General features: G+C 45.5%; 1 protein-coding gene across 3 annotated transcripts; it reads right to left on the bottom strand.

The window, feature by feature from the left end:
* Window positions 1-15,974: 15,974 nt before the first annotated feature.
* On the bottom strand, window positions 15,975-107,065 carry LOC139583731 (neuropilin-1a). 3 transcript variants are annotated; one of them, XM_071415133.1, is made up of 19 exons: window positions 106,401-107,065; window positions 104,719-105,160; window positions 102,881-103,055; window positions 79,665-79,846; window positions 69,869-70,096; window positions 63,909-64,064; window positions 61,041-61,207; window positions 46,496-46,651; window positions 44,172-44,316; window positions 31,411-31,586; window positions 30,971-31,126; window positions 29,409-29,553; window positions 24,617-24,727; window positions 23,230-23,277; window positions 21,651-21,794; window positions 21,102-21,379; window positions 19,864-19,960; window positions 19,515-19,568; window positions 15,975-19,226 (listed from the first exon to the last, which is right to left on the bottom strand). In XM_071415133.1, the coding sequence occupies exons 2-19, from the start codon at window positions 104,783-104,785 to the stop codon at window positions 18,925-18,927; spliced, it is 2,787 nt and encodes a 928-aa protein (XP_071271234.1). In that variant the 5' UTR covers window positions 104,786-105,160; window positions 106,401-107,065; the 3' UTR covers window positions 15,975-18,924. The 3 variants fall into 3 exon arrangements, with proteins under 3 accessions (XP_071271234.1, XP_071271236.1, XP_071271235.1); XM_071415135.1 differs by having other exon boundaries at window positions 24,638-24,727; window positions 106,401-107,064; XM_071415134.1 differs by lacking the exon at window positions 106,401-107,065 and having other exon boundaries at window positions 104,719-105,728.
* Window positions 107,066-134,617: the final 27,552 nt, after the last annotated feature.

Genomic DNA, 134,617 nt, shown 5'->3' with positions numbered 1-134,617 from the left:
TGGCTGGGCTCCCTGCCTGTGCCATTAAACCCCTACAACTCATCCAGAACGCCGCAGCCCGTCTGGTGTTCAACTTTCCCAAGTTCTCTCACGTCACCCCGCTCCTCCGCTCTCTCCACTGGCTTCCAGTTGAAGCTCGCATCCGCTACAAGACCATGGTGCTTGCCTACGGAGCTGTGAGGGGAACGGCACCCCCGTACCTTCAGGCTCTGATCAGGCCCTACACCCAAACAAGGGCACTGCGTTCATCCACCTCTGGCCTGCTCGCCTCCCTACCTCTGAGGAAGTACAGTTCCCGCTCAGCCCAGTCAAAACTGTTCGCTGCTCTGGCACCCCAATGGTGGAACAAACTCCCTCACGACGCCAGGTCAGCGGAGTCAATCACCACCTTCCGGAGACACCTGAAACCCCACCTCTTTAAGGAATACCTAGGATAGGATAAAGTAATCCTTCTAACCCCCCCCCCCCTTAAAAGAGTTAGATGCACTATTGTAAAGTGGTTGTTCCACTGGATATCATAAGGTGAATGCACCAATTTGTAAGTCGCTCTGGATAAGAGCGTCTGCTAAATGACTTAAATGTAATGATGTAAATGAAGTGGATAGGACACGCAAAAGGTATACGAGTAATTCCACAGTAAAAAAAAAATAAATTCTAGAAGATTTTTTTTTTTTGAGTTTTAAATTTCTTATATCTCTCAGATATAGGACAGACACTTCAAAACATACTTACTTTTGATTTAATTTTAGACTATCTGTTTTTCCATGCATACATCTGTTATTCAATGCGTTTCTATTGGCTAATATCAGTAAGGCCAAATTCAATGTTTCATCAAATAGTTTTTTTATATATTTTTTTTTTATACCTACAGGGGTCCAAAATCAAATAGCTAAATGATCCTTGATATGACCATCTTAAAACAATTCCATATGTTAGCTTAGTAGAAACCCAGCCTCGGGCCCTTAGCCTCTAGGTGGATACAGTACGCATTTCTCTAGTAAAAAGACAGTTGCTGCTGACAACTGCCATTTTCGTCACTAACTGTAAGTTGCTCTAGATAAGAGCGTCTGTTAAATAACTAAAATGTAAAATGTAAATATACATGAGCTACATATAGTCCTAATAAGACAGAAAGACACTTTCTCCAGTAAGACAGTTTCAGCCACTTGTGAATTGAAGGAAAGTTGACGGGTGCACAGTGCACTGTTGGGATGCTTTGAATATTTGGATGAACGTGCAAAGGTAACCTACTTTTTGAAGGGATTTGTTTGATAGTCAGATGAAAACATCCTGACTGGTTGTGTTCATGACACATTAATAAAAGGTAGTTCAATTTTACATGTCTTCACTATAAAACCCATCTATTTTTTTGTGGCACCCGTAGGAGGGGTGGGGTGGGGGGGCTTCAGACTGGCCTCCGCCCGGAGCCTCAAAATCACATAGTCCGCCCCTGCAAACAACCAAAACATTAGTCCTGGAAGCTTGACTTTTCCTGTTTAATCCCTGGGGTCTATTTCCAGAGGAACGTTGTTATTCGTTATTCAGGGTCATTTCAGTTTCTTCATCACTGCCATGTTGTATGTCCCTGGCTCTCTCATGCAGCTACTCTACAGTACACTTTGTCCACACCCAATTCTAGATGTTGACCTATCCTTCCTGGCTCTTGAATAACTATGATAATAATGAATAACTGTGGAAATGTTCTACTGTACAGCCTTTTAGACACATTAGACAATCATTTATGCAACTCTTTATGAAACTTTATTCAACTACAAGGGGATGGGATTTTATTGTGTATGTTTTGTAATCATGTGTTGGTCATCAGATTTCCTTTCATCAAGAATGTTATTGTTATGCTGATGAATGAGGACCCAAAAGCGACGTAATAGTAACAGAGTCTTTATTCCAGTATCAAACAAACAATGATTCTCCTGGATATATCAAAGGTAAATCCAAAACAGGAAACTGAAATCCTCTCGTCAGTAGAGAGGAACGACAGGAGACGCGACCACAGACTGCAGGTCGCTTCAGGAAGGCACAGGCCGTAGCTGACATAGACACCTGCTCACACGCAGCATCTGAAGAAGGCAAAAACACGACAGGGCGGAACAAGGACACAGGAACAGCAAACATCAAACAAGAATCCGACCAGGACAGAAGCGGAAAACAGAGGGAGAAATAGGGACTCTAATCAGAGGGCAAAATAGAGGACAGGTGTGAAAGAGTAAATGAGGTCGTTAGGAGAATGAGAAACAGCTGGGAGCAGGAACGGAACGATAGAGAGAGAGAGCGGGAGAGGGAGAGAGGGAGGAGGAGAGAGAGAGAGAGAAAGAGGGAAATAACCTAATAAGACCAGCAGAGGGAAGCACAGGGACAAGACATGAAGATCAAAGACAAAACATGACAGTACCCCCCCACTCACCGAGTGCCTCCTGGCGCACTCGAGGAGGAACCCTGGCGGCAACGAAGGAAATCATCAATCAACGAACGGTCCAGCACGTCCCGAGATGGAACCCAACTCCTCTCCTCAGGACCGTAACCCTCCCAATCCACTAAGTACTGGTGACCACGTCCCCGAGAACGCATGTCCATGATCTTCCGTACCTTGTAAATAGGAGCGCCCTCGACAAGGACGGGGGGGGGGGGGAGGGAAGACGAACGGGGGCGCGAAGAAAAGGCTTGACACAAGAGACATGGAAGACAGGGTGGACGCGACGAAGATGTCGCGGAAGAAGCAGTCGCACAGCGACAGGATTGACGACCTGAGAGACACGGAACGGACCAATGAACCGCGGAGTCAACTTGCGAGAAGCTGTCGTAAGGGGAAGGTTACGAGTGGAAAGCCACACTTTCTGACCGCGACAATACCTAGGACTCCTAATCCTACGTTTATTGGCGGCTCTCACAGTCTGCGCCCTGTAACGGCAAAGTGCAGACCTGACCCTCCTCCAGGTGCGCTCACAACGTTGGACAAAAGCCTGAGCGGAGGGAACGCTGGACTCGGCGAGCTGGGACGAGAACAGAGGAGGCTGGTACCCAAGACTACTCTGAAACGGAGATAGCCCGGTAGCAGACGAAGGAAGCGAGTTGTGAGCGTACTCAGCCCAGGGGAGCTGTTCTGCCCAAGACGCAGGGTTTCGAAACGAAAGGCTGCGTAATATGCGACCAATCGACTGATTGGCCCTTTCTGCTTGACCGTTAGACTGGGGATGAAACCCGGAAGAGAGACTGACGGAAGCACCAATCAAACGACAGAACTCCCTCCAAAACTGTGACGTGAATTGCGGACCTCTGTCTGAAACGGCGTCTAACGGGAGGCCATGAATTCTGAACACATTCTCAATGATGATTTGTGCCGTCTCCTTAGCGGAAGGAAGCTTAGCGAGGGGAATGAAATGTGCCGCCTTAGAGAACCTATCGATAACCGTAAGAATCACAGTCTTCCCCGCAGACGAAGGCAGACCGGTAATAAAGTCTAAGGCGATGTGAGACCATGGTCGAGAAGGAATGGGAAGCGGTCTGAGACGACCGGCAGGAGGAGAGTTACCTGACTTAGTCTGCGCGCAGTCCGAACAAGCAGCCACGAAACGGCGCGTGTCCCGCTCCTGAGTAGGCCACCAAAACCGCTGGCGAATAGAAGCAAGCGTACCCCGAACGCCGGGATGGCCAGCTAACTTGGCAGAGTGAGCCCACTGAAGAACAGCCAGACGAGTAGAGACAGGAACGAACAGAAGGTTACTAGGACAAGCGCGCGGCGACGCAGTGTGAGTGAGTGCTTGCTTTACCTGTCTCTCAATTCCCCAGACAGTCAACCCGACAACACGCCCTTCAGGGAGAATCCCCTCGGGGTCGGTAGAAGCCACAGAAGAACTAAAGAGACGGGATAAGGCATCAGGCTTGGTGTTCTTATTTCCCGGACGATAGGAAATCACGAACTCGAAACGAGCGAAAAACAACGCCCAACGAGCTTGACGTGCATTAAGTCGTTTGGCAGAACGGATGTACTCAAGGTTCTTATGGTCAGTCCAAACGACAAAAGGAACGGTCGCCCCCTCCAACCACTGTCGCCATTCGCCTATGGCTAAGCGGATGGCGAGCAGTTCGCGGTTACCCACATCATAGTTGCGTTCCGATGGCGACAGGCGATGAGAAAAGTAAGCGCAAGGATGGACCTTATCGTCAGACTGGAAGCGCTGAGACAGAATGGCTCCCACGCCCACCTCTGAAGCGTCAACCTCGACAATGAATTGTTTAGTGACGTCAGGAGTAACAAGGATAGGGGCGGATGTAAAACGCTTCTTGAGGAGATCAAAAGCTCCCTGGGCGGAACCGGACCACTTAAAGCAAGTCTTGACAGAAGTCAGAGCTGTGAGAGGGGCAGCCACTTGACCGAAATTACGAATGAAACACCGATAGAAATTAGCGAAACCGAGAAAGCGCTGCAACTCGACACGTGACTTAGGAACGGGCCAATCGCTGACAGCCTGGACCTTAGCGGGATCCATCTGAATGCCTTCAGCGGAAATAACAGAACCGAGAAATGTGACAGAGGAGACATGAAAGGCGCACTTCTCAGCCTTCACGTAGAGACAATTCTCTAAAAGGCGCTGGAGTACACGTCGAACGTGCTGAACATGAATCTCGAGTGACGGTGAAAAAATCAGGATATCGTCAAGGTAAACGAAAACAAAAATGTTCAGCATGTCTCTCAGTACATCATTAACTAATGCCTGAAAGACAGCTGGAGCATTAGCGAGACCGAACGGCAGAACCCGGTATTCAAAATGCCCTAACGGAGTGTTAAACGCCGTTTTCCACTCGTCCCCCTCTCTGATGCGTACGAGATGGTAAGCGTTACGAAGGTCCAACTTAGTAAAGAACCTGGCTCCCTGCAAAATCTCGAAGGCTGACGACATAAGGGGAAGCGGATAACGATTCTTAACCGTTATGTCATTCAGCCCTCGATAATCCACGCAGGGGCGCAGAGTACCGTCCTTCTTCTTAACAAAGAAAAATCCCGCTCCGGCGGGAGAGGAAGAAGGCACCACGGTACCGGCGTCGAGAGAAACAGACAGATAATCCTCGAGAGCCTTACGTTCGGGAGCCGACAGAGAGTATAGTCTACCCCGAGGGGGAGTGGTCCCCGGAAGGAGATCAATACAACAATCATACGACCGGTGAGGAGGAAGGGAGCTGGCTCTGGACCGACTGAAGACCGTGCGCAGATCATGATATTCCTCCGGCACTCCTGTCAAATCACCAGGTTCCTCCTGAGTAGAGGGGACAGAAGACACAGGAGGGATAGCAGACATTAAACACTTCACATGACAAGAAACGTTCCAGGATAGGATAGAATTACTAGACCAATTAATAGAAGGATTATGACATACTAGCCAGGGATGACCCAAAACAACAGGTGTAAAAGGTGAACGAAAAATCAAAAAGGAAATGGTCTCACTGTGGTTACCAGATACTGTGAGGGTTAAAGGTAGTGTCTCACATCTGATACTGGGGAGAAGACTACCATCTAAGGCGAACATGGGCGTGGGCTTCCCTAACTGTCTGAGAGGAATGTCATGTTTCCGAGCCCATGCTTCGTCCATAAAACAACCCTCAGCCCCAGAGTCTATCAAGGCACTGCAGGAAGCAGCCGAACCGGTCCAGCGTAGATGGACCGACAAGGTAGTACAGGATCTTGATGGAGAGACCTGAGTAGTAGCGCTCACCAGTAGCCCTCCGCTTACTGATGAGCTCTGGCTTTTACTGGACATGACATGACAAAATGTCCAGCAGAACCGCAATAGAGGCAAAGGCGGTTGGTGATTCTCCGTTCCCTCTCCTTAGTCGAGATGCGAATACCTCCCAGCTGCATGGGCTCAGTCTCTGAGCCGGTGGGAGGAGATGGTTGAGATGCGGAGAGGGGAAACACCGTTAACGCGAGCTCTCTTCCACGAGCTCGGTGACGAAGATCTACCCGTCGTTCTATGCGGATGGCGAGTGCAATCAAAGAGTCCACGCTGGAAGGAACCTCCCGGGAGAGAATCTCATCCTTAACCTCAGCGTGAAGTCCCTCCAGAAAACGAGCGAGCAACGCCGGCTCGTTCCAGTCACTGGAGGCAGCAAGAGTGCGAAACTCTATAGAGTAATCCGTTATGGATCGATCACCTTGACATAGGGAAGCCAGGGCCCTGGAAGCCTCCTTCCCAAAAACTGAACGATCAAAAACCCGTATCATCTCCTCTTTAAAGTTCTGATAATCGTTAGAACACTCAGCCCTTGCCTCCCAGATAGCTGTGCCCCACTCCCGAGCCCGACCAGTAAGGAGTGATATGACGTAAGCGATCCGAGCTCTCTCTCTTGAGTACGTGTTGGGCTGGAGAGAGAACACAATATCACACTGGGTGAGAAAGGAGCGACACTCAGTGGGCTGCCCAGAGTAACATGGTGGGTTATTAACCCTAGGTTCCGGAGACTCGGAAGACCAGGAAGTAGCTGGTGGCACGAGATGAAGACTCTGAAACTGTCCAGAGAGATCGGAGACCCTGGCCGCTCAGGTCTCAACGGCATGACGAGCAGCAAACAATTCCTGCTCGTGTCTGCCGAGCATTGCTCCCTGGAACTCGACGGCAGTGTTGAGAGAATCCATAGTCGCTGGGTCCATCTTGGTCGGATTCTTCTGTTATGCTGATGAATGAGGACCCAAAAGCGACGTAATAGTAACAGAGTCTTTATTCCAGTATCAAACAAACAATGATTCTCCTGGATATATCAAAGGTAAATCCAAAACAGGAAACTGAAATCCTCTCGTCAGTAGAGAGGAACGACAGGAGACGCGACCACAGACTGCAGGTCGCTTCAGGAAGGCACAGGCCGTAGCTGACATAGACACCTGCTCACACGCAGCATCTGAAGAAGGCAAAAACACGACAGGGCGGAACAAGGACACAGGAACAGCAAACATCAAACAAGAATCCGACCAGGACAGAAGCGGAAAACAGAGGGAGAAATAGGGACTCTAATCAGAGGGCAAAATAGGGGACAGGTGTGAAAGAGTAAATGAGGTCGTTAGGAGAATGAGAAACAGCTGGGAGCAGGAACGGAACGATAGAGAGAGAGAGCGGGAGAGGGAGAGAGGGAGGAGGAGAGAGAGAGAGAGAAAGAGGGAAATAACCTAATAAGACCAGCAGAGGGAAGCACAGGGACAAGACATGAAGATCAAAGACAAAACATGACAGTTATTAGGTGCTGATTGTATATATCTCTCTAAACAATAGGCCTTATGGAACTATCTTCCAAACAAAATAGAGAATAAATAGATAGAAAGGCCAGGGATTGAGCTGGGAAACAGTCTATGCCTGAAGCTATATGGTATGCAGACATGAAGATTCTGGCTCGCATTTCCTTCTTATAGTTTGAGTCTTATCTATATCCCCTTTTATCATATCTAATTTATCACCAGTGCAAATCCACACCTACAGTATATGCACAGATTATTATGAGCTGCAATTCAGCATTGTGTAATAGTGAATGAGTCAAAGGCAAAAATGTAATGATATAGTTGTTTAACATTTTCCCTCTAAGCTTACATGTTTCTACTCCCTTGAGTCTCCTTGTGGCCCTTTCAGTCATTGCACAGGGGAACAGCAACATATGCCAAGTTATTGTTGCTTTTTGAAAAGCCTGATTTAGTTGGTCTATTCTTTAATCCTACTTTTTGCATTGTAAAAACACAAATGAATACCTGCCATCTTGTCTGGATTTTGAAGCCAAACTACTACAGAGGCAATTGTCGATGACCCAGGTCACAATCACATGGAAATCATGAGAAACATATACAGAAAGACATTCAGTAGACTCAAGCCCCCACAGTGACGTACGTGTTGCTTTTGGCAGTGTGGATCAGTCTTAAGGGTCTATCAGAGTAACAAAGGTGTGTAAGCACAGCAGTCTTCTAGAATATTGAACCCTTGGCATTCATACTTTTCGAATTGTCAGTGCAGCTCAATCCATTTCTCCAACTTTTAACACATTTATATGAATAGAGGATGTGTACCGGTATATTTGTTGGTTGGTAGGCTAATTGTGGGGAGGTGCACGTTTCGCAGATGGTGGTCTCAGAGCTGGTACCTATGTCACAATGGAACGCCGGACTATCCCGTCTCAGTGTCTGGGGACTATGATTTATGCTTAGATGGTTTATCCAGAGCCATATACTCTTACCGGACAGTTTATTAGGGACACCCATCTATACTGAACAAAAATATATACGCAACATGTAAAGTGCTGGTCCAATGTTTCATGAGCTGAAGTAAAAGATCCCTGACATTTTCCATATGAACAAAAAGCTTATTTCTCTAATTTTAGCACAAATTTGTTGACATCCCTGTTAGTGAGCCTTTTGTCTTTTGTCAAGATATACCCATCCACCTGACAGGTGTGGCATATCAAGAAGCTGATGAAACAGCATGATAATTACACAGGTTCACCTTAAAATGTACAGTTTTGTCACACAACACAATGCCACAGATGTCTCCAGTTTTGAGGGAGTGTGCAATTGGCATGTTGACTGAAGGAATGCCCACCAGAGCTGTTGCCAGAGAGTTGAATGTTAATTTCTATACGATAAGCCGCATCCAACGTCGTTTTAGAGAATTTGGCAGTATGTCCAACCGGCCTCACAACCACAGAGCACGTGTAATCATGCCAAGGGGTGCTGATGAGTATTTTTGTCTGTAATAAAGCCATTTTGTGGGGAAAAACTCATTCTGATTGGCTGGTCTGGCTCCCCAGTGGGTCGGCCTGGCTCCCAAGTGGCTGGGCCTATACCCTCCCAGGCCCACCCATGGCTGCGCCCCTGCCCAGTCATGGGAAATCCATAGACTAGGGCATAATTAATTTAAATTGACTGATTTCCTTATATGAACTGTAACTCAGCAAAACCTTTGAAATTGTTGCATGTTGCGTTTATATTTTTGTTCAGTATAGTACCGGATCGGACCCCCCTTTGCCTCCAGAACAACCGGAATTCTTCAGGGGATTCTACAAGGTGTCGGTTGCTGCAGATTGGACGGCTGTACATTCATGCTACAAACAGCCCGTTCCATCTCATCCCAAAGATCCTCTATTGCAGGGGTTCCCAAACTTTTAATAGTCCCATACCCCTTCAAACATTCAACCTCCAGCTACGTACCCCCTCTAGCACCAGGGTCAGCGCATTCTCAAATGTTTTTTTTTCCCATCATTGTAAGCCTGCCACACACACACTATACGATACATTTATTAAACATAAGAATGAGTGTGAGTTTTTGTCACAACCCGGCTTGTGGGAAGTGACAAAGAGCTCTTAATAGGACCAGGGCACAAATAATAATATAATAATAATCAATCATTTTGCTCTTTATTTAACCATCTTACATATAAAACCTTATTTGTTCTTCGAAAATTGTGAATAACTCACCACAGGTTAGTGAGAAGGGTGTGCATGAAAGGATGCACATAACTCTGCAATGTTGGGTTGTATTGGAGAGAGTCTCAGTCTTAAATCATTTTCCACACACAGTCTGTGCCTGTATTTAGTTTTCATGCTAGTGAAGGCCGAGAATCCACTCTACATAGGTACGTGTTTGCAAAGGGCATTAGTGTCGTAAACAGCACGATTTGCCAAGGCATGATACTCTGAAATCTGGCAGTGGCTTCTGATTCAATTCTATTTTCACAGAACCGCTTGTTGCAATTTCGATGAGGCTCCCTTGTTCAGATATCGGTAAGTGGACTGGAGGCAGGTCATGAAAGGGATAACGAATCCAGTTGTTTGGGAAGGTACCTGCGTAATTGCACACCCAACTCACTCAGGTGCTTCGCTATACCGCATTTGACATTGTCCGTAAGCTTGAGTTCATTTGCACATAAAAAATCATACAATGATGGAAAGACCTGTGTGTTGTCCTTGTTAATGCAGACAGAGATCAGCTCCAACTTCTTAATCATAGCCTCAATGTTGTCCCGCACATTGAATATAGTTGCTGAGAGTCCCTGTAATCCTAGATTCAGATCATTCAGGCGAGAAAAAACATCACCCAGATAGGCCAGTCGTGTGAGAAACTCGCCATCATGCAAGCGGTCAGACAAGTGAAAATTATGGTCAGTAAAGAAAACATTAAGCTCGTCTCTCAATTTAAAAAAACGTGTCAATACTTTGCCTATTGATTACCAGCGTTACATGGTCGCTGCCCATATCATTGCATAGTGCAGAAAATACACGATAGTTTAGGGGCCTTGCTTTAACAAAGTAACCATTTTCACTGTAGGGTCCAAAACGTCTTTCAAGCTGTCAGGCATTCCTTTGGCAGCAAGAGCCTCTCGGTGGATGCTGCAGTGTACCGAAGTGGCGTAGGGAGCAACTGCTTGCACGCGCGTTACCACTCCACTATGTCTTCCTTCACGGCTTTTGCGCCATCAGTACAGTTACCAACACATCTTGACCACCAAAGTCCATTTGATGTCACAAAGCTGACCAGTACTTTAAAAATATCCTCTCCTGTTGTCCTGGTTTCCAGTGGTTTGCAGAAGAGGATGTCTTCCTTAATTGACCCTCCATAAACATAACGGACATGTACCAGGAGCTGTGCCAGGCCCGCCATGTCTGTTGACTCATCCAGCTGTAATACATATAATTCACTGGCTTATATGCGAAGCAGTAATTGTTTCAAAACATCTCCTGCCATGTCACTGATGCATCTTGAAACAGTGTTGTTTGATGAAGGCATTGTCTGTATAGTTTTTTGGGCCTTTCCCCCAGCATTGTCCCAGCCATATCCGCTGCAGCAGGAAGATTTAAGTCCTCCACAATAGTACAGGGCTTGCCTGTCCTAGCCACTCGGTAGCTCACCATATAAGACTCTTCTAGCCCCTTCTTATTAATGGTGTCTGTTGCTTTTATACATGTCTTACTACTCGAAAGTTGTCTTAATTCTTTCTCATTTTTGAGCAAACGGAATGAGCAGCAGCTACGTTTGGCTACATACGGACCGTTAGTGGAATTCCCGCGAGAGAGTAATGGTTAATGTGATTGGATGTTAGTTATTTGACTTGGCTACCTGTATTTTACTTTGTGTTGTTATTTTGCTGAACAATTTAATTTTTGACAGTGAAACGAGGCTACTCAGGCGAAAAAATAACCTCACCCAAATGTATAGTCCCGTTGGAAAATATAAATAGACTGTTTGAAAATGTGAAGAATATTTTTGTACATTTAAAAAATATATATATATTATTATTATATATATTTTTTAAATGTGAATCACATTTTTATTCGGCGTACCCCCGACGGCATTGTGCGTACCTCTGGGGGTACGTGTACCCCAGTTTGGGAATACCTGCTCTATTGGGTTGAGGTCTGGGGACTGCGCTGGCCACTCAAAGTGAACTGCTGTCATGTTCCAGGCAATGTTTTTCCACTCCTCAATTGTTCAGTTTGTGATCGTGTGCCTACTGGAGCCACTTCTTCTTGTTTTTAGCTGATAGGAGTGGAACCCGGTGTGGTCGTCTGCTGTAATAGACCATCCGTGTCAAGGATTGACGAGTTGTACGATTCGAGATGTTATTCTACACACCACTGTTGGTTGTACTGTGCAGTTTGTGGCTCTCCTGTTAGCATGCATGATTCTTTCCTTTCTCCTTCGACCTCTGTCATCAACAAGCATTTTTCGCCCACAGCACTGCCGCTGACTGGATATTTTTATTTTGCAGCACCATTCTCCTTAAACCCTAGACATTGTCATGCGTGAAAAGCCCAGGAGGGCGGACGTTTCTGAGATACTGGATCCGGCGTGCCTGGCACCGATGATCATACCATACTCAAAGTCGCAAAAGTCACTCGTTTTGCCCATTATAAAGTTCAATGAACAGTAACTGAATGCCTGTCTGCCTGCTTTATATAGCAAGCCACGGCCACGTGACTCACTGTCTGTAGGCCAGCTTCCTTCGCTATTACGCCTGCCGAACACCTGCCCTCGCCGTCGTTAACAGAATTTCAGGAAAACAGTGCCACAACAGGTGGAGGCGAAGGACACTGGGAGACTCTCAATTGCATACTCCTCGCCCATTGGATGAGAAAGCCAGAGGTCCCTCCCCTCTGACCTTCTCATCCGATGGATTTTGAGAAGGAGGCGAGGATAGAGGAGAGAGGATGCGAAGAGTATGCAATTGAGAGTCCCCTTTTGTATACCATTGTCCTAGCTAGATAGCTACCGTGTCAACCTCCGCCTCTTCTTCTGTGGGGTTTATCGCCAGTTGGCATCCAACGATAAGGTGCATTACCGCCACCTACTGTACTGGAGCGCCCCCACCTCCCACCTGTGTATGCGAGTCCTCGAGCAATAGAAGTATCAAGAGGTGTTCCTACAGATGCAGGAATGCCCCGAAATGCAGGCTGCAATTGTACTGTTCTCGAAAATTTGGGGCTGATATTTTGGAAACATAGTTTCAATAGTTTTTTCCCCACGCCTGCTTTTTGCTGACTGCAAGTCAAGGCAAAAAGGCTGATCTCTGATGGACACACGCTGAAGAACCTTTCAACAGATAAAGGTTGCACGAAATTCTTCCACTGTTCTGATTGGCTGCTGCAGCTCTGTAATTGAATGACCTTATTTGTCTGTGTTCCGGTTCAACCGAGGTACCGGGTTAACTTTGGTCCTGTTCCCCTGCTCAGACATTGCATGCATCAACCAATGGTTGGGTGCCATGTCATTGACTGTGCCATCAGGCACCAGATCACTATAATATTTGGGGCGCATTCCTCTGCCCAGGCATTGCTGACACCTGCCAGATCTTACAATGCCTGGATAGGTATTTTACGTATCAGCTAACCACATCATATGTTATGTTATAATCTGTCAGTTGATGACACAGTTGATGACGTGGCACACAACCATTGGTTGATGCATGCAACATCTGAGCAGTGGAGCGTGACCATGATGTGGTTGTCTGAAATACCAATCCAGGCGTTTTAAGATCTGGCATGTGTCAGCAATGTCTGAGTATGGGAACATGACCAGTGACTGCATTTGTTTTGTAAAAAGCGGGCAGCCTCCCGTGCATGAGCCCAGACACGGTCAGGTAGAAATATGATTTGGAGAAACAACATGTCATTATGTTTTTGGGCAAATTATTCCAGAGCTAATTGAAATCAAATGTCTGCTAATTAAACATCAATCTGACAATCCAATTTCTGTAGGCATATGTGGTTGTTGTGGCATAGACTAATAGGTTTGTTGCCAAGTTTTCAATTTGTAATTTTGCAAATAGGCCTTAAATCAAGTGATTTAGAATGGTAATAAGACATGTTCTGTTGTAACAACTTTACAGGGTTGCAATAGCCGTTTGCAACTGTGTGGTTGTTTGGTACAGTAAAACTTTTGAAATGTGTGTGCTTGCTTAAGTTGTCTAAAGAATACATTAGGTATTTGACTGTAATCCATTGTTCAGATATCTGTTTAATTGTATCTGTCCCTCCACACCATCTCAAGCTATTTAAGACATTCAATAATTTTCACATGTAAAACCCCTCTTAGTTATCCTAAGCCTAATTTGGTCACATGGAGCTGAGTGGCAGACGTATTGGAAAACTGCTGCCCTGTGCAGTGCTGGGTAATTCGGCAATGGGGCTTATAGCCGGACATCTTTATTGAGAGTTTTGCTGGCTTTCTGTAAAGGTTAAGTGGTCTCATCATAAAGTCATTTTGGGTTTACCCTCTGCTGGATTCTGCATTTCTATGGAATTATAGTGGTTCCACATGCCAGTTGGCGCTTCTAGCAACACTGGTCCATTGCCATAACAATAGCATAGTTGACTAATAGGTCCCAGAAAACAACAGTCCCTGCAAAGCAAGAATGTTGAATAAAATGTCTGCCAGTTGTCTGGGTGGTTGGTCCTTATGCAGCGGGTTTGTCGTTTGTAGTTTAGGGTGTAATTTGCTCCAGGCCTGACAATGTGCCTTTCAACTAATCTATTTGGTGTTCCAACCCTCAGGAGACTATGAGAAAGGAGTAGGCCACCTGACCAATCTTTGTGTGCTGGCAACGCCAGAAGCTTCTCCAGTGGACTTTACCACCTCCTGTGTTCCAGATTTAGCTGAAACTGCCCACCATTAGCTAGGTGAGGATGTTCTCCCATTAGAAGCAAGGTTTAGAGTACCACCAACTGCTGGGCCAGTTCCTGGCTGACAAACAGACCCATTCACCTGTGTCTGGAGGACCGCTAACCCCTCCTAATTGACCAGCAGATGGCCTGCCATGCCCTTTGGTTACTGAGCTAAGCCCCCCCCCCACCTCCAGAACCACCAGCATAGTATTCCACGGGCAGCCAGGGGTCCAATGCCATGCCACTGCCTGCAGTCCCCTGATGGGGCGGCGCTAAGCCCCTCTGCCTCCACCTACACCCTCCAACCTCTCAGAACTCCTAATGAACAGAATTTCACTTTTTGAAATATGTTCCGTATTTGGAATGGCTGTAGGAAATTCCCACCACTACCCTTGACTGACTTTCCCCATTACCCAATACCCATCCATTTCCTGCAGCAGACTTCCTTCGCACCCTTTAAATAGACGCACCCTTTAAATGGCTAATCAGTGTGGTGGCCTGGCAAACTGTTCAGTTCAGTTGTGTTGTTAGTTTTATTAATTTTCAACTTCTCATTTACCTTTTGGATGCGTTATAGTTTGTATAATCTTGTATCTTTGATTTGATCACATTTATTATGATCGTTAGCTTAACTGATTGTTGCCATGTGCTCGTTGTACCTAAGTAACTCCTTACCTTAGGATGTATGTTGTATATATTAATTAATTTACTTACATGCTGTTTCATACAGTATAGTTAAATAAAGGTTCAATTAAAAATATACACACTACCGTTCAAAAGTTTGGGGTCACTTAGAAATGTCCTTGTTTTTCAAAGAAAAGCAACAGTTTTCAGCTATGCTAACATAATTTTTAATGATCAATTAGCCTTTTAAAATGATAAACTTGGATTAGCCAACACAACGTGCCATTGGAACACAGGAGTGATGGTTGCTGATAATGGGCCTCTGTACGCTTATGTAGATTTTCCATAAAAAATCTGCCGTTTCCAGCTACAATAGTCATTTACAACATGACCAATGTCTACACTGTATTTCTGATCAATTTTAAGTTACAAAATCTACTCGGCATCTGACCGTAAGGGGCTACAGAGGGTAGTGCGTATGGCCCAGTACATCACTGGGGCCAAACTTCCTGCCATCCAGGACCTATATAATAGGTGGTGTCAGAGGAAGGCACATAAAATTGTCAGAAACTCCAGTCACCCAAGTCATAGACTGTTTTCTCTGCTACCGCACGGCAAGCGGTACCAGAGCGCCAAGTCTAGGACCAAAAGGCTCCTTAACAGCATCTACCCCCAAACCATAAGACTGCTGAACAATTAATAAAATGGCCACCAGACTATTTACATTGACCCCCCTCCCCCCTTTGTTTTGTACACTGCTGCTACTCGCTGTTTATTATCTATGCATAGTCACTTCACACCTACCTCCATGTACAAATTACCTTGACTAACCTGTACCCCCGCACATTGACTCGGTACCGGTACCTCCTATATATAGCCTCATTATTGTTATTTTATTGTGTTACTTTTTAGTATTTTTTACTTTAGTTTATTTGGTACATCTTTTCTTGACTCTTTCTTGAACTGTACTGTTGGCTAAGGGCTTGTAAGTAAGCATTTCACAGTAAGGTCTACACTTGTATTCGGGGCATGTGACAAATAAAGTTTGATTTGATATCACCCCTTTCCTTCCTACCATATAAACTGGGAATTGGCCCTTTAACTGTGCCTCTATATCCTCCTGTGTTATCAACACAGCGCCACAGTAGCCCACACGACCAGCATGTTCACCTCCAAATACAGTCCTACCAACCACAACCAGAACAATACAAATGTTCCGCCCAGTTTTTTTAAGGCTTGCTGTTTATTAATCTTTTCCTACAACAGCAAAATACAGAAGCAGTATTGAAAATAAAAGTATTTTTTTTTTGGTAAAAAAAATGTGCACAAAATTTGAATGACAGTACAAAACGAAGCGCTAATAATCCAGGTAAATGGGGACATAACTATAGGAATTTTGTTCCTTTTTCAATAATGAAAACATCTCAATTTGTACATTTCTGAATTATATCACAATCTGAAACTATAAAAAAGAAGAAAGAAAATGAACACAGTTTTTTTCAGTTTTAGATTTTCTTTACAAATGAATGCTATAAACACAAACTTCTTAAATATATTTATCAGTGCAACATTGTTTCTTTTTAGTTTCCACACTACAGTATCCTTTTCTCTAGTTACCAGACTGAGGATGCTGTCCTCAACGCTGAATGCACAAAACAGTAAGCATTGCAAAGTGGGACATCAAACCTGAAATGAACAAAAGCCAAGCTGAGCATGTGTTCACCACGGCACACGACATAGTACACGGATATAGCAGATGTCCTCCTGTTCAACATCATTATGTCTCTGATTGTTGTGGTGTAGAAAATCCAATGGGCCTTTCCAATGGTCAAGTCCTCCTTACACCTTTACTTCCCCATCCAAAACTCTTTTGGAGCATTGCTAAATCCATCGGTAGGTCTCAAGAGATTTCAGAGTTCACATTGACGCAAGATATGCAACTTCAGCTGAAAAACATGTATAAAAATGAACCATCAAACATTGCAGTTTCTATAGTCAACCCACCTTCCCCTTTTTGAAATTGCCGGGAGTCCATTCCAGTCAGTGCAACGCAAGAGGTCAATTTCCTGTGAACGTTCATTGAAAAAGGTGTGGAGGTGGTTGAAATGCTGCGGACCGTCCAGTAGTAGTGTGCTGATCACAAACCCCTCCCCAAGTAGAAGAGGTATCCAATCATCCTTTGGTAAAGACAACAGGGCGAGTGACCTGATTCGCCATGCATGACGACATCACTCGACCGCTTAGCTCTGTACCAGCGTCCTTCCCTTATGACATCAGCCCTGACATCACGACGTTTGGCTGCTACACGTTTTATAGACGTAAACCTAGGCCGTAGTGTGTCCAATATGTGACAACACAATACAAACCTATGATCATGATTATGAAAATCTTGCCTGCTGTGTGAACGTCAGCTGTGAAAGCCATTCTTCAGTAAGCCCCCCTCAGCCTAAATCACGCTAGAGAGGATTTAGACGTCGAATGACAAAGTGCATTCTAAGTCGCAATGTTTTTTTTTTGTAGGACAATCCACAGATGCCTGGGAAAGGAGATACCTAGTCAGTTGCACAACTGAATGCATTCAACCAAAATGTGTCTTGCGCATTAAAGCCCTCTGAAGGGGGCTGCCTTAATCGACATCCACGGCACACAGTTGTTTTTGGGGGTAAACCGCCTTGCTCAAGGGCAGAACAGCAGATTTTTCCACCTTGCCAGCTCAGGGATTCAAACAAGCAACCTTTCGGTTCGCTGTCCCAACACTCTAACCCGCTAGACTACCTGCTACCCCATACCTATGGAACTGGAGGCGGTCAACTCCACTGGTCAACTCATGTAGCTAAAGCAAAGCAAAAGCAATGGTTGTTTTTTGGTATGCTGGCAGACAGACATTCCATATATCTTCCTCTACTGCTGCTGTTGATATGAGAATAGAGGACAGACCCTGTGTGAGGGGAGGAGGATAGGGGTGTGTGGCTGCCATATGTTCATTTGTGTATTGAAGTTAATAACATGAATACAACTGTTTGTCTTTTTTCATTTGTGTTTATGATAACTTCTTTGTTGTCCCCTCCATGGTGTCATGAAGTGGATTGCATCTAGAAAACGTAGATGCCATTGACTGCTCAGTCAGACTGAACAAGCAAGTGTTCTCTGAGTGTGCACTGAATTGTCATAACAGCGGTCTATCTTCACACAGCACACAGAGTCTGCTCTCTCTTCTGGAGAGCAACGAAATGAAACAAAAAAAACACAACACTTCACTCTTCACAACAACAGTCAAACGATTGTATTTACAACACACAACCCATTGAAAAAAGGGATACTGCAGCTTTTTTTTTGACCTTTTACTTTCTTAAAAAAGGGCATTAAAATATATTAAAACTTATATACAATATTATGTGTGTCTGGGACAGAGAGAGAAAAGCGCCATGGAGGGATTGGATTGGATCATGTTTTGCAGACTTGATTATTAGCTCATTGAAAGCCTCTGCTTTAGTTTTCAGATCATTATCATAACGTTGTCAGAACTTAATGGAGGAAAAAACGCCAACTAAGATGTATTAAAGGCACTGTCAGAACCATCTACTGCCAAGGGGCGTGACCGTTACTCTTAACCTCTGATCCGCACCTGTAGACAGAGGCAGAGGGCAGGGGTCATAAGGGGGGGCACGCCCTGCTTCTATCCCCCCATGTGGCAGTACAACCAACAACATTGTCAGTTAAGGTTCATTTTGGATTTTGATACTTCTCTTTCAACACAAAAATAACAACTTTGATTTAAAATAATAATAACAAAATGGTTTCTTCCTCCCAGAAAATGATAAATACTTTAAACATTATAATCATTAAATTGGTCTCAACACCAGCATCCGATTGTAAAAATGAATGAAAATCAAATCAAAAAATAATCATCTAATCATCTGTACAGATTTTTTCTCCTGTATTTAATTTTGTACACAGTGTCCCCTACTGGTAGGTTCCTGTTACTGCAGCTCCTGAGAAAAGCAATGGATCAGTCACAACCTCCCATTGGTTCCTGAACCTGGGCCTCCTCCAATGAGAGGCTTCCGGCAGTCCCTTTAGGCCCGGCAACTTATTGAGTCTTGGCTATGCCTACAGTCTTGTGCACTCCCCACACGCACGTCTCACTTCCCCCTTCCTATTCACGCCTCTGTGTATGAGTTCTGTGAATTGAGTTTGTCCTTCTTTAGCTTGACTCCATCCACCAGCTCAAAGTTATAGTTCTCCAGAGCGGATAAGTTCCTGTCGGACATGTGGCCGTGTGAGCAGGCACAGTAGAGGACGACCCCACAGATGGCCCCCAGGAAGACCCCTAGGGCGCTCATAGCGATGATGGTGATGAGGATAGGGTCCAGTGTCTTGAGCATGTTACCTGCACCGCCACTGACACCGTTCAGGATCTCATTGTTCTCCACGATCTCAGGGAAGTCTGTGATGTCCACAACTGCAGGAGAGAATGGGCAGAAGAGGGTGAGTAGACTGGCGTAATGTGACCTATAAGGACAACATTTATCTCCTATTCAACCGTCCCACTATTCGGTGAAATCTACAGCTTTGCAGATAGCTTTTGCATATGTTTGGACAATGCTTTTTTTGCGTATATTTGCTTATTTTTCATGCTGCGTGTAACAGAGAAGAGAGAGTGAAGAAGAGGTTGAGCAGATGGACGTATTAGTGAAATCTGTGGTAATCTCGTAAACGTTTTGTATCAATATGTAATAGGGTGACTTACTGATCTCATTGAATCTGTCTTCAGGCAGCATGGGCTCTGTAGGAACATCAGGATCTGTTGAGGAAGAGAGAGATAGTTAGAAAAGTCCTTCCCTCCAGCGCAATAGTAGAAAAATCATTTCACTCTTTACACTGAACATGATATAGAGGGCCGGTTTCCCAGACACAGATTAAACCTAGTCCTGGACAAAAAAAAGCACCTTCAAAGGAAAGTCTGCTTTTTAGTCCAGGACTATGCTTAATCTGTGTCTGGGAAACCGGCCATAAGTGTTAGGACTGTACAGACTGGTGTTCTTAGGTCACTGGCTCAAATCCGGCTTGAACGATCAACGTAGCAAAGAAACACTCACCCTTGCAGTCAGCCATGTTCAGATTGTCCAGGATCTTGATATCGTCCACAGCGATATCACCCCAGCTCTTCCTCTCCACCAACCCTTCAATCACCACCTGGAAGAAAGAGAGAACAACCTTTTAATAACTTTACAACAACCTCTCAACAACTCATTTCCCAATTTAAATCACCTCGCTAATCACCAAGTAGCACTACTCAAACTAAACGTGCCCTGCAATTAAAACAGTGTTGCATTTATACATATCAAACATACATTACATGATCAAAAGTATGTGGACACTCGTCGAACATCTCATTCCAAAATAATGAGCATTAATATGGAGTTGGTCCCCTCTTTGCTGCTGTAACAGTCTTCACTCTGAATCGTCATAGTATGCTGTAGCATTAAGATTTTCCTTCACTGGAACTAAGGGGCCTAGCCCGAACCCTGAAAAACAGCCCCAGACCATTATTCCTCCTCCACCAAACTTTACAGTTGGTACTATGCATTGGGGCAGCTAGCGTTTTCCTGGCATCTGCCAAACCCAGATTGGTCCATCGGACTGCCAGATGATGAAGGGTGATTCATCACTCCAGAGAACGCGTTTCCACTGCTCCAGAGTCCAATGGCGGCGAGCTTTACACCACTCCAGCCGACGGTTGGCATTGCGCATGGTGATCTTAGGCTTGCGTGCGGCTGCTCGGCCATTGAACCCCATTTCATGAAGCTCCTGTCAAACAGTTATTGTGCTGACATTACTTCCAGAGGCAGTTTGGAACTCGGTAGTGAGTGTTGCAACCGAGGACTGATGATTTTTATGCGCTATGTGCTTCAGCACTCGGCGGTTCCGTTCTGTGATCTTGTGTGGCCTACCACTTCTCGGCTGAGCCGTTGTTGCTCCTAGACGTTTCCACTTCACAATAACAGCACTTACAGTTGACCGGGGCAGCTCTAGCAGGGCATAAATTTGACAAACTGACTTGTTGGAAAGGTGGCATCCTATGACGGTGCCACATTGAAAATCACTGAGCTCTTCAGTAAGGCCATTCTACTGCCAATGATTATCTATGGTGATTGCATGGCTGTGTGCTTGGTTTTATACACTTGTCAGCAACGAGTGGGGCTGAAAAAGGCAGAATCCTCTGATTTGAAAGGGTTGTTCACATACTTTTGTATATATAATGTAGTTGTAATGTATATGAGACATACGACATTGATCTGTCCAATCCTATAGATCAGAAACTCTCTCTCCATACCTGATAGGGTTTACTGGAGTGTGGCACCAGCACGCGTCCCTCTCTCCAGCGGTTGCCCTGGTGACCGCTGACGGTCCACAGCAGTATGTCGGCCATGCCGTCCACCGTCTCCTTCCTCTGTTTGATGTGTAGCGTGCCGATGTGCGAGCCAAACATGTGGTACCAGAACGAGACGCACAGGTCAGACTGACCGACTGTCACCACCGGACTGACCAGCCTAGCAACCTCCGTTTCCTGGGCGCCCGTCGCTAGTGTGTAGATGAAATTACCGGATCCACCTGGATGGGACATGACAAGGGGGAAGGGCCAATGACAAAAGGAATATGTGACGCCATCACTCTTCAGCTAAAAGGCAGTGGTGGGAAAACAAATCACCGAGTGGCAAACCTTGGTTCTGACAGTTAGAATACGTGTGACCAGCTTTGTCACGAAGCACTTTGAAAAATAGATTGTGTGTGATACAATGTGTCAGAAGACTAGGTCAACTGGATATAAATGACTTACACAGTTATCATTAGCTTACGTTGTTGTTGATGTGTCTGTGTGTACCTGTGTGGTCCATGTTGGGTCCAGTGTTGAGCGTGGGCGTGCCGCTGGACTGTATCTGCCATCTGAAGCCGCTGTCCTCTGAGGTCCAACCACAGAACGAGGGGTCATTGGCCCAGCCAAAGTCACACGCAAACCACAGGAACGCTGCAGAGCAAGGAGGGCAGATCACAGGTCAGTGTGTCATATAGAGACACATATACATATTGTAGATTCTGTAGTAGGCCAGGCCACAAACTGGTTGAAATAGACCATTGTATAAACATGACTCAGAGGTGATTTGGGATGACCTGAGGGCTCACTAGATTAGATACAGCGAGTGTTGTGGAGATGATTTATTTGGGTAAATCACTAGAGGGAAGCAGAGAACTGTGAAACTCAAATATCAAAAGAAAAGGCTCTTGAGCTTCATAAAAAACCTATGAGACACAGCGAGAGGGAGAGACAATGAGAGGAGGGTAAATCCTGCCGGAATAGGGTGGATGGGGGGTGGGACTTTGCACGGAGATGATGAATAAATCCAGTTAATGTTCTCTTTTAATAAACAGAGCGCATGAACAGGATATGGGCTTATAAAAAAGATGTACCATGACAATAAGATAGCAGGAGAGAGAGAGAGAGAGAGAGAGAGAGAGAGAGAGAGAGAGAGAGAGAGAGAGAGAGAGAGAGAGAGAGAGAGAGAGAGAGAGAGAGAGAGAGAGAGAGAGAGAGAGAGAGAGAGAGAGAGAGAGAGAGAGAGAGAGAGAGAGAGAGAGAGAGAGAGAGAGAGAGAGAGAGAGAGAGAGAGAGAGAGAGAGAGAGAGAGAGAGAGAGAGAGAGAGAGAGAGAGAGAGAGAGAGAGAGAGAGAGAGAGAGAGAGAGAGAGAGAGAGAGAGAGAGAGAGAGAGTATTCACAGCAGCCTACTGAGAGATGACTTTATAATGAGCCCCCCCCCGACACACACACACACACACACACACACACACACAGAGCTGAAATGCCTTCTGAGAGTACAGTATGTATGTAATAGTGGGGCGATGGGGAGCTTCGTTTTGTTATCAAATTGGATAAAGAAAGAGACTTCCAAAGAAGCAGCACAAGGGAGATATGTTAAGGATGTCAGCTCTGCCTCTGAAAGCCTGTATGTCTGTGTCTGTGCAAGCGCTAAGGCCCCAGCTCTCCAAAGAATAAAAAAATGTGAGCCAATATTCCCTTTAATAATCTCTGGGTTTTAACTAGTTTCTGCAGGCAGCAGAATATATTTACCCATTAAACACAAAGGATGGAATTCCCATGTGGAACCACATTTCAGGCACACAGACACATTTTCTCTGAAGAAATCCTGTTCCCAATTAAGAGGTTTTAGGTTTTTCCATTCTAAGGAGGATTGGAGCAGGGATAGTGACAAGCTCTCTGTAAGATGAGCAGCCCCACAGTTCACATCTGATGAATACTAGAGGACAGATTTTTCTTCAGTAGTCTACTACTGGGAAAAAACGATTTCTACCCACACCCGAATGAACCTCACACACATGGATTCTAAGCCCCTCACACACGCATACAGTCACACAGACACAAGTCTCGTATACAATGGGTCCTAACCTGGGATGGTGTCCACATCCGTCATAGCCTCTGGCATTGTGGTTCCACCTGTCAGAACAACACAGTGTTAGCACAGTTAGCTAGCCGTAGCCTGGGAAATCCCAGACATAGGGCAACCGCACTAGGAACATTGGTTACATTGTGGGAGGCGACCCGTCTGTCTAGAGCGACTAGCCTAGCCGTAACACATAACAGTGTAGCATAGTTAGCCTAGCCGTAAAACATAGCATAGTTAGCCTAGCCGTAACACATTAAACATAGCATAGTTAGCCTAGCCGTAAAACATAGCATAGTTAGCCTAGCCGTAAAACATAGCATAGTTAGCCTAGCCGTAACACATTAAACATAGCATAGTTAGCCTAGCCGTAAAACATAGCATAGTTAGCCTAGCCGTAAAACATAGCATAGTTAGCCTAGCCGTAACACATTAAACATAGCATAGTTAGCCTAGCCGTAACACATTAAACATAGCATAGTTAGCCTAGCCGTAACACATTAAACATAGCATAGTTAGCCTAGCCGTAACATATTAAACATAGCATAGTTAGCCTAGCCGTAACACATTAAACATAGCATAGTTAGCCGTAACACATTATTCTGGTGCCAAACGGATGCCCCCTCTCCATCTTTTGTCTCTTAACTCCTACCAAACACGTCCACACTCCCTCTTTCACTATATGTAGGGCCAGGAGGGAGAGAACCAGAGTGACTGAGAGTGCCATGCACATCACTGATCACTGGAGACTGCTGCGCTGAAATGGGGCTAGGAGAGAGGAATAGCCAAAGAGAGAACTCCATGGCCATGTCCCAAATGGCACCCTATTCCCTATGTAGTGCACTGCTACTGACCAAAGCCCTATGGGCCCTGGGAAAAAGTTGTACACTATAAAAGGAACAGGGTGCCGGTCGGGACATATCCATAGGGAACAGCAATGCATAGAAAGGTGGAAGTCAGGGGCAGTAAGGCAGGTTATTATCAGGTTAGTGGGGAAAGAGGCCAGGCTAGAAAGAGACCAAGGCTGCTGAGAGATAAAAGGCTGAGAGGGAAACAGCTGGGTGGGGGATGGGAGGAGGAGGAGAGGCAGACAGGTGCAGGTGAGAGGGAAACACAGCTGGGTGGGGGATGGGAGGAGGAGGAGAGGAAGACAGGTGCGAGGGCAGGTCAAGTGTGAGGGAGAACGTTCGGTTGAGGGTGGAAGACAGGCTCTGAGGTGCATGAGATAAGGTTTCTCATTAGATTGTAAAGGGGTAAAGATGGGGTTGCAGGTGCAGGTGATTAGGTGTGTGTGTGTGTGTGTTTTTATGTAGGTGTGTGGGCTTAGTATAAAGCGAGAGTAGGGGTAGAGGAGTAGGGGAGGTAGCAGTCTCATGAGAGTGATGTTAGCACCTGTCACTTCGTAGTCATCACCTGTTCCACTGTGGCAGCTGGCCTGGTCATCATCACAGTCGTCCGATGGGGCGGTGGTGGGGGCGGGCGTGGTGGGGGGGATTGTGGGAGCTGTGGAGGAGAGAGGGAGAGAGAGGGGAAGAGAGAGAGGGGGAGAGAGAGAGAGAGAGAAAGAGAGAGAGAAGTTAATGTTAATCTTGCGTTCAGCTGCTCCTTTGTAGGGTTTGTGGTATCACATACCACACACATACACTACACACATACACTACACACACACACTACACACATACACTACACACATACACTACACACATACACTACACACATACACTACACACACACACACACTACACACATACACTACACACATACACTACACACACACACTACACACATACACTACACACATACACTACACACATACACTACACACACACACACACTACACACATACACTACACACATACACCACACACATACACTACACACATACACTACACACACACACTACACACATACACTACACACACACACTACACACATACACTACACACCACACACATACACTACACACACACACTACACACATACACTACACACACACACTACACACACACACTACACACATACACTACACACACACACTACACACATACACTACACACATACACTACACACATACACTACACACACACACTACACACACACACTACACACATACACTAGACACATACACTACACACACACACACACACTACACACACACACTACACACATACACTACACACATACACTACACACATACACTACACACATACACTACACACACACACACTACACACACACACTACACACATACACTACACACATACACTACACACACACACTACACACATACACACTACACACATACACTACACACATACACTACACACATACACTACACACACACACTACACACATACACTACACACATACACTACACACATACACTACACACATACACTACACACACACACTACACACATACACTACACACATACACTACACACACACACACACTACACACATACACTACACACACATACACCACACACATACACTACACACATACACTACACACACACACTACACACATACACTACACACACACACACACTACACACATACACTACACACACACACACTACACACATACACTACACACATACACTACACACATACACTACACACACACACTACACACATACACTACACACATACACTACACACATACACTACACACACACACACTACACACACACACTACACACATACACTACACACATACACTACACACTACACACATACACACTACACACATACACTACACACATACACTACACACATACACTACACACACACACTACACACATACACTACACACATACACTACACACATACACTACACACACACACTACACACACACACACTACACACATACACACATACACTACACACACACACACTACACACATACACACTACACACATACACTACACACACACACTACACACATACACTACACACACACACACACCACACACATACACCACACACATACACTACACACACACACACTACACACACACACTACACACACACACTACACACACACACTACACACATACACTACACACACACACACACTACACACATACACTACACACATACACTACACACATACACTACACACATACACTACACACATACACTACACACACACACACTACACACATACACTACACACACACACACTACACACATACACTACACACATACACTACACACATACACTACACACACACACTACACACATACACTACACACATACACTACACACATACACTACACACATACACTACACACACACACACACACACTACACACACACACACACTACACACATACACTACACACATACACTACACACACACACACACACTACACACATACACACTACACACATACACTACACACATACACTACACACACACACTACACACATACACTACACACATACACTACACACACACACTACACACACACACACTACACACATACACTACACACATACACTACACACACACACACTACACACATACACACTACACACATACACTACACACATACACTACACACACACACTACACACATACACTACACACATACACTACACACACACACACTACACACATACACCACACACATACACTACACACACACACTACACACATACACTACACACATACACTACACACATACACTACACATACACACCACACACATACACCACACACATACACCACGCACATACAGCACGCACATACAGTACACCACACATACACTACACCACACATACACTACACACATACAACACACACATACAACACACACATACACCACATACAGTACACCACACATACACTACACCACACATACACTACACACATACAACACACACATACAACACACACATACACCACATACAACACACACATACACCACACACATACACTACACACATACACTACACACATACACTACACACATACACTACACATACACACCACACACATACACCACACACATACACCACGCACATACACCACGCACATACAGTACACCACACATACACTACACCACACATACACTACACACATACAACACACACATACAACACATACAGTACACCATGCACATACACCACACACGCAAACATATACAAACACATACAAGGCAGGCCATGCCAGTGTATTCAATCACAGAGCTATTAACAGCCCCCCTTTTATCAGGATACAGAGGAAGGTTTAGTGTGAATAGAGCCGGTGGATGGTGGATGCTGAGGCTTTAGGTTTGTGTCCCAAATGGCACCCTATTCTCTAAATTGTGAACTACTTTTGACCAGGGCACTACTTAGGGAATAGGGTGCCATTTGGAACACAAGCTAGATTTGGGTTTAGGCTGGAGATCAGATGCATGGGTCTAGAATTGGGCTGGAGGCTGGGCCCCACCCTGGCCTATAATTAGGGCCCACTGGCCTCGTTGGATGTGGGCAAGGCCGCAGCTCTGATCCATGCTCCGCTAACACACAGCCTGGATGTGTTTACCCTGACAGAGTAATGAGCGGGCTTCCCCAGGACAGCGGGAGGAAGGGAGGGAAGAAGGGAGGGAGATGGAGAGAGAGGGAGATTGGGAGAGAGGGAGACTGAGAGAGAGGTAGATTGAGAGAGAGGTAGATTAAGAGAGAGGGAGATTAAGAGAGAGGGAGATTGAGAGAGAGGGAGTTGGAGATGGAGAGAGATGGAGATGGAGAGAGAGGGAGATGGAGAGAGAAGGAGATGGAGAGCGAAGGAGATTGAGAGACAGGGAGATTGAGAGAGAGGGAGATAGAGAGACAGGGAGATTGAGAAACAGGGAGATTGAGAAACAGGGAGATGGAGAGAGAGGGAGATGGAGAGACAGGGAGATTGAGAGACAGGGAGATTGAGAGACAGGGAGATTGAGAGACAGGGAGATTGAGAGACAGGGAGATGGAGAGAGAGGGAGAGGGAGATTGAGAAACAGGGAGATTGAGAAACAGGGAGATTGAGAGACAGGGAGATTGAGAGAGAAGGAGATGGAGAGAGAAGGAGATGGAGAGAGAAGGAGATGGAGAGAGAAAGGGAGAGGAGAGAGTGCATGTGTGGTCTAGAATTCCCCTCTGCTATATGACATTTGAGTGATCAACCTCTGTCAGATTCAGGGTGGAGGGGTCATTGACAGGGTCAATGCTCTAGCTGGGGAAAGATGAATTTATCTGTACTCCTGGGGCTTAGCTTACACACCACCACTCATGTACCTGTGTCTGTATTTGTGTCTGTGTGTGTGCGTGTGTGTTTTTGAGTGTGTGGTGGCATTAACAGTGAAAACAAGCATTATCATCCTTCTAAAGCCCCGGTGGGACTCCATGGCTTACACAGGGCTGCGCTCGCTACAGCCTCCCTGAAATCCAATATGTAAATCCACTTAGGCCTGGCCCGCCAGAGCATGTTCTCATAGCAGAGAGGGGAGAGAGAGAGACGACAGAGAGAAAGACAGGTGGAGAGAGAGAGAGACACACACAGAGAGAGAGAGAGGGGCGAGGTGAAGAGAGCGAGACAGAGCGAGGCAGACAGAGGGGAGAGGAGAGAGAGAGAAAGAGGAGAGTGGCCCCAGAGAAAGGATGGAACAGGGACTGGAAGGGGTTGGCAGTAATCCTCAGGGCAGATGGGGTTTCATTTGATCCCATGTAATATGTATGAGCGGCCTTGCTTCAGGAATGGCTTTGATGCAGCATGCATGGAGACTAGACAACTGTCCCTCTCAGGGAGAGATAGTGGGGCCTACTGGGCCCTGGACAGCTGTTGACTCCACGTGGAGAATCGTTCTAAGCATCTTTAAATACCCCAACCTTGACAAACACCATGTATTCAGTCGTAGAACTGTCATCACACGGATGACAGAAGATGTGTGTGTGTATGTGTGCGTCAGTGGAGGCTGCTGAGGGGAGGACGGCTCATAATAATGGCCGGAATAAAGTCAATGGAATAGTATCAGCCACATGGAAACCACGTGTTTAATGTGTTTGATACCAATCCATTGACTCCATTCCAGCCATTATTATGAGCCGTCCTCCCTTCAGCAGCCTCCACTGGTGTGCGTGTGTGTTTGTAGTATACATGTGTCTACAATTAAAATGCGTGTGTGTGTAGGATTCCATTTGCGGCCTACCTTCCATCTCACAGCCCAGGAGCTCGAGACGCAGGCCCATCCCAGCAGGGGTGGACCTCTCTGGGTAAACCCTGATGTACCGGGTCAGCAAGGGCTCCACAGTCCTCAGCTCTGGTGTATCGTAGTTCTGATTCCCCTCGAAAATCTGTGGAGAGGACCACCTGTGTTAGTTCATCGACAACAGCAGAGGAGAAGTCCTATACCGTGCACGCTGCAGCAGAGAGAGAGGCTGAGATAGGCAGATACAGATACAGAGAGAGACAGACACACAGAGAGAGAGAAAACGAGAGAGAAATGTTACTGTCTGATAATGGCATTGCTCTCTCTGATGTCTCTCTCCTATCACAGAGACCCTAAGGCAGACGTATTCCTTCCTTTGGAAAATGAGCAGGGCTCGAGCAGGGCTGAGAGAGGGGAGAAAACAATGGAAGATGGACCAGATTTCTCTGGCTGACATCTAAAAAGCACTGTCAGTGGGACTGTAAACGAGAGCCCGGTGGCTACAACTAGCACCTGCCGCCCCAGCAGGACACAGCGGTCAAGGGCAGCCTCAGCTCACTCTATCTCTGCTCAGCCTCAGAAGTTCTCTATTTAGAGGAAAGAGAGAGGCTAGGGGCCTTTTCTTTGGGAATAACGTAGCGAAGGGGTAAGATAGAGGAGAGGACTAATGCTTTCTCGCTGCTCAGCTTCTGATCTTGTCATCTGAATAAGAAAGGAGGATTCTGTTTGGGAATAACAGAGGTACACGTAGAGGCGAGGAGATGAAAGGACAGGAGAGAAGAGGAGAAGAGAGGAGAGGTGAAGGAAAGGACAGTAGTGGAGATGAGGAGAGGAGAGGTAGAGGAGGGGACAGTGATGGAGTGTAGTGGATCAGTGACAATTAACACTGGAACACGTCTTGTCTGTCTTTGATGCTCCGAGGTTCTCAGGGAAAGAGGGAGAGATGGAGGGACAAGTAGGACAGGAAGATACCCAGCCTCTCACTCCTTCATAAATCAACCATCAGGTGATCTGGGACACATTTACACCACATCCTGTCGGAGAAAGTTGTAATTGGGGACGGGGCTGTAGAGGTACTTCCTGGAGGTGTGCGTCTGTGTGTGTGTGCGAGGTGTGTGTACGGTGTGTGTGTGTGTGTGTGTGTAAGACGCTGTGTGCGCGTGTGACACACTCAAAGCATGCCGACGGCGGCAGATACATCTAGGGTCGTTTCTGCGTGTCACACGCTCTCTCTCAGCTCTCCTGCCTTTTTCTCCGCTCTCTTGAGTAGAGTACGATTCTACTGAAAGGCTTGAGCAACCTCAGCGGAATACTAAGAGGATAGACGCTAGACAGCAGTAGGACTAGGAGACACCCTACAGATGGTTATCCTAATGTGCTATGAACTACTACCCAAATGGACTCCATAAATGACTGATAACTGACTCAACGTCACTGGTTGTCAGTTTGGAATAGGGAGATCATTTCCCATTAGATAGTCAACAAAACCCACCTTTCTGTCAACTGCTCAACATGGTAAACACAACAAACAAACAACCAATGAAAACGGTTCTTCCTCTTACCTTTGGCTTGTTGCCGCTGGCGTCCTGGACCATCTTCCAATCAGATCCGTTGTTACTGTATCCCAGTCTGAACTTCTTCATGAACACTTTGTTCTCTCTGTGTTTCCCTCCCTGGATGATGAGCCCTCGTACCAGCTTCTCCTCCCCCAGGTCCACCTGCAGATGAATGGAGAGGAAACGCATTATAAGCAGTTCATAGATAGTCATGACAGCATCATAATGCATTATACCTGTATACCGTAAGTAAAGTGCTTCCGAACTGTTTATTTGTAATCTCATCCTCATTTTGACCAAATTCTTTGTACGTAAAGGTAGGATATATTCTCCGAAAATATGTTATATGAACCACTAATATTTCATAACCATCGAACCCATCTCTAATCGCAAAGCCTCCCCCCCCAAAAAACATAAGAATAGTCTATTAATATAGTTGATCTAACCTGTAGCCACTCTGAGGTGAAGGGCTGGGGCTGGGGCAGCAGGGTCCACCCGGAGCGGCTGGTCAGCAGGCGGGCGTTCTCGGGTACCCAGCTCCGGTCCGTGTGGGACGAAGCTGTGATCTGGGCATCCGTGATCAGGCCCGATACCATGCCAAGCATGCCTGAACATGGATACTCTGAGAGGGGGAGAGAGAGATGGAGGTTAGCATAAGTCTTTCAATGAGCACGAGGGATTTGAGAGAGAACCTGAGGGGGATATTTTTATCTCAATAAATGATTTGTATCACCAGTCCGAGAAGGTTGTTTTTCATGGTTTATGTGGTAATAGGGGAAAAGAGAGGGATGGGTTGAATGACTGAGACAGTGAGTGATGGTGTGAGAGAGAAACACTCTAGCTTTGTGATGCCTCCACCTCTCTCTCTCTCTCTCTCTCTCTCTCTCTCTCTCTCTCTCTCTCTCTCTCTCTCTCTCTCTCTCTCTCTCTCTCTCTCTCTCTCTCTCTCTCTCTCTCTCTCTCTCTCTCTCTCTCTCTCTCTCTCTCTCTCTCTCTCTCTCTCTCTCTCTCTCTCTCTCTCTCTCTCCTAACCGCTTGAATACTAATTTCTCCGCCTGGAGTATTTGTCTCCCGGCATCCAATTAAAACTCTCCCTTCCTTCAGCGGTCATTTCTACCTGGGAGAGCTATTCTTTCATCTTGAACCCCCTCCCTCCCTTCATCCCCATCGACCCCCCCTTTCCTTTTGTCGCTCTATACCTCTGCTCTAATTTAGCCCTGTGTTCTCCGAGCTTTCATCCTGAATCTGTGTTCGTTCATTTTCATCCCCTTGAGTGCCTTGTGCATTCTACCTTTCATTCTACCTTTCATATGCCCTAACTGCTTGCTGCTGGTGGTGGTTTCACTTCGTGCCGTTTGCACCTTCCGGCTCAGAAAAATGTTCCGGCAATGAATCCACACACACAGGCTGACTGTCTTGTCTGTCTCCTGACTAGCCGTTTCTTTCCTTTCCATCCACTTAATCAAAAGAGTCTGCAGTGACCTGCAGTAACCAATATCATATTTACAATCTGCTCCCAGGGAGAGGGATAAAAGGAGCTATATTCTTGGAACTCAGTGTAACTCTGCCAAACCAACAGAACAAGGCTTCATTCAATCTTTTCCATCGTTATCACAGTTCCTGTTCAAAACAGAGAGGAATAAACTAGTTCTACGTGACTCCCAGGAGACCCAAACGAGTCCAAATCGAATCAGAGAGAATGCCATGGATCCTCAGGACAGGACCAAACGCTCACGGGGAGATTTGTCATCCGTTTGAGGCTGAGAATTTCTCTTTCGTCGCCTGCCAAGCGCCCTGTGAGTGTGATCCCTGTGATCTCTGATGGAGCCATGTCAGAGGGAAGCTAAGGCACTCCACTGCGGTGGCTCACGCTCTCGCTCTTTGAAGCGGATGGATAAGAGAGAGTTAGAGAGGGGGGTTTCCAGGGGGATTTGGAAGTTTGGGTGATCAGAGCACCACAGGTCATCTGCTGTGGTCACGAGCTTTTAATGCACCTCAGTTGGGACTGTTTTGGGCGGCACGCACACCGGACACACCCATAAACCGACCGCGCGTGTGTGTAGTGGCACACCACTGCAAGGGGCAAGGCTGAGCAGGGTAACCTAGGGTTTGGCTGGGGAACTCTGTGGCTAAACACACACATGGGCTTATTTACCAATAGAACAGCAGAGAGTCAGCAGGCAGAAGGGAAGAGGTTAAGTTATTACTACGTAGGTGTGTACAGTATCTCCAACTGCAGGGCACAGCTCATGCGCAAAGACCAGATAAGATTAGACACAACCTGAAGGCCCTCCCACTGGGCACAAATGTCAATTCAACATCTATTCCACGTTGGCTTCAATGAAATGACGTGGAAACAATGTTTAGCTCAGTGGGCTGTTTCTCTGTGGGCTTAGAACGGACATATCTTTGATATCTCCTAAAAAGCATTTGTCAGTAATCTCTCTGAATGCAGGACTGAAAGCAGCCTTAAAGCAGAACCTCTCAAACCTGACCAGAGAATTACAAGATCTCTCTCTCTCTCTCTCTCTCTCTCTCTCTCTCTCTCTCTCTCTCTCTCTCTCTCTCTCTCTCTCTCTCTCTCTCTCTCTCTCTCTCTCTCTCTCTCTCTCTCTCTCTCTCTCTCTCTCTCTCTCTCTCTCTCTCTCTCTCTCTCTCTCTCTCTCTCTCTCTCTCTCTCTCTCTCTCTCTCTCTCTCTCTCAATTCAAGGGGCTTTATTGGCATGGGAAACATGTGTTAACATTGCCAAAGCAAGTGAGGTAGATAATATACAAAAGTGAAATAAACAATAAAAATTAACAGTAAACATTACACATACAGAAGTTTCAAAGCAATAAAGACATTACAAATGTCATATTATATATATACAGTGTTGTAGCAATGTATAAATGGTTAAAGCACACAAGTTAAAATAAATAAACATAAATATGGGTTGTATTTACAATGGTGTTTGTTCTTCACTGGTTGCCCTTTTCTTGTGGCAACAGGTCACAAATCTTGCTGCTGTGATGGCACACTGTGGAATTTCACCCAGTAGATATGGGAGTTTATCAAAATTGGATTTGTTTTCGAATTCTTTGTGGATCTGTGTGATCTGAGGGAAATATGTGTCTCTAATATGGTCATACATTGGGCAGGAGGTTAGGAAGTGCAGCTCAGTTTCCACCTCATTTTGTGGGCAGTGAGCACATAGCCTGTCTTCTCTTGAGAGCCATGTCTGCCTACGGCGGCCTTTCTCAATAGCAAGGCTATGCTCACTGAGTCTGTACATAGTCAAAGCTTTCCTTAAGTTTGGGTCAGTCACAGTGGTCAGGTATTCTGCCACTGTGTACTCTCTGTTTAGGGCCAAATAGCATTCTAGTTTGCTCTGTTTGTTTGTTAATTCTTTCCAATGTGTCAAGTAATTATCTTTTTGTTTTCTCATGATTTGGTTGGGTCTAATTGTGCTGTTGTCCTGGGGCTCTGTGGGGTGTGTTTGTGAACAGAGCCCCAGGACCAGCTTGCTTAGGGGACTCTTCTCCAGGTTCATCTCTCTGTAGGTGATTGCTTTGTTATGGAAGGTTTGGGAATCGCTTCCTTTTAGGTGGTTGTAGAATTTAACGGCTCTTTTCTGGATTTTGATAATTAGTGGGTATCGGCCTAATTCTGCTCTGCATGCATTATTTGGTGTTCTACGTTGTACACGGAGGATATTTTTGCAGAATTCTGCATGCAGAGTCTCAATTTGGTGTTTGTCCCATTTTGTGAAATCTTGGTTGGTGAGCGGACCCCAGACCTCACAACCATAAAGGGCAATGGGCTCTATGACTGATTCAAGTATTTTTAGCCAGATCCTAATTGGTATGTTGAAATTTATGTTCCTTTTGATGGCATAGAATGCCCTTCTTGCCTTGTCTCTCAGATCGTTCACAGCTTTGTGGAAGTTACCTGTGGTGCTGAGGTTTAGGCCGAGGTATGTATAGTTTTTTGTGTGCTCTAGGGCAACGGTGTCTAGATGGAATTTGTGGTCCTGGCGACTGGACCTTTTTTGGAACACCATTATTTTGGTCTTACTGAGATTTACTGTCAGGGCCCAGGTCTGACAGAATCTGTGCAGAAGATCTAGGTGCTGCTGTAGGCCCTCCTTGGTTGGTGACAGAAGCACCAGATCATCAGCAAACAGTAGACATTTGACTTCGGATTCTAGTAGGGTGAGGCCAGGTGCTGCAGACTGTTCTAATGCCCTCGCCAATTCGTTGATATATATGTTGAAGAGGGTGGGGCTTAAGCTGCATCCCTGTCTCACCCCACGACCCTGTGTGAAGAAATGTGTGTGTTTTTTGCCAATTTTAACCGCACACTTGTTGTTTGTGTACATGGATTTTATAATGTCGTATGTTTTTCCCCCAACACCACTTTCCATCAATTTGTATAGCAGACCCTCATGCCAAATTGAGTCTAAGGCTTTTTTGAAATCAACAAAGCATGAGAAGACTTTGCCTTTGTTTTGGTTTGTTTGGTTGTCAATTAGGGTGTGTAGGGTGAATACATGGTCTGTTGTACGGTAATTTGGTAAAAAGCCAATTTGACATTTGCTCAGTACATTGTTTTCATTGAGGAAATGTACGAGTCTGCTGTTAATGATAATGCAGAGTATTTTCCCAAGGTTACTGTTGACGCATATTCCACGGTAGTTATTGGGGTCAAATTTGTCTCCACTTTTGTGGATTGGGGTGATCAGTCCTTGGTTCCAAATATTGGGGAAGATGCCAGAGCTAAGGACGATGTTAAAGAGTTTTAGTATAGCCAATTGGAATTTGTTGTCTGTATATTTGATCATTTCATTAAGGATACCATCAACACCACAGGCCTTTTTGGGTTGGAGGGTTTTTATTTTGTCCTGTAACTCGTTCAAGGTAATTGGAGAATCCAGTGGGTTCTGGTAGTCTTTAATAGTTGATTCAAGGATTTGTATTTGATCATGTATATGTTTTTGCTCTTTATTCTTTGTTATAGAGCCAAAAAGATTGGAGAAGTGGTTTACCCATACATCTCCATTTTGGATAGATAATTCTTCGTGTTGTTGTTTGTTTAGTGTTTTCCAATTTTCCCAGAAGTGGTTAGAGTCTATGGATTCTTCAATTACATTGAGCTGATTTCTGACGTGCTGTTCCTTCTTTTTCCGTAGTGTATTTCTGTATTGTTTTAGTGATTCACCATAGTGAAGGCGTAGACTCAGGTTTTCCGGGTCTCTATGTTTTTGGTTGGACAGGTTTCTCAATTTATTTCTTAGATTTTTGCATTCGTCATCAAACCATTTGTCATTGTTGTTCATTTTCTTCGGTTTTCTATTTGAGATTTTTAGGTTTGATAGGGAAGCTGAGAGGTCAAATATACTGTTAAGATTTTCTACTGCCAAGTTTACACCTTCACTATTGCAGTGGGACGTTTTACCCAGGAAGTTGTCTAAAAGGGATTGAATTTGCTGTTGTCTAATTGTTTTTTGGTAGATTTCCAAACTGCATTCCTTCCATCTATAGCATTTCTTAATGTTACTCAGTTCCTTTGGCTTTGATGCCTCGTGATTGAGTATTGCTCTGTTCAAGTAGACTGTGATTTTGCTGTGGTCTGATAGGGGTGTCAGTGGGCTGACTGTGAACGCTCTGAGAGACTCTGGGTTGAGGTCAGTGATAAAGTAGTCTACAGTGCTACTGCCAAGAGATGAGCTATAGGTGAACCTACCATAGGAGTCCCCTCGAAGCCTACCATTGACTATGTACATACCCAGCGTGCGACAGAGCTGCAGGAGTTGTGACCCGTTTTTGTTGGTTATGTTGTCATAGTTGTGCCTAGGGGGGCATATGGGGGAGGGAATGCTGTCACCTCCAGGTAGGTGTTTGTCCCCCTGTGTGCTGAGGGTGTCAGGTTCTTGTCCAGTTCTGGCATTTAGGTCGCCACAGACTAATACATGTCCCTGGGCCTGGAAATTATTGATTTCCTCATTCAGGATGGAGAAGCTGTCTTCATTAAAGTATGGGGATTCTAGTGGGGGGATATAGGTAGCACACAGGAGGACATTTTTCTCTGTTAAGATAATTTCCTTTTGAATTTCTAGCCAAATGTAAAATGTTCCTGTTTTGATTAGTTTAATGTAGTGAGTTAGGTCTGCTCTATACCAAATTAGCATTCCCCCTGAGTCCCTTCCCTGTTTCACACCTGGTAGTTTGGTGGATGGGACTACCAGTTCTCTGTAACCTAGAGGGCAACCAGTGGGTCCGTCTCCTCTGTACCAGGTTTCTTGCAGGATGACAATGTCTGCATTACCGATTTCTTTGGTGAAGTCCGGGTTCCTGCTCTTTAGGCCAAAGGCAGATGACCTCAGGCCTTGGATATTCCAGGATGATATAGTGAAGGCTTTTTGTTCCATAAAGTGTCCAATGTTGTTGGCCGTGTGGTTTGGCCTCAGGCCAGTAAGTGTGAGCAGAGCCTGCTGAGCATCTGGTACATGCCGTTGGCTTGGGCGAGTGTAAGAGTGGGGGTTGGGCCTGTTTGCCCGCTCACTACCTGGGCGTATGTGTGACTTCCATGTTGATGCCCTCTTTGCGGGGGTGGGGTGCATGGGGTGGGCAGGAGTGGCATAGGTCTGATCTGAGGGGGCCTAAATTGGGTGTGGGCATGGTTGATGTGGGGGGGGTGTGTAGGTCCAGGGGGGGGTCTTGGAGGGTGTCTCGCTGGTCTTGGTGGGGTGTCTATTGATCTGTTGCTCCTGTGTGAAGTGTTGGGGCTGCGTTTGAGAGCGATGTCCTTTAGAGTCCGGGCAAAGGTGGGCACTGCTGCCTTGTAGAGGTGGACCTGGTCATAGAGGCTGTTCAAGTCCAGGGTGGAGTGGTGGGCCAGAAAAACATTTGGTTTTGAGACACAGTCACGGGAGATGCTTGCGTTTACCCGCTGTATTGTAGCAGGGTGGAAGTCTTTTCGTGGTAGCAGGGTGGAGATAACCACTTGTGCGTTGGGGAAAGTAGAAGAAGCTTTTTCGATCACTCCCTTCAGTGCTGTGGCCACCCTTTCCTGCTGTGCTCTCAGGTCGTTTGTGCCTGTGTGTATTATTATGTGGCTAGGTGAGCCTAGTTTGTCCTCAGACAGAAGGTCTAGGGCGCGCTGGGTGTTTGGACACCAGAGTTTAGACACACTGTGTTTGGGAAAAAGTTTTTTTTCTTCTATATATTTCCCATTTGAGTCCATAAGAAGGACAATCTGTGTCTTGTGTTTGTCCTCAGTGGGTGTGGGGGGGTTGTCAGGAGGGCTATCAGGGTGGCTGACAGGGGGGGTGCTCAGAGGGGGTGAGAGCTGCTGGGCTTGGGGTTTTTCTTTTGTCTGTTCTGTTGTGATGTCGTTTCTATGGTCAGGGTCTGGTGTGGACTGTTCTGCTGTGGTGTCGAGACTTTTGTCGGGTGCTGAGGTGGGCTGTTCTGCTGGCGTCTCTGTGGGGATGGCCACCTCCCTAGTGGGTTGTTCTCTGTCACATGCCATCCCCCTCAACCTCTCCTCCTGTAGTCTGATCCTCTCCTCCATCCCCTTCTCCCTCTCCTCCTGTAGTCTGATCCTCTCCTCCATCCCCCTCTCCCTCTCCTCCTGTAGTCTGATCCTCTCCTCTAGTGCTCTGTTCTTCTCCTGCTCCTGCTCTTTCTCCTGTTGATGTTGTCTCACCACTGTCCATAGTGCAGATATGTCTTTCTCCACCTCCGGCTCTCCAGGTCTGGTTAAGGGGGTGTTGTTGTGCTGGACTGTTGTCTGGGTCTGTGCTGACTGGAGTGTGATCACCTGCTGTTCCAGCTCCACCTGCCTTACCTCCAGCTGGGTGAATTTATCCTTCATTTCAATGAGGGAGAAGTACTCTGTACTGGGAGGTTGACTGTCTGCTGAGGGTTGCTCGTCTGTGTGGTTATATGATGAAGACGTCTGGTCTGACCCGCTTGGGGTGGGGGTATCTTTATCAAGGGAGAGCTTCTCCTGCTGGGCTAATTCTTTGATTTGGTGAAAGTCCAGCTGAAACTGTTTGTGGTTGCCCTGTACCATTACTGTTCCAGACTTATATAGATTTATATTAGCTGACTCAGAGTCCTCGTTGTCAAGTATCCTGAGTTTCCACCCCTCGTTAACCCCCCCTCTCTTAACAAAGGGGTAGTGTGCTAATATAGCACTGTGCCATGCCACTGGATGGTTTGTGTAGAAGATAAGGTTGCTGATGTTCCCATTTTTGTAATAGTCAGCAAAAAGTGTCTCTTGATTTTCCATAAGGAGCTTCATTTTGTGATCTTTTCTTGCCTTATCATTCTTTACAATGACAGGGTACTGTATTTTAATTACCTCTGAACAGCGGGAGGCAGCTTCTAAGGCCTCTCCATTTGGTTGGGGTAGACTATTCGACTCTCCTGCCATTGTTGGGCTAATGGGCTTTGACACCTCTCACTTGACACTTAAGTGCTAGATGAAGTTGTATCAAGCTTGGCAGAGTTATGTTACTATTCAGTCCTTATAAAGTAATGTCATGTATTATTCTTCTTGGCTTTTGGAAATAGAATATAGTTTCAGACTAAACATTACTCACTCAGTTCCAGGTTGGGTGGTGTTCTCAGGTTTCTGTTGTTTTCCAGAGAATTTGCTGTATAGAATAATTAATCCTTGGTATTTGTGAACTTTTCAGGTGATTCTGTAATTCCGTCCAAAATCAGGTTGTAGGTTTCGAGTTTTGATTTGAAGTGAGGGTTATGTTGTAGAGGGTAGCATCCTGTATGTGTTCCTGACAAAAAATCCAAGTTTATCTAACTCTAAATGTATCTTTTTTAAAGAAAATGCTGAAAAATGCAGGAGCTCATCTGATCGTGACCTCTCTCTTTCAACATGAACCCTCTCTCTCTCTCTCTCTCTGTCTCTCTCTCTGTCTCTCTCTCTCTCTGTCTCTCTCTCTGTCTCTCTCTCTCACTCTGACTCTCTCTCTCACTCTGACTCTCTCTCTGTCTCCTCTCCTCTCTGAGCGTGTGCAGAACATCCAGCTGGCAGTGTGATCAGAGTGGTGCCCTGCCCGCCGTCGGCTGATGAGGTCACAGAGTGGCGCTCCCTGCTCCTGTGATGTGTCTGCAGTGCGGTGTGTGTGTGTATGTGTGTGTATGTCTGTGCGTGTGTGTGTCTGCAGTGCGGTCTGGTCTCACTTCCAAACATTGAAGCGCTCCAGCTGTGTGCCAGCACTGCACTGCCCTCTGCATATACACACACATGCAAATGTGTGACCAACGCAGACCAACAAATGCACACACATACATTAAGCCCTTCACAATGCCATAAAATAAATGCATGTTGACAAAGAGGCAGGGATGCTGTGAACCTGACCACAATCAAAGCCCTGTAGTGGGTGGAAGGTTGCCAGCATCACACTGATGAAGACCACTGCAGACTTTGTGGACCCAGCAGGGGGCTGAGACTGAGGGGGTTGGGGAAAGGACAGAGGGTAGGACAAGAGCCACGGAGAAGGTGTGTGTGTGTGTGTGTGTGTGTGCGTGTGTATGCAGGCAGTTGCAGTACTCAGCTATGGGAAGCCGCTCGCCTGGCCCGCTAAACTACTCTGCCTGCCGGCCTGCCTGCTGTTGATGTCATCCATATTGAATGAGGTACATCTAAACATCAGGTAACATCAATGTGTAATCATCTTCATGCACCTCTCCTTCATAATGTAGAAGGCAGCACTCGCCTCAGAGTAAACCCTCTCTCACTGGGCTCTCACTACTGTGAGTTAGGGAGACACCGAAATGTACACAATAGTTACCCGGAGGAAAATGGGAGAGGGTCATGCTTTTTAAAATTTAGTCCAGGGAAGGGTAATGTAATTTGTAATCGATGAAATGCAATATTACTCAGGGTTGGAGAATGAGTTGCTTCTTATAGTATCTCATGTGTGCCCGATGCTGCCCCTCATCCTTGATTCCATGCTGGGCGCGCAATATCAAGTGCACCTAGTGTGGTCTCAATCAGCCTGCCCTGCTCTTATTGATGTAAACCCTACTGTGCTGCCTAACCAAGGACTGTACTGTGTGTGGTGGCATTTCCAGGAGGCGAGTTAATTTGTCCAAAAAATGCAATATCTGTGCGCACAAACTAGGCCTACTGATGTCCTGTTCAGTTCGAGAGAGAGAGCATGAAGATGAGAAACAGGAATGAAGGTATTTAAAAAAAAATATTCTGGATTCACATTAGCTGTTGCCAAGGCAGCAGCTACTTTTCCTGGGGTCCAAAGCTTGCTACTGATATAATTGATTTTAATACAAATTAAATGGACCTGATTCTATAAAATGATCTATAATTTACGCTTTAGTCCGCAATGCTTTATGCTAGAAACAAGCTGTAAAATGCCGGGGAAAGACATGAATCCAATGCATATGGGATATACTTGGGTTGTCTCTATGACCTTCAGAGGCTGCGCTACAACCTTCTATAGCCGAGGAGCAGTGGTGTAGCGCTCTTTTTTGGGGGGTTAGGGAGCGCAAGAAAATTATGAAATGAAGTCATAATTTCTCTATCAAAGTTTGTACCGACAGATTGAATATCACTATAGAATAGGTGCATAAAATGCATCCTCCAATTGCCACGTCTGCCTACTTGCCCACACATCTTGTCTCAAGAAAATGTTATATTTTTAATAACCTCAAACACCAAGTTAGGCATTCCTCATTTCAAAGTAGGCCATCGTCTGTCAATGGTGAATGATAATTCTTCCCGTTTTACAGGTGAAACACCCAAAGTGCATGCCAGTCACTTGAAGTCAATCAGTTTCATGGGAAGATGCATGTAGAGCTTCTAGGATGACTGTTTCTTGAGCGAATTAAAGCAGATGGCGTGAACAAGCGACTATATTAGCATTTCTTGTAGGTCTATTTTGATTCAATCTGAGCATAGCCTGTAGTGTGTGCAGTTTTAATGATTGTTGAAAGAATATTGGACTATTCAGCTTCAGACAAGAAATGACTGAGGAGGTGTTTTTGGTGTAACATACTGTAATATAGTCCTACTACCATACGCTTCAGTAGGCCTATATGGTATTACACTGTATATACAAAAGTATGTGGACACCCCTTCAAATTAGTGGATTCTGCTATTTCAGCCACACCCGTTGCTGACAGGTGTATAAAATCGAGCACACAGCCATGCAATCTCCATATACAAACATTGGCAGTAGAATGGCCTTAGTGAAGAGCTCAGTGACTTTCAACGTGGCACCGTCATAGGATGCCACCTTTCCAACAAGTCAGTTTGTCAAATTTCTGCCGTGCTAGAGCTGCCCCGGTCAACTGTAAGTGCTGTTATTGGGGAAGTGGAAATGTCTAGGAGCAACAACGGCTCAGCCGTGAAGTGGCAGGACACACAAGCTCACAGAATGGGACCGCAGAGTGCTGAACCGCTTAGCGCGTAAAAATAGTCTGTCCTCGGTTGCAACACTCGCTACTGAGTTTCAAACTTCCTCTGGAAGCAACGTCAGCACAAGAACTGTTTGTCGGTCGCTTCATGAAATGGGTTTCTATGGCCGAGCAGCCATACAGAATGCATAGTGCCAACTGTAAAGTTTGGTGGAGAAGGAATAATGGTCTGGGGCTGTTTTTCATAGTTCGGGCTAGGCCCCTTAGTTCCAGTGTAGGGAAATCTTAATGCTACAGCATACAATGACATTCTAGACGATTCGGTGCTTCTAAATTCCAACCCCATTGAACACCTTTGGGATAAATTGGAACGCCATCTGCGAGCAAGGCTTAATCACCCAACATCAGTGCCCAAACTCACTAATGCTCTTGTGATTGAATGGAAGTCCCCGCAGCAATGTTCCAACATCTAGTGGAAAGCATTCACAGAGTGGAGGCTGTTATAGCAGCAAAGGGGGGACCAACTCCATAGTAATGCCCATGATTTTGGAATTAGATATTTGACAAGCATGTCCACATACTTTTGGTCATGTAGTGTACTGGATATACGGATCTGCTATGTAAAATACTAATGAATCACTTTGTGACCTTGTGAGAAGTGATACTCTTCTATTTGTAATAATAATAATAATAATAATAATAAGTGATGTGTAGGACTATTACATGTAGGCCACATCTTGATGAGGGTTATTTTGAGCGATTTGAGCGCCCTGCTGAAAGGACAGCTGTGGTCAGGTATCGTTATGACTTCCAGTGCGCAAGGTGTTCCGTCGAATTTTCTGAACATAATGGAAGACGCGCAGTGAATATGGATCCTAGATGTCATTGGTGTGACGAGGTTCATGCAGGGGATCAGTTTGTCTGCATACACAATAGAGGTGGTACGTTTCTGTAAGCTAAGCACTCGGAACAGGAGGGCGAGTTCAAGTGGGTCGTACAAGACTGTTTTTGAGGACAGACGTTTTAGCAACCCCCGGTAGAGTTTTTTGTCTGTGACTGTTCTTGTTCCGTCGGATTTGGCACGCTCAAAGTGGCGTTTGCAGACACGCCTACAATCCATAATTACCTGATGATATGTGGCTGCTATGTTAAACAATGGAATGGCTCAAATTCATTCATGATCAGATACTTCAGTTGTAACTGGTTCTGTTGCGCTCAACCTTTACGGTTGATTGACCACTTTAGTTCTGTTACAAACTTAGACTCCTCTTTTTTAACAATAGCCTGCATGGAAATGTTCATTCCAGATTGTATCCAGGTATCACTCATTATAAATAACATACAGTCCCTTAGTGAATCATTTCAGCTACTCTTCTAGATGAGGAGGGAAATATCAGCCAGGTACATGAGAGATGAGAGGCCTAAACAAATCGTAAAGGAGCACTTAGATACTAATTTTACCGAAAGGTCAAACAATATACCATCACCAGCAGTGACTTGCATGCATTTGAATGTTGTTTGGTCATTTGAATGGTAAACTAACATCTCTAATGTATTTATCCTTTATTTAGCTAAGTCAGTTAAGAACAAACTTTTATTTTCAATGACAGCCTAGGAACGGTGGGTTAACTGCCTTGTTCAGGGGCAGAACGACAGATTTTTACCTCGTCAGCTCGGGGATTCAATCTAGCAACCTTTTCGGTTGCTGGCCCAACGCTCTAACCACTAGGCTACCTGCCGCCCCTATGTAACGCTAAGTAGCGTCTGGCTGCCAGACAGAGAGATATAGTGTGTGAAGCATTGGGATCTCCATGGTACTGACCTGATATTTTACAGCCGTACACCTCGAAGCGCAGAGCGATGCCTGTTTCCCAGGCGACGGGCCGGATCCGGATGAAGCGGGTGAGCGTGGGTTTGGGAAGCTTCGTCCTGGCGACTTCAATGGGGTTGGTGTTCCCTTGGAAAACCTGGGAGGAGAGGAGCTGTTCATTATTCACAGAGTTTGTTTAGTGTAGTAGTAGAGCCACCAGGAGAGAGGCCTACTGGGCCAACTGAGGCCTTGGCCTCGCCTCACACAGTGCCCCAGAAACAGAGCTCAATGACGGGGCACAGGCCATATGCAGGACAGCCTCCCTTCATTGTTCGTATTAGGCTACTGTCTTTAGACTATATACTATATACTGTGTCATTTCCTGAGCATGTACAGTATATGGAAATTAGTGTTTCATACTTAAACATCCTACGTTTTTGATATTAACCATATTCACCACAGTTCATAATGCACCAAATATTGTGATTGTGACCCAGCTGCAATTTCAACCATATACAAACATCTTCACCCTACAGTTGTATCCAACTGTGACACGCACGCACACACTGACAACACCCTACAGTTCATCACACATCACCCTCACCCTGGCTAAGTCTCACTCTGTCGGCATCCGGTGGTACGGTGGTGTTAACCCCGTGACAGGAGAGTGCTAGCCAAGCAGTAGCGGAGTGTCGCTTGGCAGTAAAGCTCATCTGGGCTGAAGTGAACGTGAACGGTGGCAGCGCTAGAACGACAGCAGGCAAGGCCAATGGAACCATTAGTCTGCTCAAAAGCCTCTCTATCACTGTCCCTACATCCCTCTCTCTGTTTCCTGGGTAATGGTTGTCAACTGAGTCATCCACTCTCCTATATGTCACGCCGGTCGGCGCTCCTCTCTCTCTGGCGTCTCTGTCGCACCAATAACTATTAAATGGCTTTTTCCAGCTAGCTAGCAAGCACCATCACCATCACACTACAGCTCCAACCTGCAGGCTCAGCACCTAGTAAATAGAACCTACTACTCACAAAAGCACTTTAGAGGCCGGAACTGAGAGACAGGGCTTTTCACATCACCTTGCTTTAAAAAGAAAACGGTGTACTTTGGAGAGGTCGTAAAATAATTGGGCCTGAGGGGCAGGGGGAGGGGGTATATATTACAGACACAGACACAAAGAGAGCTGCTCTGGCCGCTATGGGGAAAACGTGGCTGCCCTTGTGAGTAGCACACACACAATGGTGACTACTTAAAGGTTCCATAGATCCTTAGCCTGGTCAAACGAACCTCTTGATGGACCCGTGGAGTGTGGACACCCACTAAGAGAAGTTTGTTTAGAGACAGAGAGCCTTCTGGTCTGTTTCACAGGCTGATAACTGATCGATCGTCAGATCCAGTCAGATCATTAGGTTAGCCACGCTCTGGTCAACTCTCTCTCTCTCTCTCTCTCTCTCTCTCTCTCTCTCTCTCTCTCTCTCTCTCTCTCTCTCTCTCTCTCTCTCTCTCTCTCTCTCTCTCTCTCTCTCTCTCTCTCTCTCTCTCTCTCTCTCTCTCTCTCTCTCTCTCTCTCTCTCTCTCTCTCTCTCTCTCTCTCTCTCTCTCTCTCTCTCTCTCTCTCTCTCTCTCTCTCTCTCTCTCTCTCTCTCTCTCTCTCTCTCTCTCTCTCTCTCTCTCTCTCTCTCTCTCTCATTCATCCCTGTCACTCCTGGTTTATTAAAGGCTTTGTTAACCGCTCTCCTTTTTCAGACAAATACCAGAGCCTTACACACAGTAAACAATGACTTCATCCAACTAAATGACTACTGCAGCGTCTTTAAGAGAGAGGCAGTAGTACTGCACTGTAAATAGTTTCTCACACAATGCTCTGTGCATTAGCATACCACGCTAAGCGCATAATAGTATGGTGGAGAAAGCGCCGTTCCACAGAGACAGAACCGAACACAGACCAGACCAGACCAGGGGCATTCCCCTTTTGTTGAGATATGGTGTGGCTGAGGCAGAGATCCAAGCCAATACTAAGGAGGAGAGCAGAATTCAACTGGCTGAAAGCACGGAAATGTCGCTCTGGTTAAGAGCGTCTGCTAAATGACCAAAATGTATATGTTAGTTTACATGGCTGGCATTCTGGGTCTGGTTGGCTATTGTGCCACAGCTCTGTAAGTCTTCTGAGAAATGTGTCTCAACTAGTGTTGATGCATGTCTTCTGCTTTTACTACATGATTCGAGTATTACTGCAGTAATACATACAGTGCTGAAGTATAGGAAAAGTTGATGTGCTTATGATACCATGCAACGTTAGAGGCCGTGGGGTACAGAGTGGGCGAGGAGTAATCGCTCTTACCTTCTGTTTTGAACCCTCCTTCAGTGTGATCCAGTCTTCTCCGTTAGAGCTGACGTCCACCTTGTAGGACTTGACCCAGTAGGTCTTCTTGGTCTCCTGGGAAACGGCCCCCTGGGTTCCGACGGCCGTCACGAACCGGAGGAAACCCAAGTCCACCTGAAGGGAGAGGGAACGGTCGGTAAAATTCAATGGCACATACAGTACATACAGCAAGACTTTGGGTTTTAGTGCAAAGAGAACTGTTCTGCAAGTCCAAACACTGATGACATATAAGAGTAAAAAATACAACCATGCTATTGGAAAACACCTTTAGCCTGCACCTCATTTAACTATGACTAGAATGTAATAAACAGCAGAAGTATGGAATGATATTCTATTAATAAAACACCACAACTTCATTTCCTGTGATGGGGAGACAAGAGCTTATTGGATAAAGGTGAATATTGAATGGAATTGGCCTCCTCCTAATATTCTAAACAGGAGATATAGATTGAATTTCAAATAGTACAAGGTTGCATAAAAAAATCAGAGCTTCATAAAGTAATCATGAACTGCTGTAACATTACTGATGTTATTATATTTTCCCGAGTCGGCTGCCAGACGGGGAACAGGGCCAAGAGCCTATTGGATAGAAGGGAGTCAGAACAGAGTCTGTACGGCTGCAAGGACCGTGATGCTGAACAGACTAAAGAGAAGGAGCTTTCCAAGCATCAGGGTTAGAGAGCGGTTACACTGTTTTCTATCAGAACTGTGGACAGTGTGTGTGTGTGTGTTTGTGTTTGTATGTGTTTGTGTGTGTGTGTCTGTCTGTCTAGCATCATGCTCTCTCTATACCTTGACTGTGTATGTCTGTCTGTCAGGAAAGAAGCAGACCCATCCTCCTGGAGCTGCCTGTCCGTGTGTGACTCGTACTCCTCTGAACAAACAGGACATCCTGACCTGAACCCCCCCCCCCATCTCCCCATGGAGCCCCTTAAATAGACTGGTCCATGTCCCATCGAGCTTGTCTAACAGGGATGGAGCTCTATTGGTCTGGGTCTGGATTGATTCAGCAGTCCAGACGTGGGTAGACCCCCACTCTGAGAGAAGACAGGAAGATCTGTTTCGGCTCGCCGGTCCCTCGCGCAGAGAGACCAAAACAACACCTCTGGACTTACATTCCGTCTGCTGGGCTGCCCCTATGGAGCCCACTTAAACCATACCTCTCACCCCCCCCCCCCCCCCCAGCCGGGACAGAGGAGAAGAGGAAAGACTGGTGGGTGACTGACGGAGGAGAGGAGGACACGTATGAGAGGCCTCCAGGAGCGGGTGGCGAGGTTACGCTGCACTGTTAGTATTTAACGGGCCATAGCCTCTCTCTCTCTCCGACTGGCCACACTGGGGCTAATAAGGAGTGATGCAATGGAGTCAAAAACGCAGGGGGGGTCAATCAAAGAAGGGTTGTCTGTGTGGGAGTTGTGGGAAGGGAACGGGCTGCTGGCTTCGTTACGGTGCTGTGTGGAGGGAGAGGGGTAAAAAAGAGGGAGCGAGAGAGAGAGGAGAGAGAGAGAGAGAGAGAGAGAGAGAGAGAGAGAGAGAGAGAGAGAGAGAGAGAGAGAGAGAGAGAGAGAGAGAGAGAGAGAGAGAGAGAGAGAGAGAGAGAGAGAGAGAGAGAGAGAGAGAGAGAGAGAGAGAGAGAGAGAGAGAGAGAGAGAGAGAGAGAGAGAGAGAGAGAGAGAGAGAGAGAGAGAGAGAGAGAGAGAAGCTTTGATATTGGATTGAGAGGAGGCTTAAGACTGATGGATTGTGGCCAGGGCCTCGTGGAGATTAATGAATCCACACCAACTACAGCATGTGATGTGTGTGACAGCAAATTATTCATCCCAAATGGCACCCTATTCCCTATATAGTGCACTACTTTTGAAAAGGGCTCATAGGAAATATGGTGCCATTTGGGAAAGCCGGGGAGATCATCAGAGAGAGCCGGGGAGATCAGCCTTTTAAAACCAGTCGACTAGAGCACCAGCCAACCAATGCAGGCATCACAGTGCATGTTAAAGATATCCATACAGCCTTGAACAGTCTCTCTCTCTCTCTCTCTCTCTCTCTCTCTCTCTCTCTCTCTCTCTCTCTCTCTCTCTCTCTCTCTCTCTCTCTCTCTCTCTCTCTCTCTCTCTCTCTCTCTCTCTCTCTCTCTCTCTCTCTCTCTCTCTCTCTCTCTCTCTCACGCTTAACATCTCAGAGCTAAGACTCAAACTCACATGTCACAGTGAATACATTGGCAATGCCGTTGTCATTCGTCTACTTTAAAATGTATTCAGATCCAGAAGCTAAGGATAAAACCAGATGGGGAGACCATGAATAAAGGTCTCTATATGACTTCCGTTCTCTGCTCGCTCTGGAGGATTTGAAAAAAAGACAACATACTTTTGTTCCTGCCTAGGAGCTCAACTGGGCTTATGGAAAAAGGCCCAGATTTCTTTAGCCCCATAAACAGAGACAGAATCAAAATCCCCTGTTTCAGAGCGTTCCTTTTTAATAACAGACGATTCACAATCCCCATCGCATGGCTGGGTGCGAGAGGAAGGAAGAATGTGCCAGTACAGATGGAGGGTGGTCTGGATAGGGGGAAAGGAGAGAGGAGAGGAGGCGAGGCAAGTCCTCCTCCTCCTGCTGTCTACCTTCCTCCTCCTCCTCATCATCATTATCATTATCATCATCAGCTTCACAGCTGCCCTGGACCAATGACAGAGTGCCTTACTGAGAAGTGGATGACTTGGCCTTGGATCCCCCTCCTGATTGGACCCTTATTAGCCATAATGGAATAATGGAATTAGAGCATCACCAGCCCTATAATTGAGAACAGTCATGAACATTCAGAGTCAGTCAGTTAGGCTGTGTCATTGGCTGGCAAAATGGTTCCTTCTGTCTCCTTCAATCTGTTTATTTATGAGTCAGTGAAAAGTCAACTGATCACCATGTTCTGCCCTGTACCTCCAGACCATGGACTCAGACAGACAGAGATCTGATTCATCCCTTAGGACCAGTTTTAGCATGTTCAAAAATGTATGGCTGGAGAGCACACTGAGTACTGCCAGGGGAGGAGAGGGGAGGGAGAGGTGGGGAAAGGAAAGAACAGAACAGAAGAAAGGAGACAAAAGGAAGACCAAAAAAACCCCAGAAGAGATGCATGCTGGGGCTGCTTTGCTGAGGGTCTGAGGATCGGAATGACAGAGCCTTGTAAGGCTGTTGTCTCGTAAGGAGAGAAGAGACAGACTGGATCAATTTCACAGACATGATCATGATAACAGGGCTGTGCTAATGAGAGACACATGATTTATTAATGACTTGTTGTTTCAGTCAGAGCCGAGGAGGAAACCACAGCAGTGCGAACAGACCAGGGTCAGGCATACCGGACAGGCGAGCTGAAAGAATAATGGCTGAATAATAGAGAGAAAATAAACAATGAGGTATAATGATTAATGCTGGGACTTCGTTAACACGGAGGAGTGTGTGTGTGCAGTGTGTGTGTGTGCAGTGTGTGTGGGTGTGTGAGGCATAGATGGCATAGCTCACCCAAACCCAACTACTCTACCAGTTGAACAAACGTACTATTTGGAACTTTTTTTAAATAGGAGGAGCGTGTGTGGGTGTGTGCAGCAAAGCCAGGAAAATATATTTTTAGGTGATAGATTATTTGCCATCGAACTCTTAGTGAATTGGCAAAAAGTGTGAATCATCGTTAATGGGTGATGTAATCCTTGTCTAAAAGAGTGTAAAATATAATAACCACGTCCCTGAATGGGAGATGTATTTTGCACTAGTGCTGACATGACAGAAACACGCTCATTTTCATTAACTTTCTTTTTTAACGACTGTGATTTTCGAGGGTGTGTTTGGAGCGGTGCCCACTCAGAGACAAATGACACAATACAATCTGGTCCCCTGTTGTAATTCATATCTACAGGGACACACACACACCCTTTCCCACGAAATGCCCTGTTAAGAAAATCAGACAATTACAGCAGATCATCAGTATCCTGCTGAACGGGAAATAACGTCTCATTCTCCTCTGTTTTCTCCGTCGTCTTCACATTCTTTCTCTCCGAGTTTTTCCCTGTTCCTACTAAAGGAACGGTGAATACTGTTCTGTTCTCTCACCTAGCCTACTGATGTGTGTGTGTGTGTGTATCCAGTCATTACGCTGACTAATGGAAGCAGAGAAGCAGAGACAGCATTAATGCCGTTGCTCAAGCTTGTAGGCCCACAGTCAGTTGAGCCTGTTGGTGCAATTAGATTAACATAGGGAGTTTCACCACATCCGACTGTGTGTGTGTTTGTGTGTGTGCGTTCCTCAAGTTCAATGACATGACTTCATCCTCTTATCATCATCATCATCATTCCCACAGACTGTGTCAGACATTGTCATAATCGTCATCCACCGGTCATTAGACCCACTCCATAGTGGAGTGAGTCAACTGAACTCTGGGTCTCCGTCCCAAATAGCACCCTATTCCCTACATAGTGCACTACTTTTGACCAGCGTCCCATGGGCCCTGGTCAAAAGTAGTGCACTATATAGGGAATAGGGTTAGGGTCAGGCCATTTGGGACTCTGACTGGTACAGGATCAATGTCTGAGGATACAGTTGACTCATTGTTCTGGGGCTGTCAGGTGAGCGTTGTGCAGAGCCGAGGGGTGGGGTGGGGTTGGAGCAGAGAGGGGAACACAGTGTTCAGATCAGAGAACAACTGTTGAGCTTCAAAAGCCATTTGTCACTGTTTGACTACCTCATAATTCAACTGGTGGGAAAATACTACAATCAGTTTTCATGAGGAGTTTTTATAAAAAATAAGTTGTACCAGAGAGTTTGGGCTTTCACTGCCTTGCCCCCCTGACTGTGTACTGGGAAAAAATAGACTTCCCATCTGTTGGTGTGTGGGCTGAATTAATAATCGAGAAACTCTGGGGAACACAAGACTACATTTTCCCTTCTCTCTCTGTCTGTCTGTGTATCTGTCTCTCTGTCTCTCTCTCTGTCTGTCTGTCTCTTTCTCTCTCTCTCTCTCTCTGTTTCTCTCTCTCTCTCTCTCTGTTTCTGTCTGTCTGTCTGTCTGTCTGTCTGTCTGTCTGTCTGTCTGTCTGTCTGTCTGTCTGTCTGTCTGTCTGTCTGTCTGTCTGTCTGTCTGTCTGTCTGTCTGTCTGTCTCTCTCTCTCTCTGTCTCTGTCTCTCTATCAAAAAACAAATAACCCAGAAAATCACTGATCACCACACAGAGGGGGAATTCTCTCACTGTGCTTCAAAGTCAAACACCAGCTGGTAGCCATAGACCAGACAGACAGAGACAGTCTCTCAGGTTTCCTACAGTAGATCTCAGGCTCGGGAGATTGTGGCCATCCAGAACAAACAAACAGTTACCTCACATGTTCAGGTACTGTACTTCTAAACTAGCCTGGTCCCAGATCTGTTTGTGCTGTCTTGCCATTGGTGCCAATGGTCAGTGTCACTGTTTGTGTGACCATACGAGTTAGCAAGACAGAACAAATAGATTTGGGACCAGGCTACAGTACTTCTGAACAGTGTAAGATAGCGATCCATCAGCGTTGGCCTCTAATTCTATGTAGAGCACCTGACTGGATGGTGTTATATTTTAATATTAGTTTGTGCTTTAAAAAAAATCCATTAGCCTGAGGTATAATTCATTCCTCTTTCACGAAAATTGGATTACCACGACGACGCTGCAATGCTGTGAGACCTATGAGCTCCTTCTCAGACCTTCCATTCATCACAGGGTTTACCTGACATAATTACGGGCATATTTTTAGCCATTTGTGCCGTTAAATTATGCACGTCTTTCCTGAGCGGTTGATCATCTATTTTATCCTGACAAAGAGGGATGATGTGTGAGGTGGGTCTAACGTGGGGTGAAGGTATGACGATGACTAAAAATAAAAGGTGTTTGTGTGTGTGTGTGTGTGTGTGTGCGTGCTTGCGGGCATGCATACATGCATGCGTGTGACGGTGTGACAATGTGGAATGATTACAGTTTTCAGTCTGAGACAGTAGCCTACTTTCAGGTGTTGTTTTTATAACGATTTACTACCTATTGAATCACCCTAAACACATAGAACGCAACCTAAATGGCACCTTATTCCCTTATTTAGTGCACTACTTTGGGCCCTGTGGGCCCTGGTCAAAAGCAGTGCACTAAATAGCGAATTTGGGAGGGAACCACAATGACCTCCATGGTTGCTTACACTGTTACCACAGATGACTGACTAATGACCACCGTCCTCAGGAAACAAAGCAACGAGACCTCAGGAAGGAACTGACTAGAGAATGACTTCATCAGGACATGTCAGTGACAAGCCTGGTACAGGATATGGACCAGCCGCGTCTGTGGATGGCCACTATGATACAGTAACAGTATGTTTCAGTCAAGAGGATGTCAGGTCTATAGTGTAGGCCTAGATACTGTACAGTGGATTTTTTTAAAATGACAGTACAGTATGAAGGTAGGTGGACACACACAGACAGAGGGGCCGAGACAGGGCTCAAACACCAGTGTGTCGTCCAGAGCCCGGAGCTTTAACCGTACAGTAGATCTGACAGGGCAGCCAAATCCCGGTCTCCTTCCACTTTCTTTTAGCCAGACTTCATCAACAGAGAGAAGCTGATGTTAATTACAAGCCCATTATTCTAATTACTCATCCTTTGGCATGACGACAAGACAGTCCCAGCAGCTTGAAGAGCTCTCATTGACAAAGACAATGGAGAGAAGCCTTCGTGGCACCCGATTCCCTATTCCCACATAGGGCCCCTGTCAAAATTAGTGCACTAGGTAGGGAATGTGAAGACATATGGGACATACCCCGAGAGTGCTAAACATTTCTATCCTTCATTTCTATTCTATCCTTCATCCCACTGACCATGGATAATTGAAAACACATTTGGACGGCTGTTGACCGCTGTACGGGGCCGTGTGGGTCCATAGGAAAACAGGATATGGCTGAGCAAGTTGTTTTAGCGGCTGACATGAGCCCATAGCCCAGCACTGCCTTACTCCCACTCTCTCCCTCCCCTCTCTCTCTTTTCTCTCTCTCTCTCTCCTTCCTTTTCTCCCTGGACCTGGATAAACGGCTGGAGAGCTGAAGCAATGCCTGCATCCCAAATAGCACCCTATTCCCTACATTGTTCACTACTTTTGACCAGAGCCCTATGGAACCTGGTCACAAGTAGTTTAGTACATTTGGGAAGCAGACAATGTTTTCATCAGGGAAGTCAGTAATTAGTGTTTGTTTGATGGCTGATGGCTGGAAAAGGGGAATTCAACCTGTTTTTCTTTGTAAAATAGTGGAGGCTAATGTGTGTGTGTGTGTGTGTGTGTGTGTGTGTGTGTGTGTGTGTGTGTGTGTGTGTGTGTGTGTGTGTGTGTGTGTGTGTGTGTACGTGCGTATGCAGTGGTGTAAAGTACTTAAGTAAAAATACTTTAAAGTACTACTGAAGTAGTTGTTTAGGGTGTATCTGTACTTTACTGATCTGGCAGACTCACTAAACACAAACTCTTTGTTTGTAAATGACGGCTGAGTGTTGGAGTGTGGTCCTGGCTATCTGTACATTTAAAAAAATAAACAATCGTGCCGTCTGGTTTGCTTAATATAAGGAATTTGAAATGATTTTCTTTTGATACTTAAGTATATTTTAGCAATTACATTTACTTTTGATACTTAAGTATATTTAAAAAATATATAATTTTACTCAAGTAGTATTTTACTGGGTGACTTTCACTTTTACTTGAGTCATTTTTATTAAGGTATTTACTTTTACTCAAGTATGACAACTGAGTACTTTTTCCAACACTGTGTGCATGCGTACTAGCGGTTTCCATGGGGAAAGACATGGCCTTCCTCCATACAGCCATATGTTAACATATAATTACTTCCTGTTGCACTTGGTGACTTTACTTTACTGGGCCAAAGCCAAATGAGTGAGATTAGGGCAGTTTTATGAAAACATTGTTTTTAATTTTCTGCTCTTTCATCAACTGATTTTCTCCTAACAAACAAGATTAAAGTCAACATCCTTTCCCAGAGTGCTTAGAGAGAAGGGGCGCTCTCTTTTTGTCTCCATAACTTTACTTACGATTAAAAAAATGTGGGTTATCGGCGAGATGTGTGTAAGATAAAACAGATAATGCTGTAAATACCGATAATGCATTTATGACGCGAGATGGATAATTATGGCTATAACCTGTTCGCAAATAAATCCTACAGATATGGAGAACATTTACCATTGAGCTTATCAGTAAAGAACAATACTATGGATAACCTGTATCTTATCCTTTTGTGATAGACGACAGAAATTATTTCAGGTATCGACTTTCTCTCTCAGGGACAGCATGTATTATTCATGGTGTGTGTGTGTGTGTGAGATCAATGGTTGCTGTCTGAGGCAAGATGTTAGACTCTGTGATGCCATCTTGCTTTTATGGCATCACTCAGGCCTAGGGAAAACCTCTCTCCCACTCTATCTCCTTTCCTGACAGAGCCCATTCCTCATGGCGTCAGCGTCGAAGTGTGCGTGTGTGTGTCTGTGTGTATATGTGTGTGTGTGTATATGTGTGTGTGTGTATATGTGTGTGTGTCGTCAGTGTCCCAGGGGGACCGGGAAATCTTCCCTCCGCTTTTGTTTTCAGGTCGGAGACAACGTGAATGTCCTCCAAAAATATAGCTGTCCTCCCTCAGTCAGAGGGCCAAATGTATTGTACAGATGAAGGTATTTCCTCCTAGTACGTCACCCACCATTCAGGTCTTCCTATTGAAACCAGGTCCGTCACACACCATTCAGGTCTTCCTATTGAAACCAGGTCCGTCACACACCATTCAGGTCTTCCTATTGAAACCAGGTACGTCACCCACCATTCAGGTCTTCCTATTGAAACCAGGTCCGTCACGCACCAATCAGGTCTTCCTATTGAAACCAGGTCCGTCACGCATCATTCAGGTCTTCCTATTGAAACCAGGTCCGTCACCCACCATTCAGGTCTTCCTATTGAAACCAGGTCCGTCACCCACCATTCAGGTCTTCCTATTGAAACCAGGTCCGTCACACACCATTCAGGTCTTCCTATTGAAACCAGGTCCGTCACGCACCATTCAGGTCTTCCTACTGGAACCAGGCCCGTCACGCACCATTCAGGTCTTCCTATTGAAACCAGGTCCGTCACGCACCATTCAGGTCTTCCTACTGGAACCAGGCCCGTCACGCACCATTCAGGTCTTCCTATTGAAACCAGGTACGTCACCCACCATTCAGGTCTTCCTATTGAAACCAGGTCCGTCACACACCATTCAGGTCTTCCTATTGAAACCAGGTCCGTCACACACCATTCAGGTCTTCCTATTGAAACCAGGTCCGTCACCCACCATTCAGGTCTTCCTATTGAAACCAGGTCCGTCACGCACCATTCAGGTCTTCCTATTGTAACCAGGCCTGTCACGCACCATTCAGGTCTTCCTATTGGAACCAGGTCCGTCACACACCATTCAGGTCTTCCTATTGGAACCAGGTCCGTCACGCACCATTCAGGTCTTCCTATTCAAACCAGGCCCGTCACGCACCATTCAGGTCTTCCTGTTGGAACCAGGTCCGTCACGCACCATTCAGGTCTTCCTGTTGGAACCAGGCCCATCACGCACCATTCAGGTCTTCCTATTGGAACCAGGCCCGTCACGCACCATTCAGGTCTTCCTATTGAAACCAGGTCCGTCACCCACCATTCAGGTCTTCCTATTGGAACCAGGCCCGTCACGCACCATTTAGGTCTTCCTATTGAAACCAGGTCCATCACCCACCATTCAGGTCTTCCTACTGGAACCAGGCCCGTCACGCACCATTCAGGTCTTCCTACTGGAACCAGGCCCGTCACGCACCATTCAGGTCTTCCTACTGGAACCAGGCCCGTCACGCACCATTCAGGTCTTCCTATTGAAACCAGGTCCATCACCCACCATTCAGGTCTTCCTACTGGAACCAGGCCCGTCACGCACCATTCAGGTCTTCCTACTGGAACCAGGCCCGTCACGCACCATTCAGGTCTTCCTATTCTAACCAGGCCCGTCACGCACCATTCAGGTCTTCCTACTGGAACCAGGCCCGTCACGCACCATTCAGGTCTTCCTATTGGAACTAGGCCCGTCACGCACCATTCAGGTCTTCCTACTGGAACCAGGCCCGTCACACACCATTCAGGTCTTCCTATTGAAACCAGGTCCGTCACGCACCATTCAGGTCTTCCTATTGGAACCAGGTCCGTCACACACCATTCAGGTCTTCCTATTGGAACCAGGCCCGTCACGCACCATTCAGGTCTTCCTATTGGAACCAGGCCCGTCACGCACCATTCAGGTCTTCCTATTCTAACCAGGCCCGTCACGCACCATTCAGGTCTTCCTACTGGAACCAGGCCCGTCACGCACCATTCAGGTCTTCCTATTCTAACCAGGCCCGTCACGCACCATTCAGGTCATCCTATTGGAACCAGGCCCGTCACGCACCATGCAGGTCATCCTATTGGAACCAGGCCCGTCACGCACCATTCAGGTCTTCCTATTGGAACCAGGCCCGTCACGCACCATTCAGGTCTTCCTATTGGAACCAGGCCCGTCACGCACCATTCAGGTCTTCCTATTCTAACCAGGCCCGTCACGCACCATTCAGGTCTTCCTACTGGAACCAGGCCCGTCACGCACCATTCAGGTCTTCCTATTCTAACCAGGCCCGTCACGCACCATTCAGGTCTTCCTACTGGAACCAGGCCCGTCACGCACCATTCAGGTCTTCCTATTCTAACCAGGCCCGTCACGCACCATTCAGGTCTTCCTACTGGAACCAGGCCCGTCACGCACCATTCAGGTCTTCCTATTGGAACCAGGCCCGTCACGCACCATTCAGGTCTTCCTATTCTAACCAGGCCCGTCACGCACCATTCAGGTCTTCCTACTGGAACCAACCCAAAAATACACTATCTGGCTAAAGGTGAGTTCATTCATCATCACAGCAACCTGCTGCTACATCCATCCATACTATTCCCCTTCTGGGGGCTTCAAACAGATGGAGGATCCACAAAGGTAGATATTCACTGTACCTCCCTCTTGACGTGGCTGACATGGGAATGGAAAGGGGAATAGCTATCTAACGATTATAAATACACTTCCTGGTGGATGTGAGAAGCCTCAAAGGTCGCCTGTCCACCTACCCACACTCATTTAGGCATGCACACACACGCGTGTGCGCACACATACACACACAGACACACACAGACACACACCAAAGGACTGTTCCTCTGGGACAATAGAGTGTGATGAATAGCTAACCCACCAGAGCTCCATGCTAAGCCATAAGAAACCCCACCAGCCTAATTAACAGAAGGAGAAACCCCAGCATGTTGCCCTGCTCCTCATCTCAATACATTAACATGAGAGGCAGCATTAAAATAGATGACAAACCTACGCTATCCAGCCCTAGATATATGTTATCTGAATAAACTATAGGCAGAGAATAAAATATGCCTGAGATATCAACCCCTCAAACCCCACTGCCTGTCATGAATATCTAATAAAACCGTCTGGTGCAAATTGCATACAGAGAATTAATTAAATGAATAATGAATTGATATCCATCTAACAGGCGTGAGAGATGATTTGTCTCGTGGTGCCGTGAGTGCGCCTGCCATTAACGATGGGGAGAGATTGTTGTTGCTGCTGCTCCCTCCCTCAGACAAGCTTAATGAAAGAGAAATGAAGAACTCCATTCTTTTAATAACACTTGTTATAATGAAACTTCTCTCTCTTCATGAGCTCAGGGAGGGCATATGCGCAGCGGCAAAGATTTCAAGAAATTATAAATTACACACCATACCAACACGGAATTCACTCTTTGTTACCGTAGAAACACACTTCTTTGTCATCTGGCATTGGAGCGCCCAACAGAGAACATCCCCTTTTTATCTTGTTGTATTTTACTGCTAAATACAATTAAAGCTGCAATATGTCACTTTTTGGGCAACCTGACCAAATTCACATAGAAATGTGAGCTATAGATCTGTCATTCTAATTGAAAGAAAGTCTAAGAAGCGGTAGATCTGTTCTATGTGCGCTATTTCTATGGTTCCCGTTCTTAAGTTTGAGTTTTTAACGTCTTTTACTTTGGGTTTTGTACTCCAGCTTCAAACAGCTGAAAATACAATATATTGGGTGATAGAAAATATATGTCTCAGCGGTTTAGATGGTACAATGATTCTCTACACTATGAAATTAGTGCACTTTGAAATAAATAAATAAAAACCCTAGCATAATCAATACTCTATTGAGGATTCTGAACAGTTGCCGAATCGTTGTTCTTTTGCTCTGGCATCAGCACAGCGGGAGAGAGACACATTTCGACTTTCATTAGGAGAGAAAGACAGTGAAGAACAGAACAGTACAGAGCAGAACGGCCCACTTGGTTTAAAGGGCTGGTTTTAAATAAGTCCTCATTAAAACAAATAGGTATTTGAGTCAGATTCCCACTGAATTAAGTCTCTCAGGACACATAGGCTGAATCTAGCAACACTGAGAAAGGACAAGACCATAGTATCTACAGTATTTCTTATAAACTGCTTATCCTTCCACTTATCAATCATGATTTCATCTTGATTGTTGAAGAAACGAAGCCATAGGATCTCTATGGTCATAGCTCTCTGGTCAAACTCACAGGTTATGTCCGGACATGATAGGACCCATGACAATGAATTTGTGCCTATCTCCAGTATGAACGTGTGTTCTGTCGATCATTGACCTCCTCTATGTCCCAATAGATGCAACATCTTAGAGCTTAACTGTGTAACTTCCTCTCTGAGAGACAATCAACGTCACACAACTGTAACCCTCTCCTCTAAAGGAACTGCTGCAGGAAGTAGTCTGGGACGGGACGGGAGTGTGAATCCCAAATGGCAGCCTTTTCCCTATATAGTGCACTACTCTTTGCCAGAGCACCACTGTATGGGCCCTGGTCAAAAGTAGTGCACTACTGTATAGGGAATAGGGTGCCATTTAGGGCACAGCCATCGGTTTCTCTCCAGTTCAATGGGCCCCTGCCAGGCCCAGGGCTCTCCTCCCACTCACCCACAGAGCACAGAGCCAAGGGCCTCCTCCACAGACACACACACACACACACAAAAACAAACACACTCCCACTCCTCGAATTCAATTAGTCTGGAAGGGGCAACAGGGGCCCTCAGGACTATATTTTCATAGCAATAAGGACTATATTTTCATAGCAATAAGGAAAACCTAATTTATGAACGTCCCCCAAACAAATATCTGTCTCCAAGCCAGCTTACATTTAACAGACGCTCTTATCCTGAGCAAGAGCATACATTTTAGTACTTTCTCATACTGGTCCCCTGTGGAAATTGAACCCATAACACTGGCATTACAAGCACCATGCTCTACCAACTGACCCACACCGGTGGACTATTATAAAGCCTCTTGAGGACTTACATACGTACAGTCGAGACAAACTTTCAACTTTTCAGCGACGCGAGGACGGACTATAATAAAATAAAATAACTTGTATAGGTAATGTAGTGTATGGTTGGGTCAGTGGGGTAACCACTTCAACACAATAACAGGCTCCAGGGTATGTGACATAGCAGTGCCTTTGGGATCAGAGACAGAGCTCCAGTCTTTTCATATAAAGTTCTCTGTCTGTGAATGTTAATGTAGATCCCAGCACACATGCAGTACAGTAAAACCCTATGATAACTATGAGTGTGTGTTGGTGGATATGTCCCCTGGGGCAGTAACCACAGCGGATGAGAGCGAGAGAGAGAGAGAGAGAGAGAGAGAGACTCTTTGTGGAGTGTCTGGAATCCTCAGCTAGCCTGGAGTTCCACAGGAAGCATAAATTAATCACCAGATTTCTGGATCACCTTAAAAGATTTACCAAGCATGCCACAGGGGTGTCCTCAGAGCAGACAGACTTCTGGGATTGGACCAGGAAGGAGATTCAACTCCACTATAGTCACCACTCTGGATCTGAGTCCCAAATGGCACCGTATTCACCAAGTAGTGCACTAACATTGACCAGGGCACTACTTATGACCCTATTCCCTGTGTAGTGCACTACTTTTGACTTGGTCAAAAATATTGCACTACATAGGGAATAGGGTGCCATTTTGGACAAACACTGGTTCAGACAGTGATTCAGCTTCAATAAGACTTGTAAAAAGCCTGTGGTTGTTTTGTCTTTAAGCAGCTTTGGGTGGATGACTTTGGAAAAGTTACAGCTTCCATATTACTTACATGGTAATGAACTTTTTTTTACTGCTATAAACACACCCTTTCTCTTCACTTATTTATGATGAGACATTAGCCACCTTTGAGAAATTCTATGATGTCTTTGGGACACATGGCGGTCCCGCATGGCCCAGTTGGTACAGCATGGAGCTAGCCAAGCCAAGACTGGCTGAGGCCATCCATACGAATATGTATGCACGCTCTGGATAAAAGCATCTGACTGTACCTGTATCCACTCCTTGTTGTTGTCCTCTCCTGGTGTCCATGCGTTCTCATAGTAGTTGAGTCTGGCTCGCTCCGGGGACCAGCCAGGGTTGTACTGGGACGAAGCTACGATCTGCTCTGATGCTATCTCCCCTGACTCCATACCCAACGGGTCTGTACAGTCAAAGTCTGAGAGAGAGAGAGGGAGAAGGGGTGGGAAAGAAGGGGAGAGAGAGATTGTCTAAATTTAGAGCTGAAAGCACCATCCAGGCGTCCCAGGCCAAAGCACACATCAACCCCCAGAACAGAGCTGGTCCCTGGGGAGAGGGACACTCAGTGGCAGGGTCTGGGCTGGTACTCTGGTGGCCGGAATAAAGAGCCACATCAGTGCCGCCTCAGCTCAGCAGATCCTTGCTTCTGGTTCCTCTCTCCCACTACCACACACAGAGGCTTTAAATGGAAGGCAAGCACAGTGAAAGGGTGGTGCTACATCAAGACATAAAGCTTTAGTCATAAAACATTCAGTGTAGGGCTAAGTTCACTGTAAACTGTAATGGGAAAAGAGAAACTATTATGCATTAAAGTTGAGCTGGTAGTTTTTCCTCTGGTGCTGGTTCTTCTCTCCATTAAAGCTCCCTGTAGGCAGTTTATGTGTTTCACACATGGTGCACATTTCCTAATATTGTTGTCCCTCGGGGTGTTAGGGCACGTTTAGTGTCGGTGTTCTGGGCCGTAAATATCCCAGAATGCCCTGTCCCATCCAGGATAGAGGGCATATCCTTGTTTATGTTGACATGGTGCTACTGTCCAGGGTCAGCCAGTGTGTGTGTGTACGTGCGTGCGTGCGTGTGTAAGTATACAACCACCGGCCAGGTCAAGAGGTGAGCTCTTCTTCCGCCATTCCCCGGAGTCCCATATGTAGCGGAGTTGTCTAGACGCTGACCCTATGACCCCCAGGGTCAGGCTCGGACCCTGGCCCCAGTCTGACCCTGCTGTCTCTAGTCACCCACCCACCTACACCCACATCCCCGCACACACACACACACACACACACACACACACACACACACACACACACACACACACACACACACACACACACACACACACACACACACACACACACACACACACACACACACACACACACACACACACACACACACACACATTAAGGCAGGCACACACAGTTACGTATTGCGTATATCAGCGTTGTTCAGCGTCCCAGAGACACAGGTCTGAAAGGTGTCAAGCAGATGGAGAGACCATCTGTTTTAGCTCATAGACAGTCCCTGACTGCTGCATACCCTATATATTACTCACTACTGCAGAGAGAGAGAGAGATGCAAAGACGAGGGAAAAAAATATATATATATCACACTCCACTCTTTTCTTCTCCTCTCTCAAAGACCCCCTTCTTCTTCTTCTTCTTCTTCTCAACATGTTGGAGGAGGAATCTGAATCTCTCCATAAACACCAACCAGACCCAGTTGACCTTCTATCTGCCCTCTGACTGTAAACAAAGAGTCTCTGCTTGTCAGCACTGAGGTAAATGTGATCATGTGTGCTGCTATCAGCTATAAGCTATCAGCCTGCATTTTAAGCAGCAGCCCATTCCGTGAAGTGTGGCGCTGGGGGATCAGGGAGATAGTAGGGAAGTGTTCCAAATGGCACCCTATTCCATTTATAGTGCACTACTTTTGACCAGAGCCCTATGCAGCCTAAATCAGGGCTGTCAGGGAGAGAAGACAAGCCTGCTTCATAACCATCAAAGCAACACCTTATCCATCCTACATAACCCCCTCTCAACTGAAGTGTACAAGTCTTATAATATGTACGGGGTAAAAAGGAAAACCCATAGATTATACATCAAAGGGCGTAATAATACATTCCTCCTAGAGCACCACAGTAGATAAAAACTGTCAGAGACTTGATCTATCGTCTCTCTGATATGAGGATTCATTCAGCCAGGTCGTAAGCTGCCAACTGCATAATTAGGTAAGTACGACAGATGTCAAATAATGCAGTGACTTGATGAGTTCATGTTGGTGGATTAGTGTTGTGATTGTATCTGTCCCTATCTAATAAATGAAATACTGGTGGATTAGTGTTCAGTCTGAACACATGTTATGTTTACGTTGCCATGGTGCTGAGCTGTAGGGACTATAGGGACTAGTGACACAGGCAGTCATCGCTGTATGCGGCTGTGCTCAGGCTCTGTGTGAGTCTATCTAGGGACCTCAGCACACATGCATATCACTACTCCCCACGGGGGACCTAGCACCATCTGGGATGATTAGTGCTTTTTTAACACCAGTCATCGCCATAACAACCCGATGGGGGGGGTGACTGGAGGGGTGGCTTGTGGAAAGATTTATGGGCTTCGAGGTGGTTGTGTTTCATCAATGAAATGTTTAGCCGGAGCATTTCTCAAATTGGGGTCATGGGGGCCAGGCCCCAGGACGAAGATGATGCTGTGTTAGTGGCTGGGACACTGTCTGGAGGGGCTGGTGAGGCACTCTGCACCCCCGGTAACTCTGCCCCCCCAGCCCCACTGTGTTAAAGTCAGACCTCGTAAACTGGGGGAGATGGCCCATGCCTTGTATCACATCTCCTGAATGAAAAGACTGGGAGCTGTTGATTTATTAACTGACTTCAGTCCCACATTAAACTACATGTGTGTAGCAGTGGAACAGGGACCACCCCTCGTATGTAGGGAGGGGTGTATGGTAGTTTCAGTATGTATAGGGATTGTAGCTTTATCACTCATGGTGAAAGGTCATTTTAGCAAATGCTAAATGTAGATATTTTTTACATTTTATCCTAGTAGACAATTAAAATAATGCATCTCTCATTGTAATCGGACCATTGATGATAGACAGTCACCTACCTTCTGGCACGGTCCGTTCCAACACAGTGAAGTTGGCAGAGAAGCCCTCCTTGGCGATGGCACTGTCTGTGTTGATTATCAGGGCCAGGATGCCCGTATAAGAGATGATATGACCAGGGGTGTTCTGACCACAGTAGCGGCCAATGTACGGACCAACTGGAGAGAGAGAGAGGGAGAGAGAGAGGGGGAAGGAGGGAGGGAGAGATGGAGGGAAAGGGGGGAGAGAGGGTGGGGAGATAGGGAGTAGAGAGGGAAAGAAGAGAGGGAAGGAGAGAAAGAGAGTGTGAGAGAGAGAGAGAGAGGGAGATTGTCAGTTACCAAGGTCACAGCTGAAGGTGGGAGTGTGGGTAAAGTTAGGAGTTAAGTCAGTATTTGCTTGCCCTAGGCCTGTCACATGGGTGTTCATACACAATAAACAGATCCCCCCCCCCCACCAATGGAGGTGAGAGAACTGGTGTGTTGATGAAGCTATGAGCAGGACCTAAGACCTGGGCCTGTATTTGTGTTAGACCAGAGAGGGTTTTCACTAAGTGACCTCATAAAGAGGCATGGGAAAACATTCGACACCCACAAAACACAAAGAGATGGAGAGAGAGAAAGAGAGAGGAAGAGGGACTCCTTGTTAAGACGAAACAAGGTCGCGTTTTCCGTCGGTTTTGCACCAGTCATAAATTCCTGGACCTTTTTAAATGTGAGTGATGTTTTAGTGTTGAGGTGGGTATGGTCTGGCCTGGTCTAGTGTTGAGGTGGGTATGTATGGTCTGGCCACAGTGGAGAGAGTTCTCAAAGACTTGTTTAGTGTTGAGGTGGGTATGTCTGGCCTGGTTTAGAGTTGAGGTGGGTATGTATGGTCTGGCCTGGTTTAGTGTTGAGGTGGGGATGTACGGTCTGGCCTGGTTTAGTGTTGAGGTGGGTATATACGGTCTGGTCTGGTTTAGTGTTGAGGTGGGTATGTATGGTCTGGCCTGGTTTAATGTTGAGGTGGGTATGGTCTGGCCTGGTTTAATGTTGAGGTGGGTATGGTCTGGACTGGTTTAGTGTTGAGGTGGGTATGTATGGTCTGGCCACAGTGGAGAGAGTTCTCAAAGACTTGTTTAGTGTTGAGGTGGGTATGTCTGGCCTGGTTTAGAGTTGAGGTGGGTATGTATGGTCTGGCCTGGTTTAGTGTTGAGGTGGGGATGTACGGTCTGGCCTGGTTTAGTGTTGAGGTGGGTATATACGGTCTGGTCTGGTTTAGTGTTGAGGTGGGTATGTATGGTCTGGCCTGGTTTAATGTTGAGGTGGGTATGGTCTGGCCTGGTTTAATGTTGAGGTGGGTATGGTCTGGACTGGTTTAGTGTTGAGGTGGGTATGGTCTGGCCTGGTTTAGTGTTGAGGTGGGTATGTATGGTCTGGTTCAGTGTTGAGGTGGGTATGGTCTGGCCTGATTTAGTGTTGAGGTGGGTATGGTCTGGCCTGGTTTAGTGTTGAGGTGGGTATGTATGGTCTGGCCTGGTTTAGTGTTGAGGTGGGTTTGTATGGTCTGGCCTGGTTTAGTGTTGAGGTGGGTATGGTCTGGCCTGGTTTAGTGTTGAGGTGGGTATGTATGGTCTGGCCTGGTTTAGTGTTGTGGTGGGTTTGTATGGTCTGGCCTGGTTTAGTGTTGAGGTGGGTATGGTCTGGCCTGGTTTAGTGTTGAGGTGGGTATGTATGGTCTGGCCTGGTTTAGTGTTGAGGTGGGTATGTATGGTCTGGCCTGGTTTAGTGTTGAGGTGGGTATGTATGGTCTGGCCTGGTTTAGTGTTGAGGTGGGTATGGTCTGGCCTGGTTTAGTGTTGAGGTGGGTATGTATGGTCTGGCCTGGTTTAGTGTTGAGGTGGGTATGGTCTGGCCTGGTTTAGTGTTGAGGTGGGTATGGTCTGGCCTGGTTTGGTGTTGAGGTGGGTATGGTCTGGCCTGGTTTAGTGTTGAGGTGGGTATGGTCTGGCCTGGTTTAGTGTTGAGGTGGGTATGGTCTGGCCTGGTTTAGTGTTGAGGTGGGTATGTATGGTCTGGCCTGGTTTAGTGTTGAGGTGGGTATGTATGGTCTGGCCTGGTTTAGTGTTGGGGTGGGTATGTATGGTCTGGCCTGGTTTAGTGTTGAGGTGGGTATGGTCTGGCCTGGTTTAGTGTTGAGGTGGGTATGTATGGTCTGGCCTGGTTTAGTGTTGTGGTGGGTTTGTATGGTCTGGCCTGGTTTAGTGTTGAGGTGGGTATGGTCTGGCCTGGTTTAGTGTTGAGGTGGGTATGTATGGTCTGGCCTGGTTTAGTGTTGAGGTGGGTATGTATGGTCTGGCCTGGTTTAGTGTTGAGGTGGGTATGTATGGTCTGGCCTGGTTTAGTGTTGAGGTGGGTATGGTCTGGCCTGGTTTAGTGTTGAGGTGGGTATGTATGGTCTGGCCTGGTTTAGTGTTGAGGTGGGTATGGTCTGGCCTGGTTTAGTGTTGAGGTGGGTATGGTCTGGCCTGGTTTGGTGTTGAGGTGGGTATGGTCTGGCCTGGTTTAGTGTTGAGGTGGGTATGGTCTGGCCTGGTTTAGTGTTGAGGTGGGTATGGTCTGGCCTGGTTTAGTGTTGAGGTGGGTATGTATGGTCTGGCCTGGTTTAGTGTTGAGGTGGGTATGTATGGTCTGGCCTGGTTTAGTGTTGGGGTGGGTATGTATGGTCTGGCCTGGTTTAGTGTTGAGGTGGGTATGGTCTGGCCTGGTTTAGTGTTGAGGTGGGTATGGTCTGGCCTGGTTTAGTGTTGAGGTGGGTATGTATGGTCTGGCCTGGTTTAGTGTTGAGGTGGGTATGTATGGTCTGGCCTGGTTTGGTGTTGAGGTGGGTATGGTCTGGCCTGGTTTAGTGTTGAGGTGGGTATGTATGGTCTGGCCTGGTTTAGTGTTGAGGTGGGTATGTATGGTCTGGCCTGGTTTAGTGTTGAGGTGGGTATGTATGGTCTGGCCTGGTTTAGTGTTGTGGTGGGTTTGTATGGTCTGGCCTGGTTTAGTGTTGAGGTGGGTATGGTCTGGCCTGGTTTAGTGTTGAGGTGGGTATGTATGGTCTGGCCTGGTTTAGTGTTGTGGTGGGTTTGTATGGTCTGGCCTGGTTTAGTGTTGAGGTGGGTATGGTCTGGCCTGGTTTAGTGTTGAGGTGGGTATGTATGGTCTGGCCTGGTTTAGTGTTGAGGTGGTATGTATGGTCTGGCCTGGTTTAGTGTTGAGGTGGGTATGGTCTGGCCTGGTTTAGTGTTGAGGTGGGTATGGTCTGGCCTCAGTGGAAAGGAAAGAAAGACCAAAGAAATGGAGAGAAAGGGAAAAAAGGGAATAAGAGAATGTCAAAAGAAAAGAATGCAATAAAAGTCAAACCAGGACACGTTCCACTGAGCACTTTAAATTAGTTTGTGACATTGTGTTTGACATTGTGTGTGTGTGTGTGTGTGTGTGTGTGTGTGTGTGTGTGTGTGTGTGTGTGTGTGTGTGTGTGTGTGTGTGTGTGTGTGTGTGTGTGTGTGTGTGTGTGTGTGTGTGTGTGTGTGTGTGCTTACGTGCCTGTCTGTGTGTTCCTCTGTCTAGATGTTAAGCAGGTCTGGAGGCCTGGTGCTTATCTCTGATTAGTAAGCCTGTGATCAGTGGTGAGTGAAGGTCAGGCTGCTACCCTGCTCCCCTCTCAACCTATCACCTCCCCTCACTCTGACATGCCATGTACAACCAGGCCTAACATCCAGACACACAGATGAAAGGGAGAGGGGGTTCGCCAGGACAGGGTCTGATGGCTCAGATTCAGCATTATAACACGGGGGGGGGGGAAGGGCATGACTCCTCTACCATCCAGTGTAGGATGGCCTGGTGTGTGTGGTGGTGGGGGGAGGGGAGGCATCTCCTAAATGATCTGCATGACTCAACGGCACTATGAAAATGTTAAATGCTCTGTTGTGAACTCTGTGTCTCCGCATGTCTCTATGGTCCTGGTGGGAGGAGAGAGGAGGGGAGGAGAGAGGAGGGGAGATGGAGGGAGGGGGGGTAGGGAAGAGAGAGGGGAGGAGAGAGGAGGGGAGACGGAGGGAGGGGGGAGGAGTAGGTAAGAGAGAGGGGAGGAGAGAGGAGGAGAGACGGAGGGAGGGGGGAGGAGTAGGGAAGAGAGAGGAGAGGAGAGAGGAGTGGAGAAGAGAGAGGGGGAGGAGTGGAGGGAACGAGGGGGGAGGAGAGAGGAGGGGAGATGGAGCGAACGAGGGGGGAGGAGTAGGGAAGAGAGAGGGGGAGGGGGGAGGGAGGAGGGGAGGAGGGGGAGGAGAGAGGAGGGGAGATGGAGAGAGGGGGGAGAAGAGAGGAGGGGAGATGGAGAGAGGGGGGAGGAGAGAGGAGGGGAGATGGAGGGAACGAGGGGGTAGGAGAAAGGAGGGGAGATGAGAGAAGGGGGAGGAGAGAGGAGGGGAGATGGAGTGAGGGGGAGGAGAGAGGAGGGGAGATGGAGGGAACTAGGGGGGAGGAGTAGGGAAGAGAGAGGGGGAGGGGGGAGGGAAGGGGGGAGGAGGGGAGGAGGGGTAGGAGAGAGGAGGGGAGATGGAGAGAGGGGGGAGAAGAGAGGAGGGGAGATGGAGAGAGGGGGGAGGAGAGAGGAGGGGAGATGGAGAGAGGGGGGAGGAGAGAGGAGGGGAGATGGAGGGAACGAGTGGGGAGGAGAGAGGAGGGGAGATGGAGAGAGGGGGGAGGAGAGAGGAGGGGAGATGGAGGGAATGTGGGGGGATGAGTAGGGAAGAGAGAGGGGGAGGGGGAGGGAGGGGGGAGGAGAGAGGAGGGGAGATGGAGAGAGGGGGGAGAAGAGAGGAGGGGAGATGGAGAGAGGGGGGAGGAGAGAGGAGGGGAGATGGAGGGAATGAGGGGGAGGAGAGAGGAGGGGAGATGGAGGGAACGAGTGGGGAGGAGTAGGGAAGAGAGAGGGGGGAGGAGAGAGGAGGTGGAGGGAGGGAGGGGGGAAGAATGCGCCTCCAGCCTTCCGTGCTAATGCACCACTGATCTAAAAGGCACCACAGGTACTGTGCCCAGCCCTCATCAGACAGGGCCTGACACACAGCACGGCCCCCAACCTCCCCCTACGTCTCCTCTGTCTCCTCCATGGCCTCTACTGCCCCTCCCATGCTCCAGGCCCTGCTGTCTCACACACCCAATTACTCTAAATGTGAGAAGTGTTATGTTGTTATTTTGCAGTTTTTAGACCCCCAAACGACAAGAGAGAAGACTGCTGTGGGTGGCTGTATATTTTCTTTGTTTTCAATGGAAACATTATTTGCGCTCAGACAGGAATAAGAAACCCTTATTCTGAGTGTTAAATAAAAGTTTCAGAATTTCATATTCAGAATAAACTTGTGTTCCTGAGAGAGGGTAGTTTCATGTCAACGTTTCTGTTTATCGGAGATGTCAGCGTTGTTGATGCGTTGTTGATGCGTTTCACCGAGGGATTCAAATAAAAGTGATAATTATGTGACATAGACTGAGCCCGCGAGGTCTTCACAGCCTGTTTAATCAACACTGTTCTTTTTGGAGAAATGATACACCTTCTATATCATACCTGAGGCAAGTCTGATACTGTTCAAAGCCATTTTAAACTCAGTGAGAAACAACAACTAAATCCCAACCTAGGCAAAGAGTTCAGGTTGTTTTTGGACAGGGGAAAGTCCACTCCTGACTGGTCAACAGTAGGTACCACCCATGTCTACATACCAGGCCTTCTCCCAACTGACAAACATAAACAACTCCCCCAACACAATAGGTGACTGTACAGGAAGGAAGGGAGTACGGTAGACTATTTGAACTAGGACATGTTTGGCATTGAGCCATGATGACTAAGCTATGTGTCCAGTCCACATTCATCAGTCCTATTCAGTGTGTTTATATTACCACAGTGTATAATACCAACGCTAACAAAGATACTATATCTGACCAGATATTTGACTGTGGCTCACCTCCAGGGAAGCCGTCCCAGATCTCTAGCCTATCGTATCGACAGAAGACCCCGGTGGGAGGAGTGGTGTCAGGCTCCAGCTCGAAGCTCTCGAACTCCAGGATGATCTCGGACATCTTGGGGGAGAAGATCATGAAGGTGCAGTCCAGGTTGTTGGGATACTTCTCCGGGAAACCAGGTGACTTTATCACCCCGCTGTTTGACGTGAGGTTCCTGGAACATTCCGGACCTGAGAGGAGGAGAGGAAAAGAGAGATTTTGAATTGATATATCCTTTATTAAACCAGGGCTTTGACATCTATTTTGCAACGGAGAAAGAAGGAAAGTTAAGGAAAGGTTTAAGAGAAAGAGAGAGGAAGAGCGAGAGAGGACGGAAAGAAGACAGAAATAAAGAGGATAGAGAAAAGGATACTTTTGAAGTGTCTGTTTTGTGGGTTGAGAAGCTCTGTGAGCCAGCTGGTGCTTTGAAGTGGTGCTTTATAGCACTGAGACCACCTTAACATTGTTGTCATTCATTCAATGGGCTGCCGATAGACCAAAGGCTGGAGAATATACACCACTCCTCCCTTCTCTCTCTCAACTTCTTATTCTCTTTCTGTCATTGACTTCCCACTTCTGCATCCCTCAGTGTGTGTGTGTGTGTGTGTGTGTGTGTGTGTGTGTGTGTGTGTGTGTGTGTGTGTGTGTGTGTGTGTGTGTGTGTGTGTGTGTGTGTGTGTGTGTGTGTGTGTGTGTGTGTGTGTGTGTGTGTGTGTGTGTGTGTGTGTGTGTGTGTGTGTGTGTTGAATCTGCTGCTGCTGTAACATCTAGCCAGAGTGAGTATAACCATCATAGAAAAGCCTCAATCACCAGCATGGGGCTGAATGAACATGCACCCGGACACAGACATGCACGCACACGAACACACACACGCACACGAACACACACACGCACATGAACACACACACACACACACACACACACACACACACACACACACACACACACACACACACACACACACACACACACACACACACACACACACACACACACACATACACCAGCCCCCTCATTACACGTCTTTGTGACATATGAGAAGTGCTTAGAGAAAATTACAGCCTCAGCGATGAGAGGCAAGAGGGGCTACAAACACACACACACACACACACACACACACACACACACACACACACACACACACTCACACGTACATTTGCCAGTTTTATGTTTTATACCAACAAGTCAAAACATTTACTCATGGCTCTGTGGAGAAAAGGCTTTCAGATGATGAGGGAAGTGAGCAGATTTCACACATGCGTCATTTTACACAGCATCATGGCCAGACAAGTATGATTTATTAACACTGCTTGAAGATTGGCAGGACAAATACCAAAAACTGCATAAAAAACGATCTACTGGTATTCTAACTCGAGACCATTAGCCTGATGCACGGCACACCATCAGAGAAGACTCAACCATTGTTAACTCATGTTATCATTACAACCATTAGTCGTAGAACTGTGCAGCGGTTAATGTCACGTCCATGTTATTCTGACAACCTTTCCATGGGTGCAGGCTGATTGAGGCAGAAATTATGGGGGAGCCATCCCCATCACCATGTGTGGCTAGTTAGATAGAGCTCTGTACACCAGTGTAACAGCCCACGTAGCTTAAGTGAATGTGGCAAAGCTTTTCCCCCCTGTTATTTAGTCATCTGCAGGCATCTCGCCAGGCCCCAAATTCAGGACCATCAGGACCACTTCAATCTGTCTAACACACGTTGGAAATGAGAGGAGAGTGGCTTATGTCTTGGCTTTTTGGGGGGGAGGGGTTGAGGGCGGGGTTGAGGGCGGGCTGATGGGAAGAATAAGGCAAGGCAGGAACACCATTCCGGTTTGACTGTGATGCGAGTTGACATTTAGTGCTGCTCTAAAAGCTGCTGCTTTTAAAAACAGCGGGTCTGGCCATTCATTTTTCCTTTGGAAAACCAGAAGAGACCAGAGAGCGATTTCAACTGCGCTAAAATATCGTTCCCATAGATGTGGCTCTCCAGAACTCTGTTGGCCTCCACTTAAAGTCTGATCCTGCGGTCGGCTGAGTTGGGGGACGGAGGAAGGTTCAGGGGCCCACAGGTGTGTGTGGAACATAACAGACCAGACAACCGGCTACTCCATGGAAAGAAGTCTCCGACAGCCCTTAAGTGCACTGAACTACAGTCTGCTGCAGAGTTCCTAGTGGATATACAATTTAAAGAAAGAACAGCTTGATATTGCTTCCAGACTGTAGCTCTGTCTGAGAGGAGCTTTCCATTTGGTCGCCGCTTTCTGTCGCTGTTATCTCATATGATGTTTGACAAGTGTAGAATTGGTCCAAGAGAAAATCCTTTCAGACAAAAAACAATACAAAAGAAAAAAAAGAATCCTTTCACACTGTGTGACTTTGCTCCCAGTGCCTGTGTGAGGAGCGGAGGACAGCGCTAGCCACTCGCTAGGACTGCAGGGCTACCTCAGAGCAGGATCAAAGGACAGTCAAAAGGAGTGGGAGAGATGGAGCGCTAGGCTAGTGGGTAACAGGAGAGCATGTCTGTCTGTCTCCGCTACGCTCTCTCTGTGCGCCATAATTCCATGTTATCACCACCACCTCCTCCATCCAGACTCCACCCCTTTCATAGTTTCAATCAGCCACAGAGCAAAGAGGGACAGGGAAGGGCAAACTAGCGGCCATTGTGTGTTTTTGTGTGGGTGTCTTGAAAAAGATGATGGGCGCAGAGAAAAAGATCAGAACGGAATAAGATGGAATAAAGGAAAGGTCCATTCTCCCCTGAAGAGATAATCAGAAAACAGATCTCTCCTTGGTCTCATTTTATCTCCTTCTGCACGGAAGGTCATTCCTCAAAAGTTCCTCTCATCTCTAGCTACCTCTCTACCCACGATGCTTTGTGTTGCGTGATGGTATGCTACAGTTGAGCTATTTACTGTGTGCGTGTTTGTGTCTGTGTGTGGCCAGCTTCAGGAGGCAAATAATGTGGTACACCTTCTACACCTGCATTGCTTGCTGTTTGGGGTTTTAGGCTGGGTTTCTGTACAGCACTTCGAGATATTAGCTGATGTACGAAGGGCTATATAAAATAAACTTGATTGATAGTATTGATAACCACACGTTAACCCACGACCCCCTGTCTGTCTCTTTCTGGTTTTGCTACTGTTGTTTGTGAATCGCATCGCCCCCGAGAGCCGTACCAAGATGCACAGGGCCTGTAAACACTCCAGAGCTTCTTCCTGAAAAACACAAACTTCTCAGAGCGAGGCTCAGTTGAGCGCATCCCAATACCACCCGCGCCTCTACCTGCCAGGGCCCCCTGCCACACACACACACACACACACACACACACACACACACACACACACACACACACACACACACACACACACACACACACACACACACACACACAAACCTACAAATCACTTTAACTGAAAGAGATCAGACAGCATGCTGGAATTAAACAAACAGTAGAATTTATGACGGGTGTTGAGACGAGCTGCAGCCTCAAAAACACAGTGTTATGACGGGTGTTGAGACGAGCTGCAGCCTCAAAAACACAGTGTTATGACGGGTGTTGAGACGAGCTGCAGCCTCAAAAACACAGTGTTATGACGGGTGTTGAGACGAGCTGCAGCCTCAAAAACACAGTGTTATGACGGGTGTTGAGACGAGCTGCAGCCTCAAAAACACAGTGTTATGACGGGTGTTGAGACGAGCTGCAGCCTCAAAAACACAGTGTTATGACGGGTGTTGAGACGAGCTGCAGCCTCAAAAACACAGTGTTATGACGGGTGTTGAGACGAGCTGCGGCCTCAAAAACACAGTGTTATGACGGGTGTTGAGACGAGCTGCGGCCTCAAAAACACAGTGTTATGACGGGTGTTGAGACGAGCTGCGGCCTCAAAAACACAGTGTTATGACGGGTGTTGAGACGAGCTGCAGCCTCAAAAACACAGTGTTATGACGGGTGTTGAGACGAGCTGCGGCCTCAAAAACACAGTGTTATGACGGGTGTTGAGACGAGCTGCAGCCTCAAAAACACAGTGTTATGACGGGTGTTGAGACGAGCTGCAGCCTCAAAAACACAGTGTTATGACGGGTGTTGAGACGAGCTGCAGCCTCAAAAACACAGTGTTATGACGGGTGTTGAGACGAGCTGCAGCCTCAAAAACACATTGGCTCCAAATGGCATCCTATTCCATAAGGTCTAAAGTAGTGCACTATGTAGAGTTTATTTAACAGGTCAAAGTCACAACTTGTTAAATATATCTTTCACATCTTCTAACCTCAAAGTCCCAAAATGCTAAGGATTTACGTTTCGTGTCCAAATCTTCAACGTACCCAAATCTTTACGGACACATAGACCAATCAACCAATCCCTATCCCAGTCTGTTGTTCCCACATGCTTCAAGATGGCCACCATTGTTCCTGTTCCCAAGAAAGCTAAGGTAACTGAACTAAATGACTATCGCACCGTAGCACTTACTTCTGACATCATGAAGTGCTTTGAGAGACTAGTCAAGGATCATATCACCTCCACCCTACCTGATACCCTCAACCCACTTAAATTTGCTTACCGCCCCAATAGGTTCAGTGACGATGCAATCGCCATCACACTGCACACTGCCCTATCCCATCTGGACAAGAGGAATAACTATGTAAGAATGCTGTTCATTGACTACAGCTCAGCATTTAACACCATAGTACGCTCCAAACTCGTCATTAAGCTCGAGACCCTGGGTCTCGACCCCGCCCTGTGCAACTGGGTCCTGGACTTTCTGACGGACAGCCCCTAGGTGGTGAAGGTAGGAAACAACATTTCCACCCCACTGATCCTCAACACTGGGGCCCCACCAGGGTGCGTTCTTAGCCCTCTCCTGTACTCCCTGTTCACCCATGACAGCGTGGCCATGCACGCTTCCAACGCAATCATCAAGTTTGCAGACGACACTACAGTGGTAGGCCTGATTACCAACACCGACGAGACGGCCTACAGGGAGGAGGCGAGGGCCCTTGGAGCGTGGTGTCAGGAAAACAACCTCTCACTCAACGTCAACAAAACAAAGGAGATGATCGTGGACTTCAGGAAACAGCAGAGGGAGCACCACCCTATCCACATCGCCGGGGCAGTAGTGGAGAAGGTGGAAAGTTTTAAGTTCCTGGGCGTACACATCACGGACAAACTGAAATGGTCCACCCACACAGACAGCGTTTTGAAGAAGGCGCAGCAGCGCCTCTTCCACCTCAGGAGGCTGAAGAAATTTGGCTTGTCATCTAAAACACTGACAAACATTTACAGATGCACAATCGAGAGCATCCTGTCGGGCTGTATCACCGCCTGGTACGGCAATTGCACCGCCCTTAACCGCAAGGCTCTCCAGAGGGTGGTGCGGTCTGCCCAACGCATCACCGGGGGCAAACTACCTGCCCTCCAGGACACCTACACCACCCGATGTCACAGGAAGGCCAAAAAGATCATCAAGGACAACAACCACCCAAGCCACTGCCTGTTCACCCCGCTATCATCCAGAAGGCGAGATCAGTACTGGTGCATCAAAGCTGGGACCGAGAGACTGAAAAACAGCTTCTATCTCAAGGCCATCAGACTGTTAAACAGCCATCCCTAACATAGAGTAGCTGATGCCAACATACAGTCTCAAATCTCTGGCCACTTAAATAAACAGACTTAATAAAGGTATCACTAGCCACTTTAAATAACGCCACTTTAATAATGTTTACATATCCTACATTACTCATCTCATATGTACTGTATATACTGTATTCTACACCATCTACTGCATCTTGCCTATGTCGCACGCCATCGCTCATCCATATATTTATATGTACATATTCTTAGTCACCCCTTTACATTTGTGTGTATTTGTGTGTACACACAAAGGTAGTTGTTGTGAATTTGTTAGATTACTTGTTAGATTTTACTGCATAGTCGGAACTAGAAGCACAAGCATTCCGCTACACTCGCATTAACATCTGCTAACCATGTGTATGTGACCGATACAATTTGATTTGATTTGAAATACGATTTCAACAGCCGACTTGGGGCCTCTTTCAACATGCTTGTCCCCTGATACATTTTCCCTTAGGCTAGGTGTTTCTATTTAACATTTCAAAATGTTTCTTTAGATGGTGAAAGGAGACTGCTGTAATACTGTGTGGCTCATCGTTGGTTGACACGGCGACATGGCACATGCCTTTAACATGACTGCCTCTCTCTCTCTCTCCCTCCCTCCCTGCCTGGTCAGGATTATTAGGGACCGGGGCCTTAATGTCCGGCGGTACTGTTCTAAGTCTGCTGAGCAAATCACTGCTGCTTATTTTCCATGTGTCGATCTGGTTGATAATTAGCCCAGTACGCCTAGTAACTAGCTACTTCTGGGTGGACGTTTCCTCGCCTGTAGCTACACTGATAAAAGGGTTAGCGGGCAGTGGACAATTACTATTTGGACACATAATCAAATGTTAACCCGAAGCTACAGCTGGGGGTGTGTGTCATTCATTCAAACATAAACGCACACGCACACACTCTCTCTCTTTGACACACTGACAGGCATTTAGCATGTCAACATGCTTATGACATAATTTCCTCCTAGGTTGACCGTGAGGGATGAGACAGAGCATCAATGAGGGACCTTAAGCATAAAGAGAGAGTTTGAGTCTAAAGTTTCTATGGGGTGTGTGCCTGTGCCAGATGTGACCTGTGCCTATGAGAGCGCTCACGAGATGAAAGCTAAACGGTCCACGTGCCCTGCATCAGTCTCCCCCTCTCCCTCACCTCTCCCCATTCCCTCCTTCTCTCCTGGGAGTTGACACAGGTGTCCTCGTAAAAAGCGCTCGCAGAGCAGGAACATGATAAACGGCTCTGGGGAGTGAAATGCGGAATGATGGGGCTTTTCACTTAAAGGTAGGGCAGATGACCTCCCTCATCCCCTCCTCTCCCCTCCTTCCCAATCCCCTTTTCTCCACTCTTCAAATTCCATCACAGTGAGCAGCATCAGGGAGAGGGGGAGGAGGGATGGAGGGAGGAACAGTGGCATGATCCCTGCCTCTCTCCCCCTCTCTCTCCCCCTCTCTCTCTTTGCCCACTTCAATGGGCCCGGCGCCAGGCTTGATGTGGCTCTGAGAGTTACAAATTGCAGAGCTGTTAACCAGAAGCATATGGCTTCTTTCAGAAGGAGGGACCTTTTCTGAGACACTTGAGGAAGACTTTAAGTGAGACAAGATGACAGGATAAACATAAAGGCTTCTAGTCAGGAAGGATGGCCTGTTTGTCTTCTGAAATCCGGCCCGGACCATTTGGGCTAAAGGGGTGGTGGTGGGAACTTGGAGGAGTTAGCTGTATCTTAGTTTTGGTGACCCTAGTGCACTCCAGCAATAGACAACATAAGCTGGACTTGTCTGTCTGTCTGTCTGTCTGTCTGTCTGTCTGTCTGTCTGTCTGTCTGTCTGTCTGTCTCTCTGTGTCTCTCTCTCTGTGTCTCTCTCTCTCTCTCTTTCTCTCTCTCTCTCTCTGTGGAGCGAGGCCGACAATTTACTGCCCATTAAAGAAATAGCCCGGGCTAATTAAGATCCCTGGATTGAAAAACCAGTGTGTGTGTGAGAGATGTGGAGGACCACAAACAACCTGTTTTTCCCCCCCAATTATACATTCCTCTGCTCTGTTGACTGCACCGCTGATGAGAGCCAGGGCTACGCTCCAGGTTCCTCACAGAGAGTCTAGGTGTCAACGTGTATGTACCCTGTTTCTCATCTGACCTTGACCCCTCATTTACCTCTGAAAGAACACAGCCCCCATTGCCTGAAGCTGCCCTCTAACCACAAGTCTAGTACTGTATAGATACTGTAATATTCCTCCATTCAGGCTCATTAAGACGCACGGCGTTCCTTGCATTACTTCCCCAACGCTATCTCAACATCTGTGTATCATGAAGTTTACACGTGTTAGCCAACACAAATCTGCTGACGCGTATCTGGCTAATACCATCCCGGTGTTGATACGCTTACCTAATCAACGAGTTGGCTGCTCTCTAAACCAAAGGATGGAGGCTAATGTTCCGTTCCAAATGGAAACCTATTCCCTATATAGTGCACTACTTTTGAGCAGAGCCATATTGGCCCTTTTCAAAGGTAGTGCACTAAATAGGGAATAGGGTGCAATTTGGGACGGATCATAAGCAAAATCTGCTGATGATAACACATGTAAACTTTTATTTATTAGGATCCCCATTAGCCGACGCCAATGGCGACAGCAAGTCTTACTGGAGTCCGACACATTTGGTTTCATTGATCTCAGAGCCTCCGCCTTGGCGGCAACCGGCTCTGCTGTAGTCAAAACACAACGTTGGTTTCAAAGCTAAACAAGCTTCTGTTGCCTGGCTGCCACAGAAGAACCGTCCCGGTCCTGACGGCACAACCATGATGCCAGCTCTACAGGGGATGGTCCTGGAGCAAAACATCCCACCAAGAAGACAGCATCCTGGGTAATCTCCAGTAGGCTCCAATGACATATTCCCCTCTCAGTGAAAACACATCTGGATATCAATATGATATATTTCTCCATATCGCAACGCCCTGAATTCAGCACTTCTTCCCCCCATCCCTCGTAGCCCAGGGGCCCTAACCCAGCTCATTTCTAATCAGTCCTTCTAATGGATGAGACTGGGAAACACCTCCTCAGAGGAATGTGCTGTGCACAATTGAACTGCCTCATCAACAGGGAATGCTGCACTTCACTGAAGTGTGGGGAGATGTGTGTGAGGCAGCTGGCGTGTGGGCGCATTAACATCAGATCAAAGGGACACACACGCACGGATACACACACATAGCCTACCCCTGCACACACACACACTTCAGAGATTAAAAAGAGGGCCTTGTCAGGGCTTCCATCTTCTCTGAGTGTCTGGGTCATCCCATAGACTAGCTGAGGGTTAATTAATCAGAGTGGAGTCGGCTCTCTGTTGCACCTGTCTGTGTCCTCCCTCCCTCTCTCCCAGTCACTCAATGGAAATCCTTTCCCCAGCCCTCCATAAACACAGGAAGCCAAGGCAACAACAGGAAGCTCTGCCTCTTGTTGTGTGATCTTCAGATAAGGAGGAAGAACATCCCATGATAGTATTGGTGAAAACAAGACTGTGATTGTATCGTTGAGGAAGGAACTTCCCAGGGTTTTTTGACGACAGCTGAATATATGAATTTGAATTTAGCCTATCAGAAGCAGGACACCACTGGTGACTCACCCTCTCCACTTAACCATGATGATGCGGCGTCACGTAAACAGAGGAAGAGGACATTTCTCAGTCTGGATGAACAGAAATCCTCATATGTCTATGACTACAGTAAGTCTCAGAAGTACTGCAGAAAACATTCAGTTGCTACAGATGGTTTATGGAGAATATTTGTGTTTGTATTTATTAAGGTTCACGATTAGCTGCTGCCAATTAAGGCAGTTATATACACATGGTGAACATTATTCATCTGTTTGTGTGGAGCCTTATTGTTTAGCATATGTAATACCTTGATGCATTAAGCAGCAGGACCAAATGACAAGCAAACCATGAAACGAGGAGAAACATCCTCTTTCTGCTAATTATACTCATGATTAGACGTCTCGGCCTCCTATATATCATCCCTCGTCTCCGAAGCGACGTCCCGAGCTGTGTGTGTGTGTGTGTGTGTGTGTGTTTGCTGTGTGTGCGCGTGATGAGATTTTGTGATCGTGTGTGTGTGTCTTTCATTCACTCGGTCTCCTCTCACCTGTTTTGAAGATCTCATAGCGGATGGAGAAGCCTGCTCCATGGGTCTCGTAGTCGGACACAAACTTGATGTAGAGCTGGTTCCCAGAAGACACCACGGGTGACGGGGCGATCTTCCCACAGTACTTCCCCACCAGCTGACCATTCTCATCCACGCCGTCACGCACCTCCACATAATCATACCTGGACAAAGGAAAAAGAAGAATCTGTCACATGTTGTATTGGGTAGGTATTATACACACACATACACACAACTAGTTGGAAATGATGGACCAACAACCAAGTTTATGTTTTGATAGTTGCTCCTCCCTAATGCAGAGAAAACATGCTGCAGTAGTAATGAGATCTACAGGATAAACCCAGGACCAGGCGGGCAGGTCCACATTCCCTCCACGTGGCACAGCTCCACGTTGTTAGATAATGCAGACACTGCAGAGATTCTAGAACAATGACTCCCGGCTGTACTAAGTCTAGGTTTACATAACGCTGTTCTGGTGAAACTGAGAGTGTGTGTTCGGGCTGGTCTTCTCCCTGGTAAAGAGACAGATGCCTGAAGAGAGAAGTGTGTGTGGGATTATATTTATTATATCTGGTGTGTGTGTGTGTGTGTGTGTGTGTGTGTGTGTGTGTGTGTGTGTGTGTGTGTGTGTGTGTGTGTGTGTGTGTGTGTGTGTGTGTGTGTGTGTGTGTGTGTGTGTGTGTGTGTGTGTGTGTGTGTGTGTGTATTTGAGTATATTACGTCAGTGATCGTGTTATACTCCTCGAAGGTACAGTGTGACCATCAGAAACAGGTGAAAATGCAATCAGGCGGCAGCCACATGTGCGCACGCTCCAAAGCCTACTAAAATGCAATTTCAGACGCAGGGCTATTGACGTGAGGCACTGGCTAATTGAGTCAGCACGAAGCTTTACGACCAGGGAGGAAAGCGCCTTCCGAATACGAATGGGTAGCAACGGGAGCCAGGCCACACACACACGTTGTGTGTGAGTAACATAAGATGGAGTGTGTCGAGGCAATCTGAATCTGAGCGATGGGTGGTCTGAATGAACACAGCCTAAGGTGATCTAGAATGATAAACAAAGTGTGTGTGTGTGTGTGAAAGTGTGTGTGAGTGAGTGTGTGTGTGTGTTTATGCCTGTGTGTGTATGCATGTGCTGGATAGATGAATACTCCATGCTTTGTTTTCATTGTGATTGACAGGCAGAGTGCAGTAAGGGGAGCTGTGTGGGTTCAGGTTACCATGGTATTTAATCACCCATAACGCCCATTCCCAATGAATTCAGCTCAGTGGGGCACTTATCTAATGTATTCCTGCTCAAACCTCATGACCTGCTGTCTTCTCCCTCCAATCCTCCTTCTCATTACTGTCAACCATTAAAAACACATAACCTAGACCCAGCTACTTAGTGCATCCGTACACACACCACTAGCTGGCGCAACTGCGCACCCCCAACTTTGCTAAAATATGTGCCTCCTAGGCATACTCTAGAAAGGGTCTGCTTTCTCTGTTTGGCTACACCCCGATCCCCAAATGACTGTCGATACACTTTCACCTCAACAAGTGAAGGTAGGTCAATTCACTTAATGCTTATGGTATTTGCACAATACATGACTCAGGCTACACTCTGAGTGATGGATTGGAATAGGGGGCTACCCCTCGGGTGGAAGGAGACAAGTATCCACATGATCCACCCTCCACCCCCCTCAAATGGTTTCTTTCACCTGCTTTGAATTACACTTAAATGGGGGGTATTTGTGAAATGTTAAGGAAGGCACCATGGGCGACACAGGAGAGGGGAGCACACACTGGATCATTAGAAAGTGGTTATGGCAACCTGCAGCTTATCAAGATATGATCTCAGAAAGAGGCCATATCTACTGTAAGCCATATGTTTCTGTGGTGTGGTGGGCAGTTTTGTTCAGTATCCCCTTCTGTAATATTGGGCTCTCTCCTCTCTCTGCAGGCTGAATCAGACCTTTCCATTCCGCAGCTCACAGCACAGAGTGCATCAATCTTCTGCAGCACTGTTCTGTTGTGTTCTATCTATAATTCACCTCTCTTACTCTGGTCCATCATCGGAAGCCTCAGAAGACCTCATAAAGACGGCGCAGTGGGAGAGAGGATGTAGACGGAGGGATGGAGAGACAGAGAAGTCGATTGAACGAGGGAATGGAGGATAACGCGCCCTGGGGGCTTTCTGTCTGCTTACGAGGCAACAAAAAAAGACTTATTCATTGCTTCAACAATGTCTGGCCCTGGGCCTTCTGTTAGCTGGGTGCTTGTGTTTCAGCAGGTCTATAGGCACCGCTATGATCTGATCTGAGAGCAGTGGTTCTGTGGCCTAGCCCAGGCTGTCGTCATCTGGAAGGCATTATAGGATCGTTTGCAAGGCTGGACAACGCAAAGCCTCAGAACAACTTTCGATTGACAGACATATTAACCTTGTACTGCAATGGGTTAAATCAGGGTCACACAGAGTGATTCTTGGTAGTCTTATACAAATCTACTTTGAAACAAAAGTATACACCTCACACACATGGTTATGGGCTTAAACAAATAAGACACCTGTACCATGTCAGATATAGAGTTGAGTTTGCATCCCAATATTACACTTTATATATATCACAGAAGACTGAAATATAACAAAACTGTTTGACATATAAACACTGGATTTTCGGTGTGTTTAAAAAAAAAATAATGTTTATTCATTATGAAATGATGTGTGTGTGTGTGTGTTTGGGAGCCCTCTGAAGTGAGGGAGGTCCGTTAACAACAACCATAATGTCTGACCCAAAGACCCAGGACAGACAGACGCCCTTAGAAGGGAATACCGTTCTCATCCAAACACAGTGGTGGTGGCCTACTTTTTTTAGCTTGGACAGTCCTCCTGCTGCCCTCGATTCATCATTTCATTTAAAACTCTCCTCCCCCCCCCCCCCCCCCCCCACAGAGACAGTATAATAATTTGTTATGTTATACTGTATGTTGTCGTTTTCCCTTATAGACAATAGGATCCAGCTGAATCATGCCCAAACCATAACATTTCATTAATCTGTCTGCTCCACTCCAGCCTGGATGTGCCTCCCACAACACTAATAGTGAAAATGGTCTGCCAATCCAGAGGGGAAATTAAAAGCAAAAAGGGATGAATCTAATTCTCCCCGACCATCGCTTCAGCGCCTCCAAATGTATTACCCTGCCTTCTTACTGCGGGGAGCGAGAGAAAGCAATCCTGCTGTGTCAAACGGGAACATTAACCCACCTCACACAACCCAAGAGGAGGCGATGAACCACAGGCTAACAATATAACACAGTTTAAACTACCTTCAGCTTTCCCTTTTAGAAATGATGATCTCTCTAGCTCTATATATAAAAAAAGCATATGATGTGGTTATGATAGATGGGATATGATCCTGGTTAATAAAGAATAATGTTATAAAGCGCTGTTAAAGCTTGATATAATAGGTTATAGTTCTTTAAATCAGGCCCATTTAGAAACATAAGTCCATGACCTAGTAGAAAGCTATAAAACAAATGTACAAATGTTATTTTATATTATTTCCCTTGGTAGAACTGTGTCACAGCAAACTGTCAAAGATTACGTCTGAAAAGGCAGTCAATTCCCTACAGTGTATAGTGCACTACTTTTGACCAGTGCACATGGGGCGCCATTTGGGACGCACCCCAAGTCTGTTCTCTAGTGTTTCTTTTTCTAGACTAGGGCTAATTACCACACCAAAAACATGTCACCTCCAAACATTACAAAAACAATTCTCAGTGTTAAAACAAACTAAAGTGGTCCAAACAACAGAACTGAGCTGGGACAGCTCAGTGCAGTGAGGCCTATAGGTTGCGTCCTAAATGGCATCCTTTTCCCTATATAGTGCACCAGTACCCTATGGGCCCTGGTCAAAAGTAGTGCACTACACAGTGAATAGGGTGTGATTTAGGATGCCGCCTCAGAGAGTTCTAGATGGGATTTACAGGAAACGCCTGTTGTCAGCTGTCCAAAAATCTGCGCTCTGAGATCTAAAATTCTGCTCAAGTGCTAGCGAGATGTCAGAGCTAACAAACTGTCACTCAGGACTGGAGCATCACATCATTACTGTTTCTACAAGGAGGCCGCCGTCCTTCTTTTTCCGAGCGTGAAGGGGACGTACCTCACCAGGTCAGATGGACTGTGCTTACAGCTTTCCTCCAGCATGTGACATTCATTAACCCACAACTATAATAATAGTCTCGCCCAACCTTCCTCCTCTCCTCCCCTCCTCCCTCCTGTCCTTCCTCCTCTCCTCCCCTCCTCCCTCCTCAGGTCTGTAATGAACTAACTGTCAGTTGCTGAGTCTGACAGACAAGGAAGGAACAGTGTGGGCAGCAACAGACTCTACATTTAAACGTCCGACTCCGTCTCACACTAATCGAGTTATTAACTTTGTGATTTCAGACTGCCGAGTAGCCAGGGTAGGAAAGACCCACAGTTCACTGAGCTGAAATGGAAACTTGGACGTGAGACATCAAGGGTGTCTCAAGCAATCAGTGGCTTTTTATAGCGTCTTACTCCAACAGTCCTGCATTCAGCCAACGGGAGAGAGTCAGGAGAGATTAGTGCCTAACCAAGTTCCCTTAGAACCGGTGTGTGTCTGTGAGTGAGAGAGTGTGTGTGTGTGCGTATGTGTGTGTGTGTGTGTATGGGAATGTGTGTGTGTGTGTGTGTGTGTGCGGGAGGGTGTGTGTGTTTGTGTGTGGGAGGTGTGTGTTTGTGTGTGGGAGGGACCCACCCAGTGGAGGAGGCCACCACCATCACCACCATTCTGAAGAATGATTAGAACCAAAGTGTTTAGAAGTGGGCTAAGGAGGGGAGAGAGGAGAAGAGCTTCTCATTTGGGCCTTATACCATGCCACATGGCTGCATAAGATCCTCCCTACACAAAGTCCTCCACAGCTGCATCCATCAAGGCTTTTGCGTGTCACTCGTTCTGGCGAGCCTAGCTTGGATCAGCCCGGCCCAGCTCATTGCAAAGCCCAGCCAATGTCATATTTTTAGATGCGACTGGTTGGTTTTGATTTTTGCGGCTGCTTCTGCAATTATCATTATCATTGATGGATATATCATTATCAGATCATTATCATTGATGGATATATCATTATCAGATCATTATCATTGATGAATGACATTGTTGAGAGATCCTGCATGCGTTCTACCCAACAATCAGTTGAATGAATTTGGTTATTTAGACCCAATTACTGCATCTCAACACAACACAACGCTCCTTTATTAGGAAATATGAGAGAGAGAGAGAGCAGACAGAATGTGGAGAGGAGTTAGCTAGCCTTAGGGGGTTGCTATCTGCGAAACTTGGCGTTGGCTCACGCTAGGGTAAAGGAAGGTATGTGGGGGAGGGGGAGAAAGACAGCTAGAGGAATAGAACCAACCACTACTGTTAGCGAAGGTCTGTAAACCTCATGTCCTTGTCGTACGTGCAAGGCTTTGTGTTGTTTGCTGTTTTACCTTCTCGTAAACTACGAGGTATGTTCACGCTTTCTCCCTAGGCCCTACAGAAAGCCCAGAAGACCAAAACAGATCAGTACCATATTGCTGTACCATAACTGCTGTTATGAGCTCACCAGATCATTACACAGACAAACCGTAAGCCATGACAAGTCACGATAACGTGATTATAGATGGTTTGCTGTAAGACTAATAGGAACTCTAGTTGGACTGTGGAGTGAGATTTCAAGGAAAACTCCACCCAAAAACGATATTTTTGGTATTTGTTCCATCAGTCCATTGTTGGTGTAGTCCCAAAATATTTTTCGGGTCAGCAATCAAGTTTGCAAGATACAGAACTTTCAAAATACAGAAATACGGTCGGTATGATAAAGGAATTTTCGTTTAGCAGAGGTCAATAGCTGTGACTTGCGTCAAGTGCTGAATGACATTCTGACATACAGTGGTACATACATTTTAACTGCGACTGAATGAGGTGCATACAACTGTCAGAGAAACAGTTTGTCTCATGGCATACAGACACATACATGCACTTCAAGGATATATATTAAAGACATTATGACCAGTCGTTCCACTAGTCATAAATCAATCGTTGGATAAGCTTGAACTTAAACTTGGTTTAATGTGTAGAGCTCTTGTTGGAGACACGCTCAAAGGCTAAATGCCAACAAACAGAAAACCTGTATTCCTTTTCACCCTAGAATCTATTTCCTTTCACTGTCTATTCATGGGGTTAAACATTTAATGGAAGCAATAATTGTAGTAGTGTTGCGAGAAAGTGTTAAAGTGCTGGTATTTTGCACTCATTACGATCCCTTCATTTTCCATAAAACATCTTGTTATCATGAATAAAACAGGGATGAATAACCACAATTAATTAGAGAATCGCCCTGGGCAGAATGGAAATATGCATTTAGCACTTTTCCCTTTCCAAGTCAGCTCCTGAAATTAAATACCATGCATATTTGTAGAAGAACATGTCTATGAATATTCAGGTAGTCACATTGCTGTTACTGAATATCCAAGCAGATTGTTTTCTAGGAAATGCATTATAACATTAACTCGGGGTCGGGGGACAGTAAATAACCGACTAAATTACTCAACAATCCCCACATACTGAAGTCTTGCCTCATGTCCTGCAACATGGCCTACAGTGCCTTGCAAAAGTATTCACACCCTTGGTGTTTTTCCTGTAATTTAAATAGATTTTTATTTGGATTTCATGTGATGGACATACACAAACTAGTCCAAATTGGTGAAGTGAAATGAAAAATATAACTCCATTCTCCATTCCCTAATGCAAATTAATTACTTAAAAATCATACAATGTGATTTTCTGGATTTTTGTTTTAGATTCCGTCTCTCACAGTTGAAGTGTACCTATGATAAAAATGACAGACCTCTACATGCTTTGTAAGTAGGAAAACCTGCAAAATCAGCAGTGTATCAAATACTTGTTCTCCCCACTGTATATATTTTTTAAACTGACAAGTTGTGCATGCATATGTATTCACCCCATTTGCTATGAAGCCCCTAAATAAGATCTGGTGCAACCAATTACCTTCAGAAGTCACATAATTAGTTAAATAAAGTCCACCTGTGTGCAATCTAAGTGTCACATGATCGGTCACATGATCTCAGTATATATACACCTGTTCTGAAAGGCCCCAGAATCTGCAACACCACTAAGCAAGGGGCACCACCAAGCAAGCGGCGCTATGAAGACCAAGGAGCTCGCCAAACAGGTCAGGGACAAAGTGGTGGAGAAGTACAGATCAGGGTTGGGTTATAAAAAAATATCTGAAACTTTGAACATCCCACGGAGCACCATTAAATCCATTAATAAAAAATGGAAAGAATATGGCACCATAACAAACCTGCCAAGAGAGGGCCGCCCACCAAAACTCACAGACCAGGCAAGGGGGGCATTAAATCAGAGAGGCAACAAAGAGACCAAAGATAACCCTGAAGGAGCTGCAAAGCTCCACAGCGGAGATTGGAGTATCTGTCCATAGGACCACTTTAAGCCGTACACTCCACAGAGCTGGGCTTTACAGAAGAGAGGCCAGAAAAAAATAAGCAAACATGTTTGATGTTTGCCAAAAGGCATGTGGGACACTCTCCAAACATATGGAAGAAGATACTCTGGTTAGATGAGACTAAAATTGAGCTTTTTGGCCATCAAGGAAAACACTATGTCTGGCGCAAACCCAACACATCTCATCACCCTGAGAACACCATTCCCACAGTGAAGCATGGTGGTGGCAGCATCATGCTGTGGGGATGTTTTTCATCGGCAGGGACTGGGAAACTGGTCAGAATTGAAGGAAAGATGGATGGCGCTAAATACAGGGAAATTCTTGAGGGAAACCTGTTTCAATCTTCCAGAGATTTGAGAATGGGACGGAGGTTCACCTTCCAGCAGGACAATGACCCTAAGTATACTGCTAAAGAAACACTCAAGTGGTTTAAGGGGAAACATTTAAATGTTTTGGAATGGCCTAGTCAAAGCCCAGACCTCAATCCAATTGAGAATCTGTCTTATGACTTAAAGATTGCTATACACCAGTGGAACCCATCCAACTTGAAGGAGCTGGAGCAGGTTTGCCTTGAAGAATGGGCAAAAATCGCAGTGGCTAGATGTGCCAAGCTTATAGAAACATACCCCAAAAGACTTGCAGCTGTAATTGCGGCAAAAGGTGGCTCTACAAAGTAGAGGTCGACCGATTATGATTTTTCAACGCCGATACCGATACCGATTATTGGAGGACCAAAAGAGCCGATACCGATTAATCGGCCGATTTAAAAAATATATATATATTTGTAATAATGACAATTACAACAATACTGAATGAACACTTATTTAAACTTAATATAATACATCAATAAAATCAATTTAGCCTCAAATAAATAATGAAACATGTTCAATTTGGTTTAAATAATGCAAAAACAAAGTGTTGGAGAAGTGCAATATGTGCCATGTAAGAAAGCTAATGTTAAGTTCTTTGCTCAGAACTCATGAAAGCTGATGGTTCCTTTTAACATGAGTCTTCAATATTCCCAGGTAAGAAGTTTTAGGTTGTAGTTATTATAGGAATTATAGGACTATTTCTCTCTATACGATTTGTATTTCATATACCTTTGACGAACAGTGCTGTTTGAAAGAATGCTTACGAGCCTGCTGGTGCCTACCATCGCTCAGTCAGACTGCTCAGTCAAATCATAGACTTAATTATAACATAATAACACACAGAAATACGAGCCTTGGGTCAAACTAGTAATATCATCAACCATGTGTAGTTATAACTAGTGATTATGATTGATTGATTGTTTTTTATAAGATAAGTTTAATGCTAGCTAGCAACTTACCTTGGCTTCTTACTGCATTCGCGTAACAGGCGGGCTCCTCGTGGAGTGCAATGAGAGGCAGGTGGTTAGAGCGTTGGACTAGTTAAGCGTAAGGTTGCAAGATTGAATCCCTGAGCTGACAAGGTAAAAATCTGTTGTTCTGCCCCTGAACAAGGCAGTTAACGCACCGTTCCTAGGCCGTCATTGAAAATAAGAAAATATATATATTTTTGGAGAGTAAAAAAAATAAAATAAAAAAAATATATATATATATATATATATATTGGCAAAATCGGCATCCAAAAATACCGATTTCCAATTGTTATGAAAACTTGAAATCGGCCCTAATTAATCGATCGACCTCTACTACAAAGTTTTGACTATAGGGGGTGCACGATCGAGTTTTCCGTTTTTGTGTCTTATTTCTTGTTTGTTTCACAATAAAAAAATATTTTGCATGTTGTGTAAATCAAATGATACAAACCCCCCAAAAATACATTTTAATTCCAGGTTGTAAGGCAACAAAATAGGAAAAATGCCAAAGGGGGTGAATACTTTCGCACGCCACTGTATACTGTACTGTACAAACCAAACCTTGGATAAATTCCACAACAGAGTAACTAGCAACCTTGTAAAAATAGAGAGAGAGAGAGAAGATTGGAAATTTGAAAAGAAAAGAAAGAAGGAAGAAAAAAAAGACGATAAGGTAGACACAGACAGTAGCAGAGTAGCAGGTCCTCATATTGTCTGTGTCAGTGAGCCATTTCTGGGGCTATTACTGAGAGGACAGCTCCCATTTGTCCCACCTTGATATCTGAGATAACAGAGAAAGGAGAGGAGAGGAAAGAAGAGGAGAGAAGAGAAGAAGAGAGAAGAGGAGAGGGGCTATACTGCAGCACGGTTTAGATCAGGGCTGGATTTAGCCTTTTGGGGGCCCTAAATACGATTTGGATTGGGGCTACCCTGACAAAATATTTTAGTGGTCCCCCTATTGACGGCGGATGTGAGTTTTAAGGTTCATTTCTTGCAATTCTATATTTTTTTTGCCACGGAGCGTAGAGAAAATGTTGCCGTTTTAAAGCACATTTTCTGCAATTCTACACATTTTGCCATTAGACTGCGAGAAAATGTAGCAATTTTATTTTAAAAATTCATTAAATTCTACAAATTTTACCATGGGGCACAGATCTTTTTTTCTTCAGTTTTACAGCTAATTTCCTGCACTTTTATTCATTTTGCCATGAGATGGTGATAAATCTTGCCGTTTTAAAGCAAATTTCCTGCAATTCTACTCATTTTGCCATGACTTATGCCATCTTAATTTGATATCTGAGTGAGAATGACTAAGAAAATCAATGTGGGCCCCCTGGAGGCCAGGGACCTGGGCCCATGCCCTGAGTGCTCGGTCAGTATTCAGCCATGATTACTACCAGTTTAGATAGCTGGCTAGACTGACTACCAATCCAAAAATGGTTAACTGACATGGCTAATTGATTGACTGACGGTGGCTGACATAACAAGAGAAAAACTGTTGAATGATGCACAATCAAATGTCAAAATTGCACCTGTTCTATTCTACATTTCTTACTCTCGATTGTAAATTAAGACCCCGACAGTTCCTAGGGCCATTGTTACAACAATGACAAGTCAAGGGTAATAAAAGGGGGATGGGGGGCTGGCGGTTATGTGTCACACCTCATCCCCTCTGTCCCTCTTCACCCTACCCCTCCTTTCCTAGTCTCCCTGGCCCTATACCACTAAAGCTAGAATGCCGGCATGAAGCATGAATGGGGGCCGGCCATCAAATTTTTATTTTAATACTTTCATAGGACCTCTATAGGGCTGCCTGCCATGACACGTGACCCTGCGGTCAGTGAGCCTTCCCTGCCCTGCACATGTCTCCTGTAATGATGCCTGACCCCATGTCCTCTCAGTGTAACTGACAGCCAATCACAGAGCACATATACAGGGTCATCCTAGGGTCACTCTGACACTGTACAGGAAGAGTATGAGAAGAGGAAGTGCCTCTGCCGCGAAGGAATACCGTACCATACAAATAATTATTGTCCCTCTAATCCATTTCATTATGATGATGATATGATGAATGCTATGAAAATAAGAGGCAAGTAGGAAGGCGGAAGAAGAGGGTCAACAAGTATTTCACTGTAAACAATGGACTCATGACCCACTGAACTTTGTGTGGGACTGAAGAGAAGATACGGTATGACTTCTGATTTACGAGACAGCCAGCACGGCGAGCAAGACATATGTAAAAAATAAGAAAAAAACAGACACGCACATTCAAAAACAAGATAATTTTCAAACTATATGGCCCATTTGTTGACTACTGTGAGATGCATGCTCCCTCCCTCCCTCCCTCTTGAGTAATGAGCTGTGTGTATTCTGCACAGTGGATTCTAAGAGTGGGGGGAGGGGAGGCGGAGGAACGGGGTCAAACAGAGGTAAAGCCATTAGGTGGCATTTCTAGGCTTTTTTCCTCTCCACAATGAGGAGAGAGAGAGAGAGAGAGAGAGAGAGAGAGAGAGAGAGAGAGAGAGAGAGAGAGAGAGAGAGAGAGAGAGAGAGAAAGAGAGAGAGAAAGAGAAAGAGAAAGAGAAAGAGTGTGGTAGTGGTAGTATTAGGCTAATGGGTGACAACATGAAAAACGCTGACGGTCTGGGGGCGAAGGGTCAGTGTCGTCCCCTGCTCTTGCCGGGTAGAACAGAGAAGGATAAACCAAGACAGGCCCATCTCCTCTCTCACTCAGCCGTCCCCTGATGCTTTTATCTGGCTCCACACTGGCTAGGGAGCTGGCGGGCAATAGTAATAACTGTACTGGGACTTATTCAATTAAAAAGGCCCATTCACCTCTCTCTTCCTCCCCATCCACCCTCCCAGAAGACTACAGCATAGAAACAGCAAGGGGTTATGGGAGGCCGGGCCCTGCTAGCGCTGGACCAGGTCAGAGAGACATACAGCCAGCTGGGAGTCTGTAGGGGCTGGGATAGAAGTCTGGGATAGCCCAGTTATTGGCTGGAGAGGGGAGCAGGGAGGACAGAAGGAAAAGGGATTTTGTGCAGGGCGCCCTTTCTACTCTATCACACACACACACATAAAGACAGAAGTGGCAGGTAGCCTAGTGCTTAAGAGTGTTGGGCCAGTAACTGAAAGGTCGCTGGTTTGAATCCCTGAGCCGGGGAATCCCTGCTGTTCTGCCGTTTGAATAAAGGACGTTAACCAACAACTGCTCCCCGGGTGCCGATGACAAGGATGTTGATTAAGGCAGCCCCAGCAACCTCTCTGATTCAGAGGTTATGCAACTGACTAGGTATCCTCTTTATTTCTGCTCTGACAGGAAGCGGAAGAGGACGACGATAAGAAAACAACAGGAGTCATTTGGAATGTGTGAGCCACATGTATTTTGGCGTGACCAGTTATTTGACTGATTGCCAGATAGCCAGGGACGCTCACATCCTCTTCTCATGGCTGCCTCATCCCATCCTCATTTCCAATCAAAATTCCCTTTTGTTCACACTTTAATATACTTGATTTGTCTAACGAGGATGTTGTTCGGAAGCCAAATAGGCCATGCTGAGAAGGCTGTGAGGGGGAGGTGTCAAGCAGTGCATCTCTTCCACAACAACAAAAACAACATGTGTGAGCTGAGGGCTGTGGCCCGGGCAGAGAGTAGGGTGTATGGAGGGGTTGGCATTGCCCAGTCTTTACCCACTGCCCATGCTGATTAAAGTGCTGATCTGATGGGCTAGCCTAGTTTTTGGAAGGCGAATTTACTCACCTCTCCTTACTGGGCCTTACATGCACACCCTGGTCTGGCTGGAGCCCATTCGCCTAGTAACTAGCTGCCTCTGACCATGCTTGCGTCCTAAACTGCACCCTAGTCCCTATATAGTGCATTACTTTTGACCAGAGGCTCTAGGTCAAAGTAATGCACTATAGGGAAATGGGTGCCGCTATATGCAGCCCATGTCCCCCTCTAGCCTCTGAAGGGCCTAAGGATGGCGAGGAGAGGAGGTGAGAGGCCCTCTCTATGACCCTTTTTAGGGGTGGCGCGGTTCAGGGGTAGGGGGTGGCACCAGGGTAGGGTATTGTAACAGGGAGGCCACTAGCACCCCACTGTGAAACAATTCAATCTTAAAAGGGTACTATATAGTGGTGCAGAAGGACAAAATATAGCATCCATGTGCCTATTGAGGCTATTTAGGTAATATAATTATGATGTGAGGAAAAGGCGGTAGCTTTGTTGATTTACAGAGAAGAGATCAAGTGGGAAAGCCAACAAAGCGGGGGTTTGTGGAGTAGCTTTAACTCAATCAGAGATTAGCGGGGTCCAGAGACATCCATCACTGCCTGATTTCCCGCTGCCGCTGCCTCCCGCTTGCAGTCAGCCCACACACAAACATAGACGCAGGCATGCACAAACACACACACCCGTGTCAACCTCCAGAGAGCTGTGGAGTGAGGGCCCGGGAAACACCACACCAACTATCGACGAACAGGTTGGCAAACCACTCCACGGTGTGCATAATCACAGAGACGGACGGAAAACTATGGACCGAGGACGTTTGGAATCCAGCCAGCCTGAAATAGGACTTTCCTACCTACTGCAAAACAAACCCACTTGGCCTTCAAAGCCTCTCCTACGAAGCAAGGAGGCTTTAGGGCAACAAACAGGTCTGGGAGGACCTGAGAAACAAGGGCACATCAATCAAACCCTGAGGGCCGTTCAGGACTACGGCACTAAACCAAACAGGGCTGACATGCCCAGACAAGGTGTATTAACACCACTGACTACAGCCTCAGCCGGCCACGTCAACAGACCTCCACAACCTCCAATAGGCCTCATCAATTAAAACAGGATTCCGTGGACTCTTTCCTATAGGGACTGGGAGGGTGGAGGGCGGAGGAGAAGAGAAGCACTGTGAAGTACTGTTTTCTACTCACCCCCCCTCTTCCTACAGCCATCTCATAATTACCCCTGGTTTATTTCCCCCTTTTGTTGTTTCGAGCGCAACCAGAAAAGCTCCATGTTGAAAACAGCCTCTCTTACATGGAGACAGAGAGAGAAGTGAGGAGGAGGTGAGCTAAAGAAAAACCTGTTGCTAATCATATTATGCTTATGTGAAAAGCGAGTGAGTTGAGACTGCATGCGTATATTGCCAATGTCTTTTGGAAACAGCTCACTCATTGAATTACAACCTGAGTGTTTAATGCTTCTTCCTCTTTCTCTGGAATTAAAATTTGTATGAATTTCTTACAGTCCATAGATCTGTGTCCGGATAGAGACAATGCAGTTCTCTAATCATGGGCTGAATCCCAACGGTGCCCTATTCCCTGCATAGTGCACTACTTTTGACCAGGACCCATACAGACTATGCAGGGAACAGTGCACTTTGTAGGGAGTATGGTCCCAACGGTGCCCTATTCCCTGCATAGTGCACTACTTTTGACCAGGACCCATACAGACTATGCAGGGAACAGTGCACTTTGTAGGGAGTATGGTGACATTTGGGATGCAACCATGTACTTGTCCATGAAGTTATTTTCCTGGGAGTCTGTTTTGGATAAAAAGGCAAGGCATACTACAAGAAATCCCTCAGCTGTGTGGGCTGTGACATCATTCACTAAAAATCCATATAGGGATGCTTATATGGCTCTGGAGGGAAAACACTAAACAGGCCGCAACCAAACAAAACTCAGATACTAAATCATCCATTCTCAGTGAACATAGATGATTAAATAAACCTGAAACATGATATCTTTATATCGTTGCGTAGCAGAGTTATAGGTCTGCAATTCTGCTTTTTTTCCTGATTTACGACTGAGTCCCCATACTCCTATCATTCCTTTCTTCTTCTCCCTCCTGTTTCATCTTCCCCTCCTCTTCCTTCTCCTCCTCCTCTGAAGTGGAGTCCCCTCCTGTTTCATCTTCCCCTCCTCTTCCTTCTCCTCCTCCTCTGAAGTGGAGTCCCCTCCTGTTTCATCTTCCCCTCCTCTTCCTTCTCCTCCTCCTCTGAAGTGGAGTCCCCTCCTGTTTCATCTTCCCCTCCTCTTCCTTCTCCTCCTCCTCTGAAGTGGAGTCCCCTCCTGTTTCATCTTCCCCTCCTCTTCCTTCTCCTCCTCCTCTGAAGTGGAGTCCCCTCCTGTTTCATCTTCCCCTCCTCTTCCTTCTCCTCCTCCTCTGAAGTGGAGTCCCCTCCTGTTTCATCTTCCCCTCCTCTTCCTTCTCCTCTGAAGTGGAGTCCCCTCCTGTTTCATCTTCCCCTCCTCTTCCTTCTCCTCCTCCTCTGAAGTGGAGTCCCCTCCTGTTTCATCTTCCCCTCCTCTTCCTTCTCCTCCTCCTCTGAAGTGGAGTCCCCTCCTGTTTCATCTTCCCCTCCTCTTCCTTCTCCTCCTCCTCTGAAGTGGAGTCCCCTCCTGCGGGGTAGAAGAGTGGCTCGCCTCCCGGTCGTGGTGTGCGTGAGCTGGGCGCGCATGAATCAAAGTAGTGACAGAGCAGCAGGGAGGACGGCAGATGTCACGGCAAGAAAGCTTTTCAATCAGGCTGCCCTTCCAACACTGGCCAAGGTCAACACTTCACTACCGGCAAACCCATCTCCTCTAGTCTAGCCCCAGCCAGGGATAGACACACACACACACACACACACACACACACACACACACACACACACACACACACACACACACACACACACACACACACACACACACACACACACACACACACACACACACACACACACACACACACACACACACATTTAAATCCTGCTCATTAGCCAAAGGACTTTTGCCACCATTAACCCTTTGAGTAACATAAGAGAGAAATGAGAGAGAGAGAGTGAGAGAGAGAGAGTGAGAGAGAGTGAGAGAGAGAGAGAGAGACAGAGAGAGAGAGAGAGAGAGAGAGAGAGAGAGAGAGAGAGAGAGAGAGAGAAAGAGAGAGAGAGAGAGAGAAGAGTCAAGAGGATTCCTACACCACTCTCTTTTTAAGCCTTTTGTCCTCTATCTTATGACAGAGGTGAACCTCTCTTTTAAACATGACCCCAGAGAGATAGTTTAGACAGGGCTTTCATCTGCTGGGAAATGCTAATTACACTAGTTTTAATGGGTCACCGGACTGGCCAGAAGTCTTTCTGTATGCTGTGAATGTAGCAGAAAAACAGGGCTTTCTGAAAAACCTGTGTCCTCTTTTCTGTTATGGCAAGTTACGATTTGTGATAATTCACTAACTGCCCACGAACTCACCTTGAAACAAATTGCTATCAGTGTTGCTGCTGTAATGTAATTTGAGATACAATGTAGTTCCTACTGTACAACTCTGCAGGCGGACCAGGTGCATCATTTCAGCCGATATTGTCCTCGTCTGTAGTTAAAATACACAGTGCTGCTGCTCTCTGCATGTTGTCTCGTTGAGCAGATCTGCCTCTGTTACCTCAACTCTGCTTTGATGTTGTACAGCGTAACTGCTTCACTGACACGTACTCACACCAAAGAGACCCATAAACAACTAGAAGTCCTGTCTGTTCGTCAGGCTATAAGTATCTCCAACAATTCATGTCAGCCCAAATCTCTTCCCCTGGCGCTAAGAGGTCACAGACCGCCTGCCTGTTTTAAAAGACCTGAACGTGCCGACAGAGAATAAAAAAAGCCTCGTTACATTCCTGCCTTATTTATTTTCCTCCATGACAACGGGGGCTGATGGACGATCACGCAGCCCACTCACCAACTCCATATTTGCTTGTGCAGCGGACGAGCGTGAGAGAGGGTCTGCGTCCCAAATGGCACCCTATTCCTTCTATATTGCCCTATTGTGCTTATAGGGCTCTGGTCAAACTAAGTGCACTATATAGGGAATAGGGTGGCATATGGGATGCATCCAGGGAGTGAGAGGGGAAGTGAGTGGGAGAGTCAGTGCACTTTATTCAGGGGATTTCTGGGGAGAGTTATGGGGCACTTCCACACAGAGATGGAGCCTCTCCACAGAGGAGAGAGGGCCCACTGATATCCCAACCCCAGCAGGGAGCTTCAGACCCAGGCAGGCTTGTGTGGCAGTACCGGGGAAGCAGTCACAGCAGTGAGTCCCATGCACAAACCCCCTCCTTCTTCACAGTACCCCTCGTCTACTCTGAGAGGAACAGGTGGTCTTCATTGTTAAACATGAAGTGTTGTGTTACGAACCTATGAGTCAGTCAGGGTCTTAGGATTCGTGATGAACAAAAAGACCTGCATGAAACAGAACTCTCCAGAACCAGTAGGGGGCTGAGTACACTTTCCCCTGCTTTTCCCTGCTGTAACTCATGTCTCTAGTCTTGGCCTGTGTCCCAAATGGCACCCTTTTCCCTACATAGTGCACTACGTTTGACCAGAGGCCTATGGGGCACTCTACAGGGAATAGGGTGCCATTTAGGTTGCAAGCCTTTAGTCCAGCAGGGCTAGCCAGGAGGAATGCCCGGCAGGGCAGGCGGAGAGTGGAGGGCAGAGGGCAGGCAGGCAGGATGTGTATTGTCTCAGACCACAGCGAAGAGTGTTTGTCTTCCCAGCAGGGTATGTGGCTCTCTGAGGGGGCTACTCGACAGGAGAGGGGAGGGGGTCATAATTAGAGAGAAGAAAAGGCTGCTTTTTCAAGCCTTGAGTTACGGGCAGTCACAGTCAGTAGCAGGGGAGATGGAGGGGGGGGGCTAGGGGACGGAGTGGGGAGCTCAGCTAGTGGGGAGCTCAGTTAGTGGAGAGCTCAGTTAGTGGAGAGCTCAGTTAGTGGAGAGCTCAGTTAGTGGGGAGCTCAGCTAGTGGGGAGCTCAGCTAGTGGGGAGCTCAGTTAGTGGGGAGCTCAGTTAGTGGGGAGCTCAGTTAGTGGAGAGCTCAGTTAGTGGAGAGCTCAGTTAGTGGAGAGCTCAGTTAGTGGGGAGCTCAGTTAGTGGAGAGCTCAGTTAGTGGAGAGCTCAGTTAGTGGGGAGCTCAGTTAGTGGGGAGCTCAGTTAGTGGAGAGCTCAGTTAGTGGAGAGCTCAGTTAGTGGGGAGCTCAGCTAGTGGGGAGCTCAGTTAGTGGGGAGCTCAGTTAGTGGGGAGCTCAGTTAGTGGGGAGCTCAGCTAGTGGGGAGCTCAGTTAGTGGAGAGCTCAGCTAGTGGGGAGCTCAGTTAGTGGGGAGCTCAGTTAGTGGGGAGCTCAGTTAGTGGGGAGCTCAGCTAGTGGGGAGCTCAGTTAGTGGGGAGCTCGGTTAGTGGGGAGCTCGGTTAGTGGGGAGTTCGGTTAGTGGAGAGCTCAGTTAGTGGAGAGCTCAGTTAGTGGGGAGCTCAGTTAGTGGGGAGCTCAGTTAGTGGAGAGCTCAGTTAGTGGGGAGCTCAGTTAGTGGGGAGCTCAGTTAGTGGGGAGCTCAGTTAGTGGAGAGCTCAGTTAGTGGGGAGCTCAGTTAGTGGGGAGCTCAGTTAGTGGGGAGCTCAGCTAGTGGGGAGCTCAGCTAGTGGGGAGCTCAGTTAGTGGGGAGCTCAGTTAGTGGGGAGCTCAGTTAGTGGGGAGCTCAGCTAGTGGGGAGCTCAGTTAGTGGGGAGCTCAGTTAGTGGGGAGCTCAGTTAGTGGGGAGCTCAGTTAGTGGGGAGCTCAGTTAGTGGAGAGCTCAGTTAGTGGGGAGTTCAGTTAGTGGAGAGCTCAGTTAGTGGGGAGCTCAGCTAGTGGAGAGCTCAGCTAGTGGAGAGCTCAGTTAGTGGAGAGCTCAGTTAGTGGGGAGCTCAGTTAGTGGGGAGCTCAGTTAGTGGGGAGCTCAGTTAGTGGGGAGCTCAGTTAGTGGAGAGCTCAGTTAGTGGGGAGCTCAGTTAGTGGGGAGCTCAGTTAGTGGGGAGCTCAGTTAGTGGGGAGCTCAGTTAGTGGGGAGCTCAGTTAGTGGGGAGCTCAGCTAGTGGGGAGCTCAGTTAGTGGGGAGCTCAGTTAGTGGGGAGCTCAGTTAGTGGGGAGCTCAGTTAGTGGGGAGCTCAGCTAGTGGGGAGCTCAGTTAGTGGGGAGCTCAGTTAGTGGGGAGCTCAGTTAGTGGGGAGCTCAGTTAGTGGGGAGCTCAGTTAGTGGAGAGCTCAGTTAGTGGGGAGTTCAGTTAGTGGGGAGCTCAGTTAGTGGAGAGCTCAGTTAGTGGAGAGCTCAGTTAGTGGGGAGTTCAGTTAGTGGGGAGCTCAGCTAGTGGGGAGCTCAGTTAGTGGGGAGCTCAGTTAGTGGGGAGTTCAGTTAGTGGGGAGCTCAGTTAGTGGGGAGCTCAGTTAGTGGGGAGCTCAGTTAGTGGGGAGCTCAGTTAGTGGGGAGTTCAGTTAGTGGAGAGCTCAGCTAATGGGGAGCTCAGTTAGTGGAGAGCTCAGCTAATGGGGAGCTCAGTTAGTGGAGAGCTCAGCTAATGGGGAGCTCAGTTAGTGGAGAGCTCAGCTAGTGGGGAGCTCAGTTAGTGGAGAGTTCAGTTAGTGGAGAGTTCAGTTAGTGGGGATTTAACTTCTGAGGAATTGTGTGTTAGACGAGCTGAAGCTTTCACTCACTGACTGACTGACTCCCTTCTCCCCTCTCTCCTCCTCTCTCCCCCTCTCTCCTCCTCTCTCCTCTCCCACCACAAAGGGCCTTCTTCAGAAGGCATTCCCCGAATATTTCCCCCTACCCTCCATGTCTCCTCGCCATCTCAGGACTGCATGGGCTGTCACACAGGAATTCACTGTTCTCTGAGGTCCAGCAAACACAGGACAGGCGGAAAGAAGAGGGAGGAAGGAGTAAGGAGACTCACTCGCATATAGAAGGAATCATCTTCTCTCTTTTCATCTCGACATATGAACCTATCTTTACTCAAAAACATAGAAAAGAGGATTTTCATATAGAAAGCAACCTCTCCTCTTCTTACCCCATCGCTCAATTTGAACCCCGCTTTCCTCCAAAAGGCAACTCTACTCTTCAGCAGTCTTCACCAAAGCTATGAGGGGATTTCACATTATGTAGGCATAGAAAAAATTGGTTCGATTTTTTGTTTGGTCAGAGGATCCAAGCACATCAATGATTCATTGTGCTGTCAAAAGCACATCTTATTGGTGGAATGTTGATTCCAACCAAAGCAGCTTTCATAGAAAGCAACAGCATCACCCTCTGCAAGGTTTTTTATAGCCAAGGTTATCTAAGTCTGAAGTTAACTTCAGAGCAAATTGAGTCCAAATATTTGTCTTGGCGGACCAGGCTTTTACCTCAAACGTCATTTGGTTTGTGAGAGCTACAACGGTGGCGTAACCCAAAAACACAGCACGAGAGTCTATACAACATGACAAGAAAGGTAAACATTTCCCACATTCACAGTTCAATGGCCACTTAGTCCTTATCTACTGGCGAACGGTCTTCCTCCAACTCTCCACTCTCTCAGGATACGAGTTGTAGACTGAGTCTGAGTCCCAAATGGAACCCTGTTCCCTATATAGTGGAGAACACAGGGCCCATAGGGCTCTGGTCAAAAGTAGTGCACTATAAAGGGAATAGGGCGCCATTTGGAATGCAGCCCTAACCTTTCAAACAAACCCGTCAGCCAGTCACACGTGTAACAACAGAGGTAGACTCAGCCTTTTGTTTGGTTTTTGTTTGGTTGGCTGATAACGGCAATGTAGGAGCACATGTGGAGCATGTGTGTTCCATTTGAACCAATAATTAAATTGCAGGGGAGCGCACTGAGGCTTGCATTGTAGCTGCCTGCTTACCCCCTACGCACTGGTCCATCAGATAAGCAAGGCAAGGCTTCCATTCTGGGACTTGCCTTCATCAGTTTCCATTATGCAAGGGGTGTTTGTCTGAGTTGAGCTGCGACTGGATGGCCCATGGAAGTCTGATTACTGCTGCTGTACAAATCGCACCAACCCAACCGCTATCTAGCAACACAAAGACACCATGGCATGAAGCACATACAGTATCTCCCCCTCCCATGCCCTAATTGACTTATCTACATTATGACATGTCCCTCTAGTTATTAACACAATGAGTGGCCTTCACTTTACTAAGCACCATTAGGCTACTTGAGTTGAGACCTAGGGCCAAGACAAATAAGAGAGCCTAATTTAATGACTGCATCTTAAACTCCAGCCTATTCCCTATATAGTGCAGTACTTCTGACCAGGGCCCTAATGGGCTCTGGTCAAAAGTAGTGCACTATGTAGGGGATAGGGTGCTATTTGGGACTCAGCCAGTGTCACTGGCCATCTTCCCGATCCAGTCTAAAGTGAACACGTAAGGGCAAACTAGTGGAACTAAAGTCCCGTGAAAAGTGCTGGATTAAAACGTGGACTATGAAACGCTACCAGACCAAACAGTGTAGAGGAGAAGTGGTTCAAGTAGAAGAGCCTTGAGGTCAAGCCGACCCTGTTTCTCCACTGTATATTACTGCTTCCCAAATGGCACCCTATTCCCTAGAGTGCACCACTTTTGGCCAGAGCCTTATGGGAAACCCTATGGGCTCTGGCCAAAAGTACTGCACTAAATAGGGAATAAGGTGCCATTTGGGACACATGAACTGCATGAACCACATGAATCACTAGTGACTTGATTAAGTTTCAAAGATGTCTCTGCAGGTTAGTTGTTGTTAGTGTGCTTCCCTCTAGCACTGTGGTTTGTAACCCGTGACCACTCCACGGGCAGCATTACACAGTAAAAACACTGTAAACCCTGGCTCTGCTCCAAACATAATAAGGACGTTTGGCAAAGGTTGTAACAAGGAAAATAACATGCTCTTTATACGCAACTAACAAATGTACGGAGGGACAAGCAATTAGCTGCATGGCAGGTCAGCCCCGACGTGGAAAACAGAACCCTTCAATGGATGTGGACTGAAACGTTAGAAATCATTTGTAAACAACACGGAAATGATCAAACTTGAAGTTCACCGAGGACATTTAATTTCAACTGAAAAAAGGGAAGCCATATTGCATTTTGTGCCTTGAGGCTGAATTTCTTGCTTTTTGTGTGTGTGTTTAAACACAGGAAACTCATTCCTGGTTAATTCCATTAACAAAAGTATTGTTTCCTCTTTCTATATGTCCACACACACACACACACACACACACACACACACACACACACACACACACACACACACACACACACACACACACACACACACACACACACACACACACACACACACACACACACACACACACACACACACACACACACACACACGCAGTAGCCTTGTGCCTGGAGACATTTTAACAGTCCCTGGGTGATTAAATCTGAGCTGGGAAAAGTCAGGACCACCAGGACCCTCCTCTGGAAGACGGCAGTGGTCAACCAGGCAGTAAATCACAGAATGGCCCTTTATAGAAGCAGTAAATCACAGAATGGCCCTTTATAGAAGCAGTAAATCACAGAATGGCCCTTTATAGAAGCAGTAAAGCGGTATAACCCACAGCCTCTTTTTTCCCACCAAACTTTTCACCTAAATCCAACGACATGGTTCATATTATTGTTGAGTTCACTTTGAATCCACATTAGTTGACAACTCAATCAAGTGTAGACCAAAACTAGTTGTTAAACGGACATCTGTGCCCAGTGGGCAGAGATCCTATTAAAACGGTACAATCTACAGGCCTATATGGTATTCCGCGGAAACACAAATGGAATAGCAGTGAGAGAGAAAGACAGAGAGAGTGCTTGGACGTAGTGCGTAGTGGGGATACAGTAACAGTATCCATCCCTGTTCACTCTGTGTTCTCAAGCTGCCCCTCCAGCGTAAACAAAGGCACAGAGGGAACACACACAGGGAGCCGGGAACAGGGCAGGGTTTGGGGCGCAGGCAGAGACAGAGGGATAGGCAGCCAGCCAGCCCAGGCTGAGACATTGCTTCACCTCAGGGCACCACTGACACAGGGAGGCAGCAAGCTCATCACATAACAGTGGAGCTATACGGTTTCATAGCCTGGCTGCCTGGCTTAGACCTCTCCGACAACAGGTTAACCGTTTGACCTAGAGTGGCATAACACCTTAAAGATTAAAAGTCAAACAGGGAATTGTAACTGACCCAGCAAGACGGGTCAGTTCCCCTTCTAATGGACTATGTTCGATGAGAAGAGGAAGAGAAATGTATAATGAATGTATAGAAGTTTAGACTAAATGGGCTTACTTCCTCAATGGAAAGACCCATGAGAATCTGAAAAATATTAAGTCCTATGAGTAAAATCTTTCTCAGACAATGACAAGAAAATAAACTCTGAAGCAAGTATTTTTTTTGAAACACTCCTGCCTCACACATGCAGGCAGCGCTGCGCTCGCAATAATTCCATAGCCACTAGATGGCGGGCTTTCATGTACAATATGCATGAACGACGTAGAGGGCAGCCAAGTCAACTTACTTGCACTCTCTGTCCTCGAGATCGAAATGCGGGTTAAAGTTGATTAGAATTCTTTGGTGAGGTCCAGGCGCTGTTATCACCCAAACGCATTTCTGAGATGGCAAATATGATGTCGGATACCCAGGCGATGTGAGGTAATTCGCATTGGTTATTCTGATGTTGTCCCCACACTTGTCTGCAAGAAAGAAAGGGGAGAAAAGACAGTCAGCACGACAGCCCAATGTGACACAGATACAGGGATTCAAATGAATCAATAATGTTGGCTAGAATTCAATGCAGAAAATGTGTGTTTTTAATCTAAATATTGTCCCGATGAAGATAGAGAGTAAATAGGCGTGTTTTCAAAATCAAACTGGAGTCGAACATGATTGTTTGAATAATTAAAAAATATATATATTTAGGCTGATAAATGATAAGCTAACTCCATATAAACATATACCCACAGTGTCTAAATATGTCTAAACTAGATACCAAACAAATGGAATATGCGTTTTGGCTACATTGGATAGGTCTACATGCAAAGACACACGGTAAAGTCAATCATTTCTGACAGTGAATGCGCTAAAGATTATGAATTTCTCCCACATTTTAATAAATGTGTTATATTTACTTTTCATTGTATTAATTTGCTCAGATAACACAGTATGGTACACATTTTATTTGACAAGCATATATAAGGATGGTATACAAAACAATTGTTCACAAACATTAGGAAAAGTTTCGCCTATAGCCTACTGTTAATTGTGGCAGTTTATGTTGGGCCAAAACGGTTGACGTTAATCGCTTGTCAATTAAAGTAAAAAAAATAATGTTTTTTTAAATAGGCTAGTAAAAAATGATGTGAAATGTCACAAACAGCTAATATCTAGAACAACTCCTAATGACCAAGGACCATTAGCCCCGGCAGGGAGTCATGGATTCATGTAGTAGACCGAGAGTGGACGGGGAGCTGCTACTACACTGTGGCTGTGGCGGGGTATGGCGGAGTCTCCATGGGAATGGCACATATGGTGCCATGCGACTTGTAGACAATGTGTCATATGGCAATAACGCCAAACAATAAAAAATGATAGACTCTATTTTTTTCACAGATTATCTGTGAGGAGCATAATTTATTTGTTTTTGGGGTAGTCTATGTATTCATGATAACATAAAACCAAATATCTATGCCATCTATTATTCGTTTGCTGAGTAATCTATATTAACGAATGATGCTCGTAATGTTTGTTAGATTCACGCAGATCCGTATAAAACTTGTTTCCCTTTTCATACAGACCATTTTTACAAGCCCCGGAGAATAACGAGCCCTTTCTCGTGTCTAGAGACAAGCCACTTCAAGTAGTCCAAATTAGCCTCTCACTTTATCTTCATTTATGTGTGCGCAGTCATGCTTTTGTATTATAGCTACCATCTGCCATGTAAAGTACTTGAAAATGTGTTTTGAATAGGATACAATGCAATATTCAAGAGAATTTGAAATATGGCGGTTCATTCTTTCTTATGTCTCTCTATTCATTCTATCGTAAATAAGTTTGCTCATAGTGGAAACGAACAATAAAGTGCCGCCTACATGTATTTGCTACAGCAAAGAAAGAGGGAAGTACCCTAGCACTAGGCTACTGTGCCCAAACGTTTTATAACATCTGAAAAATAGAAGGACCCACACTACAGTAATTTATCTGTAACAATGGCAGCACTAACCCGCAGGGAAGACAGGCAGGTGAACGCGTAACGAGTCAGAAAAACATCAGCGAAGGTTTAGAGACGGTTAATCCTTAAAAACATCAGGATAAATAGGCTAGCCCAGCACAGCCGGGGGAATATCAGTTGTCACTTACCATTTTTGAAAGCCTTAGCGACGAAGAAGATTCCCATTAAGAGGAACAGCACTAATCCACAATGCATCCTTGTTTTGTTAGAAACAAAATAAAATGAGGAAAAACGAAAAACGAAATAAAACTCCTCCCAAGGTTTTTCAGGGCCTGTTATTCTTCCTTATGTTCAGGCTTGGGCCGAAAGAAAACAAATAAAGCAGAAGTGTCTTGACTAAAGCAGTTGAAATGTGTCTGGATATGTCTCAGGTCGGCTGCTGTATCCTGTCATTCAGGTCCGGTTTCCTCTCTCTTCCAGTTGGGGTCCTCTCTCAAACACTGGCGTTGCCATTTCCTCCACACAAGTAGTCGGAGCGCGTCAAAGAATAAGTAAAAATCCCCGGCACCAGCACCACTCCCGTTTCAACTCCTTGGAAACGATGACCAGGCAAGAGGTAATCCGTCGGCGCTAAATGGAAAGAAATATTGAGAGTAAGCAGCAGTGGTGGTGATATTCGTTTCAAAAGTGGGCACATTAGCAAATCAAGCTCGCGTTGTTCCCCTTCGCGCTCTGCTGATTCTCAAATCTGACAAGACACGAACTAGTAATACTAACATCTGGCGAAAGCCATTAATAGAGGCTTAAAACGATGGATACAATCCCTAAATTGCGACCGCTTTTCTTCTTTTGAGCGGGTGTGCTGCCTGGTTGCTCGAGCCTAAATATCAGAGGTCTCTGATTGGTTTGATTACAAATATGCATAGCCCAACCTATGGACGCCCCTCTCTTTAAAAGCTGAGGTCTGGGTTCTTTTTCCGAGACTCACTCCGTCTCACTTGCAGACTTCCAGTCAGACCTGAAAGTGACAGCGCACACGGGCGCTAGCTCTCTTTCACTATCCCTCCTCTGTTGGAGATGGACTGTCACCCTGTCACTGGCTACTGGATGTCACTAAACTACGCTAACAAACAGCTCAAATGGAGGACAATAACATAGACCACTACTGCCTCCAAAACTTCTATTTGTGTGTGCCAAACGACCTCTCTCAAAGACGCTCCGCTAATTCTGAATTCAAGGGAGCTCCCTAGGAGAGAAAAGCCTCCTTCAAATGCTTTTTGGCGTTCAATATCGAATTATCATTCTAAAGAAGAGATATCGATTTGCAATATGAATAGATTTTTTACCATATATCTATTTTTACGCATCAATGGGCTATGTAGATGCCCTAATTGTAAAAGCAGTTAAAGCTCGAATCACGATAAAGCATTCATTAAAACGTCACATTGAGATTTAGGGGAAATCAATGGCAGTGCAAAGCATCAAGCAATTTGGCTTTTTAGGCTATCTGTCCTTACGGCACTGCACAAAAAGAGGAATTGCATTCAATATGAAATGCTTTCGACCAGCTGCTATGCTCACAAAGTCACAGGGTAAACTACTCTGTGCAACTACTCTGACATGAATCCAAGGGCGCCTAACATTCCTTACATGAACTACAGAGTAATTCAACATTTCAAGCAGTACAAAACGTGCCCGTTCCCTGCGTTCTATGCTGTTCAGGGGGATAGTAACCCACTTCAATGCACTGTGTTTTTTAACACCATGTGAATGCAAGCTAAGAACACGTTTCGCTCAGTGTTCCTCATATAGCAAAAATGTTCTGTCTCTTCTGAATTCAAGCCACTTAAAGAAAACAAACTGCAATCACCTGCGTCTTGTAGACTCACTCACAACCCCATATGTATCAAATATCGAAGCGAAGCAGTTTTCGGCAGGCTGACAGTATACCCTCTCTGTTTCTCTGTCAAAATCTCCGCACCTCCTTCCAAATCCGTTAACCTCAAAAACAACCACAGGAAAGGACAGGTCTCCACCGCTGACGAGAGAGGAAGTCAATTCCCAATTATTTCCCCAGTCAATCAGTAGCCTGTAGTACGCCGGGGCCGGTCCGGGCAACCCTGAAGCTCAGCACCTCTCTGCTCCGCGCAAAGGCACGCACCCGCTGCCAATTCCTTCCCGGAGACTCAACTCAGCGTACACACAGCCAGCTATCCGCTGCTCTCACTAGTATCAAGTGAGGGATACGGGATTTGCGCTTAGAATGAGCAGCACGGCACCGGTAAAAGTCAGTCCAAAATATCACCCGAGGTTAGAAAATGTCAATATCCTATAGATCATTGATTGATTGAAGGCATTGACTGCGTGAGTCGAATTTAGCATTTCTTATTCCTCCCTCTGTACTGCGCGTCACGCACCTCTCCTGACTGTGTGCTCAGCAACTGTAGCGCTGTTGAGAACACAGGCTTCGTTTGGAGTCTCCGGTGTCTCGAGACCCAGCCAGCCAGTCACACGCCCATTTACCAGGGGGTTGCCTCGACAATCGAGATGTAGATTCAACCGCCTGGCTATCTTATCGCAGTCTACAGAATAGACTGAGTCACATGAGATATTAGGACACACTCGAACACACCCACAAAATTAGCACTGATAATGCTACTGCCATTCATCTTATTCATACGTTCAAGGCTATTATTGATACTTTTTCTGTAATGATCTAGTAATAAATAGTCATTGCCCCAAATTGCATTCTTACAGGCTATATGGACCTCGTATGAACAGTCTTCTTGAATTTTCACATTGAATGTGTTGAAATTTACAGTTATTATTGACCAGCATGTACCAATGGGGCAGATCAATGGTGCAGTCTGGTCTGGACATATTTGGTAGCAGGTACACTCTTAGAAAAAAGAGTGGTGGTTTGGTTCCAGGTAGAAACCTTTTTGGTTTCAAGTACCATTTTGGGTTCCATGTAGAACCCTCAGTGGAAAGGGTTCTATATGGAACCTAAATTGGTTTTACCCGCAACCAAAAGGGTTCTGAAATGGGGACTGCCGAATGACCCTTTAAGGTTTGATATAGCACCTTTTTTCTTAGTGTATAGAGAGACCTTTGAAAGACCTTTGTGAGACCTGGGCTCCCGCGCGTACAGGGCGCACGCAATCCCGTGAGTCTGGAACTTGCTATTGGCCAGAAATGACCCTGTGTCATGATTTGAATAATATGGATATTGTGAACATAAAACAAATGTGAGTTATTGATTGACATGATCATTTAAACAAGCTGAACTCCTATATGTCAACGTTACACATACCTTAGGAGGTTGTTAGGCTATTCATTAAAATAGATTTAACTCCCATTGCCTTTATATTGAAATTAATCACATCAAACGTACGAAAACGACATCCCGCCCTGATATTTAGGGGGTGGAATACATTGACTCAGACTGCATTCTAAACACACCAGGGTGGCACCGAGGTTGGAGGGTCTGGAAGCAGGAGAGGGTGTCTTGGAGACGGACTCCTACAGAGAGCTCGCACGATAAATTTTAAACCCATAGGTTGAACCAAGCAGACACATTAGAGTGAAGCCAAGAGTAAGTAGTGCATTATCCGGTGTGCAATAGTGTGACCGCAGTAACCACAGTAACGGTAGCTCTCTCCGGCCTGTAGGTGGTGTCAAGAGAGACGACCTGCTGGGGAATTCCCATATGTCTAATAAGACTTCTATATTTACAAACAAGTGTAGACTTATGATTAGACTCTTGGGTCTTCATTTAATTAAAATCGCAATGCAGAAATAATTATTTATATTTTTCAGGGAAGGTTATCAAAATCAAAAAGGGTTTTTAATTTTTATACTTTTATACTGTCAATTAATTACATGATCAAAAGCATTACACTATTCCTTGGATCTTTACATCAGCTTTTTTATTACAAGACTGCAGAAGAATGTAAGCATGTATAAAGGCCTAACAATGCTAAATACTAATAAAAGTCACAATACTGAATATATATACAGTGGTGTAAAGTACTTAAGTAAAACTACTTTAAAATAATACTTAAGTAGTTTTGTTTTTTGGAATCTGTATTTTTCTATTTATGTTTTTGACAATTTTTACTTTTACTTCACTACATTCCTAAAGACAATGATGTACTTTTTACTCTAAACCTTTACCCTGACACCAAAAAGTACCTTTTTAATGTTGAATGCTTAGCAGGACAGGAAATGGTCCAATTCACGCACCAATCAAGAGAACAATCTGGTCATCCCTACTGCCTCTGATCTGGCGGACTCACTAAACACAAATGCTTCATTTGTAAATGATGTCTGAGTGTTGGAATGTGCCCCTGGCCATCCATAAATAAATAAAAAACAAGAAAATTGTGCTGTCTGGTTTTCTTAATATAAAAATGTTGAAATTATTTATACTTTTGCTTTTACTTTTAATACTTAAGTATATTTTAGCAATTACATTTACTTTTGATACTTAAGTATATTTAAAACCAAGTACTTTTAGACTTTTACTCAAGTAGTATTTTACTGAGTTGCTTTTACTTTAGTCATTTTCTGTTAAGGTATCTTTACTTTTACTCAAGTATGACAATTGGGTACTTTTTTCCACCACTGAATATATAGCCTACCACTCCTCTTCAATTATAAATATCAACTTGAGATGTTTTTTTACTGTGTTGTTTTGATATGCCATAGCCATATAAAGGAAGTGGAGCAACATAAGACAATCATGACCCCAACTAATGGTGCACAGTCTTCTTAGTCTTCTTAGAGAGAGAGGAATGAGCTGCTTTATTCCATCCACCACTGGTAATTCCCCCTCTTGCAGATAACACTATGTTAGAGAGGTACTGGGCCCCTCTATCAAAGCGCCACTAACTAGACTCGTGTGTCTTGTGGATAACAAGGCTTTGGAACAATGGGACAGGGTAATTTCACAATGGTGGCTGAGGCAGCTGCCATATCTGAAATGAAGGGGATTGTGAGGGAACAATGAGAGAGCCATTTAAAAGATTTGCCCCTTCATATCCCACAGTAATCTTTAATACATTCCTGTGGTATAATTAGCCAAAGCACAAAGGCAGACATTTTCTTTTTTCTCTCCTTGTGAGCTGCGCTGTCGGTCTAATTTCATTAGGTGAGCCTTGACTTCTGCTTGCTTCTTCTTCTTTCCCCGAAGAGAAGAGAACTGCCCAATAGACCAAAACATATGTTAATTTATTAAAAACAAACTCAGGGTAAGGTATTTATTTTCTAATCAACATAAAAGAGACTATAGTCAGTCATTGAAGGCTAATCTGCTTGGAAAATTAAGAGTGACTAAGGAGCAGGGTTAATGTAGGCCGCATCCCAAATGGCACCCTATTCCTTATTTAGTGCCCCACTTTTGATCAGGGTCATGGTGTACTTTATAAGGAATGAGGTGCCATTTGGGACGCAAACAGAATATGGCCACCCATTAGAGGGCCCTCCATGTCAGTTTTCCGATTACAGCTGCTCAATAAAGGCGATATTTTCAGCTCTGCCCCCAAATGACTGGGTGTGTGGTGCCAGTCCTGATGTCATATCAAGCCTATGGTATGGCACACTGAGCCCAGGAATGAAACTGTAACTGTAACTTTTTATGATAATATAGTCAATGCCATAGAAAACCTTGATGAATATGTACAGTAATATTCATATTGGCTGTAGGTTTTTGTAAAAAATGGTGGTATGTTGGACAGTCACCTCTGTGTTGTAGCTTTACCTCTTCTCTCTTTTATCAGTATGAACACTTATTGAAAAAATATATAGATTTCACATGTGATCTTATGTGAAGTTAATGTGATAACGTGACAACATGTAAAGCAACATGCGATAACATGTAAAAGCAACATCTACAAACATGAAACTTCACATGTAAAAACATTAGAGCACATGTGAAAACATTAGACCACATGTGAAAACATTACAGCACATGTGAAAACATTACAGCACATGTGAAAACATTACAGCACATGTGAAAACATTACAGCACATGTGAAAACATTAGAGCACATGTGAAAACATTACAGCACATGTGAAAACATTACAGCACATGTGAAAACATGATCTGATGGGAAATAAATGTGACAACATGGGGATGCAAAATTTCAACACGGGATACGATGAAACTGCACGTGAAAACATTTGAACATTTTTCACACGTGAAAGGGCAAATTCGATTTTCACATGTGTAACTTCAAATTCCACATGTGAATCTGCAAATTACATGTGAGGTGAAAACATGTTATTCTCCACATGTGAACAGGTGGTGTTAACATGTGAACTATATATTGAAAACATGTGTGCATGGTTTCACATGTAAACAACTAACCTCACATGTGTCTCTTGTTTTCAGCTCAAATTGTGAAAACAATTATTTTACATGTGAAACAGCAACTTTTAAATGTGTTTTTTTCTAAGAGAAGTAATAAAATGGTATAGGGGTTTTAAGGTAAGTGGTACACTGTTAAGCTAAAATAGTGTACAAATATTTAATCATTGTGGGGTGGCAGGTAGCCTAGTGGTTAGAGCGTAGGACCAATAACCGAAAGGTTGATAGATCAAATCCCTGAGTTGTTGAGGTAAAAATGTGTCGTTCTAGCCCTGAACAAGGCACTGTTCTTAGTTCGTCACGCAATTTATTTATTTTTTTCACATGTGAGTGGTAGGCTGTTCAGCTAAAATAATGTATTTTTTTCAATCATTGACAGTATGATTTCATTTGACATGATCACTTAGTACTGACTTTCCAACATGACCCCACCTGGGATTTGAACTCACAACCTCAGGATTTATTAGCATATTAGCATATTTATTAGCATATTATTCTGGCATATTATTCTGTTTTAACGTTACTCCTGAATCACTCTGATAAATATTACAGATTCTCTTAGTGTATTATACAAAGCTGACATTTACTTTGAAGTCCAAAGTGTAGGAATACAGGTGAAATCAGTCATTGACACAGACACAGAGAGTTAGCAGGAATATCGTATTATTGTAAACCAAGAGGTTGTGAGTTTAAATCCCAGGTGAGACGACGTGTTGAATTTGAATTACTGAGTCAACTATGTACTGTTGAAAACACTGCAGCTATTTTGTGATGTTCCGGTGTGATCTTAATGACTCATATTTGTTGGCAGGGCATCATGTGGAAATTTGAATACACGTGAAAGGTTGTGTGAAATATCATCACGTGAAGTGTTCCAAAACCACATGGTTCCACATTATTTCACATGTGAAAGGTTATGTAATCATGGTGTTCTCAGTCAACAGATCTCAAACCAATTGAACACTTATGGGAGATTCAGGAACGACACCTTTTCCATCAAATTATGGAATTTCTTGTGGGAGAATGGTGTCGCATCCCTCTAAAGTTCCAAACACTTGTAGAATCTGTGGCCAAGGTGCATTGAGACACTTAATGTTAGTGTTTCCTTTATTATGGCAGTTACCTGTAGGGGCTACCAAGAAATGGCTTCTTGGTAGCTAGTTATGTGGATGGGAGATTGGGAACCTATCTGGGCTAGCTAAAGCCAACTTCATAAAATTGCTAGGTGGCTAGTAGTATTACAGAGAAACATATATTTTTTCAAAGGACAAATCTGAAGGGGCACGTGTGAAGTGTTCCAAAACGACATGGTTTCACAAACTTCCACATGAAAAAGTTGCTGTGATCATATGTGAAAATCCACATGTGAAACCTCATGTGAAATATCATCACATGTGAAGTGTTCCAAAACCACATGGTTTCACAATATTTCACATGAAATCATTTGATTTTCCACATGTGAAATCATGTTGTATTTCCCGAAAGGTAAACAGCTGTAATGGCTGATGGGATATTTCCTCAACTATCTGCCACTGTTAAATATATGTTCCTATTTCTCCAAATCATGAAGTGGGATTTGGGGTGCAGACCATGAACTTTAAAAAAACCTAGTAACCTACTAATCAGAGCATGTGTTTTTTCTCCCTCCTCTTCCCATCACACGCCACAGTTAAAGACTGCTATTTTGTTCAGACAAGCTGTATCTGTGTTTTGAACGGGACACAAGCAGATTGTACAGTTTGGATTACACAGTGGTGAAGTGGTTCATGTGGTTGTTAGACTCGTTCACACTTTTGGCAGCTGTTGGTAATTATTTTCCGTAAGAACATTTCACACAGCCCTGCACACAGACTTGGAGGTACATCTAAAACTACGGTTGTGTTCTAGGCTGTGTGTGCACGTGTGTGTGTGTGTATGTGCACGTGTGTGTGCACGTGTGTGTGTGAGGTCGAGAGAGAGCATATACATATTTATGCGCATCACTCAATGCTGAACTTCTAGAACATGTTCAAACTTTAAATGTTCTGTCTGGGTCTGACAAACCTTTCTTAGCCAGAGGAGAGAATTGTGAGTCGGCTCTTTTATAGTCAGTTCCTTTGGCTTTGGTTGCATCATGGGAAAAAGAGCGACTCTGAAAACTACCCCTGTATGCTGAGTCCCACAGGGCCTCCAGAAGATCAACGGTGGGAGTAATTGTAACAAAGACTGCGTTTCTCCTCAGAGGCTCAGCGAGTGAGTTGAAACTAAGTGTGCATGGAATTAGCAGAGGACGAAAACTCGTCTGAAGTTGAGAGACATTATGGTAATGAGAAAGAGAAACAACAGTGTGCAGAGCTGCATGGTCGTTTTCAGGAGGAATGCCTCATTCAAACAAAGACAGAGGCAGGAACTAGGTGGAGTAGGAGGATGAGGATGAGGAGTAGAAGGAGGAGGAAGAGGAAATAAGAGTAAAAAATGAAAATGCCTTCATTAGAAAAATAAACATTTCCAGTGACATTTAGTGAAGCGGAGAGGATGTAAGCATAAATATGCATAACGTTGGCAGAAAAATATTGAAACGTTTCTCAGGGGTAGAAAGAGAGAACGATGGCTCCGGAAATTAATGACGAGTGTGTGTGTGTGTGTGCGCGCGCATCTGTGGGTATGCATGCATGTGTTTGTGTGTGTGTGTGTGTGACAGAATCGCACTGTAATTGGGTGCATGCTTTAACTTCCTTCACATTCAACTCCCTCTAGCAGCACCCCAAATTCACATCATCACAGACAGGAATTGCCCGATGCTCGACGCCTAATCAAGAAAACCTTTTTTTGGACACACAGAAGACTCAAAGTCGTCTTCATTTCTTAATTACATGTCTAAAGGCATAATGAGGCAGTGTGGTGATTTTTGTTTTTTAAGGGGGCAGGTTAGATTTAACATTGTAGATAGATAGTGGCCTCCATCAATGTAATTTTCAATCCCCATATATATTTTCAGGTAAACATACAGTACCAGTCAAAAGTTTGGCTCATTTAAGGGTTTTTCTTTATTTTTAAATGTTCTACATTGTAGAATAATAGTGAAGACATCAACGCAATGAAATAACACATATGGAATCATGTAATAACCAAAAAAAGTGTTATATATTTTAGATTTTAGATTCTTCAAAGTAGCCACCTTTCGCCTTGATGACAGCTTTGCACACTCTTGGCATTCTCTCACCAGCATCATGAGGTAGTCACCTGGAATGCATTTCAATTAACAGGTGTGCCTTGTTCAAAGTTAATTCTTGGAATTTCTTTCCTTCTTAATGCATTTGAGCCAATCAGTTGTGTTGTGACAAGGTAGCATTTAACATTAACATTTAAAATGTACATTTCTCTCCACCGTCAAGAGGAGGGCCACTAAAACCAAATCTCGCTTAGGGCCCCCTAAAGGCAAGAGCCGGCCCTTCTCATCATCATCAGATGCAGAGAGAGAAGGAGATAGAGAGAGAAAGAAAGAGGGGGAGAACCCCTGAGAACAACCTAAAAGGGAGAGAGAAAGGGACAGACAGAGAGCGAGAAACAGAGACAGAGATAGAGAGAGAGAAACCCCAAACCCCAGAGGACAGTCCTAATAAAAGAGGTGTAGATGTGTAGTGAGGGAGGGGAAGAAGCTGTCAGAAAGGAGAAATGTTATATAAGTCAATTAAATATTGTGCTGCATGATGGATATTATATTGCTGCTTCAGCTCTGCTCTGCTCTGCCCTGCTCTCCTCTGTCTGAGAGGCTGATTTGATTTCCCCATGAATCCGTCTGACTTGAATTATGAGAGATCACACCCTTTAAAATCACCTCAGAGACTGCCCTGGAAATCCGCCATGGAAACCCACTCAGACCAGGGATCAACATACTCTCTATAGTCTCACTTCTTGAAAAGAGCTGTGGTGGTTCTAAACAGAGGAAGTGTCCCAAATGACACACTATTAGGGTGCTACTTAGGGAATAGGGTGCCATTTGGGAAACAGATAATATCTCTGGGTCACTGTAGGGCATTATACTTTAAGACGGAAGTGTGATGTCATTAGATAATCCGTTTCCTGGCAAGATCAAAAACTGACCAGTGAAATAGACACCTTCATCCCTCCTTCCCCACCCTTCCCTCCCTCGCTCCACCTTCCCTCTATTCTTTGTTTAGTCAATAGAATTACCACAACAGGTGGTAAGGCTAGTCGCCAGTCACCCCCTTGGCCTAGCCTACATCATACAGGAGGTTAATGTCCTACACAAGGGTTAGAAATGGAGCCTGAAACCTCAGCACAGCAAAGCACAATGCCTTGTGCCCCAGTAATTAAGTACAGGAAACCCTTACAATAGCAGCAGGCTGTGATGGTAAAGATTAGCCAGCACAGTGAGAGGACTACCGTGCAACATGACACGCTGCCCATTGAGTGAGAGCAAAAGGAGACGCCACTATTTCTTTTTTGCGTATGTATGTGTGTGTCTTCCTGTTGGCATTAAGTATGCGCTGACTTCGGGTCATATGATGGCTGTAATGATTTAGTGTAGGATCATTTACAGACAGGAAACTGACAGGACATGGTATAGACTCAGTAGACGAGTTTCCATTGAAACAGATAAGACCTCTTCTGATTAGTTTAACCTCATCAGGGAAGTGGAGGAGTTGGCCACTATCAGCACAGTAACAACAACACAGCATTTCCTACTGTCCAGAAGATTTGGACATACTCGTCAGAAACAGACAAGGGAGGTTTTTGGTTTGCCTCAAATTATGACATATAAGTGTACAAGTTTTAGGATGAGGTCGGTTAGGAAAGATAAGATTTAAGTTCATAATTACTGTCAAATTATGACAAGTTTAGGGTTAGGGATAGGGTTGGGCCTAACCCTAACCCTATCCCATGACAGAATTAGCTCATAGAAGCTACTCGTTTTTCTCATTCGTACGATCTTTCCTATGAAAAATAGCCATTTTGTTCCGTTCCCCGTGTCTCAGCGAGCCGTTATTACAGGTGAAGAGGGGATCACGCCTCTCTGTGATGGAACTCACTCCACAAGCTTATCATGACCCCTGAAGTTCCCTCTATCCTCTCTGTCAATATCTCTAGTTGTAATCCTGACAATGTCTCCCCGCTAAGACGAGCAAATCCATCTCGCAGGTGTCAGAGTGCGGCCCTCTGAGAAATCAGCCTGTCCGGTGAGACAAATAAAGATGGACAGGGGCGCTGCAGCTGTGGTACTCCCACTGAGGGGGACGCTAACACGCAGGGTTATCTAAAGAAAGACCAGAGAGGTCTCGGTGAAACGCTCCGACTGTGAAAGCCTCTCTGAGCCTGGCGTAGCAGACGTTTATTGATACAGGGTTGTACGGGTAAGCTAGAGGTTTAGTAAAGTAAGTCTTCGCACTCACTTTTATGGAGGTTGTTTGTTATTTCTCTTCCTTTTTTTTTAACCTTTTTGTGTGAAGTATTATTTACTGTGTTAGTGGTAGGATAAGGGTCCCAAAGGTTGAAGAGAGAGGGAGAGAGATAGAGAGAGAAAAGAAAGAGAGAGGAGAGCGAGAGAGAGAGAGAGAGAAAAAAGAGAGGAGATACGCAGAGAGGGAGAGGAGAGTGAGAGAGCGGGGGAGAGAGGGAGAGAGAGAGAGAGAGAGAGAGAGAGAGAGAGAGAGAGAGAGAGAGAGAGAGAGAGAGAGAGAGAGAGAGAGAGAGAGAAAGACACTCTGTGATCTGCGCCTGGTGCTCCAATGGAAGAGAAGTCTGGAGTGAGGGAAAAGGTTAAACTATGAAGTGTCCTTCATGAGGTCACTAAAGGCATAAGGCACCTAAAAGACCAACCTCTCTTCTTCTTAATTGGGCAAAGGCAAACTCATGAAGTCATCCCATCAGAAGACTCTGAGCATGGTTTGGATCGGCAACAAAAGCGACAGCTCATCACAGTTAGCCATATTCTTTGGTTAATTATAAAGCTCTGAATGAAAGTGGCTGTTTTACAAAGGCCAAATGGATTAGAGGGAGCGAGGGAGGTGAGCCGTGTTGTTCACAGAGAAGCTTTGGTGTAACCGGTACAAGGTTTCAGCAAACAGTCAGAGAGCATGTCCTGTTTTCAACAAGTGAATCCACACACATCTAAATGGCGAGGGTCGACACAGCTAAATTACGATCCAGGAGCATCACAGCTAATAATACAGACAGACAGTATATATAGAAAGAGACATTAAAAACATCGAAAATATTTAACAAAGAAATTCTATTGTTGTACGTTGTGTAAATCACATCTTCTCTGATGAAGTATTTTTGCATTATCATTGTCTTACGAAGAATAACCACTCCTGCAATCACAAGCTACAGCCATTGCTTGACATTGTGATGTTGTTGACCTCCAGTGACCCCATTTGTCTCAGGCAGAAGTGTCTGATCCAGTGACAGGTCTCCACCTGGTTTATCAGTCTACGCCACACACACGCGCACACACACACACACACACACACGCACGCACGCACGCACGCACGCACGCACGCACGCACGCACGCACGCACGCACGCACGCACGCACGCACGCACGCACGCACGCACGCACGCACGCACGCACGCACGCACGCACACACACACGCACACACACACACACACACACACACACACACACACACACACACACACACACACACACACACACACACACACACACACACACACACACACACACACACACACACACACACACACACACACACACACCAGGCCTGTTCATTACCTCAGGATCCTGCATTCAACCCTTAATAAGGCCTCTGCTCAGGTTATCACACCCAGACACGCCAGTCATAATCACAGCCAGGAGTCTTATACACACTCATATACGTTCTCAAAATGATCTCTGTAAAATGAAGTGTTCAGGCCTCATGGTTTCTTGTCTAGTCTGTTTTCCCAATAAGCATAGCCTTCATGCTGTGAGGCAGGCGAGGAGTGGAGTGGGGTGGGGCTCTGAGGCAGGCGAGGGCCCGGGCAGTGCAGCAGCTCAGCTAAGCAGACACTTAATTTGTCTTGTTCTAGCGTTAGTTCATTGGCCACCGTCTGACCCAAGCAAACATGTCCTTTATCGATTTAACATCACATTTCCCGTGGCAGTGATGCACGACTTGCAGCTGGCTGAGCTGCTCTCATTTTGGTAAAAACGAAAGGATATCACATCGTAATGTTATGTATGTGGCACATCCAATTGATAGATTGTTGACGATGAGGACTGATGAGAATGGGGTTTGTTGGACTGAAGGCCTTTAATATGTTCCACCCTCTCAGCTCTGGACCCAGAAACAATATGTCAGACACAATCTCTCTTTAACAGCTATGTTGAAAATCAAGGTTTGACATTGTAATTCCTTAAGAATAAGCAAGAGTCCTTAAGAGTCTCACTCTCTCTCTCGCTCTCTCTCTCTCTCGCTCTCTCTCTCTGTTTCTCTCTGTTCTTTACTTTTCTGTCTGAGACCTTTGAGAGGAATAACAAGGTTTATTTAAAGCATGTTCTCTCCTTGAGGACAGGTGTGTCCTCTCACCATTATGTAACGAGGCTGCTGAAGGGCATCTACAGCAGTGAAAAGAGGAATAGAACATACTGCTTGGATTTACAAGTTTAATACAGACAGCTCAAGAACAGCAAACACATTTCATAAAGAAATGGGGGAATGGCATTGAAGAACTTGATGACTAAGTGAAATTAAACTATAAGAGCGAGAGTGATGCCTAAATTCAACAACAGATGACAAGTATCAGTGTTAATTCAGACTCCCAAAACAACTACCAATGCCTATGCCTAAGATGCTCTAAGGAATATTTATCAGAATGACGCCCACCCTTTTCTGTTTTTAACATTCCGTCTGGTTTAAAGGGAGTTCTGGAGTTCTGATGATCTCGGACGATGAACACAGAACTCCCCAGAGTTCCGCTGAGTACTGAGACTGGAGAATGTGGAATGTTTTACTTGGCTCCCGTTAAAGTGACGCAATGTTTGGAATTTAGACATGGCTGGATTTTTTTTACATGGGTGAGGTTTCTCTACCGATAGCCATAAGTGTTTTGAAGAGCTTGCTTTAGCAGAATTCACACCATGGGTTATATTAGGTTTAGAGGGAATAAGAGAAGTAAAAAAAAAAAAAAGAGAAGTTTGTGATCAAAACTGTAGCGAACTACATTTGTAATCTTGTTTAATACAAATGTCAACAGATTGCAATGGTGCAATTCACCCTTAGGCCTGTTACAGAACATTGGTGTGGTCAGTGTGTCTTCTATACTGACAGATGTTCTGTGTGTATATCTCAAGGGGGTAATACAGCTGTACAGTATTTGAAGTAACGTAAGGCAATACAACGACATAAACATATTCAACACAGCTTGCAAAGGTCCACTTTGTTCAAATGTAATACAACTTCAGATCAGAAACATATTGAGCTATTTGTTGACGTAACCGGTGTGAAATGGCTAGCTTGTTAGCGGTGCGCGCTAGTAGTGTTTCAGTCTCTGACATCACTCGCTCTGAGACCTTGAAGTAGTTGTTTCCCTTGCTCTGCAAGGGCCGTGGCTTTTGTGGAGCGGAAGGTAACGATGCTTCGTGGGAGCAGTTGTTGATGTGTTAAGAGGGTCCCTGGTTCGAGCCCAGGTTGCGGCAAGGAGAGGGACGGAAGCCAAACTACTACATTGTGATGGTTCCTTTTCAAAATATAGCTCTTACATTTGACCAAACATATAAGAATAACACAGAGTTGCATATTACTGCAGTTCTTATCAGTGCTAATGGTTAACACTGTCATAGTCCTTTCGAACATGCTTTGAAGAGAGCAAAAAATAGCTGAATGCTCATGTTAGCGTGCTTTTCGATTCATAACTGTAAATCCGCTGGGATCCTCAGCGCCTCAGAGCTTCAAAGACTTAATGGTGGTTCTTTTTGAAAAGGATGAAAATAAATCTACACACTGTTAGATTAAATATTTACCCAATTGCAGACATATGTTATTGTAATATTTTAATTGAGTCTATCCCATAATAACCCATATAATTTCCCAAAGAAATAGATAAATATGTACAAACTGGGAATCTTTAATCACAATATTGGGTATAACTTTACTTGACACCCAGCGTCATAACACGCTATGACATAACAGCTGACATAACTTGTCATAACCTGTCATAATATGGTCATAACTCTGTCATGACACATATATTTAGACCTGTTGTGACATATATTGCGTTATTTTATGGCTGTTTATGACACCAAATAGCCCCGGATTCCACTTACAGGGCTCTACTTTAATAGTACAGCACATTGGGAATAGGTCTCCATTTCAGACGCAGTCTCTGACTCTGAACAGTATGTCTGTGGGTGTTCGTTCCCCACACAACTATCAGTAGAGAAAGAGGTGGAATGTGTGTCAGTGTTTGTACATGTGTCATGACTGGTGTGTGAGTCAGAGGCTGCGTCTGAATAGTGCACGACTGGTGTGTGAGTCGGACTGTTTCAATTCTCCTTTGGGTTAATGACCCAAACAGTATCAAGCACGGAACAAAAGACATGGCTACCCGGACACTAGCTTCGATTCACGTCATGTCCGTACTGCGATGAGTTGTGTGTGTTTGCGTGTGTCTGTTGTTTCACAATCACACCGGGTGTCCCACACCAGCGCTGACAAGAAACAAATAGAGAAGAGAGAAACGCAATGCATTCTGGTAGGCCTCTGATAGACCGGGGACTGTTCTGCATGGATGAGTATAGGAGATGTTTGGTGCACTTTTCACTGGTTCTAGTGAAAGGCCCTAGGAGTTTCTTTGTCTTTATTTAACTGCAGCTCTATGACAACTTGCCTCAATGTCTCATCAATGACCTTAAAGAGACTCAGAGAAACTCATTTTCAAAAGTTAGCAGGAGTTTAGTGGAGTCTTTTTACATAAAGAAAGAAACTCACTAGGAGATTTTTGTTGTCAGTCATTAAAAGAATAATGGGTTTGGAAACAGTACTACTCTCTACACATCTACTCTTGTGCTTTGTATGCATACTGAGTTGTGTTATCATTTCGTTTTATTAAAGCCTCCATTTCACTACCCTGTTTTCTTATTGGATTCTCATCCGGGCCCAGACAAGGCCATAATAACCTGATATCTTATTCCATTTAAATAGTACTGCAAACAGATTTCAAATAAGCCTTTTTTTCTGAGCTATAATAAAACGCCTCATGTGGTATGCGGTATATTAGGACATAGGGCATAAATCAAATAGATATTATCGATATTGCTTTATTATTTCAATAGAATTCAGAGAGGATTTTAGGGACCTCGGGGAGGTAGTACAAACATGTCTGAAATATGAATATGGAGTAAAGCTAACACAGCTAACTGAAGATATGACTACAGCACTACCCCGATAACATAACATGCGTCCTAAAAAACAGACTTGAACAACTTATACAACCGCAGCACCATTCCTCACTATATGAAGGCATATATTGGCCTAATAAACGACAGATATTAGGATAATGAAATGCTTTTTAATAGAGGTGATTCTGTGTGTTAGCTCTGCCAGTTCAGATACACAGCGGGCCCTCTGTTCAGACAGAATTACATGTTTTCTTTGTTTCTGAGGCTGAGGGTGGTGATTTCTGGGGGTGAACAGAAAGATATGCATCTTCCACACCCCCCCTCCCCTTGGGATAATATGCCGCCCTACAACAACACCCACCATTATGAGGCCATGAGCATTTCTTATGAATATTTTTATTGAGAATATTTTCACAAAAAGACTATTCAGAAAGAATACGAATAATTTGTTCTGATCTAGAAGCTGGTTTAATATGTCCTTCATGGTTTTAAGACAGAGAGGTCACTTTGGGTTTTTCTACTCACATGGTTTGGACCAGAGCCAGTTGAAGCATTCCAGTTTAGGCAGGCCAGGAGATGATAACAGTTCCTTCCCTAACAGAGGGGTCCTGGGACTTGGACCCTGTCGAAGTGACTAACAGACTATCAGGACTGGGACCCTGTCGAAGTGACTAACAGACTATCAGTGTTTACAAAGGCCAGTAGATGAAGCTCCAAATTATCATCGCCCAGCTTATCAGTCACCTGGCCTTGATGACCATGGCCAAACAGGGCTTCTGTGTAGGGAGGGTTGAGAGGGTATTTGTGTGTGTGTGTATGTGTGTGCATGTGTGCACGCACGTTTGTTCTTGGGTGTGTGTGTTTGAGGATGGGGTGTGAGACCTGACAAGGCCGTGGATAGCGTTGGGCTCCTCATGAACAGGTTCTAAACCAGTTCCACACAATGCAGGGGCTGGTTAATGGTTAACAGAGCAGCATTGAGAAATGCCCCAGGACACAATTAGAATGGCACGGTCAGCACAACATACCACTGATGGACCACCCCAAGAGGAGAGGAGGAGAGGAGCAATTGAAAAGTGTGTCTAATTGCAAAAGACAGTGCCATTTAAGTTGGTTGGGCTGCAATTTTCAAGTCTGTATTAAATAACAACTATTTTATTGCCAATTAAAGATACAGCAGATGTAATGTAGCTTTTGTTTGGAAAACCCAGTCTCTCCCTCCCTTTGACTGTGTTGATCCCCTGGAACATCCTGGAACATCTAGCACAACGATTTATCACCCAGAGTGGGAGAGAGTGGAGAGAGAGAGGAGAGAGAGAAATAAAGAGAGATAGAGAGAGAGGGGGGGGGGGTTGCCAGCTGCTCTCCCATGTGCCCCAGCCATGCACGCAGGACAATTACACCCCAAAGGCAATGTAATAATCATGTCAATTTGGCCCCTTTTCTTTCCCTGCCCCCATACACACACAGACACACACAGACACACACAACACCCCAGCCACATACACACGCGCACATGCACACCCCCTGTGCGGTGCTATGGATTGTGGCTGGTGACACTCCCCATCCATCAGACAGAGGGGAACATAAGAGGGGAACACTAAGGCGTCCACAGGACCATTGTACTTTGATCTATAGTATGCGTCTGCTCCAGTCCTGCATGTAAAGCATAGAGCACAGTGATCCCCCTGTAAACGGCTCGGGAGATGGGAATTCACACTGACTGGAAACAGGTTGTATTCCTATTGCTCTCTATCTTCTTCTCATGTCTCTCTCCCGCACCTCTCTCTCTCTCTCACGCTCTCTCTCAGCCTCCTGGCACTCCAGCAGAAGTACAGTTTAATTAGGTAATTTTTATTTGCCTCCACCCGATATGCAAAACGTCTGAATGCACGGACTGAATGACTACTGGTGACTGACTCAGTTTCTACAATGAAGTTTCCTCTCCTCTATTTCTGTCACCCTGGAACTGCTGCTCTGACCTCGCAGTGCACCCTAACACACACACACACACACACACACACACACACACACACACACACACACACACACACACACACACACACACACACACACACACACACACACACACACACACACACACACACACACACACACACACACACACACACACACACACACACTCTCACACACTCTCACACACACAAACACACACACTGAGAAAGTCCACAGTCTATGTCAAAATGCCATCACACTCCATAACCCAGAACACAGAGTCTGCTCCGGCATCAATTATGCCTTTGAAGAAATATATAGATGGCTTGGATGGGGATGCGTGGTTCAGCCAGAGATGGAAAAAAGGCTATCATCAATCTTTGAGGCAGTGGTGATCGCTTTCAAACAGCATTTGCGTGTGTAATGTAATGCACAGCTCTGCTACAGCACAGATCTGTCAACCCAGCTTCCCTACAAGTGTCTATGAGCAACCCACTTTCACACTTACCCCCCCATTGCTTTCTCTCTCTCTCTCTCTCTCTCTCTCTCTCTCTCTCTCTCTCTCTCTCTCTCTCTCTCTCTCTCTCTCTCGCTCTCTCTCTCTCTCTCTCTCTCTCTCTCTCTCTCTCTCTCTCTCTCTCTCTCTCTCTCTCTCTCTCTCTCTCTCTCTCTCTCTCTCTCTCTCTCTCTCTCTCTCTCTCTCCATCCATCTTCCCTTTTCTTCCCCCCTCCTCAATTTCTAGTTATCTTTTCCCTTTCTCATTTTCATTATCTTTCCCTCTTTACTCCTTGTCTGAAATGCTATAGCCTTCATCATTCGTTTTCTCTTCTTGTCTCTCGTTCTCTCTCTCTGTATCTCTCTAAGTGTTACAGTCAGTCTGTAGTATGGGGCTGTAGAGAGGGTCTCACAACATTCCACCCTTCTCTCTTTCATTCTGAGGAAGATCATTTCTATCTACCCTGTAGGACCAGATTACTGTGTTGTGCTGTTAAGCAAGAGTTGTGATCATGCCTTTACAGCTTTGAGTGAGTGGGTGAGTGAAGGAAGGAACGAACACGCATGCGCGCGTGCTTGTGCGCGTGTATTCGTTCCTTCACTCACCCACTCACTCAAAGCTGTGGTACAAAAACTCTAAACTGCCATTGGTAATAAGATGCACATGAAAGATACCAGAAAATTTGAATAAATTCGAGGGAGGGGCTCGAAAAATGTTGATAATCTGTAAAGGCATGATCACAACTCTTGCTTAACGGCACAACACAGTAATCTGGTCACACACACACACACACACACACACACACACACACACACACACACACACACACACACACACACACACACACACACACACACACACACACACACACACACACACACACACACACACACACACACACACACACACACACACACACACACACACACACACACACACACAGAGTCATTAAAATGCACTTGCCTCCTCTCCACGATGCTCCTACACAGCTCCTCTCCTCCACTCCACATTCCCCCCTTCCACTCTTCCTCTACTCCACTATGGTCTGCTTTTGTTCCATGTTAATGGTCCACAACCCTGCACAGCCATCACACGCTGCAAGAATGTCACACTGCCGCCAACCCAGGGCTCTAGGACTGAGGGGGGAAGTGTGTGTGTGTGTTTGTGTGTCTGTGTGTGTAGAGGGGTGTTAACTCAACCCAGAGGGCAAGCAGAGAGTGAGCAGTGGGTTGGGAGGTTGAGGGCATTGCACTACACCACACTAGATTAAAGTTTGACCCTGAGTGTGAAGCCCTGAACTTCCGAGAGGTCAAACTGTGACATTGTGCTACGGTGTTAAAGTGAAGTGCTTGTAACACCAAAACTAGTGGCAACTGAGCTGCCACCAACTTGATGGAGACAAAACCTTAACTTTGCTGGAGTATTGAAACACATCATCCCGAGATGTTTTGAAACATGACGCCATGTGTTGTAACTTAATCAAGTGTTGTGCAACACCCTGCCAGGGACTGCGAGCACTACCGGAAGAGGTTGAAAACACTATTTTGGTATTTCGAGTCCTGTTTAGAGCAGAATTAGATACCTTCTCTTTTGGTGTAATTTCCTCTCTCTAATGCTTCTGAACACCATTACAATGTTTTGTATCCTGTCTAGTTCAGAATTAGATCCCTTTGTCTGAAGTGTCTTGATGCTAAACATTGTTTTATGTACTTGATCATTTGCCACTTTGGCGTGCATTGTCATGCACAGTGTTCAAACCACCATCACTACCTGGAGGTTGAACTGCAATAATTGAGGATTCTGCACATGCTTCGTATATTGTGAAACCTGAACACAGGCATGGGCAAAATGGCAATTTGCTTGACGGTTTTGATATCTGTCCATCGTGATCCATTACACCTCATGGCACCACAAGTTTAATACTAATATAGAACTATACTGTTCTTTCTTCAAACATGCGTACAACATTGTGTGAACGAATCATAAAGTCAAACATTTTTTAATTACCCACAAGCCTCAAATAGCAGAGTCAAGTGGCCAGATAGAAAATGCAAGGTGATTAAAACCAAAGACTTCCAATGAGTTCAATCACTCAATTTTCTCTGTCGTTGGTTATCCTCATGAAAGATACTTACATTTTGAGCAACATATTAAGTTGTATTTATTCTTACATTATTTTGGTCAAATGAAATGATCAAATCATTGAAACGACTTGAATACATTATTTTAAAGCTATTTGGGGGGTATTTTGACACTTTATTGAGACAGTTCTGAAATGACAGAGGGGACACAGATAGGTAGGAGAAACAGATGGAAGGGCTGGAGCAGGGAATTGAACCCCGGTCTTCGGTGGGGAGAGGGGTGACGTGTCTAAGCCAGGTGCGTTATCGCTACACAACGGGATTTGCAAGGCTTGCATTCATTTTTACTATATGTTGGGGTTTTTTGTGTGTCAATTTCAATTAACCCCAGAATAATTTCTTACAGTGTAGCTGTATGGTTGAGTAAGTAAAATTTCAGACGAAATGTACCACTGTAATGCCTCTCCTGTTTCTAATCTGTCTAAATAAAGCATTGAAAAATAAAGGTGGAAAAATATGTTCTCCATAGGCCCTCATCATCAATCAATATTTAGGCTATAAACCATTTGTGTTTCTAAACCATTGATTGTATGAGAGATAATTTGAGTTTTGATGCTGCCTTTTACACAGACTGAAACCCCCAAAAGTATTTTCACAACACTCTCTTAAAGAACAATATTAATGTTAAAGAACCACTTTGGGTGTTTTAGAGTATTTCTGTTTTAATACACATTCTGAGTATTAAAACACTTCCATTGGGTTTACATTCAAACACCCTCAAAACACCAGATCTCAGCTTAGATGCACTACTTTTCATGGTTTCATTACACAATCATGGTGTTTTGAGACGTTCTATTTTTACAGTGTCACTGTCCTCTGGATTCTGTAATTAACCAGGGCCAATGTGGAGGGCCGCTCGTTAGAGTCATCACATCAGTGTTTTTTAAAATAATCTCATAAAACATCTTAAAACATATAGTAAAATGTATGCTCGTCAGCATGAATTTAGACTAAGAGGTCTTGGGTTGTTTTATCCAAACTCTAAAGAAATCTGTGAATACCCTGTTTCATCTGACAACCTGTGCGAATACGTAGGCCTAACTAGAAAAAATTGAGGCAAAAACACTTTTTCCAGCATCAAAAGGCATAAGTGTAATTTTTTCCAATTCTCCCACCATTTATCACTCAGAAAGAGCCTTTGAACTTTATGAGGTGTGAATTAAAATGAAAAATACATTCACACAATTGCTCCAAAAGCCAGAGAATGTTTGTAGTGTTTAGAAGATTTTTGTGTTACTATCGTGATTAAAATCACCTCATTCTGTAGGCCAACAAATACTTCTGTTCTTCATTCATATTTCTCTGATTGTAAAGGAAGCAAAATATGGCGAGTCCTATCTCATTTCATAACGAAAGGGGATGAGATTTGAAATGTGAGTAAAGATGAAATTGGCCTGTTGAGAAGCCTTCGTATTTTAGGCTGATTGCAGAGTGTGTGTATGTCCCAAATGGCACCCTATTCCCTACATAGTACACTACTTGGTCAAAAGTAATGCATGACATAGGGAATAAGATGCCATTTGGGACGCATAAAGGGTTTAGGGTGCCATTTGGGACTCACTCAGTTTCTGTTTGTTATTCATTGAAACGGCTGGCTGAGGTTGCGTCTCAAATGGCACGCTATTACCTATGTAGTGCATTACTTTTGTCCAGGGCCCATAGAGCTCTGATCAAAAGTAGAACACTATATAGGAAATATTTGAAGCAGCACCCACTCAGGAATATTTTGAGACAGCGCTTTACTGATTCCTCGCTAGTCACTGATTTCATTGCATCTACAATGAAACACTCAAGGAGGGACTAACAAATCTGGCGTTGATTTGCTTTCATTCTTGTTTAGCGTTTTCAACAATCTGGGGAGGAGAATAGGGTTGGCTTCGCTTCACACTTGCCTCGGCTTTCAGTCTGATACAAAGAGCAGTGGCATATCTGGGGGTTGCATAACAACCAACAACACTTACTGTATACAACATCAATGTCAGGCGATTTTCTTGTCATATTTGTAGCCGTAGGTGTTATAGGGAGTGACCCACATGCATTATCCCAATCTTATCTTGCTTCGGTGTTCATTATCTGGTCACACTGTACCACTCTACCTCCCCATTATCTGTTGCTCATGTGGATGGTATTACACAGAAACAATATAGAAACGCAGTTCATATAAGGAAATCCGTCAATTGAAATAAATTCATTAGGCCCTAATCTTGTCACACCCTAATCTGTTTCACCTGTCCTTGTGATTGTCTCCACCTCCTCCAGGTGTCGCTGATTTTCCCCAGTGTATTTATCCCTGTGTTTCCTGTCTCTCTGTGCCAGTTCGTCTTGTATGTTTTCATGTCAACCAGCGTGTTTTCCCGTTCTCCTGTTTTCTATTCTCTTTTTCTAGTCTTCCCGGTTTTGACTCTTGCATGTTTTTTCTGGACTCCGTACCCGCCTGCCTGACCCTTCTGCCTGCCCTGACATTTTTTACCACTCTTTACCTCTTGGACTCAGAATCTGGTTTTGACCTTTTGCCTGTCCACAACTATTCTCTTGCCTACTCCTTTTGGATTATAAATAAACTGAAAAAGACTCTAACCATCTGCCTCCTGTGTCTGCATCTGGGTCTCGCCTTGTGCCCTTATAAATCTATGGATTTCACATGACTGGGAATACAGATATGCATCTGTTGGTCACAGATACCTTAAAAAAAGGTAGGGGCGTGGATCAGAAAATCTGTCACTATCTGGTGTGACCATCATTTTTCTCATGCAGACACATCTCCTTCACATAGAGTTGATCAGGCTGTTGATTGTGGCCTGTAGAATGTTGTCCCTATCTTTTTCAATGGCTGTGCAAAGTTTCTGGATATTGGCGGGAACTGGAACACGCTGTCATACACATCCAGAGCATCCCTAACATCCCAAACATGCTCATTGGGTGACATTTCTGGTGAATATGCAGGCCATGGAAGAACTGGGACATTTTTAGCTTCCAGGAATTGTGTACAGATCCTTGCGGCATGAGGCTGTGCATTATAATGTTGAAACATGAGGTGATGGCGGCAGATGAATGGCACGACAATGGGCCTCAGGATCTCGTCCCGGTATCTCTGTGCATTCAAATTGCCATTGATAAAATGCAATTGTGTTCGTTGCTTATGCCTGCCGATACCATAACTCCACCGCTACCATGGGGCACGCTGTTCACAAGACATCAGCAAACCACTTGCCCACACAACGCCATACACACAGTCTGCCATCTGTGGTACAGTTGAAACCGGGATTCATCCGTGAAGAGCACACTTCTTCAGCGAGCCAGTGGCCATAGAAGGGGAGCATTTGCCCACTGAAGTTGGTTAACACACCGAACTGCAGTCAGGTCAAGACTCTGACGACGAGCATGCAAATGAGCTTCCCTGAGACGGTTTCTGACAGTTTTTGCAGAAATTATTCAGTTGTGCAAACCCACAGTCTCATCAGCTGTCTGGGTGCCTTGTCTCAGAAGATCCTGGGCTGGCGTGGTTACACTTGGTCTGCGGTTGTGAGGCTGGTTGGACGTACTGACAAATTCTCTAAAACAACGTTGGAGGCGGCTTATGGTAGAGAAATTAACATTTAATTCTCTGGCAAGAGCTCTGGTAGACATTCCTAAAGTCATCATGCCAACTGTGCACTCCCTCAAAACTTGAGACACATTGTGTTGTGTGACAAAACTGCACATTTTAGAGTGGCCTTTTATTTTCCCCAGCACAAGGTGCACTTGTATAATGATCATGCTGTTTAATCAGCTGTTTGACATGCCACACCTGTCAGGAGGATGGATTATCTTGGAAAAGGCTAAATGCTCTTAAACAGGAATGTAAACAAATGTGTACCCAACGTTTGAGAGAAATAAGCTTTTTGTGCGTATGGAAAATTCCGGGGATCTTTTATTTCAGCTCATGAAACATCGGATCAACACTTTACAGGTTGTGTTAATATCTTTGTTCAGTGTAGCTAAACATGTAAGATATGTATGTGGCATTGCAGATGTGCGTAGGGAGAGGGGAGCCATAATGAAGAGGATGAGGTATTGGGTCATTGGTCAGCCCCTTGCAGTAATTCACAGTTTTCTACATCCCCAGGAGACTGGAGAACCATATATCAGTGAGAAGAATCTCACTCCCTCATATTTCTAATATCTACCATTGCATCTACACAGGCATTTAGATGTTCTGCTCACAGCAACGTGACTTATGAACCACACCTAGATGGGAAGAATACCTAACAGCTACTTTAAACATGAGACCATGTAAATATGGTATGGCAGAGCAAAGGCGTGGGATTTGTTATTTCCATTTGGAAGGTTAGAGAACCCACTATGTGGCGCAGTATGCACCTGTGAGTCTATTGTGTCACTTTGGTGGTATTCCTCACCCATTCCTCACCCATTTCATTCCTCACCAGGTTCCTCACCTGTCGCCCCTTAGTGATGGGAACCTCAGAGACGCAACTCCGTGACAGCGAGCTTTCACCCAGGCTTTTGGGCTCCTGAGTAATACACCACCAACTCACAAAGCACAGTCTTAAAGGGGCTACCCTTGGACACCCCTATTACATGAGACATATGAAGGACATTAGCCACAATGCTACTCATCAGTTAGGGCTATTGATTAAGTGGAGGAAGAGAGAGAAAAATAGAAGAGATGGGGAAAAGACTAGTAGCCTACAGGCCACTCATCACACTTCCTGGGTGAAAGTGAAATCCAAGCAATGAACAATGAATTCCTTTTCAAAGGGTTCTCCCTCTCACACCAAGGTTAGAGTTCCGAGGATGGAAGAGTATGTAGCGAGGTGTGTTCTTTCAAATGTCCTGAGTCACACACTGAACGAATGATTGCATACCCTGAGAACACCTGCTATCTGTGTTCAGCTTCTACGGACATTTTGTGTGAACCCACTTTTAATTAAGACGTCCCAGTATTTAATAAGTTCACTGATACACACGCAAACCACCTCCTGATAAGATATTAGCTTGACCTTCTACATGATACACACGCTCCGGAAGGGTCCCAAATGGCACCCATAGCCCTATAGGCCCCGGTCAAAAGTAGTGCACTATAAAGGGAATATCATGGCATTTGGGATGCAGGCCAAGTGATAGAACACCCTCCCGTTATAAACAACATATTTTATTGATTCCTAGCAAACCACCATACTGTTAATTTCCTTAAGAATCTAAAAGCAATAGTGTTCGAAGGTTGTATTCAAATAACAATAAATCATTGCAGATTGTTCCCTAACTGCAAGGAAACTCCTGGCCGTTGCAGCGCTTTATGTTGAGTCACCTGCTGGTGAAATGTTACGGAACTCAATCAATCAAATGTATTTATGAAGCCATTTTTACAGCAGCAGATGTTACAAAGTGCAATACGGAAACCCAGCCTAAAACGCCAGATGCAAAGCATTGCAGATGTAGAAGCACGGTGGCAAGGAAAAACTCCCTAGAAAGGCAGGAACCTAGGAAGAAACGTAGAGAGGAACCAGGCTCTGAGGGGTGGCCAGTCCTCTTAACTTATTTTTCATATTTTAAAACAAGAGGAGAAGTTAGTATTACAAGATAGGGGCTGGGTATAAAGCATTCGTTTTGTATCACTTTGTAGTTTGTTTCTCTGGAATTATGGCAAAGTTGCCCTTCTAGTGATAAAACAGCTATAGCATTTTTGTAACAACCACTTACTTTCCTGAAGTGATGATGAATTTTTATCCCACATCTCCCACATCAAAGTCTGTAAATTACTCATCCTATTTCTCATCACTCAAAGAGGAGTATCCACTCGGTGACACAAACATCTTCAAAAATGTATGACGGCTCCATTCCTGGAAAGATTGAGGGGCTAGAACAAGCATCTCCTCCAGTGTGATTATTTGAGTGGTGTGGCTCCTTCAGAATAAACAACATTTGTCTCGAGCGTGCTAGCTGTATCTTCCCTGTGCATCTCTATTGTGGCTTTCCACTGCGATGCTATCAAATAGTAACAAATGTACAGCGTGAGATAGACAGAGACAGAGAGAGAGAGAGAGAGAGAGACAGAGAGACAGAGAGACAGAGAGAGAGAGACAGAGAGAGAGCGACAGAAAGAGAGAGAGAGAGACAGAGAGAGAGTGAGAGAGACAGAGAGAGAGAGAGAGGGAGAGAGACAGAAAGAGAGAAAGCCATCACACATACAGAGAGATGAACCTGGAGAAGAGTCCCCTAAGCAAGCTGGTCGTGGGGCTCTGTTCACAAACACAAACACCCACAGAGCCCCAGGACAGCAACACAATTAGACCCAACGAAATCATGAGAAAACAAAAGGATAATTACTTGACACATGGGAAAGAATTAACAAAAGAACTGAGCAAACTAGAATGCTTTTTGGCCCTAAACATAGAGTTCACAGTGGCAGAATACCTGACCACTGTGACTGACCCAAACTTAAGGAAAACTTTGACTATGTACAGACTCAGTGAGTCTTACTATTGAGAAAGGCCGCCGTAGGCAGACCTGGCTCTCAAGAGAAGACAGGCTATGTGCACACTGCCTACAAAATGAGGTGGAAACTGAGCTGCCCTTTCTAACCTCCTACCAAATGGATGACCATATTTGAGACACATATTTCCCTCAGATTACACAGACCCACAAAGAATTCGAAAACAAATGCAATATTGATAAACTCCCATATCTATTGGGTGAAATACCACAGTGTGCCATCACAGTAGCAATATTTGTGACCTGTTGCCACAAGAAAAGGGAAACCAGTGAAGAACAAACTCCATTGTAAATTCAACCCATATTTATGTTGATTTATTTTCCTTTTTGTATTTTAACTATTTGCACATAATATGTGCAATATGTGAACCTTTGTGGGTGAAATGTTTACTGTACATTATTTAGAGAGAGAGAGAGAGAGAGAGAGAGAGAGAGAGAGAGAGAGGGAGAGAGAGAGAGAGAGAGAGAGAGAGAGAGAGAGAGAGAGAGAGAGAGAGAGAGAGAGAGAGAGAGAGAGAGAGAGAGAGAGAGAGAGAGAGAGAGAGAGTGTATGTGTAATGTTTACTGTTAATTTGTATTGTTTATTTCACTTTTGTATATTATCTACCTCACTTGCTTTGGCAATGTTAACACATGTTTCCCATGCCAATAAAGCCCCTTGAATTGAATTGAATTGAGAGAGAGAGAGAGCGGGGGATGGATGGATGGATGGATGGATGGATGGATGGATGGATGGATGGATGGATGGATGGATGGGTAGGTAGGTAGATAGATAGATAGATAGATAGATAGATAGATAGATAGATAGATAGATAGATAGATAGCGGTAAAGAGGGAGAGGGAGAGAGCGATAAAGAGGGAGCGATAAAGAGAGAGAGAGGGATAGAGAGAGAGACAGAGAGTTAGAGAGAGAGAGAGAGAGAGAGAGAGAGAGAGAGAGAGAGAGAGAGAGAGAGAGAGAGAGAGAGAGAGAGAGGGAAGAATGGGACTTGTGACATTTATCTTTGTGTGTTCTGTTTTTCTCTTTATCTTCAGAGAGGAGGAATGATACAGGAAGTGTTTAATGGAGCAGAAAAATGAAGATGATAAAGAGTGGAGGGAGTGGAGCGGTCTGTATCTGTCTTTTGCCGCCGGGTCTCTAATTGTTGTACTCGGTGGTGGCCTGGGCTGTAAGGTGTTTGTGTGCATGTGTGTGTGTTAGGGAGTTGCTGCAGCTCTGATAAAAAGGATATGACTGTGGACGCTCCATCCTCCCTACCAGCTGTTTGAGGTACACAGAGAGGTGGTTCTTTGTTTGTCAACACCCTTACTCGTGATGATGAATTCAACCCGCTCTATACTGATTATCAACCACAAACATGTGGACCGAACCTTGTAATGTTTATCGGAAGCGCCCAAATGTTGCCCTCTGGCTGAAATGGCTGGTAGGCTGGGTAAGTTGGTATCAATACATCTACCATCGACAAGTCTTTCAACTTGTTTTGGAGTTTATGAGATGCAAAGGGTAGCGCTGTCAATCTTCTACACTAACTCAACCCAATAGTCTCAGCGAGTGAGTCACCCTTAGATTAGTTAGTCATAGCTGGGAAAGGATGGCATTAACTAATCACTGATGTAATAAGATCCAGATCGTGATCGTACTCAGAGTAGGAGTGCTGATCTAGGATCAGGTCCCACCCTGTCCGTGTACTTATCATCTTAAATGCAAAACTGTCCTTGGTCAGCACTTTTACTCTGAGACACTGTGAATATGGCCCCAGATCAGTAGAAATAGACTTCTCTGGTTCTGTTTAGTGTGTTGGAGGGGAATGGGACGCCTGCTGATGTGGTTTCAGAATATGCTGCTGTCTTAGCATGGCTTTGAAACTACGGTCCGTACTCGTGTGTGTGTGTGTGTGTGTGTGTGTGTGTGTGTGTGTGTGTGTGTGTGTGTGTGTGTGTGTGTGTGTGTGTGTGTGTGTGTGTGTGTGTGTGTGTGTGTGTGTGTGTGTGTGTGTGTGTGTGTGTGTGTGTGTGTGTGTGTGTGTGTGTGTGTGTGAGGGATGCTGTACTCCACCACCACACCATTCATCATGGTGTCTTCCCACTCACCTCTTAAACAACTCCAGCATTTACATCCCCAAAACAACATTAGTCTTCCTTGTCAGCGGTGCCACACCCCCCGAAATAAAACAACTGAGTGCTACTGAGGCTGGGGTTTAGGGTGCGTCCCAAATGGCAGCCTATTTCCTATATAGTGCACTACTCTTGACGAGGGCCCACAGGGCTGTGTTCAAAAGTAGTGCACTAT

This window comes from Salvelinus alpinus, chromosome 8 (genome assembly GCF_045679555.1).
Source record: "Salvelinus alpinus chromosome 8, SLU_Salpinus.1, whole genome shotgun sequence".
Lineage (NCBI taxonomy): Eukaryota > Metazoa > Chordata > Actinopteri > Salmoniformes > Salmonidae > Salvelinus > Salvelinus alpinus.
Note: the sequence above shows the minus strand (reverse complement) of the source record. Positions and strands in the feature narration are given on the sequence as shown.

Excerpts from the sequence above, each read along its gene's own strand:
- LOC139583731 (XM_071415133.1), bottom strand. The coding sequence starts at position 104,785 with ATGCATTGTGGATTAGTGCTGTTCCTCTTAATGGGAATCTTCTTCGTC. Across the intron at positions 31,587-44,171 it reads GTACGGCTGTAAAATATCAG|AGTATCCATGTTCAGGCATG; the intron begins GTCAGTACCATG and ends TCCCCCTCTCAG. Across the intron at positions 19,569-19,863 it reads GAACATGGCTGACTGCAAGG|ATCCTGATGTTCCTACAGAG; the intron begins GTGAGTGTTTCT and ends CTTCCTCAACAG.